General features: G+C 36.8%; 12 protein-coding genes and 1 pseudogene across 20 annotated transcripts; 7 read left to right on the top strand and 6 right to left on the bottom strand.

The window, feature by feature from the left end:
* Nucleotides 1-2,086: 2,086 nt before the first annotated feature.
* Nucleotides 2,087-6,058, bottom strand: LOC110701315 (protein disulfide-isomerase-like). Its single transcript, XM_021878951.1, has 10 exons — nt 5,834-6,058; nt 4,912-4,942; nt 4,228-4,530; nt 3,921-4,109; nt 3,648-3,770; nt 3,294-3,431; nt 2,992-3,111; nt 2,790-2,907; nt 2,555-2,667; nt 2,087-2,441 (listed from the first exon to the last, which is right to left on the bottom strand). The coding sequence occupies exons 1-10, from the start codon at nt 5,998-6,000 to the stop codon at nt 2,199-2,201; spliced, it is 1,545 nt and encodes a 514-aa protein (XP_021734643.1). The 5' UTR covers nt 6,001-6,058; the 3' UTR covers nt 2,087-2,198.
* A 6,243-nt stretch (nt 6,059-12,301) lies between these two features.
* Nucleotides 12,302-15,431, bottom strand: LOC110701471 (protein disulfide-isomerase-like). The gene is made up of 10 exons (XM_021879121.1): nt 15,265-15,431; nt 14,916-14,946; nt 14,517-14,807; nt 14,214-14,402; nt 13,953-14,084; nt 13,648-13,788; nt 13,364-13,483; nt 13,139-13,256; nt 12,742-12,854; nt 12,302-12,630 (listed from the first exon to the last, which is right to left on the bottom strand). Exons 1-10 carry the CDS (start codon nt 15,429-15,431, stop codon nt 12,430-12,432), a joined length of 1,503 nt encoding a protein of 500 aa, XP_021734813.1. The 3' UTR covers nt 12,302-12,429.
* A 16,760-nt stretch (nt 15,432-32,191) lies between these two features.
* On the top strand, nt 32,192-38,916 carry LOC110701314. The gene is made up of 4 exons (XM_021878950.1): nt 32,192-33,017; nt 34,893-36,137; nt 37,675-37,749; nt 38,580-38,916. Exons 2-4 carry the CDS (start codon nt 35,214-35,216, stop codon nt 38,694-38,696), a joined length of 1,116 nt encoding a protein of 371 aa, XP_021734642.1. The 5' UTR covers nt 32,192-33,017; nt 34,893-35,213; the 3' UTR covers nt 38,697-38,916.
* A 346-nt stretch (nt 38,917-39,262) lies between these two features.
* Nucleotides 39,263-42,722, bottom strand: LOC110701313 (pentatricopeptide repeat-containing protein At3g23020-like). The gene has a single exon (XM_021878949.1). It carries the CDS (start codon nt 42,463-42,465, stop codon nt 39,868-39,870), a length of 2,598 nt encoding a protein of 865 aa, XP_021734641.1. The 5' UTR covers nt 42,466-42,722; the 3' UTR covers nt 39,263-39,867.
* Nucleotides 42,723-53,131: 10,409 nt separating this feature from the next.
* On the top strand, nt 53,132-64,197 carry LOC110701470 (annotated as a pseudogene).
* Nucleotides 64,198-64,487: 290 nt separating this feature from the next.
* Nucleotides 64,488-68,262, bottom strand: LOC110701312. The gene is made up of 2 exons (XM_021878948.1): nt 67,055-68,262; nt 64,488-64,947 (listed from the first exon to the last, which is right to left on the bottom strand). Exon 1 carries the CDS (start codon nt 68,041-68,043, stop codon nt 67,063-67,065), a length of 981 nt encoding a protein of 326 aa, XP_021734640.1. The 5' UTR covers nt 68,044-68,262; the 3' UTR covers nt 64,488-64,947; nt 67,055-67,062.
* Nucleotides 68,263-69,631: 1,369 nt separating this feature from the next.
* On the top strand, nt 69,632-73,951 carry LOC110701311 (aldehyde dehydrogenase family 3 member H1-like). Of its 2 annotated transcripts, XM_021878947.1 has the most exons (12): nt 69,632-70,269; nt 70,441-70,539; nt 71,201-71,444; nt 71,661-71,729; nt 71,823-71,919; nt 72,057-72,263; nt 72,355-72,470; nt 72,550-72,654; nt 72,759-72,931; nt 73,058-73,148; nt 73,288-73,437; nt 73,530-73,951. In XM_021878947.1, exons 1-12 carry the CDS (start codon nt 70,226-70,228, stop codon nt 73,767-73,769), a joined length of 1,635 nt encoding a protein of 544 aa, XP_021734639.1. In that variant the 5' UTR covers nt 69,632-70,225; the 3' UTR covers nt 73,770-73,951. The 2 variants fall into 2 exon arrangements, with proteins under 2 accessions (XP_021734639.1, XP_021734638.1); XM_021878946.1 differs by lacking the exon at nt 69,632-70,269 and having other exon boundaries at nt 70,289-70,539.
* Nucleotides 73,952-75,467: 1,516 nt separating this feature from the next.
* Nucleotides 75,468-84,825, top strand: LOC110701309. 4 transcript variants are annotated; one of them, XM_021878944.1, is made up of 2 exons: nt 75,468-77,097; nt 84,640-84,825. In XM_021878944.1, the coding sequence occupies exon 1, from the start codon at nt 75,676-75,678 to the stop codon at nt 77,005-77,007; it is 1,332 nt and encodes a 443-aa protein (XP_021734636.1). In that variant the 5' UTR covers nt 75,468-75,675; the 3' UTR covers nt 77,008-77,097; nt 84,640-84,825. The 4 variants fall into 4 exon arrangements, 3 of the variants coding, with proteins under 3 accessions (XP_021734636.1, XP_021734635.1, XP_021734634.1); XM_021878943.1 differs by lacking the exon at nt 84,640-84,825 and adding an exon at nt 83,405-83,739 and having other exon boundaries at nt 75,469-77,097; XM_021878942.1 differs by lacking the exon at nt 84,640-84,825 and adding an exon at nt 82,448-82,680 and having other exon boundaries at nt 75,469-77,097.
* A 267-nt stretch (nt 84,826-85,092) lies between these two features.
* LOC110701310 (aspartic proteinase Asp1-like) lies at nt 85,093-89,081 on the top strand. Its single transcript, XM_021878945.1, has 8 exons — nt 85,093-85,832; nt 86,955-87,072; nt 87,296-87,516; nt 87,600-87,824; nt 87,916-88,054; nt 88,304-88,504; nt 88,594-88,666; nt 88,756-89,081. Exons 1-8 carry the CDS (start codon nt 85,615-85,617, stop codon nt 88,863-88,865), a joined length of 1,305 nt encoding a protein of 434 aa, XP_021734637.1. The 5' UTR covers nt 85,093-85,614; the 3' UTR covers nt 88,866-89,081.
* A 5,225-nt stretch (nt 89,082-94,306) lies between these two features.
* LOC110701308 (protein ATAF2-like) lies at nt 94,307-97,158 on the bottom strand. The gene is made up of 3 exons (XM_021878941.1): nt 96,772-97,158; nt 96,251-96,525; nt 94,307-95,179 (listed from the first exon to the last, which is right to left on the bottom strand). The coding sequence occupies exons 1-3, from the start codon at nt 96,932-96,934 to the stop codon at nt 94,706-94,708; spliced, it is 912 nt and encodes a 303-aa protein (XP_021734633.1). The 5' UTR covers nt 96,935-97,158; the 3' UTR covers nt 94,307-94,705.
* A 12,088-nt stretch (nt 97,159-109,246) lies between these two features.
* Nucleotides 109,247-113,525, bottom strand: LOC110701307 (SNF1-related protein kinase catalytic subunit alpha KIN11-like). 4 transcript variants are annotated; one of them, XR_002507335.1, is made up of 3 exons: nt 111,445-113,525; nt 110,740-111,014; nt 109,247-110,374 (listed from the first exon to the last, which is right to left on the bottom strand). XR_002507335.1 is itself a non-coding variant. In XM_021878940.1 (3 exons), exons 2-3 carry the CDS (start codon nt 110,947-110,949, stop codon nt 110,261-110,263), a joined length of 324 nt encoding a protein of 107 aa, XP_021734632.1. In that variant the 5' UTR covers nt 110,950-111,629; nt 112,991-113,525; the 3' UTR covers nt 109,247-110,260. The 4 variants fall into 4 exon arrangements, 2 of the variants coding, with proteins under 2 accessions (XP_021734632.1, XP_021734631.1); XR_002507336.1 differs by having other exon boundaries at nt 110,740-110,979; XM_021878940.1 differs by having other exon boundaries at nt 110,740-111,629; nt 112,991-113,525.
* A 3,304-nt stretch (nt 113,526-116,829) lies between these two features.
* LOC110701306 (beta-galactosidase 6) lies at nt 116,830-124,923 on the top strand. The gene is made up of 18 exons (XM_021878938.1): nt 116,830-117,167; nt 120,571-120,666; nt 120,782-120,894; nt 121,047-121,113; nt 121,212-121,304; nt 121,387-121,530; nt 121,647-121,741; nt 122,134-122,242; nt 122,359-122,443; nt 122,530-122,648; nt 122,739-122,903; nt 122,995-123,176; nt 123,397-123,488; nt 123,587-123,696; nt 123,790-123,900; nt 124,002-124,109; nt 124,233-124,378; nt 124,687-124,923. The coding sequence occupies exons 1-18, from the start codon at nt 116,994-116,996 to the stop codon at nt 124,874-124,876; spliced, it is 2,199 nt and encodes a 732-aa protein (XP_021734630.1). The 5' UTR covers nt 116,830-116,993; the 3' UTR covers nt 124,877-124,923.
* A 3,853-nt stretch (nt 124,924-128,776) lies between these two features.
* On the top strand, nt 128,777-137,197 carry LOC110701305 (beta-galactosidase 10). 2 transcript variants are annotated; one of them, XM_021878935.1, is made up of 19 exons: nt 128,777-129,283; nt 129,871-129,966; nt 130,072-130,184; nt 130,302-130,368; nt 130,508-130,600; nt 130,950-131,093; nt 131,894-131,982; nt 132,108-132,213; nt 132,508-132,595; nt 132,786-132,904; nt 133,342-133,506; nt 134,258-134,466; nt 134,674-134,783; nt 135,092-135,201; nt 135,403-135,510; nt 135,716-135,826; nt 135,924-136,135; nt 136,429-136,765; nt 136,862-137,197. In XM_021878935.1, exons 1-19 carry the CDS (start codon nt 129,116-129,118, stop codon nt 136,970-136,972), a joined length of 2,556 nt encoding a protein of 851 aa, XP_021734627.1. In that variant the 5' UTR covers nt 128,777-129,115; the 3' UTR covers nt 136,973-137,197. The 2 variants fall into 2 exon arrangements, with proteins under 2 accessions (XP_021734627.1, XP_021734628.1); XM_021878936.1 differs by lacking the exon at nt 135,403-135,510 and having other exon boundaries at nt 129,116-129,283.
* Nucleotides 137,198-141,342: the final 4,145 nt, after the last annotated feature.

The following is a 141,342-nucleotide window of genomic DNA, read 5'->3' as shown; positions in this document are numbered from 1 at the left end:
TATCTGAAATTTCTTTTCTCCAAAATATATAAAAACCATGTGATGTATTACAAATTCAATTGTCTAGGCCGTATTAGAGTGTTCTCAATCTATCTCATTGTCGGACATACACAAGTGGGTAAAGTCACATAAGTGGCATAGCCTTTAGGCAAGTGCTACAATTCATGGATAAAATTATTATAGTTACCTAGATAATAACTCTACCTCCTAAAAGCAATATCATATATAACTATGGTATATTCCATGTAGCATAACTAACTGCCCCATCTACCTATTAACCCAAAAAATCCTATAACCCCCTTATTTACGGGGTTGTATAAGAAACAGAAACCTGATAATATTCCATCAAAGCTTTAGCTGTTCTTTTTTAAAATGCAAACCCTTATGCAAGGTTTTAGTCATTCAATTCTACCCATCTGGGCTAGTGGGTTATGCTTACACCTTACGCTTTGTGTACGTGCGCAATCTACTTGCAAATAATGCTACCAACTTGCCAAATCCAACCAAAAACTGTCATAGATTACAATTTTTAACAAAAAAAGTGGGGTTGTAGTTTGTACTTCCAGTTCATAACCAACCAATTTATACCTTTTTGTTCACATGCCTTTACTTGTCATCTCATCTCACCATGCATTTCTTACGTAAATCTAATTATACAACTAGCTTAATTGGAATTTGTGAAATAGAGGAAAACCTGCTATTCATCTCCCTTTGTATTCCTACACTTTACTCCACTACTTCTTTGTACATATTCTAGCATATATAAACCATAGTATGTACATGAATTTGATCACCATTACACTGTTTTGTTTTCTCTCTTACAAATATTATTTGATGATGTCCAATTGTTTATAACTTAACAAACCACCAAATTATATTCAATTGGTCTCTCTATGTACTACATGAATACAGGCAAGCACCACCTAGAAAAATCCATGTTCTCCTCATCCACCCAGGGCTCGGGATCGTGTAGCATGGATCCCGAGCCCGGGCCTGAATCTTTTGGCGGGTTTTTCGAGCGATGGCTCGGTGACCAGGCACGCGACCTTGATGACCTCAAGGTCGCGTCCCAGGCTCACGCCGAGTCAACTCAACCATGTCCTGAGTTGACTCGGTCTCTACGAGAGCTCGTGGGCCGGGTCATGTGCCACTACGAGAACTACTACCGAGTCAAGTACGAGTCGGTGAAGCACGACGTCCTCGGGATGATGACCCCCTCGTGGCGGTCCCACCTCGAGGAGTCCTTCCTTTGGATTGGTGGTTGGAGACCGAGCTCCGCATTCCACTTGTTATACTCGGTAGCCGGGTTGCACTTCGAGGCGGGGTTCGGTGAGCTACTTCGGGGGTTACGCACGACCAACCTAGGTGACCTTACACCAAGTCAACTCAACCGAGTCAACGAGTTGCAAGCTCAAACTATAAGAGAAGAAAGAGAGTTATCAGATTATCAGAAACTCTTGCAGCTCACCAAGACACCGTAGCCGATACCTCCATGGTTGAGCTATCACACATAGCAACCGAGTTGATGCGCGACTCGGGAAGTATAGGGCGAGTTGGGAATGAGTTAGTGAAAGAACGAGTTGAGTCAACACTTGACTCTAAGGAAGACAAGTTTAAGGAGATTTTAGGGAAGGCTGATGATCTACGGTTGAAAACTCTTAGAAATATGGTGGACATCTTAAGTCCAATCCAAGCCGTTCATTTCTTGATTGCTGCTGCTGAACTTCATTTAAGGGTTCATGATTGGGGTATGAAGAAAGATGCTATTGCTCATCCACAACAACATTAGTTAATTAAGCACAAATAAGTTTGTGTGTTACAAGAGATTATTTAGGAGATTTTTACTTCTTTTATTTGTACTCATATGAGATTCATTTGGTTTTTTTATTTATTATCTCCGAAATTATATTTGATCATTAATTTCTTTAATCATGTTGCAGAGAATTATGGGGTAAAAGGTTATTGTACTTTTATTTTCAACCATTAAGTGGATCAATTAACCCCTTACCTTGCACAAAAGTGAATAATTTGCATCGAATTTTTTTCAAAGTCGTCGTTTGAGATCACAATTAGTAGATGTAACAAATTCATGGAAAAATAGGTGAGCTTTCATCACCTCTTTATTAATAAGAAAAGAGTAAAAGATCAAGACAAACGGGATGAAATTATCATTAAAAGAAACAATTGAGCTATGAGTTTCACAATTCATCCTTGGTTGCAACTGTTTCATCGACATTGTTGCTTGTTTTCTCTGATTCGCTCTTGATCTCGGGCTCACTCTTCTTCTCATCAGTCTTGTGCTTCTCAATGAATTCAATAATGTCTTCCTTTTTCCTACCGCCATTGTACTCGATTATCTCCTTATTTTTAGTAATGAAGAACATGGTTGGGAAGCCTTCAACCTTGAAAGTGTCACTTGGGACATCATTTGCACTTGCATCCTAATAATATATCAGAAGAAAACCGGACAAAAATGTTTCAGTTTTTTGTTATTGCTTCACTAGCCAAAATGAAATTTCAAGTGAAACAAAAACAGATGAATCAAAGAGCTTACAAATTTCGCAATCAGGATGTTAGGATCCTTTTCATATGAGATAGCAACTTCATCCAAAGTCGGAGCAAGGTTCTTACAGTGACCACACCAAGGTGCATAGAACTCAAGGAAAACTGCAAAGACAGATAAAAAACAGTAGACAAACTCATCAAATTTGCCGCGATCAAAGAATGTTTATTAAAACACTTGGCAGAAAGTATCAAAAAGAATTTCTAATCAATAGCGCGAAATATACCTTCTTTGCCAGAGTTAAAGACCATATCCTGCAAGCTGTGAAGAACTACAACTTTAACAGGCTCATTGTTCTCTTCAGGAATAGGTTGTGATCTCAAATATGGCTCCAACTTTCCATCCTGCAACCATTTTATTTGTTCATTTAGAATGAAGCAGCTATTGTAAACACTAATACAGTTTAAGATCACAGAATTAAAAATTACCAAGAATTTCTTGAACCAAGGAGCAAGTTGATCTGGTTCCACATTTGTCTTAAGATATTTCTCAGCTTCGGTCTTGTGAATAAAGATGAGAGGAGCTAGAGACTCGTCGAGCTTGAAGTGCTATTTTTCCCAAAAATACAAAGAAATTAAAACTTGGTTAGATAAACATGTTATGAAATTAAAGTATGTATTTGTTCATGTCAGAGATGTCACAAAAGAGTCCTGTATCAGCCTAAGATATAATCATTCAGATGGATATAAAAGCCTAGGGTAAAAATTGTTGTAACTTAAGGGACATGAACCTTGAGTAGATCTTTGCTTGCTTCAAGATCACCAAGTAGAAAGTATTTGTTGTCCCCTTTAAGTAGGACAGCGACATCATTAAACCGGGATTTCAATGCTGCAGCATTCTCACTCTTCAAGTCCAAAATCATAATGATCTGCAATAGTAAACCAATGAATTAGTGTTAATGACTTGCATAAGAAAATCAAGCTATGATATAAAGATCCTAAAACATTATAAACAATTTTAGTGATTCAAGTACTCATAAAACTAAACTGTAAAAGGTGTAATATTGTAATGAAGAGTATCAAAGCAAGGGTACATCAGTTGATATTCATGCGCGAATAATAGGAATTTTAAGAGATCTTGTTACCTTGGTGTTTTGACCTGAGAAGACCTTACGAAGGTAGGTGTTTCCGGGATCCATTGTGAATGGAATAACCGAAGGCACATCTTCTTCTTGGATGAACTTCTCTAAGGCATCCAAATCAAAATTCTATAAAAAGAAAAGCAATCAAATCAGTAATTTGCTGATATACAAAAAAAAAAAAAAACTGTCAGAAACTCTGTATGTAATTCAGAAACAGCAAATTCTTCAAAGATGGTCGCAAAAAATAACAATTGCCAAGTTTCATGCCACACTTACCTTGGTGTCTGCAAAGAGTTCGTCGAATGGCTTAAGCAATCTAACTACCGGCCCTTTGACAGACGAATCACCCCTAGGAAGGACCTTAGCATCCAATGTATGACCAAACTCATAATCAGACCGCAATTTGTCAGCTAACTTGATGAAGTTTTCATATTCCTCCCCTTCAAACTTTGGGAACACTCCTGCCTACATGATCAAATAAATGAACATTGTTTTAGGCCTTTTCGCACCCATATCACATCATTCAATTACATGTCCGAAAAAAAATAAGTTTCTTAAATCAATATGCTTAGAATGTACTAACAATGAAAACTTTCTTCTCCTCAATGAGGCTGATGATCTTAGCAGCATCATCGACGGATTTGATTTCAGTAGAGGCAGGGCCAAGTTGTTTCTTCACATAATGAACAATATCATCAGCTACTTGAGGTTGATTCTTATAGTCATGTACGATTTTGCCACCGTTTCTTAAAATTTTAAGCGTGGGAAATCCTCTGATTTCGAATTGGGACCTAAAATGCTCCTTATTAGTTTCATCATTAAGGTCAACTTTGGCAAGGGTGATTGGAGGGTCATGCTTGCTTAGTGTAGCAGCAGCCTTCTCATACTGCATAAACAGAATTTTAGTACAGTATTAAAATGTTAGTAAATAAATACAACTAATAAAGCAGCTAATATACATCAATAAAAAAAATAAGATGAAACTAATACAAAGTAGTAACATATTTGTTCTCAAAAAAAAAAAAAAAAAAAAAAGGTATATGTAAGATATTAACATAGAATTACAATCTTAGAAATTTTACCATTTTCGAGTATTTTCAAATTTTAGCTAAAATCCCGGTGTGTAATTAAGCCAAGTTTTTTATTTTCTAGGTACTATGTTGTGTGAATAATGTTAATGTTTTTTTTTTTTTACAATAGAAATAATGTTAATGTTAATGTAATGGACTAATGGTTAATGTTAATGTTAAGAAGTGATAATTGTTACCTCTGGAGCTAGTTTTTTGCAATACCCACACCTGAAACAAAGAATTGAAGATTTGTGAGATAAAAAAAAAAAAAATTAAAGCCACTTTATATTTTGTTACAAGTGTTTTAATATTCATATGTCTAGGTATTCTTATAAAAAATTACGAAGTATTTTACTACGTAGAGATAGCATAAAAAGTACGTACGAGTATGAATTAAATAAATTTCAATTACTTACTAATAAGTCTAGACTTTAGGGTTTCATCACTTTGAACATTTTAACCAATTAAAATACTCATAGTTGGCAATTGGCATCCCAATTATTATCAATTGATAATTACACAATCATTGGTAATAGAATCAGATTCAAAATGAATGAAAATCTCAACTGATAGGGACTCGTGGATAAAAGCATAGGCAATGAAACTAAACTAAACTAAACGCTAAAATGTCAATACGGGTACCCACCCGTATTTAGAAAAAAAATCCCATAATATCCTCAATGTTTATTTTGTTGGAAAACCACGAGAAACACATGGATTGAAATTGAATGCCCCCCTATTATGTTAATTATTATGTCAATTGTTCTTTTTTACTAATTTCATAATTTAATCACTTTTTTAAAAAAAAAAAACAATCAAAATTTAATCACTTACAAGTACTTGAGTATTGGGTTATTTAATCAAACTTATCGTATCATTTAGGCACAAAGGAAGTAATTAACTTAGTAATTGACAGATCATCTCCAACACTTACACAACTAAAGAACAAATTCACCTCTTTACAAATAAAACAATAATTAGCACGCAAAACTTTCATATAAGCAATTACATACTCTAAAAAAACACAAGGAAATGAATTAATTAAGAAATGCGTACATTATTCATAATTAACAAAAAATGAAAAAATAAAAACCAAGAAAAAAAAATGAAGAAACATACCAAGGAGCATAAAACTCAACAAGGATAAAGTCGTGTTTGGATACTTCATCAGTAAAGTTAGAATGATCAAGTGTAATTACAAATTCCTCTTTCTCAACTTCTGCTTTAATTCCACTAATTGTTGCTAATAATACCACTACCAAACACACCTCTAATCTCGGCGCCATTTTTCCACCAATTTTCTCTCTCCTTTTACTTTTTTTTTTTTTTTTGAGAGATTATTGATCTTGAAATAATTCTACTTTATAGAGTGAGGAAAGAGTACTGTCTGAAGTGTATTTAATGTCACGTGATAAGCACGTTGATAGTTGTTATGCTGATGTGGCGATGTGTTATTGGACGTGCTTTGTCATGGAAGTTTCTGATTGGTCTAATTTAATTTGGTCAGCTCTAATGAATCATTATTTGTTTTTTTTAAAAAAAAAATTGATAGTGTGTAGAATTAATGAAACAGAAACCTTGGGTATTATTTCTCAGAAAACCACTATATATAATACAAGCTAACACAATCCCAATCAAGATAGATTTAGGAAAGTATCAAAAGATATTGTTAACTACTAAAAATATGTTATCCAATATATCCTAAGATCTTTGGAAAATATATCCTATTTTCCTCAATACCCCCCCTCAAGTTGGAGCACTCGGATCAAAGATGCCCAACTTGGAAAGGAGAAAATCAAACTGTGATTTCCCAAGTCCCTTGTTGAAAATATCTACTAACTGAAAAGAAGTAGGCACATAGGATGGAGATATTAGCCCTTCATTGATTGCATCACGGACAAAATGACAATCAACCTCAATGTGCTTAGTGCGTTCATGAAACACTAGATTTTTAGCAATATGAAGAGCCGATTGACTATCACAAAACAACTTGATTGCCTGAGGATGTTCAATCCCCATACTCAATAATAAAGCCTTTAACCACTTCAACTCTAACGTAGCGGAACACATGGATCTATACTCTGCCTCAGACGAAGAAGTAGCCACTGTAGGTTGCTTCTTGGTTTTCCAAGAAATAGGAGAATGACCAAGAAAAACAAGCCATCCTGTCAAAGAACGACGAGTGAGAGGACACGTCGCCCAATCCGAATCACACCAACCCTGCAAGGTTAGGTCACTAGTTGCACTCAACAAAATTCCTTGACCTGGGGTACCCTTCAAATATCGAACCACACGCATGGCCGCTTCCCAGTGCTCAGAACGCGGCTCTTGCATAAATTGTGACAGAACATGTACTGAATAAGCCAATTCCGGTCGTGTAACCGAAAGATAAATCAATCTCCCTACCAATCGACGATAGGACGCAGGGTCCTTAAGCAATGGACCATCGGCAAGGCCAAGCTTATGGTTTTGTGGAATAGGAAAACCACTCGGCTTTGCCCCTAACAAACCTGCTTCAGAAATAATGTCCAACGTATATTTCCGTTGGCACACAAACACCCCAGATGAACTACGAGCCACTTCTATACCCAAAAAATACTTCAAGGGACCAAGGTCCTTCATTTTAAAACAGTCACCAAGATAAGCTTTAAACACAGTCAATGCAGCGGAATCGTTCCCAGAAATAATAAGATCATCTACATACACCAAGACATTAATCTGAACTGTGCCTCTAGTGTATGTGAAAAGAGAGTAGTCAGAGTAGGATTGAATAAAACCATACCCTTTCAAAGATGTCGTTAGCTTTGCAAACCAACATCGCGGAGCCTGTTTCAACATACAATGACTTCCTCAAACGGCACACCAATGATGGATCATAACTCTCAAACCCAGGGGGCAATTTCATGTAAACCTCCTCATCAAGGTCACCATGTAAGAAGGCATTGTGAACATCCATCTGATGAAGATCCCAATTTTTAGAAGCCGCAATTGCAAGAAAAGCTCGAATTGTAGTCATCTTAGCCACAGGAGCAAAAGTCTCTCCATAATCTATGCCTTCCTGCTGATGATTACCGAAAACAACTAAACGAGACTTGAGTCGCTCAACTTGGCCATTAGACAAAAATTTTGTCTTGTACACCCATTGACTTCCTAAAGCTTTCTTGCCTGGAGGAAGGTGCTCTAAAGTCCATGTGCCATTATCTTCTAAAGCGTTTATCTCTTCTTTCATGGATTGCCTCCAACCCTCATGCTTCATAGCTTCTTTGAAAGATTTCGGTTCTTTGTCATGAACAATGGCTGCGAGAAACTTACGATAATTCGCAGAAAATTTGTCACAATTTATATAATGTGCTAAAGGATAAGAGATACCTGAAGGAGTGTTGGAGGACGGAGTGGACTGAGACGGACTATTAGCAAAAACGGAATGAGTGACATAATCTCGAAGCTTCACTGATGGAATTTTGTCACGTAAACCCCGACCCAAAACCTCCGGTTGTGGCGGCTCAGAGGCGACGGTAGACTCCAGCTGGGACTGCTCGGAGCTGCTGGTGTGAGGCACGGTAGACTGCTCTGCGACTGTTCCTGCGGTCTCTGGATTTCCAGCGGTTGGAGCAGAATCTGGCAGGACCTTCTGCCCAGCCGCGGGATTTCCTGCGGTCGCAGGTGGCTGCGAGTGAGGGGCAGCATGCTCTGTGCTCGTGGCTGCCTGCAAATCTGTAATTTCCCCAGCATTTTCAACACTCAAATCCCCCTGATTATCATCCAACAATTCATACTCTAGAAAATCATCATCCACCCCCCCATTGATGTCATCATGGGACACAATATTCACATCCTCCGGAGTACCATAAGGAAAAACATCCTCTACAAACCTCACGTCTCGTGAGACAAAGAACTCTTTGGACTCAAGATCATATAATTTCCATCCTTTTTTGCCAAAAGGATAACCCACAAAAACACATTTTCTACTGCGACTCGCAAATTTGTCACCCTTAGTCTTTTGGTTATGAGCAAAACAAAGACAACCAAAAATACGAATGGCATCAAAAGACGGTGGTTTATCAAACAATATCTCAAAGGGAGTTTTGTTTTGTAACAATGGGGTAGGAGTACGGTTAATTAGATGAACTGCAGCAAGAACACATTCCCCCCAAAAATAGATAGGTAATTTTGCTTGAAACCTCAAAGCTCTCCCAACTTCAAGAATGTGTTTGTGTTTACGCTCAACCCTCCCATTTTGTTGAGGAGTTCCCACACATGATGTTTGAAAAATTATTCCAGTGGTACTAAAATAATCAAACAAGCAATTAAATTCGGTACCATTGTCACTCTGCACAATTTTAATTGTTTGGGAAAATTGTCTATCAACCATTGCAACAAACGAAAAAAACATGCGTAATACCTCAGTTTTATCAACCAACAAATAAATCCAAGCTGCTCGTGAATAATCATCAACAATTGTCAAAAAATAACGATCTCCACATGACGAAACGTGTCGATATGGACCCCACAAATCACAATGTATTTTCTCAAAAATCCTAGAAGCTCTACTATCACTTAGAGGAAATTTATTTCTAGGATGCTTAGCACGCATACATACTTCACACCCCTTAACTAAACAATCTTTATTGCTACTAACATGAGGAAGCAACTTAACTACTTTTTCGGAAGGATGCCCCATTCGACGATGCCACAACTCTAAGTTTGATGTTGTTCCAATAACGCCAACATGATGCACCAAGTCCGATTTGCTAAAATAATATAGTCCGTCCCTCCTAGCTCCCGTTTCAATCAGCTCCTTCGCTTGGTCCTGTATAGCACACATATAAGAGTTAAATTGGACAGTACAATTAAGCTCATCAGCAAGTTGAGATACGGAAAGCAAATTACAACTCAAATAAGGGACAAAAAGCACCCCGGTGAGGGTAAGCTGATCCGATAAACGAACGGAACCAATCAAAGAGGCTAACATTGTGTCCCCGTTAGGTAAACCAACGGGACACTCAAAATTTCGTGTATCAAACAACCAAGAATCATCTCCTGTAACATGGTGAGTAGCTCCGGTATCAATAATCCATGAAGTGACATCAAACTTACCACTCAAACGATTTTCAGACACATTGACATTACCAAACAACCCCGTGATTGCTTTCCATTGCTCGCTTGAGAATACTTGACCATTAGACGGTGCACCCGAACCCAAGACTGCATTGGCACGCACCGAACCTTGACCACGGCCAGCCGAGAGTGGCCCCCCCTGGCTGCCTTCACCCGTGCTAGGTGGATAGCCATGTAACTGAAAACACTTTCTCTCTATATGTCCCCGTTTCTTGCAATGATTACACACTTTATCAGACCAACATCGTGAAGTCTCATGTCCACCCTTTTTGCACTTTGCACACACCAAGCCACTAGCATTACGGTCAGACACCTCATGACCACGGGCTTGACCAGTACGGACAGCAAAGCCAGCTGCGTGCACTGGTTCCTCTCGAATACGATCAAGACCCCTCACAAGTTCATCTTGAGAGACCTGTTGGTAAGCCTTATTCAATGTAGGCAGTGTGTCTTGTGCTAATATGTTAGACCTAGTTTGAGCATAATACTCGGAACAAAGACCTAATAAAAATTGTTGAAGTCTATCATCCTCACGCCTCTTTTCATGTTGCCTCCCCACATTACATGTACACTTCCCACATTTGCAATTAATTAAAGGTTCAAGTTTAGCAAGTTCATCCCATAAGACCTTCAATGTCCCAAAATAAATAGCCATTGTCATATTCTTAGATTGTTCACACCTATTAATTTGGGCCTTTAAATTTTGAATACGAGGACCATTAACCACACAAAACCTTTCATGTAAATCATCCCATAAGCGTTTTGCATTATCATAATTAGAAAGCAAAGATTTTACCTCCGGATCAATCGTGTTCATGAGCCATGAAACGAGCATACAGTGCACCACAACCCAATCCTCCTTGGTTGCAGGCGGCACACAATCAGTGATAGTACCATCCAAAAACCCAAATTTCCTCCGAGACGAAAGGGCAACAAAGATTGCATGAGACCACGAATCAAAATTGTCAAGTTTTAACCGAATGGGAGTAATAAAGTCACCAGGTCTATCATGTGCCCCTAGATAGAATGGTGAATTGGTTTCTATTTTTTGTGGTGGCGGTGGTGGTGGTGTATCATCACCGGCCATGGCGAAATTTTCTGAGAAAAAAAACTGGCTCTTATACCATGTAGAATTAATGAAACATAAATCTTGGGTATTATTTCTCAGAAAACCACTATATATAATACAAGCTAACACAATCCCAATCAAGATAGATTTAGGAAAGTATCAAAAGATATTGTTAACTACTAAAAATATGCTATCCAATATATCCTAAGATCTTTGGAAAATATATCCTATTTTCCTCAATATAGTGAGATATGAAAATTTAAATGTATAAATAATTGAATCGTGGTAGTTTATTTCTATAAATTATTGGTGGATGGGAATCTGCCTTAATTACTCACATTATCATGTTTGATTATCTAATTTCAGTTAATAATCCTATAATAATGATCACAGTTATAAGTGTTTTAGTTCATGAAATCATGATTGAGGATCCTAGCTAGTTTGATTGTGTGAACTCAATTTGATATGTGTTGTATACATTATGGATTTATGGTTGATATATATAGGATTGAGCAAAACAATAATCCTATCTAATTTTTGTATATTGGATATCAGGTATCGATTTGAATATCTATCTTATACTCAAAAGAACGATATATTATCTGAAATATAAGTTAATCCAAACCGCTCTTACTTAGAAGTGTAGAAGTATGTAGTTATGCATGAAAGGTAATTTAGAAGGGAAACAAGTGTAAATAAAAAACAATTCTTTGAGGATTTTTCGACATAAATAAAGACTAAGTGATGCCTTCAAGATATTCAACCATATAATACATCCGTTAAATATAGTTACAACTTTGGACTAGTTTATATGTAACAAATAATACCTCAAAGTTGCAATTAATGTTTAAAGGAGATAGTAAAAGAAAATTATAGATCGCAAATCAAAGTCAAGCACCCTTACATAGATAATTGATGATTATTCACTTAAAATTTAAATAAATTGTAGTACTAATTCTAGGCACCAAGTTCATATATACAAAGTACAAATTAATATTGATCTTAATTTTGTCAGTATATAAAGTAATAGTGTATTAAATTGGATTGAGAAAATTAGTTAAAAAAAGAAGACTAAGCTAAGTCAAATAAAACTATCATTTGGAAAAGCTAGCACATGTCGTTAACAAGTGTATCCATTAATAGTGGAATTTTTTGGACTCAACTAGGTCAAATTATCTTTATTTAATTTGTAAGTTGTCAGTTTGATTTAAATTGAGGTTTATATACTTAAGAAACTGTGTTTGGCTACAATGAGATTTAGTGTGACATAAATTTTGAATACTCCTGAAAATACGATATGAAAACATGTAATTTTTATTGATGCTTGATTGAAAAAGCAAGATCAAATGACTACGGGGTAATATATAAACAAAATTAAACATTAGACATTTTGTCCGTCAACATCAGAACTACAAAGTCCACAAGTACAGAGAAATTAGAACAATTGATGATGATCCCCTTGAAAATTGGTCTATTTGGAAGATCAAATCATTCTTGAAATAATTTTTTTATCAAGCTAATTGTTTTTTCACAATTCATCCTTAAATGAATCTTGTTCATCCTTGTCTTTCGCGTCATGCCTATGTTTCTGAATGAAATTTATAATGTCTTCTTTCGTTCTACCTTCATTGTACTTGATTATCTCCTTGTTTGATGATATGAAGTACATGGTTGGGTAGCTTGAAACCTTGACGAACTTGTCACTTGGGATATCATTTGCAGTTGCATCCTGATCGATAAATAATGCATTTATTTTAGTGTTTTGTAACATAGTTATGTTACAGCTAGATTCATACCTAGTATTTGAAGTTTGAGTGGTTTAAAATAAATTAAAACTTACAAATTTTGCAATTAAAACATTTGGATCATTTTGGTATGAGAGAGCAACTTCATCCAAGATTGGGGCAAGCTTCTTACAATGGCCACACCAAGGTGCATAGAACTCTAGCAAAACTGTAATACATGGATCAACAATTGTGCACGTGGTTAAATTAATATAATTAATTTCACAAACTCGATATTTTAATTTCCTCTCAAAAGCATGTATGAGGGTCGTTTTCCCTTAGTTAAATGAAATTATATACACCGGCAATGATGATGTAGATATATGGTATTGACATTAAAGATGGTCGATTATTGTTGATGGACACAAAGTTGACATAAAAAAAATATCTAAACTCTTAATTAAAATAACTTCGGAGTAATAATTATAACATTCAGCAAAATTTAATTTGTACCTTCCTTCCCAGAATTGAAAACCATATCTTTGAAGTTCTTATAAACCACCACCTTCACAGGTTCATTGTTTTCTTGAGGAATAGGTTGTGATTTTACGTCTTCTTTTATCTTGCCATTCTATATATAAGCATTAAATTAAATTATTTTCGAAATTATTAACAAAATTCGATAAATAAATAAATTGAAAAATAAACAAATAAATGTTTAGATGACAAGAATCCAACCAGGAATTTCTTGAACCAAGGCACAACTTGATCAGGTTCAACATTTGCTTTGAGATATTTTTTATCACCTTTTCCTTGTATATAGATGAGAGGAATTTGAGATTCGTGGAGCTTGAAAAACTAGATCGTCCAAAACATAACAGAAAAAAAAAAATCTTAGATTAAAATAGTATTCATACAGAATAAATCTCCCGTCTCTAAATATTAGGTCACATTTAACTCTGAAGTAGATTTTGAAATTATATAAGCTTTGCGATGGATTGTAAGATTTGTAACCTTCTAACCTTAAGAAGACGTTCATTGTTAGACTCAAGTTCACTCAATAAGAAGCTTATTTTGCCACCTTTGAGTAGCTGAGCAATATCATAAAATTTGGACTTAAGTGCGGCAGCATTATCATTAGCAAAGTTCAAAATCATTGTAACCTGCCAAAATATATAACAAAGATTGGGTATTACTTAGGTGACTCCATATGAAATTAATTTCGTTGATAAAAATGTAACAATTACACTATCAATGTCACAATTAGTCTCAAACAGAGGGAATACGCGTCAATACAAGTAATATATAAGAGGCCGGCCTTAAGTACCTTGGTATTCAGATTTCTTTCGGAGAAGAATCTACCAATGTAGGGATTTCCGGGTTCATCCATGTTAAACACAGTGACTGAAGGGTTATCTTCTATTACAATGAACTTCTCCATGGCACTCAAATCAAAATCCTATTAAACATGTAGTAAAATTATAATATGATCAATAATTTGTAATTATACTTTTAACACAACCATTTACAAAATTAACTAGAAAAATATCAAATTAACAAAATATAATCTCTCAACACTCACAATTACCTCAAAATCAGCAAAGAGTTCATCAAATGGCTTAAGCAATCTAATCATCGGTCCTTTGACTGACAAATGGCCTCTAGGAAGAACCTTAGCATCCAATGTATGAACAAATTCATAATCACTTCTCAAATTTTCAGCTAATTTGGTAAAATTTTCATATTCTTCCCCTGAAAATTCAGGGAACACCCCTACCTGTACATGAACATTTGAACATTATGTTATAATTTTGTACACATATATGTCACGTATAATAAACACGAATAATCAATCTTAATTAAAATAACATAATTAAAGAAGTGTACTAACAATGAAACTCCTGGTTTGATCAATGACAGTAGTAGCATCATCAACTGATGTAATCTCAACAGATGCAGGACCAATCTGTTTCTTCACATACTTAACTAAATCTTCTGCTTTTCGCGGTCCTTTGTATTCATCTTGTACAATTTTGCCTCCATCTTTAAAAATTTTAAGGGTTGGGTAACCACTAACTCTGTATTGCCTAGCAATGGGCTTGTTTACAACTTCATACGTGTCGATTTTCGCTAGGGTGACCGGAGGGTCATGCTTCTTTAGTATAGAAGCAGCTTTCTCATACTGTAAAACAACAAAATTAAGATCATATTATGAGGATTGATTAAGGAGTTATGATTAGATTAAAAATGTTTCAAATCCATAATTAATATTAATTAAGTTTGTTATTACCTCTGGAGCAAGTGATTTGCAAAACCCACACCTGAAAACAGAATTAAAGGAGATTATGATTTAAGGAGAGAGCTATAAAAGAATATATTTGTGGACGAGTTTCAATTTCAAATCTAACATATATACCGTATAAATAGTTAATATCCCTTTTGCGACTTTAATATGGAGTAATATAGATTCATGCATCAGTCATTAATCATTACTACTATATTATATTCTAAAATCATAGCATATTCTCTCTTCGTTTCTAAAAAATTTTCTTGTTTAGATGGTAATTGTCTCACACACAAAAAAGTTGATAGAGACGGAGACGGTAGATAACGTAAATAAGATAGTTGAAAAAACATACCCAGGGGCATAAAACTCGACAAAAATAAAGTCATGTTTGGAAACAATATCAGTGAAGTTGGAATGATCCAAAGTAATCACATATTCTTCCTCTCCTTGAATTCTACATACTAGTGATACTAAAACCACAACCAAACACAGCACTAAACCCCTTAAAGTCAACGCCATTGACCTCTAATTCCTTCCTCAGCTCCTCCCTCTTCTTAATTTTGTTGTAGTGGAAATTTTATGAAGAGATGTTGATATCAATATCCTCCATTTTATGAATTATATAAGAGAAATTAGAGTATGGTGTTAGGATATAACATAATAATATTGTATAATTATTTCTTGTAATAGGATCGTAATAGTGTCATCATATATACTTAAGTCAGACCAAATTATAATGGAAGTGCAACAACATTCATTTTAATAAATTATAACACAATTTAAAAGTCGACTTATTAATACATACTTCTAATGATGACACAATAAACATTGTTTTATCCTATAATTTTGTATAATTTTATAATTTCATTACCGCATTTACTATCAGCGTTTCCTCATATTAGTCATAGTTAGATCAAATTTTTGTTTTTGAAAATTCATCATTTTCCTATCAATTTAAGTATCCTTTAAAAATAAAACTAACCAAATTTAACTTTACTATAGGATGAACATACACATTTACAGACAGTGGCGGAGCCACGTTAGAGCATGGGGGACAGTTGTCCCCCCCCCCCCCCCCCCATTTTCCAAAAAAAAAATGTTAGCTTAACCAGATACAGTAAATAGAATAAATACATTACATAAAGCATTTATATCATAAAGGTTAAATATGGCTTGTTGGTTATTGTACTTTGAGTAAGGCTTATGTCTCCTTTTGATCAAGGGTTTGATTCTTTGTCCATGCATTTTTTTAATTTTTTTTTTCCCATTAAACTTCTTTTTCTTGTAAAATTTTAATCAAGTGCCGCCTTAAATGTTGATAATGATTACTAATGTGTTATTCATCAATTTGTTATGAATACATATCTTCGTTTTTTTTATCTCTTTTATTATGTGTGCCTAAATTTTATTTTTAATTTTTATTAATTGTTTGGAACTAGGTCTCAAAGTTTTTATTTACATAACAAATTGTAATAAATTCATTACTAAAAGAAAGTTGTATTTTTTTTATTTCCGAATGTAACCCAAATCCCATTATATATAGTATATTAGTCAAATAAAGTCGTGTTAATGGTTTTTTTTTCTTTTTTTTTTCGAATGTAACCCAAATCCCTTTATATCTAGTATCAATTTGTTTAAATGCTTTTTATTTGATAAATCGTATTTATCAATTATTGAGGATTACATAACTTAAAATTGGGGATTCACCAACAAAAAATTATTTTGCTCGTTGATAATTTTATTGATATGCAATGAAACTATTAACAGCTCCTCTTTTGCCATAAAAGAATAAATTTTTTGTCCTAAAAATGTATATACTTCGTTTATAGTTGTCATATTTCATATGCAATTTCAAATATATAATAAACAATTTATGTGATCTGATTATTTTTTTCCTTAAAATTTTTGCCGATTTATTAAACGTTCGAAATTTGTCCCCCGGATTACAAATCCTGGCTCCGCCATTGTCTACGGAGTATATATTATTAATGTACTCATAGTATATTTTCATTTTAATTAAAGTCACTACATAGAAATATTAAATTTTAAATCATCAAAACTAACAACCATTTACGACTAAGTAAACAAGTCACCAGCATTACTTTATTTTGTTTAAACAGAATTAGTAATAGTGTCATCATATATGAGAGATCTATTTTAGGATGAACACATACTCAATTTAGTGAGAGCAAATGTAAATGTGTAACAATATTCCATTGTAAATTGATGTGCACGTCTGAAAAGGTTGCTTTTTTTTTTTTTTTTTTGGTTGGAAATTAAAGGCAAAGTAATTTTTTTACCACATATGCAAGACTATAGCACGTCTTGTGTGCGGCCATTTAAAGTAACCCTATAATATTGGTTAAGTAACCCCTATAATACCAATCGAGTAACCCCTATAGCAGTGATTGAGTAACTCTATAACAAATACGAATTAATCCCTTTAATACTGACCAAGTAACCCCCATTACACTAACAAAGTAATCCTATAACACTGATTGAGTAACTCTATAACAAATACGAATTAATCCCTTTAATATCGACCAAGTAACCCCCATTACACTAACAAAGTAACCCCTATAACACTAACCGAGTAACTCTATAACAAGGACGAAGTAACCCTTTTAATACTGACCAAGTAACCCTCATTCCACGGTATGGCCAGCCACATATAAGACTTTGTGGCAAGACTAATTAGACAATAAAATATTTTAATTCTAGATTTTAAATACTACCTCCGATTTTTATAATTTGCAACTTTGGAATATTTTATACTACGTATCTCACAATCCCAAAGTTGTAAATAATAAAAATCGAAGGTAGTAAATATTATTTTAAGATGCTTATCTTATTGATCCACTATGCTTCCAATAATTCTCATTTGACAACGTTTTTTTCTCTTGTATACAAGTAAAAATTTACGGTCAAAGATTGATAAGTTTGACCCTAAAAAAATGGCCGGTGCAACTATTTAGTACTTGAGACAATTATTCGTAGTATTTTGATATTATTAAGTAGATGGAGTTGATTGGTGAGTGGATTGATCGATCTAGGTTAGGTTGTAAAATTCTGACACAAGAATGACCTAAGCCATTCTTCCTGGCTAAGTTAATAAGTTGATCAGATGATGTATATGGGTTGACTCGAGCTCATCCGACTTGGGATGAGTTTTAGTTCTACTTGGGATGGTGTATATGGGTTGATCGATCTAGGTTAGGCTAGGTGCGTGTGATTCACATGTTGGGAGATGGCTGGTGTTTAGGGTAAAAATAACCCTAAGCCACGTGGCCCAATAAAGGCCTGCCACGTGTCAAGCTTGCAACGGTCAGCAAAAGGCTCAATTCCTTTGCGACACGTGTCATTAAACCCTAATTGAGGTACAGTTCTCCCTACTATAAATAGTAAGGGCAGACCTCATTAATGGGGATCGATCCATCGAATCATCTTCCAAAAACCAACAAAACACAAATTCCCTTGCAAACGCTCTCAAATCGAGAAGCATTTATTGTCTTATTTCCACATTTAGAAAGAGACTAACTTAATCTTCGGAGGCGGAACACCCCAGCCCCAGCCGGAGTATTCCGTTCTTTGTGCAGGTACCGGCGAAGGAAGGAGCATACTAGGAAATTGTAACTCTCCCGTAGGACACATCAAAAACCCCCAAACATCTGGCGCCGTCTGTGGGGAGAGTACTTGCTAGATGACTTCAGAACCGGTACAGTCGGGTAAAAGTAGTCAGCCTGCCGGTGAGGCTGAGGTCCACTCGGACCAAGACACATCCGGCAATCATGAAATTGAAGCCTACACGGCTGCCGATGGTTCCTTCAGAACAAAGCATACTCGTTCCAAAGACAAGAGGGAACGAGCAGAGCAGCAGGCAGGCCCAAATCATCCTACTAGGGGACCGCTTGGGTTGACTCCTGCTTCAGAGGGAGCCACCCCAGTCTCCAGAGATGAACTCAAGAGTATGATGGTGAGCTTCAAAGGAGAGATCAGAGGCCTTCTGGGCAATACAGCCGGCCCCCGCAAGGGTCAGGCGGAAGAAAGGCGTCTGGGAAAAAAGACAGCTAAAACAGTCAAGGGTAAAGCATCTACCCCGCATCCGAAGTCAAACATGCCGGCTAGGCCCTTTGATTTCTCAAAGATACGCACTCCCGTAGATGGAGTCAGAAAGCCCGTCCGGCACATTCAGCTGGATGGAACCAAGAAGGTTTATTCTGATGCCCGGACGCTAATTCAAGATAAGACACAGCAGCGCTCCGAGTCAGCATCTACGTCAACCTTTCGAGACAGCTTCAATGCCACATCAGGGAGACACTCGAGAACAAATAATGACAGCCGGACGGGCGAGGTTTCCGCTCGATCCGGCCTGCATATGATCCAACCGGCATTGCATGGAGCTCCACACACGCCTTTTGGATCTCCTTACGCCCAACCGGGTCTTTTCGGGGGGTATCAGCAGCCGCCTCTCCAGCCTGCGGACTGGCAGCTCCGGCTGCTCAACCTTGGGGAACAGCCAACGGCGTTTTCCAGAGAAATCACCGAGATGACCCAGCCGGCTAAGATCAAGAACGTGTTAGTAGGTACCTATGACGGTACCACCAACCCGGAAGATCACCTCATGGCATACACCAACCTGATGTATTTGCAGGGTTTGGATGACGCCTCATGGTGCAGATGCTTCCCGGCAACGTTGAAAAGGATTGCTCAACGTTGGTTTGGTAACCTCCCAGCCGGATGCATCAATAATTTCAGGACCTTGGCCTACTGGTTTACGTCCAACTTTTCTATGAACATCCCGGCCAAGAAAACAAGCCTAGATCTAGGGGCAATCCAGCAGGGAGATAAAGAGGGGCTCCGGTCATATGTCAGGCGGTTTAACCTGATGAGGATCCAAATTCATGGATTGTCTGATGACGTTGCCTATACCGATTTCTTTAAAGGCTTAAAAGACGGATCAACTTTTAAGTTTGACTTGGTTAGGAAGAGGGTCTCTACTCTTCACGAGGCGCTCATGAAGGCGGAGGCCTACATTCAGGCAATGGAATTGTGTGCTGTGAAACTTCCAACGGATTACAAAAGATCCGATAAAAAAGATAGTCGGCCTACCCAGTCGGCCAAAAAAGAAGATAAGAGAAAGGGGGTATGGGCGACAGACTCATCCGGACAACCTCTCCAGAAAAGAAAGAGGTCGGATCCGTATGTGCCCAAGTACGAGTTCAATAGGGACTGTGCCTCCATTCTCAACGAAGAAAAAGACCGGTTGAATCTTGAAAAGCCGGCTCCTATGAAGAGTCCCTTGAGCGCCCGGGATAAGAGCAAATATTGCCTTTTCCATGAGGAAATTGGCCATGACACCGAGGGTTGCTTTAGCCTCAGGCGACTCTTTGACCGGCTGGCTGACGAGGGGGCTCTCAAGCAATACCTATCCAAGTCAAAGGGTGCTCCCAAACAAGTTAAAGGACCACCCCCAAAGAAGCCGGCTACTCAATCGGATACGGATGATGAAACCATCCTGACCATAGCCGGTGGATTTGCGGGAGGCGGGCCTACCATCCGGGGCACAAAAGATAACATTCGGAGACTGGTCAACTCAGTGGATGAGGGCCAGTCGTCAGAATATTCATTTCCTGAAGTTAACATCTCCGAGAAAGACAGAGGAGATGTCAGGCGGCCTCATGACGACCCGATAGTCATCGAGTGCAAAATCGCCAATCAAAGAGTCGGCCGGATCTTGATAGATACCGGGAGCTCATCCGACATCATCAGCTACCGGTGCTTGGAGAAACTCAAGTACAAGCCCAGTAGCATGCAGCCGGCCTCAAATCCTCTTGTAGGTTTTGGGGGAGGAGTAGTACATCCGGTGGGCATGATTGATCTACCCATACGGTTCGGAGAAAAGGGAAAGGGCCGGCACATGGTTATCAAGTTTCTTGTTGTAGGAGAGCTGACTGCCTACAACGTGATTATTGGCCGCCCAGCTCTTAACATCTCAAAGGCGGTCATCATCCCATCCCTAATGTTGATTAAGTTTGAGAGGGATGATGGCACAGTCGGTTCCTTGAGTGGGAACCAGAAGATGGCGAGAGAGTGTTACCTCTCGGACATCAAACCAACGCTTGACACAGACGGTCAAGAAAAAGAAATAGTTGAACATGACTGTGATCAAAGCTTACCTGCTACTAAGCCAGCCGGTAAAAAGAGGAAGGCGGACCAACTGGCGCCTGTAAAAGAGAAACAATAGCAATCACTGTCCGGGGAGAGGCCAGACGTCCTACGACCCCAGCCGGCTGGAGAAATAATTGACATTGTACTTGAAGACAGCCGGCCAGACAGAACCGTCAGGGTTGGAACGGTTGCATTAGAAAGTTTGGGATCAGATTTTCTCCTTTTGCTAAAGGAGTTCAAAGATGTGTTTGCCTTTGAAGTAGAAGAGATGCCGTGTGTGAGTCCGGATCTTGCTGTTCATAAACTCGCTGTGGATCCTAAAAAGAAGCCGGTCAGGCAAAAGAAAAGGAACCATGGTGAGGAAAGGTCCCAGGCGGCAGCAGCCGAGGTCAAGAAACTCTTAGATGCTGGGTTCATCCGGCAATGTAACTACCCGGAGTGGGTAGCCAATGTCGTCCTTGTGAAAAAGCCGAATGGAACCTGGCGGATGTGTGTAGATTACACGGACCTGAACAGGGCTTGTCCAAAAGATAGCTACCCGCTTCCAAAGATAGATCATTTGGTGGATTCTACAGCCGGGCATGCCCTGATGAGTTTCATGGATGCCTACTCCGGCTTCCATCAGATACCCTTGTGGAAGAAAGACCAAGAAAAGACGGCTTTCGTCACAGATCAAGGGCTCTACTGCTACACGGTGATGTCGTTTGGGTTGAAGAATGCGCCTGCCACTTTCCAACGAATGATGAACTCGGTCTTTTATGATCAGATTGGAAGGAATGTGGAGGCGTACATCGATGACATGATAGTAAAGTCAAAGCTACAGGCGGATCATCTAGCCGACCTCCAAGAAACCTTCACCACCCTCAGGCGGCATAAAGTCATGTTAAATCCAAAAAAATGCGTCTTTGGAGTTGAGTCTGGGAAGTTTCTTGGATTTTTGATTGATCAGAGAGGCATTGAGGCCAATCCGGACAAAGTGCAGGCGGTGATTGACATGCAGTCGCCTCGTACTGTCAGGGAAGCTCAAAAGCTTACCGGTTGCCTGGCGGCATTGGGGAGGTTCCTCAGCCGGTCAGGTGACAAGTGCTTGTATTTCTTTCAGGCAATCAAAAAGAGGTCAAGGTTCGAATGGGGTGAAGAGGCTGAGGCGGCATTTCAAAGGTTGAAGCAACACTTGCATTCTTTTCCAAGATTGGTGAGTCCCCTACCCCAGGAGGCTCTCTACATGTACTTGGCCGTCTCAGATCATTCCTTGAGTGTCGTCCTCCTTGCTGAGAGAGACGGCAACCAGCTCCCGGTCTACTTCATAAGCCATGTCCTCCGGAATGCTGAACTGCGATATCCCATGATTGAAAAATTCGGTCTGGCATTGTTCAAGGCAGTCAAGAGGTTGAAACCATATTTTTTGGCTCATCCGGTTACCGTCTACACCGATCAGCCGCTCAAAAGGCCTATGACCACTCTGGAGTCATCCGGAAGAATGATCAAATGGGCTGTGGAGATCCAAAGTCTAGAAATCACTTTCGAGCCCAGGCGGGCGGTGAAGGGTCAGGCGTTTGCAGACTTCATTGTTGAAATGACAAGGCCGATACAGCCGGATAAAACTGATCAAATTTGGAAAGTTTATGTAGACGGAAGCTCTACGCTGAATGGTTGTGGGGCAGGCGTAATTTGTCATTCTCCAGAGGGGGACAAATACGAGTATGCTCTACGATTTAAGTTTCAAGCTTCAAATAATGAAGCTGAATACGAGGCCCTGCTAGCCGGTATCCGCATGTGTAAGGCAGCCGGGGCAAGGAAAGTTGACGCCTGCTCAGATTCTCAACTCATCGTTAGCCAGTACAACGGCGACTATGAGGCCACCCATCCGGTGATGATTAAGTATCTTCAGGCGGTCAAGGAGGAGGCTGCGGCATTTGATGAATTCAATCTAAGTCAAGTACCCAGGTCCGAGAATAATCAGGCGGATGCACTATCAAAACTTGCATCATCCGCCACATGTGATACGCCTAGGTCAGTATTCTGGGAAGTCATGGAAAAGAAAAGCATTGAATGCGACTCCATTGGAGTTCTAGATCGCAGCTCTACTTGGATGAACCCCATCCGGGATTACCTGGTAGACGGCACTCTACCGGGTGTCTCATCAGAGGCGGCCGCTCTTAAAAGACGAGCATTAAGTTTCGTAATGCACCAAGGTGAACTTTTCCGGAAGGGTAACTTGCAGCCGCTATTCAAGTGTGTTACCCCAGAAAGGGGAAAGGAAATACTGGAAGATCTGCACGCCGGCTTCTGTGGATCTCACATTGGCGGAAAGACCCTAGCCAAAAGAGCCAGGCGGCAAGGATACTTTTGGCCTACCCTTGAGGCGGATGCATTGGATATGGTAAAAAGATGTGACAAGTGTCAGAGGTTTGGCCGGCTGATCAGGCAGCCGGCAACGAATTTAACAGCTATTCACAGCCCAATTCCCTTTGTAAAATGGGGCATGGATATCCTGGGGCCATACACTCCTGCCCCAGGCGGCAAAAGGTACATCTTGGTGGCTGTTGATTACTTCACCAAGTGGGTTGAGGCCGAGGCGGTTAAGGGCATCAAAGCTAAAGATGTCATCTCCTTTATCTGGAGGAATGTCATCACCCGGTTCGGTGTACCAATGTCAATGGTCTTTGACAATGGCCCCCAGTTCGAAACGCCTGTCCTAAAGACTTGGTTGCAAGACCAAGGAATTTCTCATTACTTTGCATCCGTTGGCCGTCCGCAAGCAAACGGTCAAGTTGAAGCCTTTAACAAGCTCATCTCAGGCGGAATAAAGAAGAAGATTGAAAAGGCAGGCGGTCTTTGGGCAGAAGAGTTGACTCATGTTCTTTGGTCCATCAGAACCACTGAGAAGGGGTCAACCGGCGAAACTCCATTCCTTATGGCATATGGCACCGAGGCGGTACTTCCCATTGAATTATATGAGCCAACACTTCGAATCATGTTATATGATGAAGAGGCAAATTGGGAAGCTATGCGCCTGGCATTGGATACTCTTCCTGAAAGAAGGGGCAACGCCGCCTTGCGTCATGAAATCTACCGTCTACGAATGACGAGGGCCTACAACAGAAGGGTCCGTAAACGCCCCCTCAAAGTGGGAGATTTTGTTTTACGAAAGCTTGAAGCAACCGGTAGGGCAAACGAGCAAGGGAAACTGACCCCAAACTGGGAAGGACCCTACCGGATTTTTGACGAAGTAACAAACGGCACGTACCGCCTGGAAACCCCAGACGGAATGTGGCTGCCTCGTACCTGGAATGTAGATAACTTGAAAAAGTACTACTTCTAAGGATTTCGTAATTTTTTGTATAGTATTGAAATGAGAAAGCATATAATTTCCATTCAAACTAATGTATTTGCACCTGTCTAGTGGAAGATCACAGACGGAAGAACACTTATTAAAACCACTTCTCCAAAAAGAGCAGTCATCCGGCAACACCCATACGGGTGATTCGACTGAAGAGAACAGCTCCCTTCCGGGTGGTACATTGTTCTAGCGATCCAATAAACAAGCGGCGTACTCTTAAAAGATGCACAGCCGTGAGAAGCGATCCGTCGTATTTAGGATTCACCCGGCGAGGACCCAAAAAGGTCCATCCGGGCGAACCAGCCGGAGAAAGGTTAGATCAGTCACTGATCACCCATCCGGCTGCCTTGAAACGGCTGCCTGTCTACCGTTGAGTAGACAGTTGGCCATTTCAGGGGCATCTTATTGTAACAGCCGGAGAAAGGTTAGATCAGTCACTGATCACCCATCCGGCTGCCTTGAAACGGCTGCCTGTCTACCGTTGAGTAGACAGTTGGCCATTTCAGGGGCATCTTATTGTAACAGCCGGAGAAAGGTTAGATCAGTCACTGATCATCCATCCGGCTGCCTTGAAACGGCTGCCTGTCTACCGTTGAGTAGACAGTTGGCCATTTCAGGAGCATCTTATTGTAACAGCCGGAGAAAGGTTAGATCAGTCACTGATCACCCATCCGGCTGCCTTGAAACGGCTGCCTGTCTACCGTTGAGTAGACAATTGGCCATTTCAGGGGCATCTTATTGTTACCTCATCCGGCATATTTAGAACGGATGAATAAAAAAAATATATATATATATAAAAATATATATGTTGACACAATAAATAGAATTAGCAAAACCGACTGTGTCGGGCAAATAGATTAAATATTTTACAAGTGTTAACCGGACCCCTGTCCGGGAAAGATACATCTAAAGATACTCGGCTCGCAGGCCGGAAAAGAAGATAGAAAATTTTTTATGCTTGTTGTTGTTGAGGATCCGGCTGCTGGACTGCATCGACTGGAACTTCGGCCGTCTGCTCCACCTCTTGTTGATCCTCCGCCTGAGTATCTTGATTAGCCCCATCCGGCTGAATCAAGTTGTTACTCTCAACCCACTCGTCGAAAGCGGGAGGGGGGTCAGTTCCGAGCACCTTTGCCTCGTAAACTTCAGAGGCATACTGATATCGAAGATTCCAGTATTCGTACTCAAAATCCGGGTGGATTAGGCCCCAAGCGAGCTTCATTCGCTCTTCACAGTCGGCCTCATTTTCAGCAATCAGGCGGAGTTGTTCCTGTTCCAGCTCTTTCTTATGAGCCGCCTGATTGTTAGCAAGTTCAGTTACCAGCCGGCTGTTATCCTTCCGGAGATTGGCATTTTCCTTATCAGCATTCTCCAGGGCTTTAAGGTCAGTTTGAAGATTTTTGACCTGGAGCTCAAGCTCATCAACTCTCTTCAAGGCCGCCTCTCCAGCCTCAGCCGCCTTCTTCAGCAATTCCTCCTGTTGCAACTTTCGTTGTTCAGTTTCCAAGTCATATGAAATGGCATTGAATTGGCAAACGTCAATAAGCTCAGATGCGCGCTTCTGAGCGTCTCTTACCTCCTCCTGCTTCTTGCGAAGAGGGACACTAAGCCCGTCAACTCTCAGCAGCGCCTGCAATATCAGCCGGTAAAAGTGTTAAAAAGATCAAAAATAAAGTCCTTGCATCCGGTAAAGCATAGGTCATCCGGTTTATGTACCTCAGCAAGGAGAGAAAGAATCCGGTCAAGATTAACCGTGTGCACAGCCGGCACAGATTCCCTCTCAGACCGAGTGATGGTCTTGACCATCCTCTTAGCATACTGCTGGTAGTTTGGACGGCTGGAGGTTGTATCTGCAATCATAGAATCAGCTGTAAGGTAGTGGGCATAAGCCTTGCCAATACACAGGCGGTGTCCAGAAGAGTCCCCGGATTGGCTTGCTTGGGTTTTTACCCTCATATGCCCAAGCGGCCAGGGGGGATCGAAGGCAGAATTGTTACCTCTCTCGGACTGTGGGGTCAAAGCCCCCCCCAGCCGCTAATGAACCGGAGCCCGTCAGAGTATGAGCATCCGGTTTTGATGACTCCACCACCATTTCATAGTGGGGAGTGAATTGCAGGCTCTTCCCTGCAGTTGATGGCCTGTCCTTGTCAGGCGTTTTTCGTTTCTGACCCGCAGCCGGGACAGAAGCAGCCACCCTAGGAACTTTGGCGGCTGGCGTGGGAATGTTCCCAGCCGGACGTTTTTGCATACTCGCTACAGAGCGAGGTATGACTTGGCTCCCAGCCTGAAAACAGTCACAATAGTATGCATCCGGTAAAAACCTTGTAACAAGCAAAGGGTACATCCGGAAAAAGAAGAAAACAGTAAACAAGATGGTCAAGGAAAGACTACCCCGGCGTTTTTGGCGGCCAATGCCGCCTTCTTCTCTTCCAACTGCTTCTTCCTCAGAAGGATGGCAGAGGTAGCCGGTGTCTTCTCTGGTGGCACCATTCTTTCTGCTACTTCTGCAAAACAAATGAAATATGGTTAGAAATCAAACAAAGCATACCCATCCGGGAAAACTTGATAAAATAGTAAACCTACCCTTGCTGAACATAGTGCTCAAGTTACAAAGGGACAAAAAACCCTCATCCTTAAACCAGTCCGGATGGGGCACCCAAAATTTAGGAACTACGATCTCACCCCCATCATCTAATGGGGCGGTCGTCTTCAGAAAAGAGACCTTTCTCCATTATTTGGTCCCATACCTCTCCCGGTACTCTAGGGAGAGCGCATTTCCTACCCAATAAGACCGGGTGCTTATTGTATCTACGCAGCCGGCGGTTGAGTTGGGGGGAGGGGGAAGAGACAACATAAAATTTACTCTTCCAGTTACTCCACTTGGACGGCTTGTCCAAGGTCATCATGTACTCAGGAAGCGTGGTAAGAGTGTACCACGCATTCCACCCACCCGGCGCTCTGCTTAAATAATGCATGTGCGCAAATGCCTGCCAGCTTGGCTTGACACCCTGCAGTTCGCAGGCGGCTATATATCCAAGAATGTTGACCCATGAATTAGGGGTCAACTGCCATACGCCTAAGTCATACCCCTTCAGTATGGCTTTTATGCAGTGATGAAGGGGGAACCGGAGACCGGCTGTAATCGCCGCCTCATAGCAGCCAAAGAAGTTGTCGGCATGTTCAACGTCATCAGTCCAAACGACGCTTGCCTCTGCAGGCGGGACGACCACTTCCCATCCCTCTCCAACCGGCTTTTTCTGCAACAAAGCAGGGAGTGTGGCGTTCAAAGTGACCACATCCCTGGCGGACATGGTCATATCAGTCGGGTCACCCTTAGCCGGCCATTTATAGGCCTCTTCTTCAACGGGACCCGCCTCTTCAGAAGACTCTTCACTAGGGCTAGGGCCGGACTCCCCATTATCAGCTGACCCTTCTCCGGCTCCCTCTCCGGTTTCCTCACCGCCGGAATCAGAACTATCCAAGATACTGTCACCCGGGGTGCTAGGTGTACTTGGAGAATTTTCCGGAACTTCCTCACTAGGACCCACCTCAGCCGGTTCCTCGGCTTGTTCTTGATTTATAGGGTCAGCCGGGTCAGCGACTGCATCATCAGACTGATAGTCAGGGTCGATTGCCGTCACTCTGATCCGAGCCATTCTGTCCTGCACATGAACAGAGACGGTCGGATTCGATGTAGGTGAAGGTTGTTCCAAGCACCCCCAGACGGCAATCCCAGTCCTAGACTCAGTCGTCCCTGGTGACCGGCTGACCACAGTCGTAGGCTGTGCCGTGTGTGCATTGGTGGAGTCCATATCCTAATACTATACAACCGGAAATAAAAGAAAGTGAAGTGTAGGATGCAGGCGGTACCTATGAAAATTGCGATTCGCTAAAAAGGATGGCTTGAAACCTCCACAGGCGGAAGTCTCCGAATGTGTTTGAAGCTGAAATAAACAAAATGGGTCAGATATATATTACATGGACTCATTAACAAGACCCCCATACGGTTGAGTGCCGGATGGGATCTATTTGTAAGTTTGAGAAAAAGCCAAGGCTGCTCAAACCACCCCCATGCGGTTAAATGCCGGAGGGGGTTATTTGAATAAGGTTTGAGAAAAAGCTAAAGCTGCTCAAACCACCCCCATGCGGTTAACTACCGGATGGGGTTATTTGAAAGGAGTTTGAGAACAAGCTTAGGCTGCTCAAACCACCCCCATGCGGTTAAATACCGGATGGGGGTCATTCGAAAGGTGTTTGAGAAAAAGCTTAGGCTGCTCAAACCACCCCCATGCGGTTAAATGCCGGATGGGGGTTATTTGAATAAGGTTTGAGAACAAGCTTAGGCTGCTCAAACCACCCCCATGCGGTTATATACCGGATGGGGATCATTTGAAATGAGTTTGAGAAAAAGCTTAGGCTGCTCAAACCACCCCCATCCGGTTAAATGCCGGATGGGGGTTATTTGAATAAGGTTTGAGAACAAGCTTAGGCTGCTCAAACCACCCCCATGCGGGTATATACCGGATGGGGGTCATTTGAAAGGAGTTTGAGAAATAGTTTAGGCTGCTCAAACCACCCCCATGCGGTTAGATACCGGATGGGGGTCTTTGATTGGGGTTTTGAGAAAAAAGCCAAGGCTGCTCAAACCACCCCCATGCGGTTATATACCGGATGGGGGTCATTTGAAAGGAGTTTGAGAACAAGCTTAGGCTGCTCAAACCACCCCCATGCGGTTAAATACCGGATGGGGGTCATTCGAAAGGTGTTTGAGAAAAAGCTTAGGCTGCTCAAACCACCCCCATGCGGTTAACTACCGGATGGGGTTATTTGAATAAGGTTTGAGAAAAAAGCCAAGGCTGCTCAAACCACCCCCATGCGGTTATATACCGGATGGGGATCATTTGAAATGAGTTTGAGAAAAAGCTTAGGCTGCTCAAACCACCCCCATGCGGTTAACTACCGGATGGGGTTATTTGAATAAGGTTTGAGAACAAGCTTAGGCTGCTCAAACCACCCCCATGCGGTTATATACCGGATGGGGGTCATTTGAATAAAGTTTGAGAAAAAGCCAAGGCTGCTCAAACCACCCCCATGCGGGTATATACCGGATGGGGGTCATTTGAAAGGAGTTTGAGAAATAGCTTAGGCTGCTCAAACCACCCCCATGCGGTTAGATACCGGATGGGGGTCTTTGATTGGGGTTTTGAGAAAAAAGCCAAGGCTGCTCAAACCACCCCCATGCGGTTATATACCGGATGGGGGTCATTTGAAAGGAGTTTGAGAACAAGCTTAGGCTGCTCAAACCACCCCCATGCGGTTAAATACCGGATGGGGGTCATTCGAAAGGTGTTTGAGAAAAAGCTTAGGCTGCTCAAACCACCCCCATGCGGTTAACTACCGGATGGGGTTATTTGAATAAGGTTTGAGAACAAGCTTAGGCTGCTCAAACCACCCCATGCGGGTATATACCGGATGGGGGTCATTTGAAAGGAGTTTGAGAAATAGCTTAGGCTGCTCAAACCACCCCCATGCGGTTAGATACCGGATGGGGGTCTTTGATTGGGGTTTTGAGAAAAAAGCCAAGGCTGCTCAAACCACCCCCATGCGGTTATATACCGGATGGGGGTCATTTGAAAGGAGTTTGAGAACAAGCTTAGGCTGCTCAAACCACCCCCATGCGGTTAAATACCGGATGGGGGTCATTCGAAAGGTGTTTGAGAAAAAGCTTAGGCTGCTCAAACCACCCCCATGCGGTTAACTACCGGATGGGGTTATTTGAATAAGGTTTGAGAAAAAAGCCAAGGCTGCTCAAACCACCCCCATGCGGTTATATACCGGATGGGGATCATTTGAAATGAGTTTGAGAAAAAGCTTAGGCTGCTCAAACCACCCCCATGCGGTTAACTACCGGATGGGGTTATTTGAATAAGGTTTGAGAAAAAAGCCAAGGCTGCTCAAACCACCCCCATGCGGTTATATACCGGATGGGGATCATTTGAAATGAGTTTGAGAAAAAGCTTAGGCTGCTCAAACCACCCCCATGTGGTTAACTACCGGATGGGGTTATTTGAATAAGGTTTGAGAACAAGCTTAGGCTGCTCAAACCACCCCATGCGGTTATATACCGGATGGGGGTCATTTGAATAAGTTTTGAGAAAAAGCTTAGGTTGCTCAAACCACCCCCATGCGGTTATATACCGGATGGGGGTCATTTGAAAGGAGTTTGAGAAAAAGCTTAGGCTGCTCAAACCACCCCCATGCGGTTAGATACCGGATGGGGGTCTGTGATTGGGGTTTTGAGAAAAAGCTTAGGCTGCTCAAACCACCCCCATGCGGCATGAAAAGCCGGATGGGTTGAAAACATTTGAAATCATCAAAAAAAAAAAGAGAGAGAAGAGCAGCTGGTACCTTTGAGATTGAAGAAAGGGAACCCAACCGGTCGCCGGATGTGCTTAACTTGAAAGTGCGGGATGCAGAAACACTAAGGAAATGATGCAGCCGGTGGTAGAGCGCTCTCAAAATTTTTGAAAAGTATGTAAAGTGAGGAGGAGAAAGAGAGACTCATGTATTTATAGAGCAGGAGCAGAAGGCGAAACGATGCCTCCTGCCCTAAAAACTTGAAATTTGAAAAAAAGGAGGGAAGAAGACGAACCGTCTCCTCCCTTACGTCTGACACTCGTCACAGGTGACACGTGGACATTCCACGTCACACCTGTGAGGGGCAGATGTTTAGGGTAAAAATAACCCTAAGCCACGTGGCCCAATAAAGGCCTGCCACGTGTCAAGCTTGCAACGGTCAGCAAAAGGCTCAATTCCTTTGCGACACGTGTCATTAAACCCTAATTGAGGTACAGTTCTCCCTACTATAAATAGTAAGGGCAGACCTCATTAATGGGGATCGATCCATCGAATCATCTTCCAAAAACCAACAAAACACAAATTCCCTTGCAAACGCTCTCAAATCGAGAAGCATTTATTGTCTTATTTCCACATTTAGAAAGAGACTAACTTAATCTTCGGAGGCGGAACACCCCAGCCCCAGCCGGAGTATTCCGTTCTTTGTGCAGGTACCGGCGAAGGAAGGAGCATACTAGGAAATTGTAACTCTCCCGTAGGACACATCAAAAACCCCCAAACAGCTGGTACGGTTATTTATTTTTTAATGTGTACTTGAACTGGTATGACTATTGAGTTAGGATGGTTTTAAGTGTCTTACTAGATTTGTGGTGTCAATTATTCAACTTAACAACAATTTATCTTTTTGAAGCTGGATGTATTGAGTGTGCGATCAATTATCAATTTATCATCAATTCAAACTTAGGCAAACCATTGATTGGACTTGTTCAAATAAGTCATGGTTAACTCTACCTAATGACCATCTCTAGGTACAAGTGTGAGCCTCGGTTAGGTCATAGGACCTCCTCTTATAAAATAGCTCAACTCTCTAAGGAGGATTAGGCTTTGCATGATTCAACATTTATCCTGGTTTGGCATATATTAGGCCAAGGCCTAAGGTTGTTAAGCATAAACGAATGGAAGGAATTCGTATCATCAAGTTCAGTTCTTTTCATCTAAAATGCATGATAAATAAAGTAGAAAAAAATCTCTTAATTAATGCGGTATAATCGAATCTACAGTGTATCTATATCCTTTATATCTATTACATTAGTAAACTATTACGAAGTGCATCCTACCAAACATATATTTAGATTCGATCCTAAAAGTTAAAAATTTAAAATGTTATATTGCCATTATATCCTCAAATTTCATCATTGAATAAATATCTCATGCAAGAATCTGATCCTCTCAGCTATAAACTAGGATTGTACATTACCAATTTTAATTTTTTATAAAAAACATTCACTAACTCCAAACAAAAATCCTTTAAAAAAAGAATAAATTAAAAATTAGATATTGCATAGACAAATTAGTAGTATTTAACAATTCAGATGGTAATAAAATCTCAAAAATCCTCTATATTCTCAAGTCATGTATTAATGTATATCCGACCGTTAATTAGAGAATTAAAAAATCTTAAAATCACGAAAAAAAAAAAAAAAAAAAAACTTATTCCAAAAAACAAGAGAGACAAGAAATAAAAGCCAATTAATGATACTTCATATTCCGTACTGTACATTGTATGTTAACATGACTTCATCCTATCCATTAACAATAATTACAATAGTTGAGTAATAATCTCTATAAAAATCAAGAAAATCCCCAAATAATAACAGTAAGGTCAGTAACAATTAACATGTCCAAAAGTTCATCTTTAATAGTGGGGTTGTTTTTGTACAGTTTCTCGTGACATCTACTTTGTTCCTTCAATTCTCCCCACAAAACAAAACCGCCCATTTTTTGCTGCTTCTTGCTTACTTTACTTCACTGTCACAAGCAACATACACATCCCACCATTTTAATTAAAGTTTTATAATTTTAATTACTGAAAGAAATTCAGTAAATTGAGCAATAAACAAAGATTTTTGTGGATTGGATCTCAACAGTAGTTTTTTTGATTGAATATATCTAATTTGGTGGGTGGTTGAGCATCTGATTCCATTGTTACTTTGCTTTGCAACAATACCCAATTCAAGGTGTGATCTTTTTCTCTCTGTCAATAAATTTTGATTTTAGCTTTATTTTTCTTGCTTAATTTATTGATTTATTTTTCTGGGTTTTTAATTGATTGACTCTTATTGACTGATTAGTTATTATCAATCATTTTTTAATTTTATTTAGGTTTTTTTTTTAATTATATTATAATAATTTATAATGGGGGTTTGTTGAATTTGCTTGACTTGATTTGTTTTGGAATTTGAATGTTCTGTTGCTTTTTTTGATTGGGTATATCTTTAAGGGTTTCCTGTAATGCTGTGGCAAAATTGTTGTGAAGTTCTTTTGGGTTTATGTATGAACTTGTTGTGTATTTGAGGTTCTTTTTTAAGAAGTGTTGCATTGATGATTTGGGTTTTTAGAGGGTTTTGCAAGGAGCTTTTGTATGGAAGTAGTTCAGACACTTTTGCATAGAATGCGAGCTGATGTTTCATGTTGATTGCTAAAATGTGTCTTGGCTGCCTTCTAAGAGGCTCGATTAGGCGCTTTCCGCTTTTCGTGTGAGTCCATAGAAGACTGTAGTTTACCATTTGTTAGGTATGTTGGAGTTTAGATGTGCTTTTAAGCAACACAATTTTCAGAGGGTAGAGTGTATGCGAAGACTGTACTAGCCAGTTCGCAACTTTACTGCTTGTAGCATGTTTCCTGGGGTTGCTGTTTGTCTTGGGAAGCATTACAAGGCGGTTGTGTGTATGCAATCACGTACCTGAATGCTCTTCTTTTCGTTTGCCCTTGCCTTTTCAAAATCTCACTAGATCTAACTTCATATGTTGAAAAAGTTTTTGCGACTTATATTCGCGTTGAAAATATTTGAACTTTTAAAGAGTGTGTATAAAGTCAAGGCAGTTAAGTTATCCTAGGTGGACTTCAAACACATCAAGAGTTGACTTTTATGGACTATAATGGATTCATATGACATAAGTGATGTTCATGGCCTTTGGCACTGTTCAGCAGAAAGAGAGAGGGGTGGGGGACATTCACATGAACTCAGCTCCATATGTTCAATTGCAGTCAGGCACCTTTAGCCTCACTCCTACAGCTGAAAGACATCATTTCCTTTTAATTATTTGATTCGAAAAATAACTGAATAGCCTAGCTATTAGCTGCTTCAACTTAGTGGACAAGGTTGAAAAGGGGGGTTTGGGGGGGGGGGGGGGTTGTGATAGTTTAGATTTTTCTTCTTTCTTTTAACTTATTCTGGTATGGCTTAATTGAATTATACATATTTTCAATTTCATTCCTTTATTCTGAATGAGTGGCACTCAAACTCGCAAAAAGGGAAAAGACTCGAAATTTTGTGCATTAAGTGCTCTTATAGAAATAGTGCCTCTATTTCATATTATGTGCGACATTTACTAAAAATGGTTGCTAGATATTATGTGAAACAAATGTTTTCTTTCCTTTTTAGGTTGTCAATTATCTCTATCGCTACTCATCACATGCATCACTATTTCTCTCTCCATTCACCAAACAAATTTTGTCTAGGAGTCCGTACAAGCTCATTTGTTGCACATAATATGAAACAGAGGTAGTATAAAAACATAACTTTTTATGTAGGATGTTGGAACTTTGGAGTTGCTTATTTGGTAGTTCTTAACCAATTGCATTGAAGTTGGATTGGCTAAAGTGATATTTAAGCTTTTGATATCTTGATCCGATGAAGTAAATCGCAGCTAAAACCTTCAACTATGTGTTTATATGTTGTTGTATTGGCTTTGAAATACTAGTGTGCAGAGTTCACAATCTGTTCCTTTTTTTTTGTTATGTTTGAGACACTTGCAGCACTACATGGACTTAACATGATTTCAAAATGTTAGTTATGTTCATTGAAAAAATATACCATGTGATTTATGTAGGTTTCAAGGCATGCTCCAGAAAGTAAGGTTTTCCTTATATCGAAAACAGTATCTCGGCGTGGTGAGAGGAAAATAATGCTGTAATTCTAAGCATCAAGCCATCAACACAATGTTTCGAGCTAAAAACTTCAATTGTATCTATCCTTTTTTACTTCAGTATAGTAGGCCTACCAAATCTATATGGGGATATTGTTGCTCCTCATCTTTTTCTTAGAGAAGCACAGAGGGAAATTTATTAATTTGATTACAGTCTTACTTGAGCTGGTTGAATGATATATGACTTTGTAAGTATTTCTTTTTTAAGTCATCATATCAACCTGCATGATGGGTAAGGAAAACCAAAAAGAAACCATGAGCCTAGAAATTAGTAGCAGAAGCTCTTCACCAACTAAAAGCAATAGTTCAAGGGCTTCAACTGCATCACAGCTCAGTATAGATAGGGATTTGGGCTTGCCCGCTTGTCGTGTGTGCCAATGTACTGAATCTGACCGAAGAGGGGATGCTGCTTTGGGGTTTTTAGGGATAGATCCCTTTCTAGAGGAGTCACATAATGTGAAGGAGCTACATGAGCCTCACAAGAAAATAGCCCATAATGAAGTTGAGGGTAGCGCATCAGTGGACACAAATCAGAAAATGCAGCCTGGGTATGTGCAATTCATCAGCCCTACAGGAGAGGTTTTTGTTTGTAATACAGATGTAGAAATGGGAGCATGTCATAAACGGGACACACTAATTGAACTTGGATGTGCTTGTAAGAATGATCTTGCCCTTGTACACTATGCTTGTGCTCTGAAATGGTTTGTTAATCATGGGTCTACTGTCTGTGAAATATGTGGATGTGTTGCAAGTAATATTAGCACTGCTGATTATAAGAAAGTCCTTGCTTCTTTGAAAGATTATGAGGCATTACGTGATAGGACTGCAAGTGGGGTACCTAATCCTGCACAAGTACATGGTAGTTCTGGGGTTGATCCTGATGCTGTTGCAGCTATTCGCAGGCAGCGGCTTAGTGAGGTATATTTGTGGTTTAATCCACATGGTCACCACCGTCATAATAATTTCAGCAGTGAAAATGCCCCTGCAATTCTGGTTGTTACAGAACCACCTGCAAATATTGTCGTTCAAGATGTCACGCCTCCTCAGAATCCAGCTACAAAATGGGCTGTGGAAGGTACGGGCATTTTGCTAGCAACAGGCCTGCTTACTATTACTCTTGCATGGCTCATTGCTCCTCGCGTTGGAAGGGTACGTTTGGTTTAATGTTTGTATATATTTAGATTATCATTTTCTCTTATTTTCTTGCAATATTAAATTATAAATTACATGTGGAATTCCTCACTAACTCACTTATCTCATTGAGGAAGTTGAAAAGATAAATCTTAGATTACAATATAAATTTGAAGTCATAGTAATTATATACATATTTTTGCCTAATATAAGATCCGTGTTTCATTTTTCTATTTACTTGTTACATTCTCCGAAAAAAAAAAATCTACTCTCGAAATGCTCATCTGCACGAACTTTGCATTTTGGCTTAATTACATAAATTGGTGAAGGTGATAAATGTCGTTTGGGCTTTGCTGCAACAAATAAGGATTCTTTTAGTCACATGTTAAACAATCATTTTGGGGGGTGAGTTGGTAGATACATAGGTACAGAGGACCTCCTGTCCAAGATCTTATTGATGATTAGTTTGAGAACTTGGTTAAACAAGAGAGTATATTATCTTCACCTGAAAATAAGGTGCTCTTGTTTGTTCTAGTCTATTTGATCTCATCTCTGTACCTTGACCACACTTTTATGCTAATGTGTAAAATTTACTATGTTAAAGTGAGATCTCATGAAATATACCTTAACGTGTATCTTGCAATCATCTAATTGTCATATTTCGTATTTGTATGGAATTATGACTATTTGATAATAAGGAGCCAGGAATAACATCTTATTTGGTATGATGACTTTGGTCTAATTGTTCTAGTCTCATCTGATATGATATGTTTCTCATAATTAATAAGCTGATTGAATAAGGTTATTGTTCTCTTCACCTGAAATAAGGTGATTTGCTCTAATCTAATCATACCATAATTTGACTAAGCTTTGACCATTTTTTTTTTTTTTTTTTGCTAATGTATAAGAAAAAACATTGTCTAGTGGGATGAGATCTGTTAATGTGTATTTTCCAAAAAATGTATTATCATTATTTTTTGTCAACCTGCAACTAAAAGATACGGAGTACATATTACGCAAGTGATAAAGTTCTTAACTTATATAAGGTGAAGAGAAAAGATTCATAAGAACCATAACTTAAAGCTCATGTGTACAACAAAGGCCTCTCTACACCTGTGTGATTGATAAATTATGAAAATGTCAGCAGTTCAGATTCCTGTGTTCTTAGGTTGAATCTGCTGTTCATAAATGCTGACAAGGGAAGCAAAATTGATCCCTTGAGGGCATAAATGATAAACTACACAATATATTTTTGAATATGAAAACTTCTGATCCCCTGTACAGTTCAGACTTCAGAGTGACCCTTTTGGACTGATATATGGTGTTACTGCTGTTCCTGTTTACATCCAAGAGCAACCAGTCACTTTTTTACGTTTTTTGACGAGAAGTCATTGATATTTTCATATGGATATAATGGCTAATTAAGTTTGCTTTTGGCACTTGTCTTTGATTTTGTTTGGCATAATAATTTTGTATGATCTGACAAGTGGACAAATGATAGTTGTATCAAATAATATTTTCATGCTTTACAATATAGCTGTGTTCTTATTTGCAGAAAACAGCAAAAAATGGTCTTCATATTCTTCTTGGAGGTGTTTGTGCCTTAGCTGTTGTTGTCTTCTTTCGCTTTGTAAGTAGTTATCTTCGCCTTTTATTGAGGTGTTTTACATGCAGTGTATTTAAGTTTGTGTTTTGATTTGCTTTAAGTTCATTTCTGCTATCTGTAGCAAATTGTCCTGTTTTTTTCTTTTTAATCACCCGAGATCACCTATATGTAATAACGAGATGTTAAGAATATAGGAGCCATCTGAAGGAAATGCACTGCACATATAGTGGAGTAGTGGACCATATGATTTACTAAGTAGAATAGAAGCCTAAGCATTAGGTCTACACATACAAAATAGATACATTGTGCATGTGTGCATACTTACATTCATTACTTACATATTGCAACACAATACGCCTATCAGCATATGTGTTAGTTGCAAATGTAATTGAATTATCAATACATCATGTTTGACCTTCTACCTAGTCATAATTGGTCTCACTTCCCATGTGTGTAACCATTATGTGTAAGGTTGCTTTTTTTTTTTTGGACAAGAATATGTGGAAGTATATTAGTTTTTGACATAAATCTAGGCCTTAGTCGTGCTACTTTCCTATTTTGTTTTAGTTGCAACATTTTAACTTTTACGTTTGTCAAACGTAAATAATATCTTAGATTACAATTGGCAAAATTTGGAATGAGACGGTCATGCAATAATTTGCTCTAAACTTGAGTGGTTTTTTTCCCCATAGGGTTTGTCTTATTAGTTTTTTTCAAGGGTATCCTTTAATGTTGCACAATAAAGAGCCATGCTTTTGGTCATCAAAGAGCCTCCTAATTATATTGGCAAGGCTGTGTTCTGAGTTGAGGAGTTGCTATCATGAATTGATGCAATTTTCTTGAAATTTTTGCAGGTTGTACTAACCAGGATCAAATATGGACCAGCACGATACTGGGCGATCTTGTTTGTATTCTGGTTTCTTGTGTTTGGTATATGGGCATCACGGACACATACTGCACATACAACATGAATTCTGTTATGATATGTACGTCTATGATATGTTTATAAAGTCTGTTTCTGTGAATTTTTCAGTCTTGAAGGTGGACGATTTTTGCGTGGAAATTTTAAAGTTGTTTACATTGTAATTAATGGCTAGGTCCTGTCAATCTTTGACAAAAGACATGGATTCATTACCAGATTTTAGTGGGTAATGTTATAAACAATCACTTGATATTATAAACAAGTGCTAGTAAAAACTCAGTCCAAATGATTATGCAGAAAGCAGACTATACCGGAACACTTGTAGAATTGTAGGGATCAGATGGCCGGAAGCTCCGATTACTGCATTGCATTTGTAGGCATACAGTAATCAATAATATCAGTACCAGATAACCCAAATATTAATGGTGATCGTTTCCATCCGAACAAAACCCAGCCCTTTTTTGCTGTGATAGGTACGATTATAGATTGAATCAGGGAGTTGATCCTATGGATTGTGCAACTATCACAAATAATAATCACTTAATATTAGCAATTGCTTTTGATGAATGATAAACATGAAAAACATTAGGAGCGAAGTAATAATTATACTGCATTTAATGATTTGTAAATATGTGCTGGATTCGGGTATAATCAGGTTATAAGCAATAGTTGCTGTGCTGCTCTAATATCTCTGGAAACTGATGGAAGTCACTGTAACATTGAGTATGATCTGAATGTATCTGCCTTCGTCGAATCCAACAGGGTATTACCTGCGCTGCTCCCAGTAACATCTGCCATTGATTCTGATTACTCATGCTTTATCTCTAAATGTTCATTATGTTGCTACCTAACATACGAAAAAAAAAAAAAATTCCAACACACAATAAAATACAAAACCAGATTGATGATGAACAACTTTCCTTCTGTTTCTACAAAATTTTATTTCACATCATTACTTGTACAATTTTTGAGATTATTTTCAAGCTTACAAAAGAACAAGATAAAAGGATAAAAACAAATCCATAGAATTATATTGCAAGAATTTGTACAATCTTTACCAGAAGCCTCCATAGCATGTCTCCGTCATGAGCACGAAAACAATCGATTTAGCTCCATGCTTCTGCGTGCGTGGATTGGCAACAGCTACGGAGTACATTACTCTTTACAGCAATGGCTATTGGCTACTTAAGAACAAGGATCCAAAGTTGATCAATGAGCATTTAATCGCCATCATAGTCACCATAATTGTCCGTGCAAACCACAGAAGTGAGGGCTGACACCCATGCTTGCAAACCACTATTAGTATCCTTCTTCCTTTCTACCTCTAGCTTAGCAACAGCCTGCTTGGGAACTCCAGATTTCACAAGAACAAATCCAAGTGACTTATAAGTGGCATCATCAGGTTCAATCTCAAGACTAATCATCTCCTTGAAAATCGAAACAGCCTCCTTTAGTCTTCCAACAACAGCAAATAGAGCAAGCACATTGTTATAGCTCAACAGCTCCGTCAGAAGTCCTAGTTCCTGCATCTTTTCTGCAATTTCCATTGCTTCATCTAGTCTGCCTACCCGTTTGTACATGCAAAGCATCATTGCATATGAGAATTCATTTACTTCACCTCTTTCCTGCATATCATCAAAAATTTCTTCTGCTTCCCTAACCATTGATCGTTTGCTATACAGATCAATAATACAATTTGAAGAATATACATCTGCACCCTTCTCAAATGATCGAAGCAGTTTGTAAGTATCTAATGCTTCTTCTAAGTATCCAACTTTTGTATAAAGTTTGATCAAGGAGTTACAGATTACATCATTCAACGAGAGATCTGCCTCTTTCAGAGCATCAACGTAATCCATGGCTTCTGTAACATTTCCACTCTCTGCAGAAGCATTAATTAGCACACCATAAAGAACAACATCAGGTTGCACATTGTAATTGATCATCTCCTTGTACAAGCTTTTGGCCAATTCCAACTGACCAAGCTTTGCAAAGCTTGAGATCAGGGCACAGTATGGAACACAATCATTCACTAGGCCTGCTTTCTGCATCTTCAACAGATAGGGCTTTGCAACATGAGGCAAATCCGCAGCTGCTAGCGATTGTATGAGAGATATATAGCTACATCTGTCTGGCAGAACACCTAGCTTCTCCATACTATCAAACAACTGACATGCTTTATTGTACTTCTTACCAATGCCATAAGCTTTGATCATCACATTGAATTCCAACACACCTATTTTGTTCTTCTCTTGGCAACAGACAAAAACTTTCTCAGCTTCATTAACATACCCACGCTCTCCATATGCATCAATGTTAGCAGAATAGCATTCCGAGGTCATTTTACCTTCAAAGTGGAAACGTTCAAACCATGACCATGACTTTTCAAGCATGCCAGCGTCAATATACATTCTAGTCAGGGCAGACTGCGTAAATTCATCCATTTCAAGACCCCTCTTATCCATTTCTGAGATGAGCATCTCTGCTTCAAAAACCATTTGCCTTATAGAGAAAGCATACAAAAGGGTGCGATAACTCACAGGATCCGGTTGTAGGCATGCCTGTTTCATTTGAGCAAAGTAACTAAATGCAAGGTTGATATCATCACGCTTAGCATAAAGGGATATAAGAATGTTATATGTTCTAGTATCAGGGTCGCGGTTGAGTTCTTTCATCTTTCGCACCAATTTGTTAACCTCTTCCAACCTGCCAGCATTTCCATAAATGTGAATCATTGTATTGAAGGTTATTGTATCAGGAATAACTCCTTCACCTAGCATCTTCTGAAAGGTTTGAGACATTTCCTGAAGCTGCCCTGATTTCCCATACGTGTCAATGAGAGTATTATATGTATACAAGCTCAAACTAAGCTGCGCCCCAGAATTCACCTTAATCGTGCTAGCTCTGTGTGATTCGAGTGTACTCTTCCCTTTTTTTGATTTATCCAAAGACCACACTTTAAAGAACTCCTCAGCTTTTCTAAACTCCCCTGCTTTCTTGTACATTTGGAGGACAATTCCCATAGTAACCTCATCAGGCTCCATGCCTTGTTCATTCATTCTTTGCAGCCAAACTAAAGCCTCCTCTCTAAGACCGCCTTTGCTATAAACATCAATAAGTGTACCATAGGTAGAATTAATCGGTGCAATCCTCTTCGCCTTCATCTCATCCCATAATCTTTCTACTTCACCCCATTGCCGCGCTTTTCCTAGAACTCGAAGCATAATGTTATAATGAATCACATTCAACTCATAACAACCCTTCTTCTTAAACCACTCAAAAATCTCCAATGCCCTCTCCCAACTCGACTGTTCCTTCAAAATGATACTCCTCTCCTTGTTGCTAAGACTCTCTTCCCACGGCCTAAACGCCTCGTCTAAGTCACTAATACTCTCCAACGCCAACAATATAGACGGAATACACCCTCCATAAGAGGACCATTTCGTCGAACACTTGGTGTGCAACTTTTTTGTAGGAAAATTTCCACGCCCACCTTCTAATTCAACCACACCATTAATCTTATTTTGATGATTTTGACTCTTCCCAGATTTTAATTTAGCCAATTCATCAACAGAATCATGTGGGTTTTTACTCAATTTATCAATTGCACCACTTGGGTTGATATTCTGCTTCTCCAATCTTCGGAATTTCTTGTGCCCTTTACTGGGTATTTCAAGAACGTTTGAATTTCTGGGTTTTTTGGAAGAATCATGAGTTTCAAGAGGAGAAACTGAGAATCTAATGGTGAACGAGGTATGTAGATGACAAGGTGACTGGAAAAAACAGCTGATATCAAAGCATTGGGCTTTACTGAACATTTCTTTATTGTTGATTAAGCAAGAAATCTTGCTTCAAATTCAAAAATGTTGGAGTGAAATTGGTTCTGTAATTTGGTTAATTTTGAGAGAGAAAGAGGGAGAATTTGGAAGTAACCATTTGGAGAGAAGAAATGGATAATAGAGGAAGGCGCGGTTTGTTAGAGGGAAAGGAAAACTAAGGTTAAAATAAGTTTGACTTTTTTTTTAGGGATGTTTAAGGAATTTGACTTGATTTTAGGAATACAGTATCAAAACTCGTGGTTTTGTCGATTTAATATTTACGGGTAAGACACTTAAAAGTTGAAAGTAGGGGAAAATAGTAACATAATCTTTACTTTAACACTCGTCACATAAACACTTACTTGCTTGATATACTTAAGGTGACATTGATAGCACCCGGTGGTGGAGGCAATGTGGAACAAAACAATATTGAAGAATCAAAGAGGGAAAAAAAAATGAGAATATGCTAAAGTTAAGGGTCTATTCTGATTGACTGGACTGAATATTTTATGAAAAGGGGATATTAAGAATTGAACTGAATATAATCTGATGAGAAAAAACCCTAAAATTGAAATTTTCATGTTTACCCATTATTTGATAATTTTGACGGTATGATTCGGTGATTAATTTGCATTTTTCAATTAATTCAGAAAATTTCAAGTAATTTTTTTTAAATGTTTTTTGTCAAATTATGAGACATCCATAACCTATAGTCTTTACCTCGGGCTAAACTCTTGGCATCGCCACCGGTTACATACAAGATTACCATTTATTACACCATTTTGTAAATTCATAGTAGTAACCTGTAATTTTGAAGAGAATTTTATATTCTAGTATATTTTGATTGTCACATAATTGGATTCTAGTAGTACTCCCTCCGTTACCGGTTATGTGCAATGATTAGACGAATGTGGTACTTAAAAATGATGATTAATTAAAGTTTGGCTTGAGTAAATCTTTATGGTCACCCTACTAGACCCATTATAGTCAATTCTCCATTCTCCTTCAAGACTTGCAAGAAAGACACAATAACAAATTCACAAATTACTAAGGGGTCGTTTGGTTCGCAGAGGGTAAACGGAATGGAATGAACAAAGGGATTCAAAGAGAATGGAATGAAGCCCATTCCATATAGCATGTTGTTTGGTTTACAAAAACAAAAGGGAATCACCACTGATTGAGGGATTTTGTTCCCACCAATCGGAATGCGCCACGTGGGCCAATCAGGTCCTGCCAAGTGTCCCCCAGTTGGACCTCTCAGGGCTTGCCACGTGGCACGCGCTTATTCGTCCACCTTGGACCTATTATGCCATGACATATGGCATACTCCATGCCTACTGGAGAATCCGGCCACCTTGGCCCAATTACCGAGGGAAGCCCAATCGGCCCAAGGTTAACCTAAACCTAGATTGGCACGTTTCCCGAGGCTATAAATACCTCTCTTAATCCTCATTAAGAGGGGAGAGAGAACAGGAAAACAGAGATTACTCACATTAAACACTCTCACCTAGAGAGACCCAATCACTTTAATTTCCGCATTAATTACTCCTTAATCAGGTACTAACTTGACCGTCGGAGGCGGAGCTCCCACCACAAGGAGTCTCCGTTTGTTTTGCAGGTACAGGCGTCCAGCTCCAGTCTCGGAATTGTAACTCTCCCGCAGGACATCAGAAAACCCCGAAACATTTTGGCGCCGTCTGTGGGGAGAGTACTTTTGAGATGGCATCCACGTTTGTACCGACTCCTGAAGAGAGGCGTCCCCTAGAAGACCCTCAAGTTCAGTCGGACCACGACTCTGAGAATGAATTTGAAGTTGAAACTCACACAGCTTCAGACGGGACCCTAAGGGCCCGACGAACCCGTCCTACCGAAAGGAGGGAGCGGGAACACTTTCAAGCAGAGCCAGCAGGCGCACCGCCTGGTCGGCAGCAGCCGACTGATGGATCTGCTCCCATTACAAGAAACGACCTCATGGCCTTCATGAAGGACTTCAAGGGAGAAATTCAATAATTAATCACTAAGAAGTCGCCTGCTCGGGACAAAGAGCAGTCGGCTAAGAAGCTTTCCCCCTCACGGAAGAGGAAGCCAGTTCAGGGGCGAGAGGCGACCCCTCATCCTAAATCTAGGAAGTGGGAGCCATCTGCCCTTAATCTCACAAAATACCATTTTCCTACTCCAGGAAATAGGAAACCTGTTCGTCATGTTCAGGCGGACGGGTCGAAGAAAACATACACAGACGCTCGGCTACTGCTAGAGCAGAAGAAGAGTGACCGACTGTCAGAGTCGGCCTCTACTTCAAATTTCCAAGATAGTCTGCGAAATACCTCGATGAGGCATACTCAGTCGTACCATGAGAGTCAGACAGGCGGCACCTCCCGTCAGTCCGGCTTTCATAGCGACCAGGCGGTACCACACATACCGTTTGTACCGCAACAACAGTATTTCTTGCAGCCACCTCCGTTTGGTGGACCTGCAGCAAAAAATGTCCAACCTATGGACTGGCAGCTACGGTTGCTTAGACTTGGTGAACAGCCGTCGGCCTTCTCCAAGGAAATTACTGAGGCCGCTCAGCCGGCCAAGGTAAAAAAATGTATTAGTAGGCGCCTATGATGGCACTACTAATCCAGAAGACCATCTGATGGCGTTCACCAACCTGATGTACCTTCAAGGGTTGGATGATCCCACTTGGTGCAAGTGTTTCCCAGCGACTCTCAAAGGAATCGCACAACAATGGTTCGGCAACCTGCCGACTGGTTGTGTAAATAATTTCAAGACGCTTGCTTACTTGTTCACCTCCAATTTCGCCATGAACATCCCTGCGAAGAAGACGACCCTTGACTTAGGGACAATTCAGCAGGGCGAGAAGGAGGGACTTCGTTCTTACATCAGGCGGTTTAACCTGATGAGAATACAGATTCAGGGGTTACCGGATGAAGTAGCCTATACTGACTTTTTCAGAGGTCTCAAAGACGGGTCGACCTTCAAATTCGATTTGGTTCGAAAGAGGGTGGCGACTCTTCAAGAGGCCTTGATTGAAGCAGAAGCCTATATACAGGCGACTGATCTTTGCAGTACAAAACAGTCGGACTGGAAAAGGTCTGACAAAAGAGAGGGACGACAGAAGCAGTCGTCCAACAAAGACGAGAAAAGAAAAGAGGTCTGGGTGGCTGACTCCTCTAAACAGCCGTCCCAGAAGAAGAAAAAAGAATTCAAACCATACTCCCCAAAGTATGCGTTTAACAAGGACAGCCAAGCTATCCTAAAAGAAATCAAGGGACGGATCTCAATTGAGAAGCCGGTCCCCATGAAAGGTTCAGCAAGCAACAGGAACCAAGAAAAATTCTGTGATTATCATGAAGATGTTGGTCATCACACCAAAGAATGCATCAGTCTCATGCAGTATCTGGACCGCCTGGCTGAGCAAGGTGATCTTGACTCTTATGTCAAGAAATTCACGGGGAACACTTCCTCGAAAAAGCAGTCGGCCAAAAAGAATCAACAGGCCGACAGCTCTGACACGGATGATGCAGTCGTCTACACCATTGCAGGCGGCTTCTCAGGAGGCGGCCCCACTATTAGGGGCAACAAAGACAATATCAGGCGGTTAGATATAAATTCCGTTCACCAAGAACGGCCCTCCAAATATTCATTTCCTGAGATTGTCATCACTGAAGAAGATCTAGGAGGGGTAAGAGGGCCGCATGACGACCCTATCGTCATTGAATGTAAAGTAGCCAACCAAAGAGTTGGCCGGATTCTCATAGATACCGGAAGCTCCTCAGATCTCATCAGTAGCAAATGTCTGTCAAAGCTCAAATATCAGACTGATTGCATACACCCGGTATCCCACCCTCTAGTAGGGTTTGGAGGGGGAGTCGTCCACCCAGTGGGACGAGTAGATTTGCCCATCCGCCTGGGTGAGAAAGGGGAAGGACGACACATGGTAGTCCGGTTCCTGGTAGTAGACGAGCTCTCGGCTTACAACATGATTCTGGGACGACCGACCCTGAATAATTCCAAGGCTATTATAATCCCATCTCTTATGCTGCTCAAGTTTGAGAGGGATAATGGAACAGTCGGTTCCCTAAAGGGAGATCAGAAGATGGCCCGAGAGTGCTACCTCTCGGATATCAAGCCCACTGCTATGGCCGCTAGGTCAGGTGGTGGAAAAGCAGACCTTGACAATGTCAAGGAGAGTGCGCCTGTTCATAAAGCAGGCGGCAAGAAGAGAAAGGCATCCCAGCCGTGAAGTCAAGGGCTACTTAATAAAAGTTTGCATACTTGATATTCAATTTTGTACTTAAGAGGGGCACGCCTACTAATAAACAGTCGGCTACTCTCCATAGTTTTTACATAAGAGGGGCATGCCGACTGATAAACAGTCGGCTACTCTCCGTGTTTAAATTCATACTCTCCATTGAGTATTTTATTACATCTTCAGAGGGGCATGCCGCCTGTACTTCTACAGTCGGCTACTCTCCATGATTAAATTCATACTCTCCATTGAGTATTTTATTACACCTTCAGAGGGGCATGCCGCCTGTACCTCTACAACCGGCTACTCTCCATTCAGTGAATCACTATCACCAGAGGGGCATGCCGTCTGGACATACAGTCGGCTACTCTCCATAGAAGATTGCCGACTGGCTCCAAAGCAGACGGCCACTCTCTTATACTTAGCTAAAAATGATCAGGGCCTGGCCGATTCTGTGCCTAAACAGGCGGCTACCCTCCTCTAACTTAGCACATACGTTCACCAAGAACTAACCAAGGCAACAAGCCGAATGATCAGTCCAGGCGCCTAGCCAACTGATCCAATCTTTAAATTCAATTCGACCTGTCCCAACATTATAGCAGGCGTCCGGCGGCATCCCTCCGGATGAAATTCGTCGCAGAGAGCAGCTCCCTTTTGGGTGGAACATTGCTCTATAAACTAATTACACGGCACCTATACGACTGCCCCCAAGGGCAGCCACGTAGCCGTTTCTGAGACAAGGATAACTCTATCACTAACCAAACCAGTGGTAGCAGTTGACATCTGAGTCGGATGACTCCCTGTATTACTTGGGATAAATTCAGGGGGTACCTCTTGAGTTAATAGCCAACAAACATTGGCGAATCAAGGGGATCAGCCGGCCTCCGCCGCCTGATACCTCTACTACTCAAGCAAGAGTGACGGCGACTGAGTAAACACCAACGTTAACTCATAGTCACTCCCTCAAACTTGGTATGGAGCCTAAAAGGTTTGAGTAGGCCGCCTGTTTTTTGGCAAACAGGGGCACTCAACCCACTACTCCTACTGGGTTACCGCAACTTGGGTTAATAGCCAACAAACATTGGCGAATTAAGGGGATCAGTCGGCCTACGCCGCCTGATACCTCTACTACTCAAGCTAGAGAGTGACGGAGACTGAGTAACTCCCATGTTAACTCATAGTCACTCTCAAACTTAGCATGAAACTTAAAAGGTACGAGGAGTCCGCCTGTTTTTTTTTTTTTTTTTTTAAAACAGAGGTACTCGTCTACTACTCTTCCTAGGTTGTCTATACCTAAGACTGCCGTCTGTAACCAAACAGGCGAACCTACATCCCTTAACGAAATAAACTAAGTACCAAACTTAGTATATTGAACAGTCGGCCTAGACGGCCTAGAGTCTCTAGCCTGAAAACATAACAAGTAGGGAACAATGTTCCTATTTGGTTAATTTTGCAAATAACAAGACCGATTGAATAAATGGCCGACTGATCGTCTAGCCTGGAAAAAGACAACCAGTCGTCCAGGGGCATAGGCGGCGTGACTAACTATCCGTACTTGTGCAATTATCGGCCATGAAAAAACAGTCGGTATAGTCTACAAGCGGATATCTGAATATTCAATACTTGAGTAAATTTGAAATACTTAAGTAAATTTGAAGAAAATATATATTCATTAAAAGAAGGCCGGTCATTAAAGACCGGCAAAATATTCAAAGCCCCGGCCCCCTGGCCGGGTAAATAAAAACAAACGGCACGCAGGCCGTGAAAAGAATACATAAAGCTTAAGAAGGGGGCAGATCTTCAATATTAGCAGCTACCGCCTGGTCAGCACTTTTCTTGCTGGACTCGGCTTCAGCTGCATTCTTCTTTGAGGCATTACCCCCAAGCGGCACCAGCGCCACTACCGGCTCCTCCTCCTCTCCTTCCAGCGCCTCGTCCTCAGCAGCCGCCAGGATCTCTTGATTGTATATATCAGAACACTGGCGGTATGTTTTCTCCCATGAGGCAAAGTCGGCATTGGGGAAGAGGCGGCCCCAGGTCATGCGCTGAATTTGGGCAGAGTCTTCCATCATCTCCCTGACCAGCTCCTTCTTCTCTTGCTCGGCCTTCTCCGAGAGCTCCTTAACAAGAGTCCTCTCCTGGGTCACCAGGCGTTCCTTAACAGCCGCCAAAGATTTCTCCATGGCTTCGTATGAGGACATCTTATGGCGGAGAGGTCTCAGCTCAGTCTTTAGGGCGTTGATGGTCGCCTCCAGCTCGCCGTTCTTCTTCTGGGCCGCCTCTAACTCAGCCTTGATAGCGGCGGTAGCCTGCGCCTGATAATAAAGAATATCAACTGTCAGAGTTTCGTTTTGGGCAATTTGAAACATTGCCTTGTCACAGTCAGAGGCGGCCATAGCTTTTGCAGCCTTTACCTCTTTGTTTTTCTGGGCAAGCGGCTTGCGAAGGCCGTTCACTCGGAGCAGGGCCTAAGTAAGAAGGAAACAGGCGTCAGTTTCCAAACATAAAGAAAGCAGGCGTCCTAGAATTCAAGTACTCAAAAATAGGCTAAGCATACCTCAGCAAGGACCCCTGCAATTCCGTCAAGGTCAAGGGTGCCGACACCCCTGACCGCCTCCCTTTCAGCTGGAGGTACAGCCCTGATCATAGATTTGGCCATTTCGACCAAGTCAGGCTCCTGAGGGCCGGCTGCACCAAGCATAAACCAATGGATTAGATATTAAAAAAAAAAAAAAAAAAAAAAAAAAAAAAAAAAAAAAGCACAAGGAAGGTCTAAAATATACAAGGCCAATTTCATACCTCTAGGCGGCCCAACTGGAATTTTAGAGGATGCGGCCGGCTGTTTCTCAGCCGCCGCACGGTTCCTGGCAGAACCAGGAGAACTCGAAACAGCCGTCCTCCGGGCCTTGGGGTCCGGCTGTTGTGAGGAAGAAGCTCTTGGAGTGCCCGTCTAAAAAAGAAGAAAAAATAGTTAGTATATGTACAACTACAACTCCAACAAGTGAGAAAGGTTCAAAGCTCACCAAGGGTGCCCCCTTGTTGGGGGAGTCGGTTGACGACTGTTGCATGATTGAGGCCCGCAACATGGCCGCCGCAGTCTTTGAAGCAGTGATTTTACTCATGGCGTCCGCTACAAAAGCAAACAGCAAAGTTAGTAAAAATTATACCAAGGAATGTGCACAACAACAGAGTGTTCGACAGGCCGGCTACCTCTTGAGCACCGACTGCTGAGGCCACAGGCGGCCAGAAAGTACTCGTCGTAGAGCCATTTGAAGCTCGGGACGCAGTGCAGGGGCACTTGCTCTCGTACCCCTGTAGTAGAGTCGACCCTCGACTCTACCTTAAAGAGTCCTTTATCTAGGATCTCTCTCTTAGCCTTTGGGGGAACATGCGGCATGCTGCGGCCGCCTGCAAGAAGGGGCGGATTCCTGTTCCACCTGTTAAAGCGCTTGTTCAGCTCTGTGTCTGAACTCTCAATAATGAGGAAGGTGCTCCGCCAGTCCTTCCATTTGTTTGCTTTACCTCTTGACATGAGGTAGCCCCTATGGCTCGTCAACTGATACCAGCCGGTACCGCCTGCCTTAGGGGTCCGGCTGAGGTAGTTCATATGGGCGAAAGCCTCGAAGCTCGGCTCCACCCCATGCAGTTCGCACCCGGCCACATAGCCGAGTACGTTGACCCAGGAGTTTGGGGCTAACTGCCATAACCCCAACTCATACCCATCCAAAATCCGCTGAACAGCCGGATGAAGTGGGAAGCGCAGCCCCGCCTTGATAGCCGCCTCGTAGCAGTCAAAGCAGGCGCTGTCATAACTAGTACCAGCCGGCCAGACGACTGTGTCTTCTGGATCCGGCACGAACACTAATAAGCCGGGGCCCATTGTGTGGTTTGCGATAAAGCTCCCCACTTTCTCTTGCATGGCCGTGATTCGGCCCCGAGGTACCTTGCAGTAGTACGGGGTATTATTCTCTCGGTGAGAGGCGGAAGGCTCCGCCCAATCATCCCCCTTCTCAACTGCGTGAGACAGCCTCGCCTCTTGTAGACGACTGTTTTTCTCTTCTGTGTCCAGAGAAGTATGACCAGAAGAGCTAGATTCGGACTCGTCCTCTGACGAGTCCGAAGAGGACGACTCCTCCCTTCTCTCGGAGGGGCCCGCCTCCTGTTTTTTCAAAGGAGCAGGAGAGAGGGTAGAATTGCCGGCTTTCAAGCCGCTTTGTACCACTTCCACATCTGGCGCCTGGTCAGATGTTTCACTAATTGGCACCCTGTGGGAGGAGCCGTCTGAGTTTGATATCCTGGCAGTCTTTTTTGTCCTGGCCATCACGTTCTGCATAGACACAGATACAGTTGGACTATGTATAAAGGGCGAAGATGGGTCCGGAAAAGGGCAGGCGGCACTCCTAGTCCTAGATTCAGCCGTCCCCGGTGACCGGCTGATCACTAACCTAGGTCGTGTCGTGTGCTTCCGTGGTACCATTTCAAAAAAAGGAATTAAAAAACAAGAAAATTAAGAGTAAGAGAACCGACGGTTACCTGAACGAATGACGATTGATGAAGTTCTGAAAATCCTAAGCAGTCGGCTTGACAGAGCAGGCGGTAGGCAGAAAAGGTCCAAAATGTCAGAGCAAGTTCAGGGTTTCCGAATGTTCTCTCACAAAGTTCTCAAGTGTGAAAATGACTGAAGTCAACACTCCCTTATATAGGCGAAATGAGAAGGCGAAGGGTCACTTCCAGAATTCAAAATTTTGGCGGGAGAATCTGTCGGCCTTTTGCCGAGTGACACCTGTAGCAGGCCGACGCCTGTTACAGGGCGACACCTGTCACAGGTAGCACGTGACCAGTCGCGTACCACCTGTGAGGGGCAAATGATTGAGGGATTTTGTTCCCACCAATCGGAATGCGCCACGTGGGCCAATCAGGTCCTGCCAAGTGTCCCCCAGTTGGACCTCTCAGGGCTTGCCACGTGGCACGCGCTTATTCGTCCACCTTGGACCTATTATGCCATGACATATGGCATGCTCCATGCCTACTGGAGAATCCGGCCACCTTGGCCCAATTACCAAGGGAAGCCCAATCGGCCCAAGGTTAACCTAAACCTAGATTGGCACGTTTCCCGAGGCTATAAATACCTCTCTTAATCCTCATTAAGAGGGGAGAGAGAACAGGAAAACAGAGATTACTCACATTAAACACTCTCACCTAGAGAGACCCAATCACTTTAATTTCCGCATTAATTACTCCTTAATCAGGTACTAACTTGACCGTCGGAGGCGGAGCTCCCACCACAAGGAGTCTCCGTTTGTTTTGCAGGTACAGGCGTCCAGCTCCAGTCTCGGAATTGTAACTCTCCCGCAGGACATCAGAAAACCCCGAAACAACCACCACCATAGCACCACCACCAACACCACCACAAAACCCCCTTTTCCTTCACTTTCCCACTTCTCCGGCTACCCCACCGCCCAGCCACCACATTGTCGGCATCCCTCGGAGACGGTCGCACCTCCACCACCCCTACCCTCCCCGAAAACCTCCACCCACTCATAAACCCTAATTATCCATCATCTGAAAACCCACAAAACCCTAATTAACGGCGGTGCGAATAGGGAGGTGCGATGAGGGAGGTGCGTCGAGGGTTTGGGGAGGTGCGAATAGGGGATGTGCGAACAGGGAGGTGCGAACAGGGGCTGTGCGACGAGGGAGGTGCGAACGAGAGAGGTACAACGAGGGAGGTGCGACGTAGCTGGTGGTGCGAACACGGCGGTGCGAACACGGCTGTGCGAACACGGCTGTGCGACAAGGGGTCAAGGGGAGATGCGACGTAGCTGGTGGTGCGAACACGGTGGTGCGACAAGGGGTAAGGGAGGTGCAAACACGGTGGTGCGACAAGGGGTAAGGGGAGGTGCGAACACGGTGGTGCGATGAGGGGTCAGGGGCAACGAGTTTATCGGCGGTCGGCGAGTGGCGGGGAGGGGCGGCGATGACCTGGGTAGCAGGGGCGGTAAGGTGGCTAGGTGGTGGTTGTGCGGTGGGGGTAGGGTAGAAGGGTGGTGGCTATTGTTGGCAGGGAGGTGTAATGGTGGCTAGGGAAAGGGAATGGCAAAGTCTAGGGGGGGTGGGGAATCAATGTAGAGGGATTTTGGGGAATCAATGGATAAAGGGAATGATTAATTGTGACAAACAAACATCAACAAAGGGAATGAGGCCTATTCATTTCCTTTCCCTTTGATTATTAACCCCAACCAAACGACCCCTAAACTTAGCAACTGAGTGATAGATTGAAGAAGAAGCAGCCTCTGAAATACGGAGTACTAAGAATTCTTTGAGTTGCAGAGCTCGTTCTTCTGGTTATGGTGCCGGAACTTCCGCTTCTCCTGCCTTCTTCCATGGCAGCCAAGGTAATACCCTTGTTCGTCGTCTCCCTCTTTTTATTTTCAGACATTATTCCCCGAAACGAACACCTGCTACTACTTTAATTGGTTTTGATAATAATCGTAAAAAAATGTTTCTTCAATCTGTTAGAGAACGATGTGAATTAGGGTTTTCTGATCTTCAATTTCCCATTTCTCTCTTCAATCAAATGATTTCTTTGCGCCCTCTTCCTTCTCTCATTGTTTTCAGTCAGCTATTCACTGCAATTGTCAAACTGAAGCGCTTAAAACCGCATTCCACAATCATTTCTATGTCTAGGCAGCTTGAATTGTATGGTATTCGACCCGATATGCATTCTATTGGTATTCTTGCCAATTGCTACTGTCATTTGGGTCGTATCGATTTCGGGTTATCTCTACTCGGTAAAAGACTTAAGCTTGGGTATCCCCTTGGTTCTGTCATTTTTAACACCTTAATTAATGGCTATATCCATTGTGATAAGCTGCCCCAAGCTGCCCATTTGTTGGATAAAATTGTTAAGCTTGGTTTACAACCTGACATTGTTATCTATAGTACTGTTGTCAAAGGGCTTTGTAGGATTGGTGATAATGCTTCTGCTCTCAATTTTCTTAGAAAAATGCAATCTGGATGTCGTTGTAAGCCTGACATTGTTATATACAACACTATTATCGATAGTCTTTGTAAGGACAGGCTGTTAGAAGAGGCCCTGCACCTTTTCTCCTCTATGAAAACTGAGGGCATTAAACCCAATGTCGTCACTTATACTTCCTTGGTTCGAGGCCTCTACAATTCCGGCTTTGGGGAAGAGTCTAAGCGTGTGTTAAACGAAATGTTAGAGAGCAACATAGCACCAGATGTTAAGAACTACAGCATGCTCGTTGACATGTTTTGTAAAGATGGCTGTGTTGATCAAGCACAAGCCATATTACCGCACATGATTGAGAGAGGTGTCACTCCAGACATCATTACTTACAGTGCGTTACTGGATGGATATTGTTTGCGCGGTGAGATGAAAGATGCAGAGAACCTACTTAATCTCATGATTAAAAATGGTTGTGAGCCTGACCTCGTATGTTTCAACACTATGATTAATGGATATTGCAAGGCTAAAAACATTGGCAAGACCCTAAATATTTTTCAAGAGATGTTTCGGAAAGGGATAACCCCTGATGTTGTTACCTATAGCGCTCTTATCGATGGATTGTGCAAAGCCAATAGACTCCCACTTGTACATAAGCTGTTCAAAGAAATGCAGGCTCATGGAATTGCTCCAGATGCCATCACCTATGCTTCCCTGCTTGACTGCCTTTGCAAAACTGCACAGCTTGACGAGGCAGTGATATTGCTTGAAGAAATGGAGGATAATGGTGTTAAGCCAAGTGTTTCCATCTACAATATCCTGATGAACAACTTGTGTGAGGCTGGACAACTTGAAGATGCGGCAAATTTCTTCTCCGATCTCGTATCAAAGGGTCTGCAACCTAATATTAAAACATACAATGTAATGGTCAAAGGCTTCTGCAAGAAAGGGCTCATGAATGAAGTTGCTCAAGTGTTGAGGATCATGGAGGAAGATGGTTGCCCCCCAGATGATCGAACCTATAATACAATCATCAGAGGATATATTCTCAATAATGACTTGTCTAATGCATTTTACTATTGTGATATTATGACTGGCAAGAAATTTGAAGCTGATGCAAACACTTTTTCATTAATTGTTGGCCTCTTGTCTTCTGCCAACTTAAGTGATTCGTCAAAGGACTTGCTTCGGAAGTTTATCAGTTAGTTCAGCTGATTGCAGGCTTGCTTTCCTTCTCCTCCTCTTTACATCCCTTCTCTATTCTTCCTGTTCATTCTCTTTACCACCAAATTATGACGAGATCGGAGGAACGACCACCCTGGATGGCTTGAAGCCCAATCTGAGATTAGCAAGAGTTGTGGCCATTGTTTTACCCATTATTATTAAGAAGTGAATGATATGCATGCACTGTTGCTCCTCTCCTACAGATTGTTGTAAGAAGGATCTCAAGTCAGGGTAGATATGAATCGATGTTGAGAAGGGTCCAAGAATCACACAAAGACATTGTGCCTGAACACAGTTCACTCTCTGATCCGTAACCAATTTTTCAGATAAGAGTGGGAAATCTGTATTGAATAACTATTTGTTGTGAAGGGTTGATTCAAACAATTCCTACATGAAATTCACCACCTAAATAATTTCTTCATCAATTTATTGGAATGAATTGAGACCACTATGCTAAGTTCACTCATCCCATCAGATTGGATCCTGCTCTCAATTCTACTGATAAAGCTTGTAGCATGGCCAAACAGGTAACTAAGCTAATCCCCTAGTGTCAAATATTTGTTGCTTCTAGGACAATTAGTTGGTTGCTAGAGTTATTTTGTCAATCATAGAAGTATATCACAAAGATGCTTCTCCCCCACTCCCACTCCCACCTTTCTAACTGTTAATTATGTCATTGAGTGTAGTTTCCGATTGTCTAATGCTAAGATGGTATTGTGCTCTCTGCTAGCTGTTTTTTGTCTATTTGTATGAAAGTTGTATTGATGCATATTGCATTTGATACTATGGAGGAACATGCCATAATAGCTTTCATGACCGGAAAAGTCTTGTTAAAATTGATGTTTGGTTTTTAAGTTTACGAATGGTTTAGTGGAATGCATTTGCAGAATTGTTGACTTGATGAATTGAGATCTTTAAATGTAAGTATCTCTATGAAATTTATTTTGTTGTGAGTCGTGGTCACAAAATGGGAGCCAATTGCATATTTGATATATGGATTGAGAACCTTGAACGTATTTCCATTAATTAGCAGCCCTAGCTTGTGTATGCCTATTTATTTTTATCAATTTTATTCCTAGATTTTGCCTTACATTGGTTATATATTGATACTTTTAATATGACAGTTCCATGTGGTTGGGTATCCAAAAAAGCTCACTACATTTAATTAAAATTGACAGACATTTGAAGAAGCCATATCAGGACTTTTGGGTGAAGAATCTTACAAGGATAGCACTCTTATCATGCAACTTTTGAGGGACAACCTCACCCTGTGGACATCAGAGCGAGTCTGTATAGTTATGCTAGAATCAACATTCACGTCCTTCATTATTGGTACGAGTATGCGAAGTATATTATGGATTATTTATCTTTGGCAATCGTGTATATCACTAAATAATATGAGACTTGACAGAATTGGGCACAGGCTTGGTTTATTTTTAATTTTTTAAAGCTTATGGCCTTTATGTCATACTACGTATTATTTTTGACACTTTTTACAATGTGGGGTTTTGGATATTTTGGGGGATTAGGTTGCAATTCAATGTTTGTGGGGTTAATTTGGTTTATTTTTGTTGCCCATATTTAAATGTTGTAATATTTTTTTGGTGTACATTGTACCTTTTTACCCAGAAATAAATTTGTTATATGAGATTGGTTTTACTGTCTAATTAGGTAAACCAGATGGAATTAAACCCTTGAATGCATTAAAATCAGTTTTTTCTTACCTCTTGGGATGTTTTAAATGTATTTTTGTACTTATGATTTATAATTTTGATTTTTGTTGCAGATCCTTATCTGAATACCAGAAGCAGGAACTGTCACCCATGCTAATGAAGAAGCAACTGCTCTGATCCTTTTTGTCTAAAAATTTGTAGAGCCTCAAACAGTTATTGCTGATCCAACACTCCCACTTCTCTGCCCTTTCAAAAACCAGAACATGTGTTACTGTTCCAATTCTACAGTGTAGTGATGCTTATGCCCTTGCTTCTTTTTTTTCGTTTTCTAATTTTCCTTGTCGATTGACTTCAGTCTTCAACCCTCAGTTTTGCTTTTGTCCCTTTTCCTGCTTCACCATTCCTTTCCGTCATTTGCTTTCTCTCTCCTTTCAACCAATCTTTCTCACTCCATCTCTCCTTTTTCTCTCTTTCTGCCATATGCTTTCTCACTAACCTAAGGGCGGTGGTGGTTTTCTCCGATCCTTCATTGAAGGAACTTCTAAGCTATCTCCTCCATTGAAGCAGCTTGCGAGGTAATTTGTTTTTCACTCATCGAATTTTGCATTTCATAAGCTAGGGTTTATAGTTAATTAATTAAGTCAATTGCTTTGGGTAATAGTCGTGGTCAGCAGGTATCAAGTGGGTATTTGCGGCAGAATAATATAACTGTATCCGCTGTATAATCCGCCGTTGATTTTTTATTCCGGCGATTAGGGTGGTTGTTAAGGTGGAGGAGAGAGTAAATGGGATTGATTTTAATTTTTCAAATTTGGGGTTTTGTAAAAAAAATTCGACAGAGGTATTATAGCACACAATTTTTTGGTGATGAAATTTTGACAGAGATAAAACTTGTTCTACAGCTTGTCAAAATTTACTGAAGAATAGGGGTTTTCAACCTTTTCGTCTTTGAGCTTCTCTCCTAGGGTTTTGAAGTCTCCACTTTTGGGGGTTTTCTCCATTTTTCGATCGGTGATTGTTAACTCTTTGTCACTTTCTCTCCTCAATCTCTTTATAATGAATGTAATCTCAGTTAATTTGTGGACCTAATTTGTTTTCGTAATTTTACTTTGATTTTCTGCATTTTGGTAATAGATCGATAACCTATTATTATTCAGTCAATCAAATTTATCCTAAGATTAAGAAAGAAATTTCATTAATTACTCTGTTCTTATCTTTAAAAAGAGACCATTATTTATAGAATAACAGAGTAATTGGAATTTATGGATAACTTGTATGTTGGTTTAATTGGAATTTATAGTTAAGAAGCATAAAATTTTGTCGTTTGTTGCGTTGGAAGTAATTGGAGGAGAAGGTAAGGGTGAGAAAGTAGGAATGGTCAGAAGAAAAAGCATGTTAAAGGTAGAATTTTGAGAATTGGGAGATAGGCAATTGCGTCATCAATTTATTACATTTACTACATTTAATACCCTTGCTCCAATCTACAACAGGCTTAGTGATGAGGTTTCTTGATTAGCAGTTTACAATGTAGTCTAGGCTATAATTTTCCAGGCTATGATTTTGATATTATACCAATTAGCATGTTATAGCATATTTACATCGTCATATTTGACTATTAGAGCAAGATCAAAAACCTAAAAAAAAAAAAAAAAAAAAAAACAGAGCTCAATTTTCTAGGCTAAATTTGATATATGATGATGTTATTGGAGATGGGGGGATATATGGATTAATGAAATAGCATAGATTCAAGGTTGTAAGGTGGTTTATTATCAAGGTTTGAAGAAGTTTGGACAATGTTAGGAAACGATGGACATATTTCCTGAATTTTATAATACTCCTTATTATACTTCATTTGGAGATTTTAAGTAAGTGGTAGTTTGACCGGAACTGGAAGTGAAGGGGTTTTGAGGTCTAGCCGTCTAAGTTGAAGAGCTACATCGTGTTTCAGTTTTTTCTAACATTTTACTCCGATAAATTACACGATGGGCATCCCTGTGTCTATGGCGCTCATAGAATCATACAGTACGGGTATGAGCACCATGCAATAGAGGGTATTTCGGTCATAGAGGGTGCCCGTAGCTTATTATTTGTTTGGAGATTGTATAGTAATGGTCAGAACTACAAAATCACACTTATGAACGTTTACTAGGCTTTTGCATGCTGATTTTCTTTGGCCTCTCATTTTGAGTATCACATTTTCCTTGCTGTTGTACTACTGACATTGAAGCTTATGAGCATTGTACTACTAACATTGAAGCTCAGATTTCTGTAAACTCTTACTACTTGATACTCAGGTTTATCTCTTTTCGGATTTATTACTCTACTTCTACCCTTATAATCCCTACAACTCTTGATACTACTTGATACTTGGGTAGGGATGTCAGTGGACCCGCCCCATCCCCGCCCTAATGGGGCGGGGATGGGTCTCAGTTTGGCGGGTGGTGGGGCGGGGATGGGTCTCAGTTTGGCGGGTGGTGGGGCGGGGATGGGGATAAAAACCATACCCGCCATGGGTGATGGGGCGGGGGTGGATTTTAAGTTGTACCCGCCCCATCCCTGCCCCGCCCCACTTCGTACCCGCCCCATCCCCACCTCATACCCATATCTATATATCTTTTAAAGCAAAACTACATACTTTTATTCTATTTATAAACTAATTACATGAAATACAATATTAATTATAATACTTTGTACGACACTTATATTATAAACACAAAAATGTGTATAGAATGTTTTATTTTATAATTCGTATTAATTATGTAAGATTGTGTATTTGAGATACGGATATTAGGTGGATCTTGGATGGGTGGGGATTAGGCGGGTCTTTGGTGGGGATTAGGTGGGGATGGATATCCAAGTGGAGGGTGGGGCGGGGATGGTTTTGGAGTTGTACCCGGTGGGGCGGGGATGGGGATGAAAATTGGACCCGCTGCGGGGATGGGGATGGGGATAGGGATGAAAATATTAGATGGGGATGGGAAGGCTAACATCCGCCCCGCCCCGCCCCGCCCCATTGACATCCCTATACTTGGGTGCATGGCAACTCTTGATACTATTTGATACTTGGGTGCATGGCTTTTAGGTCTTCTGTTCAAAATTGATCTCTATAAAGATTTTTTTTTCCCTTCCTTTTACACCAGCTCTTCCCTATTATTATATGATAAAATGGATATCTTTTGGTGGACAAAACCTCAATAAAAGACTTGCGTTTGGGAAAAAAAAAAAAAAAAAATTACCAGTCATTAGTTGGTGACAATTAATTGTGGCCTAAGTTATATAGGGTGAATTACACTTTTACCACAAAAATATAACCATAATAGTTGGGTTAATGTATTATTAACCTTGAATATTTGACAAACAATAAATTTTGGCTTAATCTTGAGAGAATTAATGAAATATCATGAACTTGGGTTTTTAGTAACTTGTTTTATTTGAGAATATAATGCAGGGGCAATTTTGATGAGGTCTCTTTTCTAGCTTGCTAGATAAGTCATTGGTAGTTCCAATGAAATCTAGATATGCTCTTTTTGAAGAAGCCCCTGCCAAAAAAAAATAATTATTAACCAATGATTTTTTGTTATTAAGTTCATGACTTTACACACCTATAAGAATATTTCATCTCAAGCTTATGAACTATATCCATTGTGAACTCTGACGGTTACCAGATATTCTTAAATTGGATTTTCACATAGCATTGATTTCCTCTGATTACCTTGCATGTTTCTCTCTATTAGTATTTGGTTGAAAGTTTCTCATGTCATAAAGGATATATTCAATCTAAGAGTTATAATCTTTCCACTTTTTGTCTGCTCACTATGGCATATGAGGATTGAGAAACCGCTATTTTCAGCAACTCTCCTCTGTAGTGACCTAAAGTAATGCAATAGTAGAGGTGATTCATTGGTGTTATGGTGTACACGTGATGTACGTAACATGCATTGACCCTTATGGTGGTTGACATTTGATTATTTGGTGGTTGAATGCGATAACCAAATCGATGCATTTGGCCACCTTTCAAAGGGAAGGATGAGATGAATTAGATAGTGGTAAGAGCGAGGGAGAATTATATATATATCATTGAGTTGTAGGGTTGTTGTTGGTTGGATAGATGCTGGGAAGTTGGAAGTGTGGATTGAAAGGGTAGAAGCAGTGTAATAAATTTAGAGGAGCGATGAATAGGAGGGAGAGGGTAGTAGTAGTAGTAAGAGTAAAAACACACGTAGGAGTTGGACATATAAAGCAGATACTTTATAATTAGTATGCATTTAGGAGTTTGGGAGCTCAATCTTAGCTGATTCAATAGAAATTGAGAATGCATAAATTTAGGAGTTTTTCTTGCTTTCATGCAATGTGTTTCTTGGGTACATAGACTTTTTTTTGTTATATTACTTTCTGAATACGTACATGGTAATGAGTTTATTTTCATTGAATTTCTAATTTTCAATATGTTTGGCAGGGGAATGGTGGTGTGTATTTGCTTATTTTATTTGATGATGCAGGTTGATGATCATGTTGGTCTAAAACAATATTAAGGAGGATTTGAAGCCAGTGAAGGATACATACCATACGAATGTTGCTCGATCTCAGGATGTGAAATCAGAACCAATTAAGCAAGATGAATTTTTGTGTAACAAAATATAGTGCTTTTTTTATTTTAATCAAAGGTAGCTTTATTTGCACAAAGAATACGCGGTACAAGATGCAGCATTGGTGAATTTATACAAATTTGTTTTTGAGGGAATATGTATACATGTTTAAGGGCATATGGTACAAATTTACAAATAAATGAATAAAATTATGATCAACCAAATTTTTTTTCTTCAAATTATCACTCAAATTTGAATATAATACTGATTTTCGAAGTGGATATTTTTTAAGGGTGAGCAAATTATCTATGGATGAGAAAACTGAATAGAGGTGAGCAAACTATTTAGGATAATGTAATTTGAATATATTTAGGGGTGAGCAAATTCTTTAGGGGTAAAAAAAGTATTCAGAGGTAAGCACATTTTGTACAGGTGAGCAGTTTATTTAGGATTGAGGTAGTTTATATATGATTTTTTAGAGGTGGGCAAACTATTTTGAAGTGAGGTAACAGGTAATTATGGGCATTTGAAATGTGGTAATTATGGCCTATTCACATTTATTTAATTTCAGTTCAATTTAGCTCAGCTCCAATCAGTTCAGTTAGCTCCTAATTTTCCTCTCTCTTATAAAATATTCAGTTCAGCTCCAATCAATTGAGTTCAGCTCAGCTCAAGGTGAGGTAATTGAGTACAATGTTTAATATACTTTTTAGACAATTAAGTTTTTCTTCGTTAAATCTACTTTTTTTCGTTAAATATACTTTTCTTCCTGATTATTCCTTATAAAATGTGCGATCTTTGCCACTAGATCAAGTTTAACTTAATAACTTCATATCGCGGTATCGGGTATGAGTGTATGACTCGTACGAGTGTACGACTGTTTGAGAGGAGTGAAAATGATACCGTATGTCCATAGATCATAGTAGTCATTTCTTCACTCTTTAATCATTTTTCCCACAGATTACAAAACTTGGTAAGTGAGAGATTGAAGAAGAAGAAGAAGAAGAAGGCAACTCAGAAATACTATGAATTGCAGAGCTTGTTCTTCTGGTTATGTTGCCGCAACTTCCGCTTCTTTTGCCTTCTTCCATGGTAGCAGAGGTAATACCTATTTTCATACCCTTTTTCGTCTTCCTCTTTATTCTTTCTTCAATTTCCGCTATTATTTCCCCAATAATTATACTCCTGCTACTACTTTGATTGATTTTGATAATGATCGTGAACTGTTTCTTCAATCTGTTAGAGAACAATCACAATTAGGGTTTTCTGATCTTAAATTTCCCCTTTTACTCTTCAATCAAATGATTAATTTGCGCCCTCTTCCTTCTCTCATTTATTTCAATCAGCTATTCACTGCAATTGTCAAATTGAAGCGTTTAAACCCACATTCCACCGTTATTTCGCTATCTAGGCAGCTTGAATTGTATGGTATTCGACCCGATATGCATTCTATTGGTATTCTTGCCAATTGCTACTGTCATTTGGGTCGTATCGATTTCAGGTTATCTCTACTCGGTAAAAGACTTAAGCTTGGGTATCCCCTTGATTCTGTCATTTTTAACACCTTAATTAATGGCTATATCCATTGTGATAAGCTGCCCCAAGCTGCCCATTTGTTGGATGAAATTGTTAAGCTTGGTTTACAACCTGACATTGTTACCTATAATACTGTTGTCAAAGGGTTTTGTAGGATTGGTGATAATGCTTCTGCTCGCACTTTTCTTAGAAAAATGAAATCTGGATGTCATTTTAAGCCTAACATTGTTATGTACAACACTATAATCGATAAGTCTTTGTAAGGACAGACTGTTAGAAGAGGCCCTGCACCTTTTCTCCTCTATGAAAACTGAGGGCATTAAACCCAATGTTGTGACTTATAACACCTTAATTCGAGGCTTCTACAATTCCGGCTGTGGGGATGAGGCTCAGCGTGTGCTGACCGAAATGTTAGAGAGCAACATAGCACCAGATGTTAAGACCTACAGCATGCTCGTTGACATGTTTTGTAAAGATGGGTGTGTTGAACAAGCACAGGCCATTTTACAGCGCATGAGTGAGAAAGGTGTGGCTCCAAACATCATTACTTACAGTGCGTTACTGGATGGATGTTGTTTGTGCGGTGAGATGAAAGATGCAGAGAACCTACTTGATCTCATGGCTAAAACTGGTTGTGAGCCTGACCTCGTATGTTTCAACACTATGATTAATGGATATTGCAAGGCTAAAAACATTGGCAAGGCCCTAAATATTTTCCAAGAGATGTTTCGGAAAGGGATAACCCCCGATGTTGTTACCTATACCACTCTTATCGATGGACTATGCAAAGCCAATAGACTCCCACTTGTCCATAAGCTGTTCAAGGAAATGCGGTCTCATGGAATTGCTCCAGATGTTGTCACCTATGCCTCCTTGCTTGACAGCCTTTGCAAAAGTGATCAGCTTGATGAGGCAGTGATATTGCTTGAAGAAATGGAGGATAATGGTGTTAAACCAAATGTTGCCATCTACAATATCCTGATGAATAGCTTGTGAGGCTGGACAACTTGAAGATGCGGCAAATTTCTTCTCCGATCTCGTATCAAAGGGTTTGCAACCTAATATTAAAACATACAATATAATGGTCAAAGGCTTCTGCAAGAAAGGGCTCATGAGTGAAGTTGCTCAAGTGTTGAGGATCATGGAGGAAAATGGTTGCCCCCCTAATGATCGAACCTATAATACAATCATCAGAGGATATATTCTCAACAATGACTTGTCAAATGCATTTTACTATTGTGATATTATGACTGGCAAGAAATTTGAAGCTGATGCAGACACTTTTTCATTAATTGTTGGCCTCTTGTCTTCTGGTAACTTAAGTGATTCGTCAAAGGACTTGCTTCTGAAGTTTATCAGTTGAGTTGTAGTTCAGTTGATTGCAGGCTTGTAAAGATTTATTCTCGTAAAAGTTGTAATATATTCTTTGGTTCGTTGTTGGTTTTTTGTGTTTCTTTCCCACATTTTATTGAAATTGTTTTGTTTGAAGATTTCAGCCCTAAAATGCATTTGTTTTTCAATCTAAGGGCCTGTTCTCATTGATTGAACTGAAATGAATATTTTATAAGAGAAGGAAATTAGCAACTGAATTGAGTTGAGCTGAACTGAATTGAATTTCAACGTAAGAGAACAAGCCCTAAGCCTAAGTTTGTATTAACTATTAAAATTGAATTGGTGTTGAGTATGATTTAGGTACCAATTTTAGGCCAAAATTGAAGAGCACTTTTTTTTAAAAGCTAACTCTAGACAATATCATATCATCATATAAATCTCCAAGGTGTCGGTACTACATCCAAAAGTAATTTTATATCCACTCATAATTTTCTCCCCGTGTACTCAAGGAGTTGACGGTGATGAATCATGATACTTTGGTACACGGCGGGAACATGACTAATTGAATAGATCCATAATTTCCATTTTTTATAAACTCCAAGTACGGTGAGAATACTTTTACCCAGTTGGAATACACATGCATTTTACAGTTTTATTCACGTTGCTGTCTACTATATTAACAACTCATTGGTGTGAAAAATGTATTGATTGAAGTTCGATCTCTGGTACAGTATACGGGATCTCTGGTACAGTTCGATCTCTGATGCTGCATTCCTTTAGCTGATATTCCTCACCCTTGCTTTCCTTGGATTGTGGTTCTCCTGGCCAAGTAGAAGTGATCCACGCATAATTGTGCTGTCTACTTGAAGAGATCCGCCAAATATTGGGATTCAAGCTGCATAGCCCCTGAACAAAATTGATTTTAGAATAAGGAAACAATCATCCAACTCTGAAGTAATCAATCGTAGAAAGAAAAAGTATAATACATGCTCTTTATAATAAAAGTTCAACAGCATACTTTAGTCCTTTAGTGTAAAGCAGATCTAATTTTTTAGGAGGGTAGAAAGGAGATAAATGCATGCATACAAAAGCATATGCTTAATGGGAACAAGAGGATCGTGGAAGGAATAACTACAGCAAACAAAAAAATCTGCCATGTAAAATTCTATGATCGACAGGTGCCCAGCGAATTCCGGGTCCAGTAATAACACAAACCAGAGATCTTTGCAGTTCAAATGTAACTCCTTTCAGATAAATCAGCGCAGAAAAATATAAAGCAAACATAACAAAGATATAAAGCAAACATAACAAACATAACAAATATAAAGCAAACATAACAAAAATATAAAGCAAACATAACAAAGATGTCAAGGTAGAGGTAAATTGGTGTAGCTAGATTCTGGTACAGTATACACCATTCAAATACAGAGCTGATAGTGTTGTGTTTGACAAACTACGGAGTATTACATAAATGATTTTCACAATCACTATTTGAAAATTTGTCAAACCCAAACTAAATTTGAACAGAGCTTCAAAAGAAACCATAAACACAGAGTCATACAGATCAACTAAACCTAACGTCATAGAAAAGCAGATTTGCATTTAAAAACAGATAGAAAAGAAAAACATCATGATTCAAAATTGATATTGGCATGTATATATAAACCTAATTGGATGTGTTGGGAATTGACATTATGTTGTACAAAAGCTAAACATCTTATTAGTACAAGTCTAAGAGTCTAACATTCATTCTTTTTAAGGTCCATGTTTAAAAGTGGCAATACATAATTACTAGCCCCTCATATTTTGAAATGCAGACAGTATCTAGATTGTTAGTTTAGCATAAATGCTAAAGAAAAACAGACTGATTAAGCGGAGCAAGTTTGCCGGTCCCCTTGCCCTCTAACTTCCCACTCTACCGCCAAAAGAAAAAACAACACAACACATACATTCTAGAGAACAAATGTTATCAAAATTTACTCCAAACAGATGAAGACAGTCATAGGTGGAGCAACACTGTGAGGAAAGTGGCCAGACAATCCATCTAGTGATCTAGGCCCTTGGTCAAATCGCTTTCACTTCTCAAAACAAGGGCATGTTACATTCAATTTCACATCATCCATTGCGATATTGTTTAGCTTATACCAATTGAGATACAGGTATACCATATATCGACCCCACGTGAGAAAATTCTAGCTCCGCTACAGCACAAGGTTCATATTCATGACTACCTCTGCCCTTCACTATATAGCTTATGATTTCGGCAAAATTTTAATTGGCAAATTATTGGCAATAGGAATAAAATAAAAGGAACAAAAAACAGCCACCAACAAGCAGCAAGCATTTCAATTCTTTCATTGCTAAGATATTAACCAACATATGGTACAACGATATGCCATCAAACTTTCAAAAGGCCTCCATCTTTACACAAAATGGTAAAAAAAGACGATCCCAAGTCATCAATCCAAAGTTATCACAAGAAAAACTCTAAATCACCCAACCTAAAAGTTAACAAAAATTACATTTTTACTTTCATTTCAAGAAAGTCGAGAACAAGTGAGTAAGAATAAAGTTGGCCTTTTTCACTCTTTAGTCTTTACCCTAGTCAGGTGGCCAACAAGAGTAACAACCTAAACAAAGTAGCGTTACTCTTATCACAAGGCAACCACGAAAATCAACCAGCCCTTCACTAACATAATCTCAGAGTAACCATGAAGTGAAGTGCTCCTCTGAAAACAAATTTTCTTATACAAATTTCGAAACCGTCTATCCCCTAATTCCAACAGATTGTATTGCAATGAGACTGATTAAATTTGGCACTAATTTCCTAGAGAACAATGGAACAATTCCTAATTCAGAAAACAGATGATTTCATACTTCAAACACAATCAAGAATATTTCTTTCCTGAATTCAATAACAATAATGCAATTATTCTACCAAAAAGCATAACATATATTCCATAAAACTTCAAATTAAATTCAAAATTTAAAACTAGAAAAAATAAAAACTCACCAAATAATTTATGCAAGATAGAATAGATCATCAGTCATGAGCAAGATGTACTGCCAAATTCTCAATGGAACTCCACTCTTAAAATCCAGTGCAGGCAACCTCAGCTCCCTAATCCTACACTCTCCACCACCACCACCATTGATCATCTTCTTCGCCCGAACCCGATTCGATTCATTCTTTCTAAACAAATACACCAAAGACGACGCCGTTTTCTTATTCTCCGATGACCGGAAAAGAGACCACCCATTTCCAGCTAAAACCCTAGAAAAATCCTCCATTGAATTCACCTGTTTCCCAGAAACCCTAGAAACCAGAGCAACATTCGAAGAACAATCCCAATCATAATTACAGTAATTAAACCTAGAATTAGGGTCAATCTCAAGGAATACAAGCTTGAACAACCCTTTAGAGAGAGAAACAAAGTAACGAAGGAGAGAGATTGAAGAAGCAGTAGAGAGAGAAGGAAAAGGGATCGGAACGGCGTCGTTTGGAATTGTGTGACAACCCCACAACGACATTGTTGAAGTTGATGTTGTTGTATTCGATGAAACTGAAGGTCGATTGTTTGATGATGATAATGAAGATGGTGGTGAAGGTGAAAACGTTGTTGTTGTTGATGATGAAGATGATGAAGGCCATGAAAATAGGAGATGAGAGAGAGAAGAAGAAGGGTGAAAATCCATGCCAATATCTCTAGCAATGACGGCTAATCGAAAAGTATCACAGATTAATTCTTTAGTTGGGATGAATAACAACAATGGCATCTTCTTCTTCTTCAACATTTTCTGGGTTTTGTTGATTTCATCATCATTATCATCATCTGCATCATACTCTACATGGGTTTTTCTAACACCAGCATCAATATCATTATCATTGCCATTGCCATTTTTATCATCATGATTATGATTATGATTATAATTATGAAGATGAAAAGGGTTGATGATGGGTTCACCCAGAACAAGAGATCTAACCAGCTTTACAGATAACATTGTTTTTTTCTGAGAGAAAGAGAAATTTACAGGAAATTAAAGAAGAACAACTTTTGATTGAAGGTTTTTAGGGTAATGAATGAATTTTGGAATTTAGTGTTTGTTTTGAGTTGAATTTGATTGATACTGTACTTTGGAGTGAAGAGAGAGAGAAAGATGGACCCAGAATTATATTCGATTTTTCAGAATGAATGAATTAGTTGGCCCAATGTTTAGGTGGTAGAGAATGGAGCCCATATGAATAATACTTGTATGATGATAGTAATGAATACATAATTTTTTTGTGTGAAAATTTTAGTACAAATTATTGACTATTTTGTGACTTCAATCATAACAAGAATGTTTGAATTCAAGACTCAAGATTGCCAAATCAATGTAGAATGATGAATCTCATGGATGGTTAAACATGGATATCACTTAGGTTTAGCCGATACAGAGTACCAGTATAATTCGATGTTAGCTTACGGTATGATGTTTAAACTTTTGGGCAAAAGCTACTTGTATTGTTAATCACTATTAAATTAACTACATTGCAACATAAACACTCTTTTTTTTGTTTTTGATTTGGCCAAATCTTTAAAAGTTATTATCAAACACAGACTTGAAAGTTACATATTTTGTTTGCAAACCTCTTTAGAAAAATAAATAAAAAAAATATATCATAGTGAGTTTTTGTTGATTAACCATGGATATAAAAAGAAGAAAGTAGAATTTGATTGGTTAAAGATGAATTTTAAAAAATAGTTTGGTTGATATAAAGTGAATACAAAATTAATATATAGGCATAAAGTGTTGAGATAAAATGACATTTTCATTTATCATACTTTACCAATGAATATACTATTATTTTGGTTTCTAGAATTTGCTTTTGGAATTGATTTATAAGCTTATCGCTTCAATAATTATAAAAGTTTTTTTTTTTTTTTAAAAAAAAATATAACATGCAAAACTATATATCGTATCACTAATAAATAAAACCGAGTCTCGTCGCAAGAAATGAGAAAGCTACACTTAGGAGCCGTTTGGTTCACACGGGGTAATTGGAATGGAATGAACAAAGGGAAAGACAAGGAATGGAATGAAGATAACCAAAATTTTCTATGTTGTTTGATCTTTAAAACAAGGGGAATGAGGACCACCACCACACATCCACCTCATGACCTCAAAATTCACTCTCCACCATTTCCACCTACCAAACCACTCGCCGCACCTCCCTCCCCCTTCGGCTCCCTTCGCCGGTTGTCCCCGCCCCTCGCAAAACCTCCCTCAACCCTGAAAAATCTACCCTCATCCCCGAATAAACCCTAGAAACCGTTCTCCCTCGCCGTTTGAGGTGTGACAACCTCCGACGAGGGTTGAGGGAGGTGCGAAAAGGGTTGAGGGAGGTGCGAAAGGGGCAGCGATGAAGTTTATCAAGGGATCGGTGACGTGCGAACAGATCGACGATTCCGATGCAGGGGAGAGTCGGCGAGGGGCGGGGGAGGGGCGGCGAGGGTCAAGTTTTTCGGTGGTTGGGTAGGTAGGAAGGTGGTGATGTGGTGTTGGTAGGGAATGGGAATGGGAATACCTGGGGGTGGGGAATGGATTTAGAAGGATTTGGGCGAATGAAAGGGGGAAAGGGAATGAAAAAAAGGGCTAACAAACAGCAACAAAGGGAATCAGGGTGATTGATTCCCCTTCCCTTTGATAATTACCCCCAACCAAACGGTCCCTTAATATTTCAAAACTTTGTGATTTTTCCCTAAGATTTTTCCCTTTATAAACCTTTCTTGTAACCTTAACACACCTTTTATTTCAAATTATTCTAACCCAACCCACCCAATTAATGATGGCCCAATAGTAACACTGACCCAATCTTTCTTCTTCCTATAGTAAGTAGTACGTGTTAAAGAGACAAAAAATTAAATAAAGTGAGTGAGTGAAAATGTGACATCATTAATTAAATAAAAATAATCACGAGTAGGCCGCTAAATGACAGTTATGACTTTAGGTCGTTTAGTAAACAGAACCAATAACAACCAGAAAAATATACAAACTATTTCCTTTTATCTTTTAATATTTCGTTTTTTTCTATGCTACCATCATAAAATTATTTTTTTTTAATCATAACCAATTTTCCTGGTAATCACATTATTCCACATTTTAAGGATAATTATTTACCCATTCAAACACTTATAAATCAATGACTTCCATTGCTTACTCCGTTCAACTTCAGACTAACCCCAGGTATTTTATAACCCATCTTCTCTTTCTATTGAGATCGCAAATATCTGAACTATTACACTATCAACGTGACAATTAATTTCAGAGCGAGGGAGTTTATTTTTATTATATTTACATGGTATTATCTAATTATTTTTTTTTTTTTGTTTTTGTTTCTCCCGTGTTATTGAATAGAAACTTTGGAGGTTGTTTATGGAATAATAATTCTTCAGCAAAGGCAGTTTATCAGCTTAATACTCGATTTCGTGCTGCGATTTCTTCACGTATTTACTGGTATTCTTTCTTTCTCGCTTATTATGATAGTAATTGATAAGGTGTTGACTTAATTAAAGATTTGTTATGGATGGTTGTTGGATGAATTTATTTCCAAGAATTGACAGAATCATCTATTTTCAAGAATTTTAGGAACTGATTACATGTTAAAAAGAAATGTGTTTTTAGTTAATTTTTTTAACTTGTGATCCAATCATAGTACCAGACTACCAGTACGTGTTAATGGGATGTTTGACATGTTTAGGTCCACACACATGGGCATGTTTATTAAGGTTATTGGCACGTGTTGTCGTGTTGGGTTTAATTTTTTATTTTTAGTTACGTGTTTTACTAACCTAGTAGGGAAATTTTGCGGATTAAAATGTGTACATATGTGTTCGTTCATTATGTTGGTTTTTAATCTTTGTAATCCAAGAATGGCTTATATCTTGGTGCAGTTGATCTAACGAGTTGAATTACTTGTATATATACCTAACAATATAACAATTCTTACATGGTTTCGGATTTCAACATTAGGAGAGGCATGATGAATGGACTAGAATCACTAGATGATCCACTCTTTTAGTTGTAACATAATGTGTTTGAAGAACTATTATCTTCATATTTAGTTTATTTTTGTTAGTATGCCAAATGTTTGATTATTGTGTCTCGCGCTGTGAAGTTCCAGTGCAGCAATCTCTGTAATGGCAGAAGAGAAAAGGGAGGCATCTTTTGATGCAGATAAAGCCGGAGTTATAGTTAAGGAGCTTAGACAACAGTACGATTCTGGAAAGACTAAGACTTATGAATGGAGAGTAGCTCAGTTGGAGGGTATTGCAAAAATGGTTGATGAGAGGGAAAAGGATATCATTGAAGCTCTTAATAAAGATCTTTCCAAGCCTGAATTTGAAGCATTTGTTGCTGAGGTCAGACTAAAAGCTTTTCCAAGTTATTTTGGATGTCAATATATATTTGCAGATTCGTATAGTTATTGAAGTTGAATTTAAGTTATTCGATCTCAAGTATGCATATACTCATGTAATTTACATAGAATTTATCTTTGAGGAATAAAGCTTAGGAAGCTTACATGATTCAAATTTTAGTAGACAATCTGTATTTAATGCAAATCTTTTGTAATGTAGATTAACATGATAAAATCTGCATGCAAGTTGGCAATTAAGGAACTAAAGCAGTGGATGATGCCTGAAAAGGTGAGTAGTTTCTTTTAGACAGTTAAGATTAATATTGACGAAAATCTGGAAGTTAGAACTTGTTTAAGGAGGAAAATGCCATGTTTCTTACAGGTGAAAACTCCGTTGACTACATTTCCTTCATCAGCAGAGATTGTCTCAGAACCCTTTGGAATTGTCCTTGTTATCTCAACATGGAATTATCCTTTCTGTATGTAAGAGAATACCTCGTATTAATCTTCTATGATTATGATTTGGATCCTAGACTTGTGTTTGTTATTAAGTAAAGGAACATGTGTTTTTTTGTATGTCATTGTCAGTCTTACTTATACATAATAAAATTGACAGTGTTGTCGATTGATCCGGTGATTGGTGCAATAGCAGCTGGCAATGCAGTACTGCTAAAACCATCAGAAATTGCTCCAGCCACATCCTCATTAATAGCAAACTTATTTCAAGAATATGTTGACAGTACCTCAATAAAAGTTGTTGAGGGTGCTGTTGATGAAACTTCTGCCCTTCTTGAGCAAAAGTGGGATAAAATATTTTACACAGGTTATATTTGTATTTGTTTTTGACACAATATTTCATTATTTCAGCATAGTTACATCTCCGAAAACCCTTAGCTTCTATCTCTTTTTCTTAGGTAGTGGAAGAGTAGGCCGAATAGTCATGGCTGCAGCAGCAAAGCACCTCACACCTGTTGTATTAGAGCTTGGAGGAAAATGCCCTGTAGTTGTTGATTCTGAAGTCAATTTGCAAGTACAAATCCTTCCTATACTAAAAATCTATATTTATACTTATCCTTGTTAGTATTTGTTCCTCATAATTTTAACTACAGGTTGCAGCAAGAAGAATCATAGCAGGAAAGTGGTCCTGCAATATCGGGCAGACCTGCACTGCTGCGGATTATGTTATTACCACTAAAGATTTTGCTCCAAAGCTGGTAATGCAACTGTTATTGCTGATATCTTATAATGTGTGGAGTTGTGGACTGATTATTGGTTATAGATTGTCTTATATGTTGATATTACCCTCATTGGTTGACAGATTGCTGGTTTAAGTTCAGAGTTGGACAACTTTTTTGGGAAGGATCCTTTGAATTCAAAAGACATGTCAAGAGTTGTAAATTTGTACCATTTTAGACGGTTAGTCAAACTAATGGAGGAAGATGGTGTCTCTGATAAGATCGTCTTAGGTGGTCAAACAGATGAAATGCAATTGTAAGGCGTGCAATGCTCCATGATTCTTAGTTGCTTAAGCTCAGTGGTCTTAATAACACCATATATTCCTGCATACCAAGCATTATTTTTGGTAGCTCTTACCTTATATTCACTTCTACAATGTAGGAAAATAGCACCAACCATCTTGGTAGATGCTCCAAAAGACTCTGCTGTGATGACTGAGGAGATTTTTGGACCTTTGCTACCTATTGTAACAGTAAGTATGATTAGTGTTGAATCCATAAAACTCGGTTTGTTGAACATTTTATACATCACTGTTCCTTTTCATTTTGTTATTATATTTTCTAGTTGATTATAAGTGTCACTTGATGTTACTTTGCCATTCCCTTTATAAGGTTGAAAAAATTGAAGATTGTTTCGAAGTGATCAAGTCCAAACCAAAGCCTTTAGCTGCATATCTTTTCACCGACAATGAGAAGCTTAAAAAAGCTTTTGTCAAGGACGTTTCAGCTGGAGGAATGCTCATCAATGACACTATCTTGCATGTAATTCTTCATTTCCTTAAATCAATTCTGCAAAACAGAAATCAATTTTTTTTTCTCTGACAAAAGTTTGCTGCTATGTCCTTATGCTACAGCTGACTGTTGATGCATTACCATTTGGAGGAGTCGGTGAGAGTGGCATGGGCTACTACCATGGAAAATTCTCTTTTGAGGCATTCAGCCATAAGAAGGCCGTTATGTACAGAAGTTTTGATGGGGATTCATCAATTAGATATCCACCATACACGCTGAAGAAGCTAAATCTGTTGAAGTCTTTGTTGAGTGGCAGCATTATGCAGATCATTCCTGCCCTACTTGGATGGTCTAAAGAATAAAGATTGATATAAAGTTTTGTTTTTTGAGGGAATTTTTTGATACATGTAATAGAAATAATGATTTTGTGTATGTACACTTCTTAATTTATTTTAGTATTGGTTTTACAATTTCTAATTGTTGTTTTTACAATTCTGCTGTATAATGCAATAATATCTAATTTATTTACCATTTCTTTAAATAAAGATTATGAAAGATATAAAATCAGGAAACCCTTCTAGATAAGGATTTATTTACCTAGGACATCAAGTATCAATTTGATTTTGATAAGATTGATGGCTCTGAGATCAGAGTTGGATCAATTTGTTTTGAATTGATCTTATGGAATCGAAGTCATGTCAAGAATTGTTATTGGCCCACTTTACACGGCTGAAGAAACCAATGGAGGAAGATGATGTCTCTAAAGGCCGTCTTAGCCTCTTAGGTGATCAATCAGAACTCAGGAGGAAAGCATTTGTAAGTTGTCATGACTTGGCCTTTAGTAGTTCAATTTCAGTAAATAATACGGTACCATGCACATTGTTGCTAGTTCTTATTATACTGTCTTTACATGGACAATGTAGCAAAACAGCGCCAATTATCTTCCTAGGCGCACCATAACTCTCCTTTAATGACAGGAGACTTTTGGACCTTTTCTACCTATTGTTCTGTGAGTAAGATCGGTGTTAAGTACATAAGACACAATTTTCAGAATGTTAACTTTCTTTTATGTGCCTACTATTTCTCATTTCAAGGTTGCAATTTCTATTTACTTTGCAATCTCCTATTATGTTCAGAAAATTAAAGACAGTTTTGAAGTGATCAGATCAAGTCCAAACCAAAGCCTTCAGCTGTATATGATTTCGCTTACAAAAACTCAATAAGCAGCTGCAAAATGCTTTTTTGTTAGTGACATTTCTGTTGAAGGGGAATGCTCATCATCCATCATTCCATCAATGACACTATCTTGCATGTAATCACCCTAAAATTTTTACTTATATCAGTTTGAAAGATGTAAAACAGAACTGTATTCATCATGAAAAGAATTATACAAAGAAATTATTAGAGCCTTTTTTTCTCTGAAAATTTGTTAATCTGCTGATGATCTGATGCAAACTATACTTACATGATCATACCTATTTAAGTTAGTCTAATGTACCAGTCCTATTTTTGGTGCTGGATTATTCTGTACAAAAAAGGAACAATATACTATACAATGGTGTTGAAAAGGAAGTATAATTAAGGTCTTACAAAAACAAAATCTTACCACACAGTAAAATTAGTTTTAGATAGGTTCTCATTAAGATTAAACAAGGAATACCCAAGTTTAACATACAATCTAAATAAGCTTTTATAGATAAGAGTATTTCAAATAAGAAAATCCGGTGAATATAACATACCCCTCAGTGCATCTAGAATTCTTCTTAACATATCATAACTTTATTAACACGACCTTCTCAAAATTGAATGTTGTATAAGGAAAAAAAACCAATCACGATATATAAACCCATGTCAGTTATAACCAACACCTAAACTCGTTAATACAGTATTATAGACGACATCACACTGTTCACCAAAAAAAAAATAGACGACATCACACTCGTAATTCCACTCACATCTTCTAACCATATTACAAAATTTGTATGCCACAATCCACTTGTCATCATCAAGCATTTTTTAATTTGAATTCTTGTAAAATTCAGGAAATTAGGGTTCCTGTTTTTTTATAGGACAGAAGAAAAAACAGAAAATTTTAGGGGAAAAAAATAAACAGAAACAGAGGCAGTGAGAATACAAACAGTATTTTTCTGACAATGTGCAAAGCACCAAGCTACCAATGCCCCCAAAATCTCTCTCTGTAAAAACCCTAACTCACATTGCAGAATATTCCGACCCTAATTTTCTCTCTCCTCCTCGTCGGCGACCCCGATGAAGCGACCTTCGCCGGTGTCAATGGCGGATTCGCCGGACTTTCCTCCACCTGCACCTCCAAATCATCGGATGAAGAAAACGAGGGAGTTGCCCAATTTGTCGGACTGCAATTGCTGCAATCGTCACATCAATAGTACAAACCCTAAAAATCGGCTTCAAATCCTTGCTAGTGAGTGGCGAATCGTTCTTCTTTGTAAATGTTGCTATAATCTTGTTGAATCTTCGCAATATTGCTCTTATTGTTTAGCTAGGGTTTCATCTTCATCAATGGAGTCGTTTCATGAGTGCAAGAGATGTCGACGTAGGGTTCATAAGGCGTGCGCTTCGATGTTTCCTTTTGGTTTAGGTAATGGTAGTAATTGTAGTGATGAATTTTCGGTTTGTTTTGATTGTTGGGTTCCGAAATTGATTGAGAATGATTATAAAGCTAGGGTTGTTGGTAGTAAAATTAAGAGTAAAGTGGCGAAAACCGGGGGTGATTTGACGAATTCTTTGGGGAGTTCTGGGGTTTGTGATTCACAGGATATGGGGAGAGGTGAGGATGCTTTGAATGATGTTCAGGTTGTTGCTCAGAAGAAGGTTGCCGCTGCCCGTGAGGCGAAGGAGAAGGCTTTTAACAAGGTGATGGATGCAACGAAGGCGATTGCTGTAGCTAGTAGAGCTGTGGGTTTGGTTAGTGTAGATAGGGGTGGTGATCAACAGGGTTCAGCAGTTGATGTGGATGCACAATTGGCTTTCAGGTTGCATAGAGCAATGAATAGCTCACCTCGAATATCGAGGAACTGGTGTTTGTTGAATAAGCAATGTGAGGATGTGCCTGAGGTAGATGGTCTTGGATTGCAGACAGCTATTGACCCGAGTTGCTCTAGCAAACCTAGCAATGTTGGAGGTGATGGGGAAAGTGGATGTCCTGAAACTGTACAAGATTGTGAGCATAAGTGTGCTAGAATACAAGACGAGAAGCAAGGTGGTGATCTAGATGGTTGCTTGATTACGTATAGCAGGAAGGGTCGGGCATCATTAGAAGCTAAGGGCAAGAAAGAACCTGATTCCTCTCAGAGAACGCACTGTAGGCGGTGGTCATCAGGAGCTGTAAAGATCAAGGAGGAACATGACTGCCCTATGAGGACATATAAGAGGAGGCTGTCAAAAGTTGAAAGGTGCAAATTAGAGCTTGGTTATTATACTAAAACATATAGCAGAAGGCACTCAGCAATCCCACAATGTAAAGACAACTTAATCTATAGCAGTTATAAGCTAGATAATGGAGCTCCAGCAATTGTTTTGAAGTGTTGTGAGGAATCACCAGCGTTCACTACTGCTTCTTAGCGTGGATTCATCTTTCTAAGCTCTGAAGGTCTGGCTTTTAGTCTTCCTACTTCCTAGCTCCTCCAGTACAAAGAAAATATTTTTTTATTGGTGAGAATCTTCATTTTGCTGTATAATACATGATACTGCTTTCATGCTTTGTATGTAATTGAGATGTTTGCATCCTATGTTTTTATACAAAATCATGTGTTTTGAGTAGAAGTGGAAGGGAGGGAATTTGGCCTCACGGGAAACGAAAAATTGTCTGTAAATTACTAGTTGCACCTGTGGTGTTTTCCCTTTATGCAAGGATCTTTTCCCTTTGCTTTTGTGTTTACTAGCTTATATAAATGATAAGACTTGCGTTTGATGGTCCTATATAGTATACAAATTAGAGGAAGCCAAAATTTCCATAAGGACCCAAGTTGTTTAGGAAGCCATGATTTAGTGAAATCAGTGTTCTTTAGTGGAAGTTGGACGGCTTCCAGCCTTGTTTGCACCCTTGCCTCTGTCCTACTTTCACTCGACCGGCTAAATTATGGACTATAGGAGTGGATAGTAATTAATATGTTGCAGACTAGTTGACTATCTTGTAGATTAGATGAAAACTGATTCAATATAGTTATAGTTTATCTTTGATTGTCCTGATTAGTATTTTTGTTTTCTAAGCAACTCCACTTTTGAGAAAACTAGATACTTCTAGATTGTTTGATAATCTTTTTTATTGGTATATTATTTAGCGCTTTGCTTGTGGGTCAATATTTTGGAGGCACCTTGATAAGTTTTTTATTGTGAGTATTCTAATGGGGCTTTCTTTCTCATAGACTGAGGATCTGTGGGTTATTTTGTAGTTTTCCTTTTGTAGATGTGATGGTTCTATTGCTTGCCTAGATACAACTTCTCTCAATCCTGTAGCTGTGACATTCATTTCTTGTGTTAGCAGTTAGCACTCAGTGGTTGATTTGTGTTAGTATGACAATTGCAAAGATAACCTGTATAAAAAAAAGATTTACATGTCATTGGATGTGAAAAATGGGGATAATATGTACAATATAGTGTTCCTTTTTCGCTTTTCATTGGCACAAATTAAGGCTGTTAGTTCATCACAAACCTCAGGGAGAAATAGAAGTAATAAAAAAATAAAAGTGTCGGAGCTCACTATGATTGTCAAGATATGGCTTTTGAAGAGTTACAAGCCTTTCATGGACCAAGCTTAGGCTGAGTGGCCGCTTTCAAATTGCATGTTAACCATCCATCAAGATGAAGATTTTTGTTTATAGTTTAGAGTTTAGACTGCATGCAACTGTATGCAAAATTTATATTACTGATCTTAGGCTGCAAGCATTTAATTATTTGAGGTATTTAGCCAATTTTGTGTGCTATGTGGCTATGTGCTGAGAGATTTGATATCATCCGGATTCTGGATCTGGCTGCCTGGCTCTTCTGAGTGGTCTGTTGGAGAAAGGACACAGTGTTACTAAAACGCCAATAAAACTTAGATCTTCTATATAAAACAATCTAAGTTAAAATAAAAAAAAAATGAGTAGGATGGAACTTGAAATTTATATCCATGACTAAAGAGTAAAGTGTGTTAGAAGATCCCCAATCAAAGAAAAGAGTGTGGGATACCTTGGCGAATATCCCCTTTTAGGTCTTCACCTTTTATGAAAACATTTAGAATAGCGCCAGTAGTTGAGTTGGAAATTTTGGGAGAAAATGCAAGCCATTGCTTGAGAGACAGATTATTGAGTAAACCAACATTTATGAAGCTCCAACGTATAAAATTGGGGTCAATTGGTATCAATCATTATTAACATCTCGGAAAGGCTTTTCCTCCCATGTGTTTAAACATCTGGGAAAGACCCTTCGTTTTGAATGCCTGACTAACTCCTTAATTATGTGATGGTCATCAAAGATCAAACTTCCCTTGATGAAGGTTTGTTCAGCAAGTTCAAGATGAGTAACTGGAATAGCTTGAAGCTTTTTTTTTTGGAGGTTTGGAGATTGACTTTGAAGGTTTAAAAGATAGTCCAATAGATTTGCTTATTTTAGATGGAGACCACATCTGCATGTCATGCTACCGTTCTTACAATTCTATGGGCTTAAATGCTTGGTTACGACTGAGATGTATTAAAATACACAACATCCATATGCTATTGGCAAATATTGAAATAACCTAAAAAAAACCTTTTTGTTGGGTTCTTTGACACAGCCTTATCAAAATTCTACAATAAAAGCTTTTACAAGCTTACAAAAGTTGTGATACGCCTCGTGGTGCTAATGCTGACAAGTGACAAGTTTTCTTCCCATTTTGTGTCAAAAGAACTAGTATGCTTTTGATTATCATGTACCAAAACTTGGGATTTATAGTGGACTAATCAGTTTCTTTATGACTAGGGCAACGCTTTTGGGTTAGGTGTTTGCAGTTGTTGTGGTTGTGGAAGAGTAGTAGGGAAGGGGTAGTGGCATATTGAGTGATTTCCATACCTAGATCTAAAACAAACAATAAGACGAATTTGAAGTCTATCCTTTATTTTCCTCGTGTTTCCCTTTTTTAAACTCTCTCTTTCCCCTTCTTGAACCAAATGCGCCCTTATTTTCTTTCTCCTATGCTGCAGCTCCTTGCATCTGTCTTTTTAGGCTCACCTTTCTTTCAGGATTTGTGGCTTGGCAGCTATCAGCTATCAATTTTGTTTAAATGTGGTATAAAATATGCTAAGTAAGGCGGAGAAAGGAGGAACAAAGTTTCTTTTGCTTTTTCTTGGGAAGAATCATTTTTCACTCTTTGATTAAGAAGGAAGAATCATATTTCTTGGGAGAGGGAGACCGAAATTGACTTGATTGGAAGGAGTTAGGAAGGATATGAAGTATGTGGATTTGCATGAGGATGAAGCATTGGATCGTAAGGGGTGGAGGAGGAAGATTTTGGTCGATGACTACACGGAATAATCAAATTTGGCTCATGTAGACGACCCACTTATGGGATTATGGCTTTGATTGATTGATTAAGAAGCTATGTTGTTAGTGTTGACAAATCAGTCACTATTCTGTAGAGATCTGATTTGTTGATTACAATCTATATTAGTCAGTTTACCTTTCAAACTGACAAATAGGCAATATTGCAATAATCTCAAGGATCCAAATGGTTTCTTTCTCATTGTTATCGTTTGAGCTTTTGTGCCACTTTTCTTTCAGCTTGAAAGCATTCTGTGGCTAGGTTAATCATTCACATCATTGCGATAATCTGGGTTTTTGTGTTCTCTCCTGCTGATCGTTATGAATAGGATCTCTCTGTTACCCAGAATACAATGTAAGCTAGGCTTCCTAATAGCAGTGTTTTAATCTTTGTGTATGTGCTGTGATATATGGTAAAATATGCAGAATAAAGTGAAAGGAATGGATCGCTGTATTTGATAGAATACTGGCATGGGTTATTGTTATATAGTGTATACTGTTTCCAGATGAAAATGTTTTGGCGGGTGCGTTTAAAGCAAATGTTAGTGATAAGTAGGAACTTTGGAGACAAAATTTGGAAACCAAAGATGGATACTTTACCAATTATTAGGTAGGGAAGTACTGAAGATTGGAGTTATCAATTGAGATATTTATGGAATCCGGTCTGGATGGATAGAAAAGAAGAGGGGGGGGGTGAAGATGGAAGATTGTCTGAACACTATGCAATTTCATTATTCCTCTGATTATATAAGGAAAATATTATAGGATTGGTGTTTGTTGATCAGTTTAAAGTGTCGGGCTTATAAAAATAGCATGTTCGCATGATGAACATGTAAAAGATGTGTATTTTTGAGGCGAATGTGTAATGTCACAAGAAAAAATAGAATCTAAAGTAGGTTTAGAGAGTTACCTAGGTTAAGATGAATTAGAATCAATTGTGGTGATTTGCTTTGTCCAACATCAACGTCAGGAGGCTCCACTTTGTAGGATGACAAGTTGGAAAATTGAAGGTATTAATTGTAACCGAGGGAGACCAAAGATGATAAATTGGAAGGGATAAAAAGAGGTGTGCAAAACTAGGCCCTCCAAGTTCATAGCATTGAATTGGGGTGGTGGAGAAGGATTCACATGAACAATTCATGGGGATGACATCTTTGTCCATGTAGCCAAACCCATCCTTTTGGCATTACCCGGCTATAATATTGTTGTTTATGGTAAGAGGTGCCACATGACTAATTTTAAAGTGTGCTAGATTGTCCATGCTGACGAAGGAATTTCATTCTTGGATTGTAATTTTTATGTAATCCTACAATTTTTGTGTTATAATTTCTCTTCCATTCTTTAATTTGTTTCACTGTATGCCCTTTTATATGTCTCTGGCTTGAGTTTGTATTCCTTCACTGGCATAAATACATAGAGATTTATATTTTCTTGTAGAGATAGATGCTAAGCTGAAAGAAGGGATAAGTGTAGACCATGTTATAGCATAAATCAACACTCATAACCTTCATAAGCATCAAAACGTACTCATTTCTCATTGGTGTGTTGTCAATCATGTCATTGCGAGGTAATACTTGTGTTGTGATCTCTTATTCTACATCTCTCTTATCTTAAAAGGGCCCAGCTTGATAATGTCCTTGTACAATTCATATTATATCTTGCTGATCATAGATACAGCCAAGATTTTTGTCTCAAACATTCAACAAGATGCAGTAATTCTCTTAACAGAAAGGTGTTGTGTTATAGCATCTAAATTGCCCTGTACTACAATGGAACATGTGTTTCCAAATTTGTTATACTTTCTTCATACCTTTAATATTGCAACATGGAGGGGGATTACACATCCCGAAGCACAGTTTTATCTTTGATAGATTAATTACTGGCTTTGGAGAGTGATGCTGACTAATAGCACTGTTGCTCAATAATAACTTTGGTCATATTAGTATTGCAGGAGATTTTGACTTCAGCTCTAAGTCCTGCTCTCCTACATCCTGTCATCTTTTATCTGCATTGTGTCCTTGCTGATTTTCCATCTGGGGAAGCTTGCTATGGCAAGATGTACAATTAGCCTCTTTTTCTTTAAAACTTACCCCTGCTTTTGGTGGTAATATAGAGATTCGATACTAGTGTCTTTGAATTCCTAGTGATGAAATTTTTCTTTTAGATTTTAGGTGACTGCTATCTTGGTGGAGATCCTATGTAGATTGTGTGCTTGTATGTATACTGGGGTGGGAGTTTAAGAAAACATATTTCTTGAGAAAGTGTTGTGGTGGGTTGGTGGATGTGATTCATGTGAAGGCTCTTCAGATAACCATTCATATCCTGCTTTTCTGTCAGGAAATCTACAAGATTAGTGCTGAATAAATGCTATTTAGGTGTCTTTTCTTAATAGGAGAAATTCTTGTACAAATGAGAGGACTAGGACTTAAAAGCCAATGTGAAATTATTGCATTTAAAATGATGAAGTACTCCATATATTAAAGATTTTTTTTTTCTCTTTTTTTAGGTGTGTGATGTGAAATCCTATCATTAAAAGGCCTGAAGACTCCATAATTGAGGAGTTTTGGCAAACAGAGATAAAGGAGATCAAGTGGAGAGCATTGTATCTTTTAGGGTATTTGAGGATTGAGATTATGTAGTAATCTAACGATTCTCTTTGAACAAATCCTTGTTGAGTTGGAAATTATTGATACATCAGGTCCTCTGGCAGTTTTAGGATTTTTTTTTTTTTTTTTTTTTTTTTTTGGGGGGGGGGGGGGGGTTGGGGTGGGGGGGGGGGGGGGGGGCTCTTAGCACTTTTTCTTCGAAGTCAGAAGCCGCTATCAGCCTTCTATTTTTTCTACCCTTAATTCCAGTGCAATTGTACTGCGATGGAAGGAGTGCTTCTGTAGGGCTGTAAGAGATGCCACAAATATCGATCTATTACCAACTGGTTTTTCCCTGTGGACTATATGTAGAAGAAACTTGAATGGTAAGCTACTTCTCATCATTCTGCACTTGTGGTCTAAAATTGTGATGTGTGCTGGACTGCTGGGTTAGGTCAAGTTCTTTCCTTTTGAACTCATTTTTGGTTTGATGCATCTCCTTTAAGTATCCTGACTTCAGTTGGAAATCTTGGAACAGTTTCCAAAGAGACTTGGATTAGGAATTGCACCAGTAATTGGAAGATGTGGAGTTGGGTTTTTTTTCTTTGTCAAACACCCTCTTAATTAGATGACTCAAATAACTTACTAATTACTTAATTAGCTATACTCAAAATTTACTTTCTCAGATCTTTTTTACTTCCATGGGTTTCTTAAGTGCAAGTCATTTTCCGTTCTGAAGTGTGTCGGAATACGTTATATGTAGAAATCCATTTCACCTGAATAATATCCTCCACAGCCTGACTGCTGATTGCCTTGGATGTTCCTGGTTCCTTGTTTCTGGCTCTCCCGGAGTTTTAAACCCGGTTTTTATTTTCCAGGGTCGTTCAAGCTTTTTTCTGGATTATCATAAGAAATGTCGGGGCTAAGTTGCAGGCAAATTTTGAGGAAGCTGACTTGCATACCATAGGGCTACCAGAGAAGTTTGAAAAATAGTGGAGCAATGTATTCTGTAGATTGGCATAGAGTTCTCACAACAGGTTTAAGGGTTGTGATTTATGTGATACTTTGAGTGAGATATGAGCAGAATCTGATTCTTTGTCTTAACATGCAATATACCAGTGATGGCATTGTAAATTTTTGAAATAGATATTAAACAAACTATTTTCCTTGTGGAAAATGCTTATGTTGTATATAATTCTTTTTTTCGTGTACCCATGGCAAGAATAGAGATTCCCTTACTCCCCCCCGCCCTCTCCTTCCCCAATTCTCAAGTGTAACCTACGGAGTATGTAACATTTTAACATGTTGGCTGACCTATAAGCGGTGTCAGTTCTGTATAATCTTTACGAATTAAATTATAGTATTAAATAAATGCAGGACTGTAATGAACTAATGACATTGAAAGATTTAACTTTGGGAGATTTAAATCAAGATGTCCATAATTCTCCTCACATAAAAAAGACTATGCACATACTTTGTACAAGATTGTGTTTTTGGTTAATAAAGATGAAAATGAGGAAGAAAATTACGAGTACCTAAAGAAGAAATAAAATTCTTGCTCATACACAATAATCTGCATGTAAATACACGTCAAATTGTTCATCATGACTTTTTTTTAGTAAGAATATTTCTGCTTATATCGTGCTTGTTCCTTAATACACTCCCTCCCTCCTAAAGCTAAGTTCAGATTGTTTAAGTGGACCAGCCGACGAGATGGGTCTTCACTTAAACAATAAAACTTACCTAAAAATAAGTTTTATACTCTCTCTGTCCCTTTTTTTTGCACCATATGCCCATTTTATATGAGAGCTCATATGATGCAAACAAAAGGGGTCAGAGGGAGTATTGCTTATTTATGTGATATCCGGAATTGGTTTATGTTAACCTAGCTATGAGAGGAGGATAATTTATGACGAAGTATTCCTTTTTTTTTTTTTCTAGAGGAAAAATGTGGGTCTTTGACACATGTGCACAAGTTGTAAAGTTGGAAGACAATTTAATAAAACGAAGTCCTTTAGTAATTGCTGATTGAATTTGATATGACAGCCTTCGTAGGAATTTAGCTGGGGATGTTTTTCAATAACTGGCTTCCTAAACACAATCTTATTTGTAGGCTATGCTGCCAGCCTGTTTATGTCACTGCTACTGCTTGGATTTTGCTGCTGCTTTCGTCTTCAGATTGTTGCATATCAGTTTTACAGGTTAGTCTGATTGTCATTTTTAAAAATTATAATTTCTTCACAATAATATATTTTATAATGTTAGCACTGTAGTATTTCATACAAAGTAAAAATACTCTTTATCGTATTAATAGTGTAATTTGAACTAGTTATGTGAAATAATTTCAGCGCTTCCAGACGTATGAAGTACAATTATTGATATTGGGTTAGGCTATTATTGTCTTTTACAAAGTTGGTAAGCCCACTTCCATAATTTGTCTTCGTGTTTATAGACCATACCGCATGAATAGTAAATAAATGACATCCAATCATTTTGGTCCAGAAATAAACTTTCAAGGAAACTTTCAGGAAATTTCCTTTTTTAATCCTCAAGTCCTACCCATTTGGTCTATTTATATTCCTAAAGTCTTAATAATAGTTCTTATAATTTTTTTTAAAAAATAAACTTATTATATATAGCTTTAATGATCTAACATAAAATAAATAAAGCTTATTGTATAAAGGATTCCTTTTCCCACCTAAGAATAATAAATAAATAAATAAATAAATAAAGAAGAAAAGAATCCTTTTTGTTTAACCCCCCAAGTCAGAATTACAGTTGCGTTAACACTGTTTTATTTCCCCTTCATTGTATAACAAGAAAAGAACATAAGAAAAATCCTTAAAGAAGCAAAAACAATGTCACAATAACAATTTATTCCAATGTAGGCAATACATATTTTCATCTAACAAGTCAAGAAATCCCAACAGAATCATTTTAATTATTTTTTATTTTGTACAAAGTGTTTGTTTTTTAGCATATAGTATAAATAAGACTTTACAACTATTTCAACGACCCTTGATAACAATCCCAACTGTAGAAACTAATATATCTGAATTATCTGATTGTGTTGGAAAAAGAGAAAATAATGAGAAGATGGATAGAGATGTTATGGTTGTTGGTGTTGCTCTTTTTGAGCACAACATCAATGTTAGAGTGTAGTTTTAATGGTAATAATGAAAGACAGCCTTATTATTATTATAGAGGTCGTCCAATGCTTTTAGGAGCAACTTCTTCATCAAGCTCTCTTCATCGGAGGGTTTCTTCTATTGTTCTTCCTATGTATGGAAACGTCTATCCTCGAGGGTAATTCTCGTTCGATTTCTCTTTATCTTCTTCTTTTGTTTTCATTGAGTTTGGGTGATGTTAGAGAACTAGCTCGATTGAAATGGTTGAACTGATGGTTGAAGACTTGATCGATAGTTTTGTCTTTAATAAGCATTTGTTGGTTGTTAAGGTTGATTAGTGTTTAAAGTCTGTTTTCATTGAGATTCTGCTGATATTGCTGGTATTTGTATATTAGAAGCTTGGTGAAATTGGGAAACTTGCATTGATAGTTTCAGAGGTTAGTTATTACTTATTAGAATGTGGGTGTAATGTGTGATCTGTGTTGATTGGTGTAACAGATAAGGGTCAGGTATAATCTATGTAATTTGGTAGACTGTTTTCTGGAAATTCTGTTTATGGTCTAATATGATGTGTTCGATTGTCATTTACTCATATTAAGTACCCTTTATCCGAAATTAATGGTCACATATATTATTCTGGGATGTTTAAAAAAGTGATAATCTTTTCTTAAAATACTGATGGGTTGTGCTTGGATTTTAATGTATTTTCCCATTTGGAATAAATGGCGGATAGAAATTGGGAGGGACATACAGCTATGGTCAAGGTAATTTAAGATCATATTGAATCCTTGAATGTGACAGATTGAGATAATGTGACAACTACTCGGACAAAGGAGTAGTTTGATTTTCTATTAACTGGTTTTGTTGGGTTGATAATTGATATATTCTAGTGAGACATTGTCCACTTTGATATGCAAAATTTGCCCGTGATAGATTGTCATTCTAAAAATCTGGAAATTCTCTACTAGTCTCTTTCAGAGTTCAGAGACTTCAGAATATTGAGTAGTAAAATTCATGTAATTGAGTGCATCTCATGGTATGTACTCATTGATATATCTTCTCGCAGATCATGGGGAAGGAAAAAAGAAGGGGGGGGGGGGGGGGGAGTTTAGCTGTTACCCTGAGTTTCGTCAATTTGATGTAGGCTGCGAATGTCATGCTCCTAGATGGTGACCATTGTTTTGTTGCTGACGTATAGCACAATGATAACTGAATTCATAGTATACGTTCATGAAGTTAAATATCTATTGCTATCTTTTAAGAATTTAGTCTCTCAAGTATTTCGGTAATTGCATTGCAGATTTTACTATGTACAAGTCCTTGTAGGAAATCCTCCAAGACCCTACTTTCTTGATCCTGATACAGGCAGTGATCTCACTTGGCTCCAATGTGATGCACCCTGTGTCCGATGTACCAGGGTAAGTGGCAATTTTAGTTTTCTCAAATTGATTGATTTGTGATTGTTTCTGCATTTAACAATATACTCTATTCTCTCATTAATTTTATCTTATCTACTATAAGTAAGATACCGTGATTCAAATCATAGGAATGGGGTTTTTTCGGTCTAATGACTTTGCCAAACTCCTAAGTATAATCTCCTGCTTTTACTGACTGTTACTTGTGTTTGAAAATTAACTGCAGGCTCCTCATCCCCTTTATAAACCCAGCACTGACCTAGTAGCTTCGAGAGATCCCCTCTGTGCTGCGGTGCAACCTGAATACTACAAATGTGAAAGCCCTGAGCAATGTGATTATGAGGTTGAGTATGCAGATGGTGGTTCTTCTCTTGGTGTTCTTTTAAGGGATGAAATGCATTTTAACCTCACAAATGGAGACAGACAAAGCCCTCGTTTAGGAATTGGGTTAGTTCTTTAATGTGTTTGCCTGCTTTGTGTTAATGTGTTTAAATGGTTAGTTTGTGTAACGATTTTTAGTAAATTTGCAGATGTGGTTATGATCAAATCCCCGGCTCATCTCACCATCCCTTGGATGGGGTACTTGGCCTTGGCAAGGGGAAAGTCAGCATTGTTTCACAACTCAGTGATCAGGGTTTCACCAAGAATGTTGTCGGTCACTGCTTAAGTGCGCGAGGGGGAGGTTATATATTCTTCGGAGATCAATTATATGATTCTTCACGATTGGTTTGGACAAACACTACTCAGGGTTACTCGTAAGACTATTTTCACCTTTTCAGTATTGTAAAACTTTGGTTTGATTTATGGTTGCCCCTTGGTGAAAAATAATGTTTAATTTGTTTCCAGGAAACACTACTCACCTGGATTTGCTGAGCTCATTTATGGTCGGAGAGCAACTGGAGTTGAAAATCTTCTGGTGATTTTCGACAGTGGGAGTTCCTACACCTATTTAGCTTCTCAAGCTTATAACACCCTAGTTTCCCTGGTGAGAATCTTGAAAAGAAAACAAAGTCTTAAACTCGATTTATCATGGTTTTGTAGAATAAGGTTTTGTACTAAACATAATTAGTTAAGGAACAATGAGTTCAGATAGGTGCTACCAAGTTTATCTAAACCGTTAGTACATTTAAATTAGGGCTGAAAATTTCAAATAAGTAGAATGCAGATGAAAAGAACAATGCCTTGAGTGGTTTTAAGTTTTGACAGTTTTTGAGAAATTATAATTGCTTTGCAGTTGATGAGAGATTTACATAGAACGTCTCTGAAAGATGCAACTGATGATGACACGCTTCCTGTATGCTGGAAAGGTAAAAAACCTTTCAAAAGCATACGCGATGTTAAAAAATACTTCAAGCCTTTGGCTCTAAGCTTTGGAGATGGAGGCAGATATGCTGCTCATTACGAAATTCCTCCTGAGAACTACCTCATTATCTCAGTAAGCACCTTCAGACTGTCATTTTCTTCTGCACCCCTTTCTAAATTCCTGACAGTATCTAATACAGCAACTGTTTTTTTGTATGCTAGATAAAAGGCAACCCCTGTTTGGGGATTCTAAACGGTACTGAAGTAGGACTACGGAATTACAACATCATTGGAGGTAAATATTGCTACGACATAATCCTTGTGTTGATCGCCTTTTTTTAGCTGTTTAAGTAGTTTCTTGACTGGTTTCCTTTCCTGTTACAGATATATCGATGCAAGATAAGATGGTGGTCTATGATAATGAGAAAAATAAGATCGGATGGGGACCGGCTAACTGTGAGAAACTTCCCAGGGGATTGGCAGCATCGTTATGAAGGTTGTTCGATTAGATGTCAATTGTTAGATATGTAAGTATACTAAATAATATACAAGGCAGGGCATAGAAGTTGTAAGTAGGCAGATACTTGTCATGTTCATTAGGGTCATAAACTCTTAATATTAACATTATTGTTGGGTTTAAACACTTTAATTCCAGTCCCCAATCGCGATTAAGATTCAAGAGAGACAAGGAATAAACATCAATTATGTAATTTACCTTTTCCCTCTACTTTAGCACAAAAGGACATGACTTTTTGAAGAAAGATCATTTTACAAAAGGATGCAGTATTTAGTGAGTGTAATTTGTTTGGTTGACATAAATTTCGCTTCTTATAATCAACCAGAATACCAGATAGTAACGTTCGATCATAGACTTTGAATTAAAATGGTTGCTAAAGACATTCATTTTACGCGTTTTTTACTGTCTTACAAACCGATATATTAATCAAAACTATACTTGTTCTAGAATCAAATGTATGAATTGAGCAGTCAAATTCAGTAAGATAACTCATGAAATGATCACATTGTTGGACTAATAATGCATTAAACCTTATTACATCCATATTAACTTAAACCTGATTACAGTAAAAGGCAGGTGAATTATTTCAAAAGATGTATTAGTGGATAATTTCTTTTTAATTGAATTAGCTTTAATTATCTTGTGATTATGATTTATAATGATGTATCTGATGTATGTTTGACTCTTAGAAGTTGGAAGAGGTTGAGTTTACATTGTCAAAGAGTTGGACTAAGGCCCAAACGTGCAAAGTTGGCTTGTTTAGTTACTTTTGCCTTTTTGACTCCCATAATTTGCCATCAAAGCTCCATTTTCACACTCCACTATTAATGCTGGGACTTGAGTGTTTAAATATATTTACAAATTTTTCTCAACATTATGACTTTTTTTTATTTTGATTTACTCCGTTTCGTGTTAGGATATAGTCACTATCCCTATTGGTTAGCGGATTAATTTACTATGTATATATCTCGGCATATAAATTTTTGCATCCGATTGGATCATGATAATATCAACTTAAGTCAACTTTGTTTCAGTTAGCTTATGCTATGATTTGAAATCAGTAATCAAACAGGAGTCAATTGTGCAAAAAGAATCAAACTCAAGTACTATAAATTGGCAACTATTTCCATTCAATTTGTCATTATATATATAAATATATATATATATATATATATATATATATATATATATATATATATATATATATATATATATATATATATATTCACTGCAATTGATTGTATGATATGTATCCCTGCCTAATTACATACAATGATACAAGTAGTTTACAAAGTGCCATTACTAAAACATAGATCAATGATGACTTAGTATGAAGTCAAATAAAGTTTTCAAAAGCTAATAAAGTTTCCAAAGTTTTTTAATTGTAAAAGTGTATCAAATGTATTTTGACTATCATCTTATATTTAATAAGAATATCCACTCTGATTTATGAAGACTTAAACACTTCTTTTTATTGTATTCAATTCAAAACACCTCTATAACTAATAAATTATTTATATCTATTGTTGTTTATTTGAAAATATCACAGAATAAGGGTCTGTTCACATTTATTGAAGTGAGCTGAACTGAACTGATTGGAGCTGAACTGAACTGAACTGAACTAGTTGAAATGAATTATTTTGTGAGAGAGGGAAATTAAGAGCTGGACTGAACTGATTGTAACTGAACTGAACTGATTGAAGCTGAACTGAATTGAAGTGAAATTAAGTAAATGTGAACAGGCCCTAAATCATTAAATCATGTGAAATCAAATAATAAAGCAAAATTCTTTCAAAAAAAATAATAATAAAGCAAAATTGATAAAGCTCCATATAATATGTATTTGTAAAACAATAAAATCTAAATTAATAAGCTTTGACCTTTTCCTAAAAGAAGTTACAAGTTTACAACAACAATATCTACTCCACGAGAAGTATCCATTATTTTTCAAAGTCACTGGCGGCCACAACCTCACGTGTGGTAACTTTGACTCACTTTGCTATTTGATGAGGCTAAGTAACATAGCTATTAGGTAATTAGTGTTCCACTTATTTATTGATTTTATGGTCCTAACAAATCGATAAATCTATGTGTAAATGGTGCAATTGTGTATCTATGGTCCTATTAATTTGATATCGAGTACATATGTTGAATATAGTTTAGTGAGGTCTTTTTCGCGTTAAATAGTCTCTTAATTTAACTGGATCTATGTCATTTTGTTCAAGAAATTCTCAGAAAAAAAAAATATGTTAAATAGGTTGTAAAATGAGATTGAGCTAGTAATGTTTTATTATACAAATTTATTATATTTTGTATTTAAGACAAAGTATTTATTCATAATTAGTTAACTTTTACATCATACTCATATTTTCAAACTAAAATCAAAAACAAAGTTGACAAGTATCAAGCTTTATAACGCCGAAAATAAATACGGCCCTTGCATTTCTTAAGCTCCAAAATAATTGCTCCAAACTACTTTTAAGTTCAAATTCCAGAGACTTGAACCCTGTTCTTCACCAATTATAAAGAAAAAAATTGTCACTAGAATTGAATTTGTGATAGTTTTGTCATGATATGAGCAATTTTATATTTACAACGTGTATTGTGTGCAGCTAACCACACCAAGTGGCCGGATAAAAGAGGGTTCCTGAGTATTAGTCAAGTAACCCCTATAATACGTACTAATCCGGTAACCCTTAACATTGCGAATAATCCTTTATAATACTGACAAAGTAACCCATGTAACACTGAATAAGTAACCCTTATAACAATAACGATATAACCCCTGTGATGGCTGATTACACTATGTAACCAGACACATAAAAATTTATGTTATACCAATTTTCAAAATATAATTTTATATCATGATTTAAGTACTACTCCATAGTCCATACATAGTAAACATAATTAATTAAAGTACGTAACTCATTATTAATAAATAAAATTAAACTATTACAGTTAATGTGAAATGAAAGGACTATATAATTTTATATGATGATGCCATATACTCGTAATAGTCATATGTAAATATCACAGTATCACATATGCATCATATGATGCCATATACTCGTATAGTCCTATATTAGATCTTTGATAGTGGGAATTGAATTGAATTGAAGAAGTGACACCTTTTAAATTAATTTGGACTAAAACAAATGATCAAGTTGGTCCAGTGTATCATAATGTTGCCATCATCCATCGACATAACTATTATTATTGCGTAAAGCATACTACAATTTCTGGCGTCTTGTTTTATCTGCAAGTGCTTCCAAACTCATTCATTTCATTTTGTTTATTTATTTAGAAATAATCGTTCGTGGGTTTTACTTACCCATTAACTATTTAGTTGCCTTTTATCATATATATATATATACTCAAATACAAGTTCGATGGTTTGGTTTGAAACTGTGGTACTTTCGTCATAGGATAACTGTGGTCACATCCTTTGATATTGAGCACATTGCACATAGGGAATATGCTCACCTCACTTAAATAACTACTTCGTAGTTCGTACTACGAAGCCTGTCGCATTTTTTTTTTTCACAATAGCTAATTTTGTTGAACAAATTATTAACGGGTAACGGGTTGAAAATTTTTAAGGAAATGTTTCTCATAAGTCATAAGCCTGTATGTGAATATAATATTTTAATTGATAATATCTTTAATTATTAATAAGTAAAAACTATAACAATTGAATATTAATAAATATTTATTGAGACGATTTCAACAACTATGACCTATAAAAATATATTTATTTTTATGTATAATTCATAAACATTAGTCAAAGTTAATTAGATGAAAAGCATAAAAAGTCAAAACATTTCATTTGTTTAAACACGGAAAAAGTATAAATTTCTTTTTTTTTTTTTAAATACTAAAATATACCTAATATGGGCTCTTTACCTAAACCTTGTACAATTGCCTTTATAGAGCTTCTTATACATTGTATAGCAATCACGAATAGTAGTCATAGACTCATAGATATTTAACTAATGTATAAATATATCAACAAATTAAAGTGAGAAGAACAATAATGTTATTCAAGTTAATGCTCTATTCACAATATTGGATAAGCATTGATATACCTAGGTGGTAGATTTTTTTTTATCATATATAATGTGTATTTTAATTCTAATAAGTATACTACAATTTGTAAACAATTAACTATTATCTATTCCGCGTGTACTTTACTCTGTAATTTGGTATCTTAAATATATAAGATAACAAACTGTAAATTTAAAACAGAAAAATATGCTTGTAGACTTGAAACCTCTTAACATGAGTTCAAAACTTTAAGATCAATTTAGCTAGTAAAACAACACTTGAATTTAACTAAAATTTGAGCAATATATACACTATAGCTCAAGTAATCAACCTTACAAATCGAATTTTCTACTCCATTCTTATTAAAAATTATATTAATAATATAGGACTTTGCCACTCTTGTAAGCATTGTATAAGATTATATAATTACTATTAAAATATAATTTGTTGACTCAATTAACCTCATAATTTCAAAGATGCTCATAATTAAGATTCTCGAAGCAAGCTCAATTCTACTCAATTTGTGTATAAAGATGAAATTATAAAATACTTGTATAAAAGTTTTAATCTTTTATTTTATTGAGCATCAAATTACAATTACACCAACCATATAACAACATGAGACGTGGATTAAGACATGTTGTTGGGTGTGTGCCGCAAATTCCATAAAGATGGGACCCACTCTTATGCTGATTGTGAACCAATCACAACACCATTTTAAATCTCTAACAGCCGTCTTTGTAATTTTTATGATCCAGTCAAATAAAGTGGCAAGAAAAAAGATAAGGATCTCCATTTTTTTTTTTGGAATTTTTTTGTTTTTGTTTTTGAGCAATATAGTTTACTGTATATTAGTCATAGTTATCCTAAATTACTTGATTTTGACTATATGCTTATCATAAACCTAAGTCATCCAATTGTGTAAGGAAAGGATCTTTTCCTCCCCTAGTGTGAGGTATCTAATCTCGAATTATGCTTGAGTTTAGAAGAATCTTACAAATGTGGAAAAAAAAAACGAGTGCAAGTACGTAAAGAAAAATAATATTCATGATTAAATCTCATCGTTTATTCTAAACTAAACAATAATTGAAGAATCAGAAGGACATGAAACGTGGTCAAAATTATGCCACATTTATAGCGTGACTGCGTGAGGCAATGAAATTGAAGTTTGTGTATGTGATAACTTGAGGCAATGGCTACCGAATCATTAATTACATCACTTCTCAATTTCTCATGCCTTCAATCTTTGCCACCGGACCACAACCACATTTGTGCATTTGGTTTCAATTTTAAGTTGGGGTTCTTTCTCGCTTTATCTCAACTCAAAGTTGTAACGTTATTAGAATATTCAAGTACATATGACAAAAGAAAAAGGGTAAGAAAACACTTTTATAGTTTCTTTTCCTCATATATTATCAAAACAACTCACCTCAAAAGTTTTGCAACTGAAACATACTAGCATCATATATACATTGATCTCTAGAGTCTAGATAAGAGTACTGAAATTCTGAATAATTAAATTTCCCAGCAATATTTTTTGGATAACAAAAAATTGTTCTACAAAGCCCCTAAAATCTATTATTATCCTAGAGGTAAAACTACATATTAACATGCTGAATCTTAAGAATGAATTTACAAAGGACTAATTAATGATCCTTCTAAAAACTATTCTTCATCAGCATCCTAAGTTTTAAAATTCACTAGCATCCTCTCCTTAGCTTGTCACTGGATCAGACTACCATACCCACTTCATTCCGGCCGGATCGGGCTAGCTTATCGGAGGAGCATATATATGTCATGAAAATTGGTCATCTGATCATTCTGAAATTGGACTGTTGGGCCAAATGGGTCCTCAGGAAAGGGGTCCATGTAATTGAACGGAGGCAAGTCAAAGTTGCTCTTGCCTAGTTCATTCCACTTAGGGTCACTTTGGACCTCCTTGTCACACATAAACTCGGGTGAGGCTACATGGTTCGAACCACTCGTGTCCGTGTGGCACCGAGGGACCGAGTCCGATGTGTCGAAATGCAGCAGGTCATTTTTCACCGGGGCTATGGGTGATGGGGTCATGTACCCCATGGGCACGGTCTGGCCCGGTGTCGAAATATTGGGTTTTTGGTCCTCAAAGTCTGAGTATTGGGCCATGGAATTGGGCATTGACATGGGCTTGGACTTCTGATCAATGCTATAGTCCTTCTCAATCACACCCTTCTTGTTGTATATACGGCATAACACCCAATCATCAAGCTGAAATAGTTGAAAATAAAAATATGTCAATTATTTGAAATTTGGACCGTCAATTTATTGAAATAATTGTGACAAACTGACACGTCAATAATCTTATCAAATGTACTAGCTAAACTGTTGACTTATGAATCTCATTATTATTGTTGCTTAAGAGATGATCATATGATGTTATATCCATTAATTATCCATACAAGTCACAACAACAAATTATGGTAATTAAACTAATAATAATTGTACTAGATTACAACACATGACACGCAACAAAATTTTTTTTACAACTAAGCATGACATTATTGAAATAAAATCATGATTCGACATATTTCACTTAGGTAAATATACCGTGATAAAATGTATGTATACATGAAAAACGTTTCATTCTTATTTTATCGCTGTCAATTCAATTGGATGATAACAGTTAGTCAAATAACGTGACACCCTATGTAACGAGTTTAATTATGTGTATACATCGAGATCCTCGATAATAGACTCAATGTTAATGACTAGGCCACGGGCCGAAAATAAATAGGCACACCAAGCACAAAAGTTGGTAAAGATGTGAACCTAAACTCTAATGGTGTCACAATTAGAAGATAAGCCTTATCTTATCTCTAAATTGTGAGGATGAATCAAATAAGCATAAAATACTAATAAAAATAAATTAATTTTATTAATTTAATACATTTAAATATCAAAAAATCATATATTCTCATGAAAAATGCCAATAACACAAGAACTTCTTGGAAGGCTCCATGTTCTAGAATGTATTTGTCTTCATATGTATAAACCTCATATGGGTGGTCCCTAATGTAGCACTAGGGTGGCACTAGAAAAGCCTAGTGAATCACATGAGATCCTAGCCGTACATTTTTAATTTTTTTAATAACATTAAAAATATCACAACAAATTATTAAATGACCAAACTACCCTTACCAAATATCACACTTCCAATTTTACCCTTAACTCATGAAATTACTCCAACATGGTTAATTAACATTTACCAAAACAAATCAAGATTATGAATTCATAAACTAGAGATGAACAAAATTAACAAGAAGTTAAAATGAAAATTACCCTAAGATTGGTTCTCTTGCCAGCTGATCGATCAACATTAGCGAGGCGATACTCGTGCATTATCCAATTAGTCTTAACACCCTTAGGGGCTTTTCCGGCATAAAACACCAAAGCTTTTTTAATACCAAGAGTTTTGGGCTTTCCAATGGGCTTATCCGCCCCGGTTGCCTTCCAATACCCGGTTCCTGCGGCCCGATTCGGCCTTGACCCGTTTGGATATTTTCTGTCTCTTGGTGAAAAGAAATACCACTCTTTTTCACCATATAACGCCATCCCTATAAAATAAAATCAACAACAAAATTCAATTAATTTCATTTTTCTCAAATTAATTACATAAATTCAACAAATTCTTAATCATTTTTGTTATATGTATTTAATTAACTTACCCAGATGAAAAATAATTCAATTACCCAAGAATCTCGCCTTGAAAGGGGATCCATCCATGTTAAATTATAGTTATTAATCTATTAAACTCAAGATAAATCAAACAAAAAAAAAAAAAAAAAATCGAGAAAAATTACCAGGAAGTTGCCAAGGATCAAATTTGTAGAGATCAATTTCAGCAATAATAGGAACAGAAATCCGTTGAGAAGCACACTTGCGACATAAGTAATGAACGACCAACTCTTCATCGGTCGGGTGGAATCGAAACCCGGGCGGTAAAACGAGTTCTTCGCTCATCATTTCTCACTGATTCTTCTTCTTCTTCTTCTTTCCTTAAAAATAAATCGGATCAATCGAATCGAATTTGATTGACAAGATTTGAAAATCGATACAACAGTAGTAGAAATACGATTAATCGAATTTGTAGTAGAGATAATTTTGTTGTTGCTTCGTTTTGGTAATCCCGAAGTCGAAGCTGCTCAAAACACGGGCCTTCGGACAGAGGACTTCACTCCCTTTTTATAGAGCCCGGATTTTGTCAAGAGATGGGTGTATGTGGTATTGTGGTGGGGTTTATTATTATTATATTTTTTTTTTTATTTAATTATCTTTTTTGGTTTTTTAATTCGCACGTGTCCCTTGGTTGAAATAGTTAAAAGGTTGGTCTCATTAAACAAATGTTCAACTCTTAGGTTAAAAATGAGTAACTCTTACATTTGTTGTACTACTAGTCTACTATACTACCCCAAAGACCAAGGCACAACTTGTGAGTTGTGTTGTGTCACTTGTATGGTGATGTACGCATATATTAGAGGTGTTTAATATAGGATCGTGAATTATTCTGTGTTATTAAATTAGTTTTGAGAAAATATTGTTATAAGTTTAGGTTATTTGTGATTTTTGTAGTGCATGTTTCGTAATTGACTTAATTTTGATAAAAGTGATTAATTAAGATTAGTTGTGATTTTTGTAAGCCTTATCCAAATTATGATTTCAAAGGGTTATACTAATTCAACACACAATACACATGAAGATTTATCAATTTTAATAAACTTTTATAAGAAAGAATAAAATGAAATGCGAAAAGTATAAGTTTTTTTTTAGTATGAAATAATTCAACATAAAGAGTTTTTTACGTGATTGTAGAACTTTTAATTTTTGACCATTTTCTACAATCATCCTCCTCGTTGTTGGTAGAGTGACATTTTAGGAACTACAGATAACAAATGTGGGCTTTAATTTCGAGTAGGCAAATTTCATATTTATTTATTTACAAAATAATTTTTCAAGCAAATAATTTAATTTAACACCAAATCTTTTCATCAAATTAACTTTTTTTTTTTTTTTACTATTACAAATAGCTAATTTTCCAAATACTTACTACCACTACATCTTAGAATGATCCCATTCTTTTTACAGCATGTTTAAAATACATAAATATCTTCGTTTTATGCACCTAAAAATTATAAAAGTTGATATTGTAAGGTTATAATTTTTAACAAAACTATCAAATTACACATAACTATATTCTTTCTTGTAAATCAACGAGAATTTATAAGTAATTTTTGTAAAAATTCGATGGGAGAGTTGTACAATGTTTTGTCGCGACTAAGAAAACTTCCAAAAGCGGGGTAATATCCCAATACAATGCATCGACAGCTGAGCCGACATTACTTGGATGACAAGCACTCAGCTGACCGCAGCCTAGACACGTGTTGACTATCCAATCAGGAGTTACCACGTATGCACCTCTCATTATCGTACTTTTGAGTTGTTTTGTCATTGCTTCCGTCACTTTGAGAGAGTTGTTTTTTTTTTTTTTTAACTTTATTTTTTATAAACGAGTAATTGAAAACCTTTGGTTGACCTCCCCTTCGTCCATTTTTCATTTGCTGAGACTTTTAATAAGTTAATAACTAATCACCAGCTACTACTACGATTACTTACAAAATACTAGTAGTAGCTGGTGATTATATTTTCAAGGTACTCAAAATATATTACGAGTACGAGCAAAGACAGAGCTATAAATACTAACATTGGAATGGTCCAGTGTAATTTTATAAAACTGGACCCTAAAATCATTTCTTTAAGGAAAAATGTTTAACTTAACTATATTTTATGATAAAATTGAAGAATAGATTATTACGTAATAAACAAGTAAATTTTAAAAATAAAATACTTTTATAATAATTTCACTTAGAGGTCTTGTATGATCGGTCACCCTACACATGCTCGAAAAAACCACCCTTGTAACAAGTATAAAATTTCATCTATATCACTCATCTGTACTATGCTAATTAAATTTAAGAAAAACAATTAAATATTTATTTATTCCGTACTTTTTATCTATTATTTAGTTAACTTGTACGGTACAAGTTGTGCCTATTTCTATTGCTTGTTTAAAAGTAAATCTTTTACGGTCTACGAAGTAATACTCTAAAAAAAAAAGTAATACTAAATTACTAAGTATGTCAATATTATTGTCAATGAAAATTGAATTAGAGTCCCATTAAAAGGTTATATTACTTTAATTTGGTGGTAAGCAAGATAGCACTTTTTCAAATCAAGTACAAAGTATATATTAGGTCTATAACATTATGTATCCTTTATAATTGGAAAAAAAAACCTTAATATATATAGTCAACAAGTCATTAGTTCTTTGAAATAAGGGGGATCATGCTGGATCCACATAATTAACGTTCACGGTAATTTAATACCGTGGTTTCTTATAAAACACTAGTCATTTCTAATTGATAAGTTAAATGAATGTGTGCAAACAAATACGGAGTAATAAATTTGTTGCATACAAATTTAATTTATTAATTAACTCATTCATGCATGCAAGCCTTAAAAGAGTATGATCAATTTATTCGACGTATGAGTACAATCATAATGGAATGGTTTGTAGTCAGATTATCATTTTATCTATTGTATTACAAAGTACTTTATCCCTACGAAGTATTAGTCAGATCATACAAAGTACTCCGCATAATTTACCCTTTTATTAATTCAATTAAAAAAATCATCTTAAATAATGTATTGTCTCCGTCCTTTAATTATATGCTTATTTCTCTCTATTATGAAATAGAGAGAGTATTACGAAACTCATAGATGTCTTGAAAATCAGTTGATTTAATGGTGTCGTGTTAGTGTTAAGGGCTAATATAATCAAGATTGCATATTTGCATGCGTTAATTACTCCATTTAAATTGGTAGTTCTAGGCTTTTAGCCCGTGATGTGGATTATGCCGCAAGTCCCCTGGCCAGGAAATATATCAACTTTATTACACGAAGTATGTTTTTATATTTATTTGCTACGGCTAGGAGATATAAAATGTTGTTGAACTTAATTTATGAGCGGGGTATGTGTCAAATTATACATTATTTTAAGAAAAAAGAAAAACTAATTTCACGTGAAGTGAATATTTAATAAATATTTTTAATAAATGCACATGGAGTCATGGACATTAGTCAAAAATCTCAAAATATATAATTTATATTCTACATCAAAGAAATTAATCTAGCGGATATTCATAAATAACTTTTTTATAACTAAAAAAAAAAAGAACAACTTTTAATTTGAGTTTACTATTCTCTTATTTTTTTCTCTTATTTTTTTAACTTAATTTTACATAGATTTTTTCTTTTAATCAAGTCGTTAAATGAAAATAAATTATATTATTCCTTTTTTTTAGAATATATTATACTATTACTTTAAGTTTAAAACAACAATTATTTATTGAGTGGATTTTCAATTATTTACAAATTTCTCAATTACATAATAATCCTCAATTTAGGATAAAAGTGAGTGACCAGGGCCTGTTCTCATCTTCACATTATTTTCAATTCAATTCCAATAAGTTCTGTTGAGTTCAACTCCAATAAGTTCATCAGTTCAATTCGGTTTAGTCAATTAGAACAGGCCCCAACTCTTAACCATATATTTAAAAAGAAGCAAATGAATTAACTAAGAGAGATTATTTAAGGTAATATATTGGTGGGTGATGTAGATAAAAGACAAACAAACTGATCTGAAGTAGATGAGAGTTAAAAATGATAGCAAAATAAGTCAAAATAAAAGGCAACTTGAATGAGCATAACACATCCTTCACATGTTTTCTAAATGCATGCATGAGTTCCAATCATTATGAAATATAATTTTCATATATTATGAGTCATATTGATTTTATTTAGGGCATGTTCTCATTGACTGAACTGAATTGAACTAAACTGAATTGAGCTGAACTAAATTGAGCTGAACTGAACTGAACTGAACTGAACTGAAATGAATATTTTATAAGAGAAGGAAATTAGGAGCTGAACTGAATTTCAACGTAAGAGAACATGCCCTAATGTATGTGAAATTATGTGTCATGCTATAAGTGAACCCTATCCTAAATACGATTAGTAGAATATATTCTGAACTTTAGTACTACAAATTAAAATCATAAACTTATAAAATGTGCAATATATAATATGAGATCGAGAAAAGAGAGGGGGACGGTGGATAGATAAGGACAAGTGTTGAAATAGACGGTGAGATAATTATCGAAATTGATATGAATGACACGTCATTAGTGGGGGAGTATGATGTGGAGTCCCACGTGTGAGGAGGCTTTAAGTCAAGCTTGTTTTATCCAACCCAATGACTAGAATATGCTTTTTCCAACTTTTTTTATGTGGCATGCTTCTTCCCGATCTTTGACATTTTTCACTTTCTTTTATTTTTTTATTCACTTTTTTTTTTGTTTCCTTTTCGATTTGGATAGTGGAGAGAGTATTAGTATAAATGTGTAATTATACAAGTATTAGAAGTACGGAGTATAAAACTATAAATTATACAAATATTATTACAAGTAGCTTAACCTATAATGAGTCGTTGCATGTAGTATGAGATTTACGTGATTATATCCAATTTATAAAATTTTATATATATATATATATATATATATATATATATATATATATATATATATATAAGAGTTTAAGTTACAAGTATATCGACATCAGTGACATGAACTTAGGGCATGTTCTGATTTTCTGAATTGAAATGAACTAAATTGATTAGAGCTAAACTAAACTGAAATGAAATGAATATTTTATGAGAGAAGTAAATTAGGAGATGAATTGAAATGAGCTGAAATGAATATTTTATGAGAAATGTAAATTAAGAGATGAACTAAATTAATTGGAGCTGAACTGAAACTAAGCTGAAAGAATATGCCTTTAATTTGTCCGACTGCAAATTGAATGACTTAAGAATATCAAAACATTTTCTTACTCTTTCTACAAATTTTAAATCCCCTTTTTTTTCTTGTTAAAAGAAAGACATTTATCGATAACTTTTATAGAATGAAAGAAGTAATGGTAGCGAATGTATATAATTAGACATTTAAATTACTTATGATATGATGTGTTTTGGACGAATAATTTTTACTTAAATTATACTTCCTACGTTTTCTTTTACTTGCAACACTTCGATTCCCTAAAAAGGAAATGTCACAGTACTTGCAACACACTCTAAAAGGAAAGTTACTTTAGGGAAAAACTATATTATTTCCCTTATTTAAAACATGTGACCCACTAAATTACACTCCTAACAATCACTCATCTTATTTTAAAGTTTATTAATTTATGTAACCCCACCATTCTTAATTACCGCGCTAAAGAGTATGTTGCATCTAAAAGAAAACGGAGAAAGTATAAGATAAGAATGTGTTTGAAGAAAGTTCAAATAACTAAAAAAGATTTATTAGACAAAATAAGATGCGAATTTAATAATTTATGAGAAATTCAAAAGTTTCATAAATTTTATAATAAGTCGGACTGAACGCCCTACAAGTGATAAAGATATATGGTTAATAGTTAGGACACGGGACACCTACCATCTTCTCATCAAGAATGTTCTCTAAATTAAGAAACTCCAGATCACTAATCAATAATGGATAAATAAATAGAGTAGCTAGTACTAATAATTAGTGAAAAGAAATAAGGTAAAATTAACATAAGAACAAAGAAACAAGCTTAACTAACTTGGGACGCCTGGGTTTTTCCTTTCCTAGTTTTCTCAACCATATTCAAATGTTGATGAAGTGTACAATAAGTTATTTTTAAATGTGTACGAATATGATTGGACCCTAGGACATTGTTGTCACCTTTTTGTTTATCCTAATAATAATTGCTTAATATATATTTGACAAGTTTATTATTATTACTACACAATACGAAATAATGGGAAATTTTCTTGGCTATGATTGTCAACAATAATGCTTAGATCGTTGTTACTTGTATGTTGCTTGAGGAGCTTAAATAATAGAGTGGTCATTCTCGACAATAGGGATGGAACAGTAATGCAAGTCAATTAGAACGACTTTGATTATGATTTAGTGGATAGTGACTTTGTGAATATTGAAATAGTGAAAAAAATATGGAGTAACACGATAAATTTGAAAGTTTAATCATCATATATGGAGTATATATTCATATTCTTCTCATACTAGAATAATCTTAATTTTGCTTATTAACTCATTTGATATTTGTATTAATTTTTGAAAAATATGTACTTCCTCTGTTCTTTTTTACTTGACCTGTTTCTTTTATCACGCTTGCCAATGCAAAACGTTAACGGTTAATAACTTCAATTCTCCATAATTAAAAAATATAAAAGTTATGTATTATGATAGTAGTTATTGAAACGAATTCAAAATGATCCAATATAAATATGTTTTTCCTTACATATTATTCACAAAACACGATCAAATGAGGGGTGATGAATAGTGTAAAAGTCAAAGTGGGTCAAGTAAAAAAGAACGGAGGAAGTACATTTTTATCTAGAGTTGGATAAGCTAAGAGTCTGTTCTGTTCAGATTAATTTCAATTCAGTTCAGTTGAGTTCATCTCCTAATATACTTCTCTTATAAAATATTCAGTTTAGTTTAGTTCAGGTTCAATAAGTTCAGTTCACTTCAGTCCAGTTTAGTTTAGTTCAGCTCCAATAAGTTCAGTTCAGCTCAATTCATTCAATTAAAATAGACTCTAAATAGATATGGCCGCTATAGGTAGAAATGATTGGTATTTGGGGTGGGTGGTGGCCGGCAGGCAAAGTGTAATAATAATGCACAAGTAGTTGTGATAAATATATAGGACATTCAAATTAATAAGTTCAAGTAATTTATTACTCGTATGAAATATTACCAACTTCAAACACATTGCATTTCAAGATTATGTACTCCGTAACATTAATTTCCACCGTCACTCATTCAATTATGATTTTAGGTTAGGTCATGGTTAAGTTAATTATCAAAGGTTGGTTTTGCTAAAATTACAGGCGTTTGAGGTACTTCGTATGGTTTTAAAATTGTCTCACCGTGTAGGGTATGACTGTTAAGGTTTTGTACTTGACCATTGGTTGTCGTCATTAATAAATGTATATGGAGCAGGAAAAGGTGACCGATCAGACAACACCCTTAATTATCATCCTGACCTACTCCTTTCATTTATGATATCAAACCCCTATTCTATTGAGTTAAAGTAAATTAAATTAAAAGGAACTAAACTGAAGTAACATAAATTAAGTGGAGCTGAATTGAAATAAGACGAAAATAAATTAAATTCAAAATAACATGCCTAATAAAGTTTTACTTGTATACATTTATGCAATAACAAATCCGCAAATATAAATCAATCTCAGAAATAATTCACAATCCTACCAGTCACATTGTTTAGATCATTTTTTAGGTTCAAAAATATTATCTAATTTGAAGATGTCCTTAGATATATTAACTTTATGAGACAACACAACAAATAAATATGATGATTCATGCACTTTCTTTTTCAAGTGAAAAACTGTGCTGTATTTCAAGGTTCCAAACAAAAAAATAATATCCACTTTAATTTATTTCTTTTTGTATTTTGCATGCTTCCAAACAAAGAAGAAATCTCCAGAAAAAACAATAAAACTACAGTAACTTATTATTTTGATTTTATATGTTGTATAAAACGACAACGTAGTGATTGACCAAAGTTTCATAACCTACCTGTTTAGATGTTTACGTCCCAAATTATCACCTAATTATGCAAGTAGGATTAATTAACCTAACCCATAAGATTCGATTCTACTAATTAATCTCTTTTAGATAAGTGTTTAATTTTCTAGTGAATGGGACATACAAAATACTCCGTACCATATTATATAATTAATTAATATGATATGCTTAGTACGTAGACATGCAGTAATTATCGGTGAGTTTAGAAGGCATGCTAATTGCATCATTAGAGAACCTTCCTTTTTATCTCTTTTTAGTTTTTACAAATTAAAGTATGTACTTCGAAACTATTTTGTTAGGTCAACATCAAAAAGGAAGCTTAGCTACATAATGATTTAATGTATTATTTGATACCTATGCTAAATTACATGGATTCAATTGATGGGGAGAGGCCGAGGTGAGGTAAAATATCTAAAAATCACAAATTCCAAATGCTTATTATTAAAGATTTTTCAAACTATATATGTTGTCGGATCATCACATACATAAAAATCTAGGCCTTGTCAGGAGGGATAGAACTAATTGATGATAATTATCAATCCGATCGAGCTGAGAGACCAAGTACCAAGCTTGTTCAATTTTATCATTCTTTCTCAAAATTTTCGAAGGATACCTAATTAAAAATCACATGTGGACAAGTTTTGTAACATAAAGCTTAGTCGTTCTTAAATGTACTTGGTTTTACATAACGTGTCGCGTGTGTGATGCATATACACATATGTTCAAGCATGTGTCGTGCTTGTTGGCTTGTTGCTCCATAGGCTGTTCTAATGTTCTATGAACTAGTATAGCCATCAAGGAAGAAAAACAAAAAAAGTGCAAAATATAAAAACAAGTACACAATCAAAAGCACAAATTGAATAAAATTGTAAGCAACTTGCCAGGTATATCTGAAAACTAAAGCTATGAAATCAAATCAAGTAGCCCCTTTATTTTTGGTCCACTTCATATACAGTGAATAAATCCAATTAAATTTGTTTCAACAAATTTAGCTAATTTCCAAGAAAAATACAGAAATTGATATTCACTCGCTTTGTTTATGTTGAAAAAAAAAATCTTGAAATTCCTTTCACACTTAATTTCTTTATATTATTATTTTATTATAAATTAAACGCGGTTATTTTAGATATTTTTCATTAGAGCATCAACGTCAAAAGTACTCTAAAACACCTTCCTAATACTTATTAGAGTGACACGTGTAGCTGCTTTTTGTTTATGGAGATAAGAGCATTATAATCTCATGCTAATCAAGGCAGGTTGCCATTATAGGTGACATTGCTATGATTAATCACTTAATAGTGACACGTATTGTTCATAATTGGAGCTTAATTAGTACTTGTATTTCTTATGAAGTCTTTAGCAATGTAAATACGTAGCATGAACACTACTTTTAGAAGATTTTGTATCTTGTGTCTAATTTTTATGTTTAGGTTTATATACATATCATGTTTTTAATTAAAGCCTCCGACGAAGAGCAATTGCATGTGCGTTGTATACTTCTCGCTATAACTCTATTCAATTTCATATTTATTTTCTCGCTATAACTGTATTTAATTTCATATTTATTTTCATTTTCTATTAGAAATTAGGAATTGATAATAATAATTAAAGAGAAATTTTTACCAATAAGATTATTACGGAAGTAGATTAAACTCTAAAGAGGCTCAACAAATTAATTTTGTTTTATTTAATAATAAAAATAAACAAAAATATATGTTAACGAACTAATAAATAGTGTTCGAATCGCCACTAATGGGTTATGCATATTCCATGTCAAAAGAAAGTTTGACCACATGAAAATACAATGAAATTTCAATATCTTTTAAAGTAACTAGTTGGTCCGATCTTCTTCATTAGCTCATAAAATGATGCAAAGAGGATGGACTACATGCAGATCCTTGAAGTAGTCCAATTCTAAAAGAAAATCTTTCTTTTTTTAATCATATTGTCATATTGACTTATTTACAAATTAATTTTGACTATATATATTCTTATTAATGTATTAAAAGGTACAAATGTTATTATATGGAAATTGGTTAGATTAATTAGTCTCGATGTGTATTTTATAAATCTTGAATAATTAAAATTATTTACATTTTTAATTGATTTTTGATACGAAGTCAATTCGATATACTTATGGGCAAAGTAAGGTGTTGGCAACCAATTGGTTGTTGGTGTAGTGGTGATTGAAACTACACTTGATAGAGAGGATCCGTGTTCGATCCCCCGCAACAACAATTGGGAGGGAATTGGAACCTAACCACCCAGAATTGATCCCCGAATCCGGATTAGCCCAAAGGGTGAAGCGGGTAGAACACCAAAAGTAAGGTGTTGGCAAATGTTAATATGTATTTAGAGACAGGCGTAAACCAGGTCATGCAATCGTGCACATATGTCGTATCAACATGTACAATATGGGTTTGAGAAAAAAGTCGTGGTTTGCCGATTTGTTTTGATCTTCCATAAAATCCATAATTAGGTCAATTCATTTGCAACTCTAGATTGAAGTATTGATAGTAATTAACTAGCCAATTACTTGCTACTAATTAAACATATTAAAGAATAACTGAAAATAGAAATTGTTTTAACAAATTTCGTAGTACCTAATACAATTCATAATAGGAGTAGTTCTTGATATTGATAAAATATACACTGAAACGAATATAACAAACTGATATAGACATCGTAATACTCCTTTCGTAGTGCTAATAAGAATAGAGGGATGTATCTAAAAGTAAAAACAAAAATGAAGATAAAAGCATTATGGTACATTGATATGGTGTTTGCCAACCATTTTGTCATAGTAAATGATTATGATTATGATTATGATTATGATCGATCCTTCTTGAAATGAGGAAGAATTATCACAAAAAAATAATTGGATGAAATCTTTGCGCATCAGAAATCTGTCTAAAATGTTGTTAATATTATTCCTTATTCTCAAATAAATCTTAGGATAATAATTATTAATCAAATCATAAAGTTGGCCAGATTTGATTTTCTCATGACATGTGAAGTATGACCTATGGCATGACGATATATTTTTGCCAATAGATATTGACAGTAGAACTTGCTACTCTCTTTCCATTATTTTCTAGTTTATGCTTTGTACTTTTTTTTAGAATTTATTTTGTCATTTTGACAAAATCTTCAATTTTGTGGGTCCAATTTCACGGGAGAGTCATGTTTTGATGTTCTATATAGTCCGTACTTTCTTAATTAAACTGTGCTATATAGCAACTAGTTTTGACTAGAAATAATCTATGAGTTATTTTTTACCGAACTTTTTCTTAATTAATCCGATATATGTTGAATTTTAAGTACCTACTTTTTATACGAGTGTAATATTTTCTTTAACTAGAGAGCTCCTTACTACTATTAATAAGATAATTGTTGGAATATAAATCGTAAAATAATTTGTTTACAACTTTATATAGATTACAAAGTTTAAAAGTCCACATCCATTGATCACGCTCATCAACTCATGCATGAGCGTAATTAAACACATCTTTATCATTTTCATTATTTAAAAAAAAAAATACACACAAGTAATTCTAAATTTTCTATATGTTTACGATGATGAAAATATGAAATGGACATGTATATTAACAATAATAATATTGCATACTTTGATACTTTCCGATTATGCATGATGTAGGTTTGTTCTATTAATCAAACATATTTAGAAAAAAATCAAGTCTTTATGTCAAGTAAATGAAATTTAATGCATGTTTACTTTGACCAGTATGATGAAGTTTTCAAACCTCACGTGCAATAATGTTTTCTAGAAAATGGTGTATTTTTTAACCAACATGCATGCATCAGAAAGAAAATGGTGCAATTGTATAAATTTAGCATAAAATGAGCATGTACCTTGTTGACTAGCTCCATGCAAGTTGAGAAAAGTAAACGGCTACAATACTTGTAACAAGTTAACAACAATTATTATAGCTTGATAAAACTGAAATTAATTGTTTTATTATTTCTACTTGTTTAATTTCTTATATTGTGATTTTTGAAAGAGCAAGGTACATAATCTACATATTACATAAATACTTCATACTTCCTCTATTCTTTTTTTACTTGACCGACTTTGACTTTTACACTATTCATCACCCCTACTTTGACCGTCTTTTGTAAATAATATATAAAGAAAAAATGTCCATGTTGGATTTTTTTGAATTCATCTCAATAAATAATATCATAATACATAACTTTTACTTCGTATAAATTTTACTTTTAAAAAAATTAAAGTTATTGATCGTTAAAGTTTTGCATTGCTTAATAAAAGAAACAGATCTAGTGAAAAAGAATAGAGGAAGTATTTGATATCGATAGAGGAAGTATTTGATATCGAATACTATATACGTCACTATTTTTTGTGGTTCACTATACACAATTAATATAATATTCTTCCAATTAAGGGACTGTTCAAATTTACCTAATTCCAGTTCAGTTCAATTTAGCTTCAATTAGTCCAGTCCAGTTCAATTCAGCTCCAATCAGTTCAGTTCGATTCAGCTCTTAATTTCCCTCTCACATAAAATATTCATTTTAGCTCAATTCAGTTCAGTTCAACTCCAATCAGTTCAGTTCAGTAAATGTTAACAGGCCCTAAGTATTAGAAATTATAACATGATTTTTCAAAATCCATTTTCATGACTTTTTTTTTTTTTTAAAAAAATACTTTTAATAACGAGATATCAAACAAGCACACTTTTTCTTTCGTTTCTTGTTATGTTTTCCTATTTATTTATACTTTTACATTTTTAATAATTAAATTTGAAGCCAATGGAGTCTAATTGATTTTTTCATAATAAAAAACATTATTGTAAGTTCTCGTTTTATTTGTTTGTAAAATATAAAATATGACAATAATAAAGAAACGAAGGGAGTAATTGTTATCATGCACACAAGTTACATTTATTTTTTTTATTTTTTATTTTTCTTATGGTCACGTCAGTGTTGTAGTTGTACAGCACTGTCTACTATGTAAAATTTTGGTTAACATTACTAAAAAGTTTATTAAACAGAAGAAAACAGAGGACTCGTTATTGGACCACTTGCAAAAGAGTTTGATGATTCTGGACCGTATTTTGGCCCAAAAACTCTAACTAGTAATGTCAAAATCTCACTGATAGAAACACTAAGCACTAGGTCCACCACTTTCCCTGTTCTTATTTGATCTTACTGTACTTGAAAATTTGAAATGTCGCGGTTTTAATTACTACCTTCATTACATATTATGTGCAACTTTTGAATATTATTTATGTGATATAAAATATTTAAAAGTTGCACATAATATGTAATAGAGGTAATATAGTAAAACTCCAACCAGTTTTTCCTTTCCACATTGCATCACAAGTGATGGCGTCTTTGTACGTTCAGACTTAGCCAGGCCATGAGATGTGAGAGACTACAATATTTGCCGAATATCTTTATTAAACACCACCACTCGGTAAGTACGTAGATCAGGAACAAACTCACCCTATCAAGAAATATAATGCACATTCAAAACCATATATCATATCAACAAACTACATTAATGCTATGAACATTTGATATAGCTGGTTATTGGTAGCTAAAGCACTCGGAATTGAGCAAGGAAAGCTGTGCAAAGATCAAGGAATAGAATCCACGGCCCCTGAACCCATCGTTGATCAAGTAGATACTTCTCCTCGGGGGCCTTGTACAGCTGTGAGAGTCACATCGGAAAATGCAGAAAAGAATAAAAAAAAATCAATGCAGAAAAGAGTGTTATGAGTTATGATAGCCTACAACAGAGACACGAAAAGAATAAAAGATCAATGCAGAAAAGAATGTTATGAATTACGATAGCCTACAACAGTAACACGGCGACAATAAATAGTATAAGCCTAATTTGAAGCCCAAATTGCAGAGGTGAGTAGCAATGGGTGCTAGTATGACGATTTTTTACAGCAGCTTTGCAAGATAGTACTATTTTAAACTTATGACAGTTATGAGTGATGAGAAATCAGCAAATTTTAGAGAACCACTATGACCAGAACCATTTATCAAAAATCTAGACATGAAACATACCTGCAACTCAAACTTCACGACATTGGGAGACCTTAACACAGCATCATTTTCAGCTATGCTTGACTCTTCGTCAGAACTATGTACTGGGTTATCAACAATCACTTCATGATGACCAAGAATGCCAGGAATCCGTTTGCACTTCATGCTATAATGCCCAATTTTTTTCCAGCAGACATTAAGCTTTTGCAGTGCTTTCAGAGCTTCAGTCATAATCTCATGAGGATGGGCTTTCGACTGCAACTAATTAGAGCAACAAAATCTTTGTAGGGTCATACCTATGAAAAATATGTATGTTTCACAATGATTAAGAATCACATCAGGCAGAGCTCAAAACACCATTACTGACTTATCCTTACTTCCTTAGGATTCAGGCAAATCATCATAAGAACAAATAATAATTTTACTAAGATACGTAGTGAAATAAAATTAGCCGAAGAATGAAATAGCAAGAGGAACAAAGTTTAGCGACTTCACAACCAGATAATAGCTAGCACTTTACCTGGTGTTAAATTGCTTTTGAAACCTTAAAAATGTCATAATTTCAGCAATAACTTGTAAAGGAAAAAAGTTTCAATTCAAATATAGACAATAAAGAAACAAATCAAACACTTAAACATGCTTGGGAGAAAGAATACACATATCAGCCGAAAAGACCTTGTTAATAGGAAAGTTCAGAGAGAACAAACAGTAAGAAATAGGCGCTACCTTTCTCTTCCATTTCCATATTCTTTATCTTCTGCCAGTTCAATTGCTTGATGGTAACTGTATGCCCAGGCAATTTATGCTCTGCAATTCTCATCTTGCCAGATGACATAAAGCTAGTAGATTTACCAAGTATATAATTAGGCAAAATAACATCCACACCAGTGCCATCTCGTCCTGCCATTTTCCTATAGTGAAAATGAAATATGTAACAAAGAAGCAATGACAGGTTGAAAGCTAGTTTACCACTGGAGATAAGAGGCAAGGTTCAATTCTCAAAGTTCAATTGACGATCATATTAACTAGCAATTGTCCCAAACCGAATCAAATGATCATCTTTTTGTTACAAAAGCATACTAACTAATGAGAAACAGACTGAACTTTCAGTCCATACATGAGGTCTAATACAAGTAAAAGAATGTGAACATATAAATAACCTGAACACAAATCTATATTTATTGTACAACTGCAAAATAATCAAATTTCAAAAACTGAAAAGCTTTTGAACTTTGTTGTAACACGGAGTATTCAATATTCATGATAAAAATACAACCTAATTATGAGTCTTTATGAGTTAGTAGATTCTTGTTACAACAAGGAACTCCCAATTATTCAAATTACATTGACTTCTAGCAATATGATCATCAAAGTACATTTTTAAAATGACCCGAACACATACTACACGATGTAGTATGTGTTCGACTTATTTTTTAGCTCATTTGATCACTCTTTGCCTATTCAAATGAGACTCGGGTACACATACTACACGATGTAGTATGTGTTCGACTTATTTTTTAGCTCATTTGATCACTCTTTGCCTATTCAAATGAGACTCGGGTACACATACTACACGATGTAGTATGTGTTCGACTTATTTTTTAGCTCATTTGATCACTCTTTGCCTATTCAAATGAGACTCGGGTACACATACTACACGATGTAGTATGTGTTCGACTTATTTTTTAGCTCATTTGATCACTCTTTGCCTATTCAAATGAGACTCGGGTACACATACTACATGATGTAGGTTCTTGTAGTGTTAGGTACACATGTGAGTAAGAATTCCATAGCGAAAGACGGAATCAATATTCCGTACAATCTTATTCTAAACCAACTAATTTCAGTATGAGCTTTTTTTTTTTTTTTTTTTTTTTTTTTTTTTTTTATGTTCTTCTTCTTAAGGCCTGTTCTCTTCCGCTTATTTACAGTTCACTTCAGCTCTAATAAGTTCAGATTAGTTCAATTCAGTTCTTATCTTAATTTCCTTCTCTTATAAAATATATAATTCAGTTTAGCTCCAATAAGTTCAATTAGAAGAGGCGCTTACTCCCCTAATCGCCTAATGTACATTTTGCTCTTCGTGACGCAGGTATAATCAAATTCCTAATTCTTGTAACCACAAATATTCCAAAGATTATCATTTTTTTTTTCCAATTCATAAATAAATTTTTACAAAATCAAATCATCCAACTTATCTAATTCCTAAAATACAGAATCAAACAAAAAAATTGATAAATTCAGAATAATGATTTACAGGACTAAAGATTACCTCGGAATTCAAGTTATCGTAATTTCTCCTTCAACTAAACCAGGCCGTCGGGAAATTCGCCGCCTACGACCGCCGTGGAATCCGGCGAGAATCTGGCGGTGGATTAACGAATGCGTAGACATTTTACAAAATGGATTATTGACTAGATATACTTGGTACTTATTAGGTGTTGGTTTATAGAAAAATGGAGTTATCATTGACCTTATAGAGAAATTTGAGTTCACCCGCAAACATAGTGGCGAGTGTGGACTGTTGAAGATCATAAACAGTCACCACAGCGCTGACAACCAACAAAATAATAATTATGTGCTAATCTGAGTTGGGTTGACTTGTGATGGTTCCAGCTCGGTAGACCACTAGACCCTTCTATGTATGGATTACGGAGTAATAAAAAAGAAAAAAATAAAATAAAATAAAAAAAACTATGTATGGATTACGGAGTACTATGTTAATTCCTAGGACCTATACCGTATTTGAGTTTACGTCCTTTAGTATTCAATTGAAAAAAGGTATTGTGTTAATAACTAAGGTCTTGTTCTCTTCTCTTTCAAAAAAAAAAGACTTGTTATTATTTAAAAATTCAAATAAGATTAGACTAGATTAGAACTTTTGATTATCATTTACTTATCATTAAATGCGTATTAAAAAATTTATAAAAATTGCATATTTAAAAAGTTCATGATGAAACAAAACTAACTAGATCCATTTTCATAATGTTTTTCTTTATAGATTAGTATTAAAATGCGGTCAAAGTTTATTTAAATTGTTAAATTAGATCAAACCAGACTAGATCAGAAAAATTCAGATCATACTTTAAAAAATTCAGACCAGATTTACTTGTTTCGGGTGAAGAGAACAAATCCTAAATGCGAATATGTGGGTTAATGTAAGAAAAAAAGTGGAAAAATAAAAAAAAAATTGAATGAGAGTAAGGTGAAAGAAACGTCGTAATTTTAGTTTGGCAATAAAATAACATTAAATTATAAAGAGCTTGTAGAAACGGGTTCTAGGAGAATGCAAAAAAAAAATAAAAAGTATAATGAAAAAATAAAAATGAACGAAGGTAGTAGTACACTCTAGGGCTTGCTTGTTCATCTTTATTTGACAATATCAAACAAAATAAGTTAAGAAAGTTAAAAAAAGATAAAAATGAGTTAAATTAACCAATAAAGAGTAAGTGAATTAGAGGAATATATATGTAATGAACTAATGATACATACATTGATACATGCTTCGTACTAATGTTGGTATAAATAGTGTTTCAAACTAAGTACAAGTAATATATTACAACATCAAAATAATAGCCACATATTGATTTATCCGGTCAATTGGACACTCTAATTATAAGGGGAAGAGATGCTTTACATGCATGGCTCAACATGCCTTGGCCATGTTCAGGGAGGCATCTAAACCAAATGATAAGTGGGGGGCAGTTAGTTGAGTCATGAGCAAGGCGTTAGACGCGTTGGTACTAGTGAACTGGATGGCTCGCTCATTTGCCTAGCATCATACATTATTGGTACATCGGTATGTCATTGGATTCAACATTTGTTGAGTAATTGCAACTTGACATATATAGATTCTTGTCATATGTCTTTCGATGAGTTGGCTTAAATTGTATTGTGTGAGGTTAAACATATATAATCGAAATCTCCGTTAAGAGACATTATGGGTATTAATTAGAGCAACGAACAAAGCCATTTGTGCATGGATTAATATTAATTAGAGCTCAAAGCCATACATAATTACACACCATATATCGGGCAATATGATTCTCATATTAATACTGACATATCGAGTTTCTACGGCATCGTACGCACTTGGCACACTTCTACTACTAGTCTACTTGGCGTGGTGGTTCAACTAATTCACCTGTAGCTTGGACTCATATGTATGTTAGCTTATAGGTTTTTTTTTTTTTTGAGAGAATGTTAGCTTATAGGTCAATGTTATACTGTTGAAATTTAATAATTTATCAATGACCAATAATTCTATAATTATTTGTAAATCTGTAATTGACTTTTTATACCAAGTACAGTAGTGACTTTTTTACACATCTTTCTTTATACATGTGCAAATGTAATGTCCATTTAATCATTTTATACACTAGTATTAATTAATGACATAAATATTTGTTTTTGCCACCTCATTTAATCTATAAAGGTTGATTTATATATATTTATAGAATATTTTTTTTTTTGTTTGATGATACGAAGTATAACTTTTGTTGTTGTTGTTACGTTGTTGATCGAGGTTGGTTGTTGTCTTATTGATAACATTGGTATGATTCTCAATGGATAATCTTTAGTAAGTACAAACTATATGGTCTATTTCTACAGAAGATTAAATATATGATCTCAATAAATTATAATATACTCTATATTGCCTATGCCTATATTGGTTCAATTCATTAACTATAAACACGAGCACTTGGAATAAAATTGTATATGAATATGACCTGTCAATTAAGGTCAACGAGTCGGACTCGGGTTAGATTTCGGGTCATGCTAAAAAATATCTCAAACAGTGTATAAACATAATACAAAATTGCGGAATTGGATCAAGTCAGATGGTCGAGTCTAGATTCTCTCTCAACAACTTATCGGGTTCTGATCGAGTTGAGTTGAGAATCAACAATTCAATCTATGAATATCATTAGTATTGGTTAGTCAAAATTAAACCATTTAAATTGTGAACTACATCATATATTATTGTGAACTCCTTCAAGTGACATCTATTGATCAAATGCCAACACGTAAAAGATACGCTCCACATAATCAACATATAAACTGCTCTCTAGTTCATTGGTCTACTTATTTTCCTCAACCAATATTAGATCATAGTACATGAATAGGATCATACTTCATACACATTATTAGAAACTATCCTATTACCTATATATGTGCACACTTTTAGTAAGCAAGCACATCTACATTTAAAGTTATAAACATATAGTCATGCGCATAACAAACCGCATTGAAATGATGTGAACAAACGGCCATAAAAAGTGACTCAATTATTCCTTTCACGGATCATCTATAACTTCCTCTCTTATACCCTAAGCTTATAAGGGAAAACCGTGGAATTTCAGCCAAGTTTCCCACTAAATTTCCAACCTCTAATTAAGGAAAACAAAACTAAATATAAATGGGATGATATTAAATAGTAAAGTTCCTAATTTAACCCCGCAAGGTTTATCATGATAACTAAGAATGAATCTAACAAATTAATTTTGTTCCATAAGTACTCTTTCTCTGCCCCATTGCTGAACAGAGGTGTAGTCGTTTAGATGCACATGCTTTTAAAATTGTCAATTAAAGTTAATAGTGAAGTATGTAGCATACTAGCAGAATTCGGGGAAACCAAATGTAGTTACGTGAAAGTAATAAACTTTTCATTCCTGAAAATCTTTTAACAGACTGATATGCTTTGACTTTTAATACGGAATACAACTTTGACCATCTTTTTTATTATTATATAAAATAATTTAAAATGTTACTCGTAAGTAAGATGATGTAGAATTTTTTATTTGAATTACTATTGAAATATCAAATTATACTAAAAGTCAAAACATATTAAACTGAGTATTTAAGATCGAAGTGTTTTAAGGCAAAAAGAAACATAAGTTGTATACCTAGCTATATGTCACAATCTTAAAAGTCATGACCGCTCAAAATTTCAAACATATTAGGAGCTATAATAATAATGATAGTGAAATTTTAAAAAAACAAAACCCGTGAGTTGTGAGGTTAATTTAGACAATTTACTCAGCTTTAAAAACTGACCAAAAACAAGGAATAAGTTGGATATTTTTTTCAACCTTATTTTGTTGTTTCTTGTTATAAAAGTAGTAGCTTTAAAGTTCTTCATTTGTATTGAGTCTTATATGCTCTTACTTTGAGGTACTGCCAATAAATTCCTTCAAATAGCAATGCAGCATTGTTCATTCTTGTGAAGAAATTAAGACAAATAGATCAAATTAAAAGAGAGTAATTAAATAAAAATGGAGGGAAAATATTGGGTTTTAATGGGAGTTTTGGCAATGGTGATTGTTGCAAGTAGAGGAAGTGATGAAGAAGGTGGTGAAGTAACGTATGATGGAAGGTCTCTCATTGTTGGTGGGCAGAGGAAGCTACTCTTCTCCGGTTCCATTCATTATCCTCGAAGCACCCCCGAGGTTAGTACGTATTCTCGGTTTTTTTCTATCTTAAAGTACTCGTGTCAGATACTCGACTAGACATTGTTTTACCATAATGTATGTAGGTGTTAATACTATGAAATCATTTATATTCAAGTTTGTATAATAATGTAGGTTATGAATTTAAGAATATTTTGGTATTGACAAAGCTGGTGTCAACTTGGTGTTTATTGGAGTTCCAATGAGAATTTTATTTCATACAAGTTATTGTGTGATTCTGTTTGGTTTTATTTTGAATGAGTTGAATTTTAAATGAAATTGTAATGCTTTGGTATAAGTAAATAATACAGGATTAAACAAATACAATAGATTTATCCGACTACTTGTTTAAGATAAATTAGTTGGTATGAAAAAGAAATGATGCGATAGATGTCATCTTGTGATTTACGTAACACCGCTAATGATCCTCATACTATTAGAGATTTTTTATGTAATTAATATCAGAAAATCCATATTCATGTTGATTGGAAGCTAAGAATATTATCTATCCTTTATTTTACATCACGACATAAATCTTCATGACCTACTTGTATAAGATAGATTTATATTAGTTGGAGTTTGATCGAGATGAAAACAATTGCTTTCTATTCCGAGTACATGTAAGAAACGATATCATCTCGTGTTTTACTTTACTTTAATCCTCTAAAGAATCTCACACTCGCCTCTCGTTTATGAGATGAACTGATTGGAGTTGAACTGAACTGAATATTTTAAGAGAAAAGAAAATTAGAAACTGAAGTGAACTGAACTGAATATTTTAAGAGAAAAGGAAATTAGAAACTGAAGTGAACTGAACTGAATTGGATTGATTGAAGCTGAATTAAACTGAAAATAAGTCGGAGAAAATAGGCCCTAACCGAGTAACTAAGTAACTAATAAGTTGTGACCTATCCTATTACCTAGTGAAGTAGTGATGTATCAAAGGCAACCTCATTGAGGTATGTAGACCATTGGCAATTTGGCATGAATTGGACGGTAGGAAACTACTGAGCAATCAAATATCACACGGTTCATACCTCCCCAAAAAGAGAGATAACATTCTAACTTTCATCATTTAAAAACATGGAAAGGTTCATGATTTTCATCATATCTTTATCAGAATTACTCTTTTTTAAAGGTAACAGTCTTAAACTATTGTTGGATTCAAAAATAAAGCTACTTATGTCAGAACTCAAAATGCTTCAATTAGCTGTCTTTTTGTAAAACTTACAAGTTTCAACTTTGAGCTTGTAATCCTTTACTAGTGAAATGCAGGTTTCGTAATTAAAGTTAAAGAGTGTAAAGGAGTGAATAATAAAGAAATTAACTAGGCCATATTTTTGGTGTTTAGCGAGCCACAAGGGCGGCATATAAGTATATAGCAGTTGCCAGTTGGCCTTTTAATTCTTTACAAGGCTAATGTAAATTAAAATTTCAATTACGGTAATGAAAATTTGAACATGTGTCATAGACTCATAGCGTACACAATCTCAATATTAAACATTAGCCCATATAATACTTCGTATATTGTAAAATAAAGTCTATTTTAAGTGAAGACCTAAATCGCCTAATTTCCCAAGGAAGCTACATTGAAAACAACTGTAATTGTTTTGAGGCAATCTTGCCAATCAATTTTGGACATCTTAAAATGAAATACGGGACAAATTACGGGTCTGTTCTGATTTACTAAATTGAGCTGAACTGATTGGAGGTGAATAGAACTGAATCGAATATTTTATAAGAAAATAAAATTAGAAACTGAAGTGAATTGAAAAAAAGGTGAAGTGAACATACCCTAAAAATAAAGATAAAGAATTAAAGAGTATTCCGCTTGGAAAATATAGTAAGCCAAAACTTTTAATTCTTTGTTTTCGATCTTGAGAAGACAAAATTCAAAAACACGTACACACTTACGTTATACGGAGTATGTTTTGATGTATTATACTCAAAATGTTCAAAAGAATAATTATGAATTTTTTTAGATAAATTTTGATGTATTATACTCAAAATATTCTAATATGACGAAGTAATGACTAATGAGGGTTATTTTGTTAAAAAAAAAATCTCCGTATTTATGGAGTTGTACGAGTGTTGTACCTTGTGCCCGGTGTGGCAATATATGGGTATCAGGGTATGGGTATGGGTATGAGACTATCAGGGTATGACTACCAATAGAGTACCTTTTTGATCTATTCCTCGAAATTTTAGGTAATTTAGTAGAAAGTTCGTAATAAAATATATAGAAAGTGAGATTGATGGAAGAATAAAATACAACGTCGTAGTTGGAAATAAAGAAACAACATACGACTAAAAGAAGTACTCCGTAGAGGGTTAGGGTGAAGAATAATCTATATTTATGTCGTGGGGCAAAGAAACTCGTTTACATAAGGGGTTGATTTCATTTCCCGCGTGGAGAGGGTTAGGGTCATTTCAATTTTCCCCCCTCTCAATTTTGCGTTTTTGCCAATTTCACAACTCCATTAATTTGAACACAAATTTCTTTTCATAGCCTAATATTCAAGGCAATCAATGGAGCATAATCAGATTACAGTCTGCACAAGTATTTTCTTTTCTTTTATTAATTTTAAATTTATTTATTTATTTATTTTTTATTGTGATGCAATAGTATAATTTATCATGGTTATGCATTTCTCTAGAATAACATTTTATGTGTTGCATCTCTTACTCAACAGTATAATTCAGTTTTGATCTATACATTGATACCCGTGATCAGTTATAAACTAGTTATTGGTTCTGGCGATGCTCTAAATTTGTTTGAATTGTTTCGGGTACCAAAGCCTTATTCTACGTGCAATTACTACATGGATTCGAGTTCTTATCATACCAATTTGACAATCATGATTGACAAGAATAATAGACAAATCAAAGTGTCACTACACTCACTAGTGATAATCATGGATGAATTGAATTGACAAATTGAAGTGTAATTAGTGGTGGAGGATATGAAGGTCACTAGTGCAATTAGAACAAAATGGATGAGAATCATACACAACTTATTCTAATCGATCGAGTTAGTATAAGTATGGTAACACAAGTTAAGAAAATGGATTCTCTATGTATGTGTATCTAATTTATGTAGGAGAGGAGTTTAGGATCCATAATCATACTATGGCAAAACCGCAAAAGTAATGATTGAAGAAATAGATGCAAATGCATATGCATTACCTTGAACATTTGAGATATTAAGGTGTTTCCTACTCTGTAGTCTTACTATATGATGACTTAACAATCTAAAAACATATGAATATCTTGTTGTTGTTAGTTCTCATTGATTAGTCATGTATTTGTCTATAATCTTATAAGGGTAGTAAATGATGAAGCTACACCTAGTGAGTAGTGACTTACTGACTTGTGTTAATATAATCTTTTGAATGATATTCAGATGTGGCCATCGTTAATAGCCAAGGCCAAAGACGGTGGACTGGATGTAATTCAAACTTATGTGTTCTGGAGCGTCCATGAACCCCAACCAGGTCAGGTATGTGTGTTCTTTTATCCCGTCTTCATGGTAAAATATGCTGATTTGATTGTATTCTCCCTTTCTTCTGTCCTTATATAGTCGTATTGATGTTATATTATCTTGTTTTATGTAGTATGATTTCACTGGAAGGTATGATTTAGTAAAGTTCATCAAGGAGGTTCAAGCACAAGGGTTGTATGTTTGCCTCAGGATTGGCCCATACATCGAAAGTGAATGGAGTTATGGGTCTGTATTCACACATTTGCATAATTTGTTTGTTTTGATGTTTTTTTACCCACTAGGCTATCCTGCCTTTGGTAATGAGATATTATATGTTTTCTGAATGATGCTTATGCAACTTTAAATGGTCTAATGGATGCGCTATTGTGATGTTGCAGGGGTTTTCCGTTTTGGCTGCATGACATCCCTGGCATTACATATAGAACAGACAACAGACCGTTCAAAGTACTTAATTGTGCTGTTTCTTGTTATCTGTCTGATATCATTACTCTGATGTGTGTTATTGTCTTGGAGTTTTGCTAAAAGTATTTTTCTTTTTGTAGTTCTATATGCAAAATTTTACAACAAAAATAGTAAGCCTCATGAAATCAGAGGGGTTATATGCTTCACAAGGAGGCCCTATAATATTGTCACAGGTACGATGAGTTACTAGCATTTCTGATGATGACTTTTCTTGAAGTAAACCTGTAACTTTACAAACTATGAATCTTCAAATAGATTGAAAATGAATATCAAAACGTTGAAGCAGCTTTTGGAAAAAAAGGGCATTCTTATGTACGATGGGCTGCTGGTATGGCTGTTGGGCTTCAGTCCGGTGTTCCTTGGGTGATGTGTAAGCAAAGTGATGCTCCTGATCCTGTGGTTAGTCCCTTCAATTCCAATCTTTCTTGTCATTTCTATTTATAATGAATAGAGGAATTTCATTTTCTTATTCTGTAATTTGTTTGATCTCTTTAGTTACGATTTATACTCAACAGATTAATACGTGCAATGGGATGAAATGCGGGGAAACCTTTGCTGGGCCTAACTCCCCAAACAAACCATCAATGTGGACAGAAAACTGGACATCTTTGTATGTATGATTTAACTTAAGCAATTAGCTGTTTTGGTGCTTAGCTTCCTTTTGGTATCAAAGTAGTTGTTGTGATGAGAATTTTTTATTTTGTAAACCGCATGGTTCCATACAGTACCTGTCACTGAAACTCTGCTTTGGAGCCCAACACACATCGAGGCATCTTTAGACACTTGAATCAGTAACCAAGTTCAATTTACAACTAATATAAGTTCAGATTTGGGCAAATATATTCTACATCAAACAAGGCAAATAAGCTCAGATAGGAAAATGAAAAAATATGAAGCACATATGTCACACTAAGTAAAATAACAGAAGTTTGAAGAGAAGTATTGAGATTTATGTGTATCAGAAATCTACTTCTCTGGTAACCTTATAATTGTTCGATACAGCTTCCAAGTCTTTGGTGGGAAGCCATACATAAGGTCTGCGGAAGAGATTGCATTTCACGTCTCACTTTTTCTTGCAAAAAATAATGGATGTTATGTGAATTACTATATGGTATGTAGTTACTTAAGCTGTCACATTTCATACACCCTATTTCTTAATACTTCGAACATGTTCCATTATATAATTAGTTATCTTAGATTTACTTCTGGTTTCTGACATGTATATAGTACCATGGAGGAACAAATTTTGGAAGAACAGGCACTTCTTATGTTACCACCAGTTACTATGATGAAGCACCGCTTGATGAATATGGTGTGTACTGCCAGGTTTGGTTCACATATGCATGTGTATAAAACTTACATTACATGATTTAATTTCTTTTCTCAATCAATATATAGGTCTTATAAGGCAACCTAAATGGGGCCACCTTCGGGAGCTTCATATGGTGATAAAAGCTTGCTCAAAAACCTTGCTTGAGGGAAAGAAGTCCTATCTTTCCTTGGGACAACTACAGGCGGTATTTGACTGTTTTTCATTTGATTCAGTTGTCAGAGAAAATGATTATTTGTATATACATCTCATTGATGATCATGATTTTAATAACCAGGCATATGTTTTCGAAGAAGAGACTGGGGGTTGTGCTGCCTTTTTAATTAACAATGACTCAAGAAATAGTGCAAATGTTGTGTTTCGGAACAGATCATATCAACTTCCTCCGAAGTCAATTAGCATCCTTCCAGATTGTGTGAATATAACTTTCAACACATCAACGGTAATCATAGCTCTTGATTTTAGATCTTAGCTTGCTATCACAGGAAAGCTGAGCTATAATTTGTTTATGCTCTATGTATCTCTCACCACAGATAACAACAGAAAGTGGAAAGAGAAATGCTAGATCAGAACTAGCTATCAGCTCAGCTACTAAATGGGAGTTATTAAGTGAGATGATACCGAACTTCTCAGACACTTCTTTGAAGGCAGGTGCTTTACTAGAACAAATGAATGTAACAAAAGATGAATCTGATTATCTCTGGTACACTCTAAGGTAAATTGATTTGATGTCCATGATTTGCTCTTTTCACCTTTGAGAGAAGTTTTAGCAAATATAAGTTATGATCAGAGTTACCAAATTCATTTTTCAACTAAATAAATTTTAGAATAAGGCTGTATATTATTATAAGCTTAGATGAGGAGAATTTAGGTGAAAATAACGAATCTTGAGTTTATGCATTTAACCTTCTAATTTTTTGGGGTTGCTTTTGCAGTTTTGAAGTTAATCCTTCTTGTAGTGAACCAGTACTTCATATTCGGTCTTTTGCACATGTTGCTTATGCTTTTGTGAATGACGCATATGCTGGTATGTCATTAGCATTGACTTATTCGTTTCTAAAAATATTGTTATGCAATGCATTGACATACTTACTGGTTTCTTTCTCTTACCTATTACAAAAACAGGAGGTGCCCATGGAAATCGCAGTGTCAAGAATTTCTCACTTGAAACCCCTATTAAGTTGGATAGTGGAACGAACAATATTTCTGTGCTAAGTGTGATGGTGGGATTACCGGTATAAATATTTGTTATGAGTTTCATTTTACACCATTGGCTTGCATTAATTACATTGTGATCATATATTAGTTTGTTCTACTTTGTATGTAAGGATTCTGGAGCATATCTTGAAAGAAAGTTTTCTGGACTGCGTGAAGTGGCTGTAAGATGCAACGGAGATGATTCCTATGATTTAGCAGTGAATTATACATGGGGATACAAGGTTTGTTTCATCTTGGCTTTGTAGTTGGCCTTTGCTAGCTGTCAAGATATCTATTTTAAGTTTCCAATACATTAAACTTACAATGACAACATTGTCCTTAGGTTGGATTATTGGGAGAAGATTCACAAATTTATAAAGAAGAGAACCTTGGAAAAGTGGTTTGGGGTGGACTTGAACCTTCCACTGCAAAGCCTCTCACTTGGTATAAGGTAAAAATTTGTAGCTTATTCAAGCTTACAGTAATTTAAGTCCCTTGTCTTAATTTGACTGGTTTTATAGAGTTTATATTATGATGCATACTGAACACAATTTTATGGTTTGAAATTTGGTAGACCATGTTTGATGCACCAGATGGAGAAGATCCAGTGGCCTTAGACTTAAGCAGTATGGGGAAAGGCGAAGCCTGGATCAATGGACAAAGTATTGGTCGTTATTGGGCGTCCTTGCTGACCCCTGACAGAAAACCTTCTCAAACAATGTAAGTTGCCAAGTCTACAAGCCATATGTCCATTTTTCCTTTATGAATATCCTTGATGAAAACTGATAGAAAGCCTGAGAACAAGTTTATTTCCAAGCTTAAATAAAGTTATTTCAGACAGAAAATGAACTTCTCTGACAAATGCTTCTCATCAATAATTTAGCATAAATACAGACGCACCTCAGTTAATATGCTGTATACAATGATAAGATAATCAGATTGCGGTGTAAAACATTCTGCTAGTTGTACTAGAGTCTCATTTTCATTTTGGTATTAGTCAACTGAAGATATGCTTGATTCTATCCTAGGTACCACATTCCCCGATCCTTTCTGAAATCGTCAGAAAATCTTCTGGTTCTGTTTGAGGAAGTTGGTGGAAATCCTCTCAAAGTTTCTATGAACACCATATCCTGGACTACTAGCAAGCGCGACAGCAATGTTAATAATGTTAAACGTGACATTAAATACCTGATGAGACCAGAAGGGATTCATACATGATACATGATTCTTTATTTATTCTTTTCTTTATTTTACAGGAAAAAAAATTCATGATTAATTATGCATACATCATAGTTACAAGTGATTGATAGCTTACTATATCGCTATGTATAAAATTGAACTACTCAGAATGTAAACACTGTGCTTCTGATGATTAATAAGAGTCATAATTTACGTAGTACATCAACTTCTGTATTTTCTAATCTGATTTAACAACTTTTTTTTTTTTTTTTTAAACTGCTTTGATTTGATCTACTCTGAAATAAAGGCATCACGATGTCCCTCAACTTTTATATATTAACAATACTGCTTCTGGTACTCCTAAAATTTGTAATCTCATATCCGAACATCTTTTACGTCAAGAACATCGGAAACTGTGCTCTCACATAGTCAAGAACTGAAGTTAAATATTCGTAGAGTTTCAGACTTTCAGTGTGCAGTGTCACTCTTGTCAGACCAGATCTAGGCTGCATTTAAGTATACACATGCTGAAACCCGGCCCACAATAGTTGTCCTTGTTGGACTGTGATCAGCCCAATCCACCCATATGCATAGATCCAAGAGAGGGCCCACTTTCTGGTGACCAGATTTTGCTCCTTGAATTGAGTAATCACCGCCCAACATAAGACATGAGATTTGTCTTTCAGTTTTATGTGCATGGGACCTTGAAATTTAATATATTTAACCCAAAATTATGATATTTTTGATGGAAAATAAATGGAAGATATTGGTCTGACATTGTATATTTTACTTGTACTGTTCTGCATAATAATTCAGATAATCTATGTTATTAATTTGATAACTTTAAGGAGGGATTAAGAATGAGATTCTGTTACAAATTTAATGTTTGTTTTTATTTGATTATTTGTCACGATTTTTGCTAATAATGTCACCTGTTTAAGCTACAATCAATCAGTCTAATAAGTATCAAACTGTAGACAATAGTTGTAACTCTGTAATTGCTGGATTTCAAGCAGCTTCTATTTTAGAATTAGGATCTCAAGCAATTTCTGTTTCACTTTTAGCATTTGGATCCAACCACATGTACCAGAAAGACAAGCCAGTTCAGGCACGGCACGACTTGATGTGGTTTTAGAATTTTAATTGCGGTTGATATGTTATATGTTGGACCACGAGCTATACTTGGACCAAATTTTTGGGTAATGGAGGGTGTTTCAACAAAGTGAGAAATTTACTTACTACGTATGTTAGTAATCCCTCTAAATAGAAGACACCAAGGGGTGGGACTTTTCAAACCGAACCGTGAAACCGCCCGTTACCGAACTGAACCATCACGGACCGATCCGTTTATAAACCGATAAATTTAAACTGAAAACCGAATTGAACCGTTCAATATCAAACCGAAACCGAATCGAACCGCTCAATGTCAACCCGTTACGGACCGTAAACCGATAACAAACCAAACTGCTCAAATCCGAACCGAAACGAAACCGAACCGAATGGTTTATAAACCCGTTAATGACCCGAACCATTTATAAACCGAAACCGTTTAAACCGTAAAAAAAACCGTTTAAACCGAACCATTTGTAACCCGCTAACCGTTTATACCGACCCGTTTATGAACCGAAACCGTTTAAATCGCAGGAAAAACTGTATAAACCGAACGGTTATAATCTGCTAACCGTCTAAACTGAACTGCTATAACCCGTTAAACCGTTAAAATCGAACTGTTTTCGAATCGCAACCTGTTTAAACTGATCCGATTACAAGCTGCTTAATTCAAATTGAATTATTTACAACCTAAATGGCTAAATACAATTAATGTTAATAAATGTAGATCTAATCAAACGGCTTAGGTTTATACAAAGGTTTATATCACCTAGACCTAGTCCAATGGCATTATTAATGTCGTTTTAGATTACTTATTTATTTTAATTAATATCAAATGTAACATACTAGTATTATTAATTTATTATATATTTATATATATACTTTAATTTAACAAAGGTAACAATAAATATAAATTTTAAAATATATACAATAAACATTACTAAATGTAGATCTAATTAAACGACTTAGGTTTATACAACGGTTTATATCACCTAATCCAACGACATTATTAATGTGAATATTGTCGTTTTAGATTACTTATAATTTTAATTAATATCAAATGTGAAATGTAACATACTAGTATTATAATATATATTATATATACTTTAATTTAACAAAGGTAACAATAAATATAAATTAAAATTAAATAACTTTAATTATTCCAAAAAAATACATTTCATCTACATTTTACATTAAAAATAAATAAGTTAAGGATTTACATTTTACATATGATCATAAATTATCCTAATAACAAAATTTAACCTAAAAAAACATTCCTAAAAACAAAAGGCAGCAGAATCTTGAAGCAGCAGCACAGCACAGAGGAAATAGCAGCAACAAGCAGGAACCAGCTCACGCAATAACAGATCAGCAACTTATCAAAAACAAGGAACAATATAAGCAGAAGGGACTTAGCAGGAACTAATTTTTGTTTTTCAAAATTGCTCTCAGATTTACGTTTATCGTATCATCACTGAGCAATGGCTGTTTTAACTTAAAACTTGAAAAATGCTGCCAGCAAGTACGTATACATTGAAGTCTCAACATAAATGACAAGGGCAACGGTGATTCAAGAAAAATTAAAACAGCAAGCATAAGAAACAACAGCAACAAAACTTATCATAAATTCATAACACAAAAGGCAGCAACAATACTGAAGCAGCAACACAGCACCTCAAGCTGGTAGGAGGCAGGAACCAGCTCAGGCAGGCAACAATATAGGCAAAAACAACTCAGTAGGGACAACAACCAAAAGGCAAAAGCACTACCAGCAGCTCAAAACAAGTTCAAGCAACTTCAAAACTAATTTTTGTTTTTTAAAATTGCTCTCAGATTTACATCACTGAGCAATGGTTGTTTTAACAAAAAACTTGAGAAATGCTGCCAGCAAGTACGAATGTACGATTGGTATCATACTATCATTGCCTCATTGAATCATTGGTATGTAAGTAATTAAGTATGAAACTATGTAACTATGTACGTATAATCGATAAACATATATGTTAAAACTTAAAAGTTTAAAACATTTGTTGATCGATCTAATTGAGTACTTGTACTTCCTTAATTATCGACTTATTGTATTCTAAGTATCAACTCATTAACTCATGGTCATGACGCGATCTTTAAAACAATCATGATTCATGACTTCATGACCCAAACCGCTTATAAATCGAACCGACATGATCTGAACCGTTTATAAACCGAACCGACATTGGACTGGGTAAACCCGCCCCTAAACCGGCCCATTTCAAACCGAACCGATATGATTCGTACCGTTTATAAACCGAACCAACAGTGACCCGGGTAAACCCGCCCCTAAACCGACTCGTTTCAAACCAAACCGGCATGATCCAAACTGTTTGTAAACCAAACCGACATCAACCTGGGTAAACCCGCCCCCTAAACCGACCCGTTTCAAACTGAACCGGCATGATCCGAATTGTTTATAAACCGTCCCGCTTATGACCCAAACCGAATTTAAACCGTAAAGAAAAAAACCGATACCGAACCGACCCGTTAGCTAAATCAAACCGTTTCAACCCGAACCGCTCCAAATCGAAACCGACTCACATAGAGGTCAAACCGAACCGCCAAACCGAAGTCCCACCCGGCATGACACAACATGATTCGACCAACCCCTTACCATGCCCAGGTGGCTAGGCGATAGTTTAATTAAAAAAAAATTCAAGTATACACTTTATTATTTAAGTAATGATTAGTACGGACTAGATTGTAAAACCCAATTACTCACTCGCATGTGTTTTCTGTTGAGTGATCAACTGATTATAGTACTGATCAGTAATTAATTGTATCTTATGTCTGAAATCTGCATTTTTGGGTCGTAATCTATTCAAAGTTTCTGTCTTTATTTCAAGATAAGTAAAGCTTGCTCTCTTTCTCTCTCTTACACATACCCCTATAAATTGCAAAAGACAGCAATCAATTGGTCAAGCAGTTGAATGCCCATCTACCCCAAAACAAATTCATCACAAATTTAGTATACTCCAGCTGTTAAAAAATCTTGATTTTTTTTTGAGCTAAAAATATTTGTAAGAAAAACCCCAAATTCTTTTTAAAAGCTTGATTCTTTTCATTTGATTTACACTAAAAAATGGAGTTCTAAGCTGAATTTTTGCACTTTCTGTAGAAATTTCTTACAAAGGAAAAATGGGGTTTAGTTTAATTTCAATACATTGCTTGGTTTTGGCATTGTTTCTGCAATTAACAGTTGGATATGGTAGTAATGTTTCATATGATAGTCGTTCTTTCATAATTGATGGACAAAGGAAGCTTCTTATTTCTACTGCTATTCACTACCCTCGTAGTGTCCCTGCTGTTAGTATTTTTCTCTCTATTATCTCTTACTCATTTTATATTATACCTAGTGGTGACTATTGGACCGTCTTATACAAGAATTTGCGTTTCGTATAATCGTGTTTATGTTATACTGTTTTTGTTTGTGTATGTGGTTGCTTGCTTAGTAACAAAATCAGGGAATTATCATTTAATACTTGTAAATTTTGGGGGGGTTTATGCCCAAGTGGGAATTTAAAATTATGGTTATACTGCTACATGGTATTTGTTACAATGTTGTATATTACACTGACATTCTCAAATTCTTTCAACGGATTATCTTGGAATGTCCAATTATCTATATCGGATAGTTTTTTATGACGGTTCGTGTTAGCTGACCTCAAATTATTTTGGAACTAAGGCTTTGTTGTTGTCGTTGTTGTTATAGTGCTACTTGATACTTGTTAAATTTTTGTATACTATACTAACAGTTTAATACTTCATGTTGATTTAGTGTCATGATCTGGAGACTGGACTGTAATATAATGTTCATGTTAAAGCTTTGCTGTGATTTGTAATGTGAAACCTTGTTTTGTTGTTGATTTGAGTAAAATTTTGGAAAAATGTAGATGTGGCCGGGTTTAATTCAGCTGGCAAAGGAAGGTGGTGCCAATGTCATTGAATCATATGTATTTTGGAACGGCCACGAATTGTCTCCTGACAATGTGAGTTAGAAAATTGTGAAAATTCATGTTAATTATTTCCTTTTCTGTAATACTTTTTGCTAATCTGCCAACTTGTGCTGTTGATTATGGTTGGTGATCTTATAGTACTATTTTGAGGGGCGGTATGATCTAGTTAAGTTTGTGAAGACGGTGCAGCAGGCTGGGATGTATATGATGCTTCGTATTGGACCCTTTGTTGCAGCAGAGTGGAATTTTGGGTATGGTTGTTTTCAGGAATCTTTATTCAATATAGCTGGGAAATTAGGATGATATTGCTCACAATCTTTGAATGTTTATATGATTATGTGAAAAAAACTCAATGTGTTTCATTGCAGAGGGGTTCCTGTTTGGCTGCACTATGTACCTGGAACTGTATTTAGGACTGACAATGAGCAATGGAAGGTACTGAATTATCTCTTCCTTCAGGCTTGCCAACCTTATATGCTATAAATTTAGATTTATAATGGAAGAAACTTATTCAATTGCCAAAATGTTTAGCATGAATCTTTAACTTTTCTGTGTTGGTGGTTGTCCTATGCAGTATTACATGAAGAAGTTCACGACATACATAGTGGACCTGATGAAGAAGGAGAAGCTTTTTGCATCACAAGGAGGTCCGATCATCATGGCTCAGGTACATTCAAATTAAATATTGTTTAAGCAAGTCCTGAAATGGATGTTGCACTGCATAGCAAAATGAGGAAGTGTTAGAAGTAGCAAGTAAAGCAGAACTTAGTTCAAAAGCTATATTTTTCTGTTCTTACAAAGCATTTGTATATTTGAGAAGTTAAGTGATATAGGATTATAGAGCACTTCTGGTAGTGAGTTGGTTCTGTTCTACAAAAATTCTTTTATGTATAGTGCTGTCTTACATTTGAGCACTTTTTGCTTTTGTTTTACAAGTTCCTTGTGGCTCTATTGGTTTTGTTTTCCTTCTGGTAATGTCATTCATACAACTACGGTATTTTTCTTTATTCTTGTAGGTAGAAAATGAATATGGTTATTATGAACAGTCATATGGAGATGGTGGGAAGAAATATGCCTTGTGGGCTGCCAATATGGCCCTTTCTCAGAACATAGGTGTGCCTTGGATAATGTGCCAGCAGTGGGATACACCTGATCCTGTGGTGAGAATATTTGGATATGCAGGTTCATTTTCCATGTGTGAATTCTGTGATTTCTTTGCTTCCCATGTATTTTGCTCGGAAAGGTTTATCATCTAAACCTTCACATGTGACATAGCTGCAATTCTGCAAACATATAACTACTTCTTGGACTATTTTGCTGATCTTGTCTAGTTGTGTTTCATGTCTGTCCATCTGTGTCTGCTTATTATGTCGTGTTATAGCTTCTTGATCTAATCGTCCCTTTGGGCATTGTGGGTGTCTCTGTTGAGCCCCAAGCTGATTTCCTCTTCCATTACATCCTATATACATGGCTCATTATTGGATTTCTGGATTGTTTTTAATGATAACTGAAACTCCAGGATCTATCACTACTTCCTTTCAGAAATTATAATATGAAAGGTTCTGCTTCAGTTGAGTTGTTTCTGACTTTCTATATCTTCTTTTGTCCCTCACCTTCCCAAAAAACAAAAAAGGAATAAGCAGAGAGATGTCTCACCCTTTATTTTATTTTATGCATAACCATTATTATTATTTTTTAATTTTTTTTTTAACTGATTATGTAAATGTTGTTAGTAAAACACTTCTCCTTTTTGGGAGAATTTATAGGTCAACTTGTGTAAAGGATGTTTCTTGCTTGTGGTAGAAATTGTACGCTTTAATACCATTACATTAATTTTACTCAGGTTTCCCATTCATATGCTTGCTGGTTTTTTTGTCTTGTTTAATGAATTTTTTAAGAACTTAACAGAAATCAATCATCAATGAGCCATAGTTTATGTGACCATGCTTATTATTTGCAGATAAATACTTGTAATGGATTCTACTGTGATGACTTTACTCCAAGTTCTTCCAAAAGTCCAAAGATTTGGACTGAGAACTGGCCTGGATGGTAACTTTGCTAACATGTTATTTGAGTTGCCTTTCAAGGTCTTCAGCTTTCCGAGTTTTTAGATTTTTAAGCATCTAGTTATAAATCAGTTCATGATTGAACAGACTATTTGACTTCTGCTCCAGGTTCAAAACATTTGGCGACGTGGATCCTCACAGGCCTGTCGAAGATGTTGCTTATGCTGTTGCTCGTTTTTTTCAGAAGGGTGGCAGTGTACACAACTATTACATGGTTAGTTTACTCGATCTCTGTGTCACTGATTTACTGTATATGGCCATTGTCGAATAACTCTAGTTAGGTACTATATTTCTAGCAATTGATTCTATGATTCTAGCAATTGATACAGAGATTGGCATAGAATTTTTTTAAAAAAGGTCAGAGATTCAAAGGAATGAGAAGGTACAAAAGAGAAAGGAAGAGGGATTTTTTTTAGGAAGAGAAAGGAAGTTGGAAAGGCATTTTTTTTCCCTCTTTTGTCTTCTTAACAATATTTTGTGTGTGTGTGTGTTGTAATTTCTGATTCAGTATCATGGCGGAACAAATTTTGGTCGAACTGCTGGTGGACCATTTATTACAACAAGTTATGATTATGATGCACCAATTGATGAATATGGTATTTTTCTCCGTTGCTTTTTTAATGTTCGCCCTGAACATCTTGCAGTTATAGTCAATTTTTATGAGATAAATCAAAATGGAAGATGCTCTTGCATCCTTTATATTATCTTTAGTGCTTCTGATGGCTAGGAAGAAAGTAGAAAGATGAGCTATACATGATTAACCTCTTTACTTTTTTTTTCTTCCAGGTTTACCAAGGCTTCCTAAGTGGGGACATCTCAAGGAACTTCATGGAGCATTAAAGTTGTGTGAGAATGCACTGATTACTGGAGAGAGGACTAATGTTTCTCTTGGTCCTCAACAAGAGGTGACTATTTTCCTTCTTTGGTACCTTAATTTTCTTGCTAGTGATATAATTTAGGAGTCTTGGAGTTGTCAGTCAATTTATAAAGGTTGGCATTATTTTGTCTCTCAAGACCTAATGTGACATTCACATATTGACTCTAATTCTTGACCTCTGTACAACTAAACTGAAGAGATAATGTAGTATGGCAAATCATTCTTTAATAGATAATTGAAATAAGTGCAATGAAACATTCGCAATGTTACACAAAGAGCTCTGTGAGATTGAGAAAATCTTCCTTCAAGCTGTTTTCAAGTTACATCTTTCTGTTATTATAATGTATGCCTGTTATAAAGATTACTAGATTAGACCAGTTGCTGCCCATAGGCATCTCAGAAAGCATTTGCAATTTTGCATAAGTATGATATCAATCTAGTTCTTAATTTATCACCACTATGCAGGCCAATGTATTTACAGACTCATCTGGAGTTTGTGCAGCCTTCCTTGCCAATATGGACAACAAAACTGATACAGTTGTGAAATTCAGAAACAAGACTTACCATCTGCCTGCATGGTCAGTTAGCATCTTGCCTGACTGCAAAAATGTAGTGTATAACACTGCCAAGGTCAGTTTCCGCATTTAAGGTTCTTTACCCCCCTGACCATTGTTTATCGTTGAGACTGTTGAACTCTCAGTGTTTCAGTATACTATTTTACTCTGTGTCCAGCAAAATCTTTATAAACCATGACAGAACAAAAATTAACTTGTCTTTACTGTTGGCTAATGTAGTAAACAGTAGTGTTCTTTGGAAATTAATTGGCGGTGCTTTTAAGCTACATAAAATGTCTTTTCCAATCTGATGTTATATGTTCTTGTAAATCCTTGTCCGTTATAACATGCTTCTGTCCTTGAATAGATTTCACAAATTGCCTTATGGATGTCCAATGTCTGAGTGTCTTCAAATTATTTCACATTTGTCTTTTCAAGTTATATTTCTCTTACTGTCTCTGCATCCACACACTTTCCTTATTATCTCCCTCTTCATTTTGCAAATTTTCTTTCTCTACCCATTATTTTTATTTCTTAATCTACATGCCAATCTCCCTGGAGTGAAACGATGGAGGGGGTATGTATTAAAATCAAACTGGTCAAAATTGGCCCCAAAGAACATGTTTAAATAGCCTCCGTTTTTTTTTTCTTTATTGTGGCAAATTGCTTCCTGGCTACTAGGACCTGTTATAAGTAATTGAGAAGGGAATCAAAACCTATCAGTGTTTCACAGTTGTGGGATCAAATTAAAGCAAAGAGGATTGCATGCCCTTTGCTGTGCAATATTGCTCTATGCAGCATTCAAATTTACTGCCTTTTTTCATCAGGTTGGATCCCAAGCTTCTGTGGTTGATATGGTGCCTGAGAATCTCAGGCCATCAGTGGTGCCACCTAGCAAAGACTTGAAATCTCTTCAATGGAAAGTGTTTGTTGAAAAACCTGGAATATGGGCAACACCTGAATTCAATATGACAGGTTTTGTCGATCATATAAATACAACAAAAGATTCTACTGACTACCTCTGGATCACAACAAGGTTGAACTCGGCATGTTCACTGCCATTTTCCTAATTTTTTATTTGCTTTCATCTTGGTTTTACATGTGTTTTACCCTTTTAAGAAATGGATTCTCTAGGAAGTTTGGATTCTGTAAACATTCAATAAGAAGACCAATGTCCTTGATAATTGGCATTACCCTTGCATTTAATCATAGGTGTAACTGGCGCTTCTTTTTTTATTTGCAGCCTGTATGTTGACAGTGATGAGAAGTTCTTGAAAGACAGAAGCAGTCCAGTACTATCTGTAAAATCAAAGGGCCATGCTCTTCATGTTTTTGTGAATCAAAAACTTCAAGGTGATACATGAATTATCCTTCCACATCTTGCTTCATTATATAAGAAATCAAAGCCTCTTCTGAATCTGTCACATCAGTAGCACATACATAATATGTTAGGTCACTAATGAGATTACGGAGTATAACACAACTGCATCTGAGTAATGTGCCCATTGTGGGCCAGAATTTAATGTTATTATCTGCAAAAGTGTTCTCTTTATCTTCCTTCTCTCCTCTTCGGCTCTTCAGTATCTTTTATACTAGAATCTAAGGAAGTTTTTCTTGCCAAATGCTTTTGTGCTTATTCACCAACACTTCTATATATTCAGGTAGTGGATTTGGGAATGGATCGGTCTTTTCCTTTGAATCTGAGATTCCCATATCTCTAAAGGCTGGAAAGAATGAAATTGCTCTTCTTAGCATGACTGTCGGCTTGCAAGTAAGCTTTCATCGCTTTGACACCTGAACAATATGTTTCTGCTTCTTTTTTTTTTTTTTTTTTTTTTTTTCATTTAGTATGTAATATTTACTTTATCGTTAGCTTGATAAGTCCTCTTTATTACCTAGAGAGTTATCAGTATGTTTGTACTTGTCGATTTCTACTCTTCTTTCTTGGGTTCCAAGTGTATTTTTCCTCCAGACTGCAGGGCCTCAGTACGAATGGATAGGAGCAGGCCTAACAAGTGTTGAAATTAAAGGTCTTAACAAAGGAGCTGTGAATCTAACTAAATTTAATTGGACCTACAAGGTTACTATTTTTGTTTTCCACCTCCATCATATCGTTTCTCACTAAAGTAGTTCCTAGTTTCTCACAGAACATATCTTCATTATTCTTTCAACTGTCTGAGTTGCCTGTACAATTGTTGAGAGTGCGTGCACTAGTATTGACATGATTAACTGCAAAAGGAAGCTTGCATTCTGACTCACATTGTTCCAATTTGTTGTGCTCTTAGATTGGATTACTGGGAGAGCAATTGAATCTGTATAAAGGTGATGATTTGAAAAGTACAAACTGGGTGTCGACCACTGAACCACCTAAGACAAAACCGCTTACATGGTACAAGGTAGAGTTGAGACTACGCCTTTGTGATCTGAGATTTAGAAAGTAGCTTTCAGTCTTTGAGGCAGTCTAATAATTTCTTACTTGCTTGACCTGTAAAGGCTTTGGTGGACCCACCCTCTGGGAATGAGCCTGTAGGACTGGATATGATACATATGGGGAAGGGCTTAGCTTGGTTGAATGGAGAAGAAATAGGAAGATATTGGCCTCGAAAAAGTCCCAAGCATCATGATTGTGTTGATCATTGTGACTACCGTGGAAAATTTTTACCCAACAAGTGCAGCACGGGATGTGGAGAACCGACCCAGAGATGGTACGAGTACATAGTTGCAACCTTTCCTTCTTTAATAATTTTTTAATCTTGCATATTTCTATATTGTTGCAACTGTTGCAAGTAGATGTGACATGTAAGCATGATTTGCTGATGTATTGTTTGCATCCAAAACTTCCATCCCCGCGCTTCCTCAACGTCTTTTCAAGTAGGTTCTGTCAGGCACAAAAGGAGAAATGCTTAAACTTGCTGAAGATATATTTTCCTTTTTTTTTTTTTTCTCAGTATTGTCCACTTTGTTAGCTTGTCAATCTAAATCACTTCCTCTGGTGCAGGTATCATGTTCCACGGTCCTGGTTTAAGCCATCAGGCAATGTATTGGTTATCTTTGAAGAAATCGGCGGAGATCCAACTCAGATTAGATTCTCCAAGAGGAAAGCCACTGGTGTTTGCAGTTCCGTTTCTGAAGATCATCCTTCTGTCTCTGTTGAATCCTGGACCACTGCTGTGAAAGACACCAATGATAAAAAGGCAACTGCGCAGCTAAGCTGCCCTAGTAATACTCGTATTTCTGCTATTAAGTTTTCCAGCTTTGGGAACCCTTCGGGAGCTTGTGGGTCGTACATCCAGGGAGACTGCCATGATCCCAATTCTGCATCTGTGCTGGAAAAGGTGAAAAACATTTCTCTTCCTATATTCTTTAGCTGTTTCTTAGAAGCATAAGAATATATAGCCTCCCTCATATGCTATATTATTATTTGTTTGCAGGTTTGTTTAAATAGAAGGGACTGCAGCATTGAGTTGAGCAAAGATAATTTCGATATAGGTCATTGTCCGGGAACAATTAGAAGGCTTGCTGTTGAAGCAGTTTGCAGCTGATAGGCAGTTATAGTAATAATTGTATTAGCTACTTCCTAGTTTTATTCAGTTAGGGAACACCCCCGTTATGAGTGTTGAGTCATATACATCATACCAAAAAAATACGGCTGGTTTTTCAGAGAATTGGGGAAAAAAAGAGGAAAAGAAACAGCGAGGCATTTATTACATTCAAGATTAACATTGTAATACCAACTATTGAAATGCATACCTTTCATTCAATAAATATATCACTCCATTGTGCACAAAATTAATTTTCGGCTAAAAATGATATATGTCTACATCATATTATAATTAAGACTTAAAGAGTACAATATTTCATGTCTATATTTTGGTGAAAGTGAAGTCTAAGCTATCAGTAAAAGAGGCTGGTTTCATGCTTGTTTCCCTCGTAGGGATAAATGGTGATGTGTGTGGAGTAAACAATAATCTAAACATTGTGTGCAGACATGATTTTTTCTATACAGTTTCCTACAGACTTGTGAAGAAACCAAGAGATACAGAGCTCTCGTCTGTAGTAATTGCGACACACATTTTGGTTCATTGCAAATGGAGGCCATCTTTAATCATAGGACAACAGAAGGCTTCAACTCCAGAAAACACGGGAAGCTTATTGGGAATCTTCAAAGTAAGGTGAGAAATCAATCGGCTTCCTCACGATTGAATTCAAGGAGTAATAGTAGCCTAGTAAACCCAACAAGTGAGCTGAAAGAGCAACTCCAGCCAAGGCAGTGCCTGTTGCTGCAACGCCTGATTCGCCTCTTCCTAGTGCTAAATGCTTTTCATTAAGCTCTTACTTCACCATGTGGTATTATCTTCAATGTAACAGAAACAAGTGGAATCAGTATAGTGACATTGTTGCAAAATTTTACATCCATGATGCCATTTCATGTACTGTTATCAGCTAAATATAAATGATGAACATAATAAAAGTGTAAAACACACATGCTTATGATAATTGGAATTTCACACTAAAGTATTAAGAACTGTCATTTTCATAAAGTTTTTTAAGTTTCACACGCTTATGCCTTTTCATTTTAAACTCTAATATATACAATGAATAATACCCTCCCCACAGTTGAATCTTGCAATGTTCACATAGCAAAGGTAAAGCACAAAGGCAAGTAAGGAGAGAAGATACTCACAAACCCTCATTGAGGGGGAAGAGGAGGAGGGTGTGGAAACCCTTGAGACTGCAACCAAACGCCAAAATTAGCTAAGGTCTTCGATATAAAAGTTAAATGATCCTTGATTTCCTTTTGCTCAACTTTGATTTCATCAACAGACTTTTGCAATTTTGTAAGTGCCTGTTCAATAAACATCGGGGAAACTCTAGCACCTTCAAGAGGAGATGATGAAGCGGGTGGCTCGGGGAGCAATGGTGCTTGAGCATGTGGTCGAATGCCATGAAATGACCAATTATCTTTAACACGCAAAGTCATCATCTCAGGAGGGTGTAATTCTCCCTCATCATCATTCCCCAAACACCAAAGAGTGGTGCCTTCTCTCTTGTGTAACCAACCCATAGAGGAACAAGCAGCAATATCAATGGAATCGGATCCCTCAATTAGGCCATCTTGCACAAGATTCTCTTTATGACCCAAGTATAAAGCAATCGGTGTTATAAGACCTCCCACGACAATGGCACCTTTAGTGGTTTGCTTGTTGGCGATTGATTTCATTTGTCGAATAAGGAATGCGCCTACATCAATAGGTTTAGCGTAGAGCTAAAGATGGGCATCGTGTCGTGCCGTGCCGGCGCGGGCCGTGCTTGGCCGTGCCGGGGTGGGGCTCGTGTCGTGCCGTGTCGTGCCAGCTTGGTGGCGGGTCGTGCCGTGCCAAGTTTTGGCACACCCTAGCCCACGGCGGGCCACCACAGTTTTTTTTTTTATTTTTTTTATTTTTAAAAATATATATATTATACAAAATCGATGTATATATTATAAAATTAACGTGCCGGCGGGTCGTGCCGGCATGCCGACGATCGTGCCCGTGGCGTGCCGTGCCAAATCGTAAGATTTGTGTTCACGGCCCACGACCCACAAGTGCCGCCGTGCCGGGCCGTGCCGTAATCGTGTTGGGCTCGTGCCGCCCGCGTGCCAGCACGGCCCATGCCCACCTTTACGTAGAGCATATGTTCGAGCATATATAACTCATCATTTCGAACCTTGTTGTTATCTTCACGGCCAAAGATGGTGTTCGCAAGCACCCTGAGGACATATCGAAGGGCGGGGTGGCGAACCAAGGCACTCGGACTCGCACTTGAGTCATATTTGTTCTTGCCGGTCAACATCCCCCATAATCCATCATCCTTCCAAAACTTTGAGGCTAATCTGGGACCGCCGGTAGGTAAATTGAGAACCTCATTAAGCTTAGCTAGAGTCCATGTATGCTCTACATTGTACAGGCGGAAAGTGATCACATCATGGTATCCGGGTTCGACAATTGCCTTTAAGGAGCTCAAAAACTCAAGTGCGATTCTCTTATAAGTGGGATATTTCTTAGTAAGAAAGTCACCCCAACCAACGTTTGAAAAGAACCAACGAACATTATCTTCTATATGCAAAGCCTTGAGTGCATCGAGGTCACAATAACGAGTTGCAACAACTCCACGTTTAAATAACTTCTCGTAGTTCTCCTTATACTGTGCATCATCATTAAAATCAATTTCATATTAATCAATGATCGGCTCTTTCTTCTTGGCTTTTTACAATGAGAGACAGAAAATTTGCTTTTAGAAAGAGGACCTTTCTTCATGGTGATCGATTTAGCCTTGGAAGTAGACTTTGTAGACACGTTCTTTTGTCGAACACTTGGTGTGCGCGCCATGATAAAATTCTGATTTGTCCCACAATCTACACCAACAATCACTCTATTATCCAATTATCTAGCCAAAAATCACAATCACTCAATGTTCTCTAATATAACAGGTATCCACACAAAATTTGAGCTAAATTCACAACCTAAATCGTCAATAATATAATTAGAACCAAAATATTGTCAAGCAAAACATACGATTTCAAGTAGCAAATAAACCTCGGCCGTAATCAATCCCAACGAACACAAATACTCAAGAAGACAACAAATTGGCCTGTATATTCAATTCGGAAATTAAAGTCGAATGCACAGTAAATTTCGAATTATAGGATAGAAATTAAAGAATAGAGGAAGATGGTGGGTTGCTTGCGGTGTTGAACGTCGGCGACGGTATGAAGGAGTTGCAAGATTTTACAGGTGATAGGAGAGAGATGAGCTTGTAAGTCTTGAATTCCCCCTTCTCTTTTATCGTTTTGTTTTTATTTTCAGAAGAAGAGGGAAAATATAATTGGGTGTACTCCGCGGCCACACTGTGGTATTTTGGTCTTCCCCGCGACTAGGTCGTGGACTAAACTGTTGTTGTTGCAACTTAATGTGTTGAACAAGATATACCGCGACCACGCTGCGGCAAAAGATGAGTAGGCTGCGACCTGGTCGCAGACTAATTTGTCTCACCTCTTTTTTTCTCTAATAATATACTACCTCCGTTAACAGTTATTTGCAACAAAGGGGGTAGCACAGACTCCTAGACAAAAGTTTTTAAACATGATTATTGAAATATAAGGGTAGTACTTAAGTATTAATCTAATTAAAAAAAGAACAAAAAAAAAGCCAAAACCACTAAACAACCAAACTAGAACCCAGATTCACCACTACCACCCAAAACTACCACCACCGAAAACCACTACCCCCGAACCCACCACCGCAGAAAACAGCCACCCCGAACCCATCACCACCGAAAACCACCACCCCCGAAAACCACCAACACCCACGAATCGATCGAAAACCACCACCACCAAAACCCACAAACTGCCCAGATCACCAACACCCATGAACCGCCCAGAACACCAACACTCACCCACGAACCACCAACAATCACCCACGAACCAGAAAAACCACCCACAAACTACAAAACCACCAGATCTACTGAAGCCACCCACAAACCACCAATAACCACCCACGAATCAAATGAGAAATGAAGAAGTAGATGAAAAATGAGAAATGAAGAAGGAGATGTGAAATGAGAGATGAGAAATGAAGAAGGAGATGATAGATGAAGAAGGAAAAAGATGATGAAGTGAGGGATGAAGATGGAGGAGAGAGATGGTGGAATGGTGGGGAGATAAGATGAATCTGATTTTTTTGGGGGAAAAACTTAAGATGATTAAGTTAGATTAGGGTTAAAATAATTTGTAATTATGTATAGTATTATGTGTTAATAATTTTTAAATAAGAGTATTTTGGTCATTTTATTAAAAAAAGTTACTACGTACTATATTAGGAAATAAATAGTTTTGTTGCAAATAATATGAAGCAGCAGTGTCAATCAGGTTTTC

Source organism: Chenopodium quinoa, unplaced genomic scaffold (genome assembly GCF_001683475.1).
Source record: "Chenopodium quinoa cultivar QQ74 unplaced genomic scaffold, ASM168347v1, whole genome shotgun sequence".
NCBI classification, from domain to species: domain Eukaryota; kingdom Viridiplantae; phylum Streptophyta; class Magnoliopsida; order Caryophyllales; family Amaranthaceae; genus Chenopodium; species Chenopodium quinoa.
Note: the sequence above shows the minus strand (reverse complement) of the source record. Positions and strands in the feature narration are given on the sequence as shown.

Excerpts from the sequence above, each read along its gene's own strand:
- LOC110701315 (XM_021878951.1), bottom strand. The coding sequence starts at position 6,000 with ATGGCGCCGAGATTAGAGGTGTGTTTGGTAGTGGTATTATTAGCAACA. Across the intron at positions 4,531-4,911 it reads GCAAAAAACTAGCTCCAGAG|TATGAGAAGGCTGCTGCTAC; the intron begins GTAACAATTATC and ends CTGTTTATGCAG. Across the intron at positions 2,668-2,789 it reads CTTTAACTCTGGCAAAGAAG|TTTTCCTTGAGTTCTATGCA; the intron begins GTATATTTCGCG and ends CTGTCTTTGCAG.
- LOC110701471 (XM_021879121.1), bottom strand. The coding sequence starts at position 15,431 with ATGGCGTTGACTTTAAGGGGTTTAGTGCTGTGTTTGGTTGTGGTTTTA. Across the intron at positions 13,789-13,952 it reads AAAGAAATCTGAATACCAAG|GTTACAATGATTTTGAACTT; the intron begins GTACTTAAGGCC and ends ATATTTTGGCAG. Across the intron at positions 12,631-12,741 it reads ATGTTTTAATTGCAAAATTT|GATGCAACTGCAAATGATAT; the intron begins GTAAGTTTTAAT and ends TTTATCGATCAG.
- LOC110701314 (XM_021878950.1), top strand. The coding sequence starts at position 35,214 with ATGATGGGTAAGGAAAACCAAAAAGAAACCATGAGCCTAGAAATTAGT. Across the intron at positions 36,138-37,674 it reads TTGCTCCTCGCGTTGGAAGG|AAAACAGCAAAAAATGGTCT; the intron begins GTACGTTTGGTT and ends TCTTATTTGCAG. Across the intron at positions 37,750-38,579 it reads TTGTTGTCTTCTTTCGCTTT|GTTGTACTAACCAGGATCAA; the intron begins GTAAGTAGTTAT and ends AAATTTTTGCAG.
- LOC110701313 (XM_021878949.1), bottom strand. The coding sequence starts at position 42,465 with ATGTTCAGTAAAGCCCAATGCTTTGATATCAGCTGTTTTTTCCAGTCA.
- LOC110701312 (XM_021878948.1), bottom strand. The coding sequence starts at position 68,043 with ATGTTATCTGTAAAGCTGGTTAGATCTCTTGTTCTGGGTGAACCCATC.
- LOC110701311 (XM_021878946.1), top strand. The coding sequence starts at position 70,382 with ATGGTATTATCTAATTATTTTTTTTTTTTTGTTTTTGTTTCTCCCGTG. Across the intron at positions 72,471-72,549 it reads ATTCTGAAGTCAATTTGCAA|GTTGCAGCAAGAAGAATCAT; the intron begins GTACAAATCCTT and ends TTTTAACTACAG. Across the intron at positions 73,149-73,287 it reads CTTTGCTACCTATTGTAACA|GTTGAAAAAATTGAAGATTG; the intron begins GTAAGTATGATT and ends TCCCTTTATAAG.
- LOC110701309 (XM_021878944.1), top strand. The coding sequence starts at position 75,676 with ATGAAGCGACCTTCGCCGGTGTCAATGGCGGATTCGCCGGACTTTCCT.
- LOC110701310 (XM_021878945.1), top strand. The coding sequence starts at position 85,615 with ATGAGAAGATGGATAGAGATGTTATGGTTGTTGGTGTTGCTCTTTTTG. Across the intron at positions 87,825-87,915 it reads AACACTACTCAGGGTTACTC|GAAACACTACTCACCTGGAT; the intron begins GTAAGACTATTT and ends ATTTGTTTCCAG. Across the intron at positions 88,055-88,303 it reads ATAACACCCTAGTTTCCCTG|TTGATGAGAGATTTACATAG; the intron begins GTGAGAATCTTG and ends ATTGCTTTGCAG.
- LOC110701308 (XM_021878941.1), bottom strand. The coding sequence starts at position 96,934 with ATGATGAGCGAAGAACTCGTTTTACCGCCCGGGTTTCGATTCCACCCG. Across the intron at positions 96,526-96,771 it reads TGATCCTTGGCAACTTCCTG|GGATGGCGTTATATGGTGAA; the intron begins GTAATTTTTCTC and ends TTTATTTTATAG. Across the intron at positions 95,180-96,250 it reads GCAAGAGAACCAATCTTAGG|CTTGATGATTGGGTGTTATG; the intron begins GTAATTTTCATT and ends CAACTATTTCAG.
- LOC110701307 (XM_021878939.1), bottom strand. The coding sequence starts at position 110,949 with ATGACTGAAGCTCTGAAAGCACTGCAAAAGCTTAATGTCTGCTGGAAA. Across the intron at positions 110,375-110,739 it reads TCGTGAAGTTTGAGTTGCAG|CTGTACAAGGCCCCCGAGGA; the intron begins GTATGTTTCATG and ends TGACTCTCACAG.
- LOC110701306 (XM_021878938.1), top strand. The coding sequence starts at position 116,994 with ATGGAGGGAAAATATTGGGTTTTAATGGGAGTTTTGGCAATGGTGATT. Across the intron at positions 123,901-124,001 it reads ATTATACATGGGGATACAAG|GTTGGATTATTGGGAGAAGA; the intron begins GTTTGTTTCATC and ends CATTGTCCTTAG. Across the intron at positions 124,110-124,232 it reads AGCCTCTCACTTGGTATAAG|ACCATGTTTGATGCACCAGA; the intron begins GTAAAAATTTGT and ends GAAATTTGGTAG.
- LOC110701305 (XM_021878935.1), top strand. The coding sequence starts at position 129,116 with ATGGGGTTTAGTTTAATTTCAATACATTGCTTGGTTTTGGCATTGTTT. Across the intron at positions 130,369-130,507 it reads CTGACAATGAGCAATGGAAG|TATTACATGAAGAAGTTCAC; the intron begins GTACTGAATTAT and ends TGTCCTATGCAG. Across the intron at positions 134,784-135,091 it reads TGTGAATCAAAAACTTCAAG|GTAGTGGATTTGGGAATGGA; the intron begins GTGATACATGAA and ends CTATATATTCAG.